Below are 120,656 nucleotides of genomic sequence, written 5' to 3'. Positions count from 1 at the left end.
CTCCAAGACTTGGGCTCTGACAGTGGCAGGCTAGTATGCAAATGTAGTGCAAGGCAGAATGCGGCCTGTATTAGATTTATGCCTAGGCACAGAGTTCTGACTTGGCGGAATGGTTTCCCAGAGAAGAAATCACCGTCTGGGGGGCGCCTGGGTGCCTTAGTCGGTTGAGCCTCCGACAGATCTTCCGGTTTGAGTTCACGCCCAGTGTTGGGCTCCATGCTGACAGCTCAGAGCCTGGAGCCTGCTTCGGATTCTGTGTGTGTCTCTCTCTGCCTCTGTCCCTCCCCCACTCATACTCTGTCTCTCTCTCCTTGAAAAATAAATAAACATTAAAAAAAAAAAAATCACCGTCTGGATTCCTGGGAAACCAGGGCTCTGCACTTTGCCCTTGTGAATGTAGTATGAAAGATTTTTAAGCTAACAAAACAAAAACCTGGTAATCAGAGAGACCCTGGGCATCATGTAATGCTAGCCTCTCATCTCAGAGTTGGGGGAAAACTTTAGCCCCGATTACAAGTGCACTTGCCTTCTATTCTCACAAGGGCAAGTTAGGCGCACAACAGTTTTAGGATTCCCAAAGCACGTGATTGATGGTCATTAACGCTCACTAGCAAAACCTTCCTACTTCCCCTCCCTGCACCTGCTCCCTTAGTCTAAGGCAACCATGAAACACCTGATCTTATCCTGTCCCAGGGTTTCGACCCTCGCAACAGGTTTGTCCTGGTCACTGGGACCCGACCCGGCCTACCGAGCGGAGCCCATCAAGATACGAGTCGGAACCCACCCCACGCCCGGCCACCCGGAAGTGACGTCAGGGAAGCGGAAGAGCTGGCCTGGTGGCCGACTTCCTGTTGTTAGAGGCGGGGGGGTGGGGGGCTGGCTACTAGGTGTGTGATTGTGTGGGGCGGCCTGGGGCGGCCCCGGAGCGGCTGACCCTCTGCCTGCGGGGACGGGAGTCGCCAGGCGGCCGCCATGGCGGTGTCAGAGAGCCAGCTCAAAAAAATGGTGTCCAAGGTGAGTCCTCGGCGCGCCGGCCACCCGGCGCGCGCCCACCACTCCCCTCGGCGCCCGGCGGGGCCTGGCCGGACTCAGCCCAGAGTGCTTCCCCGGCCGGAGGCCCAGTGCCGTCCTCTGTCGCCTTTGCGGCCCCAAGATGCCTGTCGCCTTGTGCCGGAATCCCCGATACGTGGCCAGGGGAGGTTGGGGGGCGGCGACGGTCAACAAAGGCGCGGAACCGAGGCCGCCTGCCACCTGCCGCCCGCCCTCCTCTCTGCGGGTAGAGTTTGGAACAGTCTGTGGGGCAGTATAGTTTTCTTCCTAGTTTTTATAAACACAGAGAGGGGGTTGGACTTAATTCTCGGTCTGAGGCACTCCACTTCTGTCCCGGTGTAGGGATCCGTCAGTCTTCGCCCTTACGTCCCGGCCCCCAGAGATTGTGTCCTTTTCAGTTTTGTCTTTTTCACACAGCTCAGCACCCGACCCGCGGAGGTCAGGAACTGTTGATTGAATCGGTTCAATTATAAGTAAAAACGTCCAGAGAAGCCTAAATACCAGTACCTCACTACCTCGATGGAATAAATAGAATTCCATGACCGCCTCAGAGACTTTGATTTGCTGAGAATAACCGCCTTTAATGAATTGTAGGCTTCTTACAACGCGAACTTCTTTGCTTTGAACTTAATTTCTAATCTTCACAGTTCAAGACCGGTGTATTTTTTTTTTAATTCTTAAAAAGTAGATAGACATTTTGTATTTTAAAGCCATGAATTATTTTGATAATTACTTTAAGTGTGGCCCCTGATAACAGTGAACTGACTTCAGGTGGGGGTTTTTCTTTCAGTTTACTAATTAGGAATAAGGTGTGTGTGAGGGGGTTGAGAGTTGGCTCTTCTCCAGTTCAACGGGTTAGCTTTGGAGACTTTTGTCAAAGCAAGAATGGTAGGAATCGAAATAGTTTAAGCAGTTTTCATTATTAACAAAACTCACTATTATGTATAAATTTATTTCTTTGAAAAATGTACTATTCCTCCCCAGTAAAACAGCCCCCATAGCCATTGATTGAAGAGCAAATAACCTGTAAAGAGAAAGTTTTGGTTTTCAAAATAAAATTTCTCTTGGTTGTCTAATATCTTCTAGGCTTCTTGATTTTCTTTTGATAGTTCTCCTTAATTGCAGAGGACATTTGGGGGAACCCTAGTAGATTATGGCCCAGGTCTATGTTGAAAACATTTATACATCACTTTAAAAGACAATACATTGTTTTACATACGATGTAACTGACAAGTATTCGTTCCGTGTCATTTTTGATGTTTAAATTGCTAGCATAGTCATTAAAGTCACTTATATTCCTTAGCCTGTATCTAGAAATATATAAGGACAAGAATGTTCAAATAATGGTTTTGGATTTTAAAAACCATGATGAATCAGGTTTCCTAAACTTCCTGCAGAGGGACCTGCCTTCAAAGACAGAGGCAGAACATCTTTAGAAGATATTTTGTATCTCCACCTGCCTCCCCCTCCGTCCTCCTCCTTTTTTCCCTAAGAACAAAAAAAGGACATAGAGAAGAGGTGGGAGAGGACATTCTACCTAACTTCTGGTTCTTGGCCTAATATCTGAAAAACTGAGTCTCCTACAAGTGGTAATGTCAGTTCTGAGTATCAACTTCTTTTCTATCCAGCCTATGCATAGAGAAGTAGGAATAGTGAGTAGGATAATAAAAGTAGGGGCACCTGAGTAGCTCAGTCAGTTATGCCTCTGACTTCAGCTCAGGTCATGATCTCATGGTTTGTGAGTTTGGGGCCACATCAGGCCCGGAGCTCACAGGGGAGCCTGCTTCGGATCCTCTGTCTCCCTCTCTCTGCCATTCCTCTGCTTGCTCTCTCTCTCTCTCTCTCAAAAATAAATAAACATTACAAGCTAATCATAAATGACCACATATTATATGATTCCATTTACATGAAACGTCCAGAATAGGCAAATTGATAGAAACAAAATAGCAGTTGTCTAAGGTGAATTGAGGGGGAGGGGGTAGTTATGAGGGAATGATTGCTAAAGGTACAAAAATGTTTTTTTTTTTTCAACGTTTATTTATTTTTGGGACACAGAGAGACAGAGCATGAACAGGGGAGGGTCAGAGAGAGAGGGAGACAAAGAATCAGAAACAGGCTCCAGGCTCTGAGCCATCAGCCCAGAGCCTGATGCGGGGCTCGAACTCAGGGACCGCGAGATCGTGACCTGGCTGAAGTCGGACGCTTAACCGACTGCGCCACCCAGGCGCCCCCAAAAATGTTTTTTAATGTTTATTTTTGAGAGTGAGCGCAAGTGGGGGAGGGGCAGAGAGAGAGGGAGACAGGATTCCGAAGTGGCGCCAACAGCAGAGACCCGGATGCAGGGCTGAACTCACAAACCCTGAGACCATGGCCTGAGCTGAAATCAGGAGTTGGACGCTTACCCAGCTGAGCCACCCACACTCCCCAGGGTACAAATTTCTTTTGGGGGTGATGAAAATATTCTAAAATTGTGGTTGCACAGCCCAGTACTGAAAACCATTGAACTTTGTATAATTCACGTTAAATGTGTGAATTATAGGGTATGTGAATTACTGATTATCTCAGTAAAGCTATTATCAACAAAAGGATGGGAGAGGGAATCTATAGATTAAAAGACACCTAAAAGACATCTAAACAAAATAGCAATGTATGGACTTTACCTGGATCTCTATTCAAACAAATATGACCGCGTCTTTGATAATATTAAGGAAACGGATTATTTTACTATAATAAGAGTATTGTGGGTTTTTTAAAGTTTGTTTAAAGGTATACACAACTCTTTATGGGTGACAGGATATGATGTTACAGTTTGCTGCAGAATGATAAAGGAGGAGGAAAAGGTGAATGAGGTGATAGGTTAAGATTGGTTGTGAGTTGATTGTCATTGAAGCTGGGTGTACGAGATAGGGCGCTCATTGTACTATTCTGCCTACGTTTGGATATGTTTGAAATGTTCCATCATAAAAAAGTTCTAAAAAGAGAGAATAGGAAAAGAGCAACCACAGACAGCAAATTGAGGGAGCTCTTCGCAAGAGTTGCTATACAGGGGAACGGTGAGAAGTGTGGTTGTAGCTGCTGAGGAAGGGGGCTGGTCAGGAGCGTGTTTGTGCAAATAAGATGGTAGAAATGAGAACAGGTTTGTGTGCTAATAGGATTGATCCCATAGCATGGAACAAGTGGTACTTCAGGACGAAAGAAGGCAAGAAACGCTGAAGGGTTTCCTTTCAGTAGACCTTCTGGATTGATTCCCTAATTTTTCTTGTGTTTTCTCCCTTATTGTCTGGCTACACTAGGTCTTTTTGCACTAATCTCTGAGATTTCTTTGACCATATATTCTAATCCTCCTACTGCTTTCTTTCCCAACTGTCACATTTTTTGTGTCCAAGAGTCCTTTCTTCCCTGAGTGTTCTTATTTCATGAATGAAGGTATTAAAGCTAAGTCTTTTTGAAGTTTTCTTCTGCTCCTTGCATTTTTTTCTGTTACTTCTTAATTCCTTCTTTTCTGTTTGTTTTGGTCTCTGACCTGTTTCTTGGAGTCTTTCTTTTTGGAGTAACTGATTGCATGCATGCATTTATTTATTTACTTACTTTCTAACGTGTATTTATTATTGAGAGACAGCATGAGCATGGGAGGGACAGAGAGAGGGGGAGACACAGAATCTGAAGCATGCTCCAGGCTCAGCTGGCAGCACAGAGCCCGACACGGGGCTCGAACTCACAAACCAAGAGCTCGTGATCTGAACAGAAGTCAGACGCTTAACCGACTGAGCCGTGTAGGTTCCCACTGATTGCTTCTTTTTAAGCGAGAAGTACTAAAAGCTGATTGAAAGCTTTGTGTGCAAGGATGGAGCTTGTTAGTTGGTGAGATTCGATAATTGTAAGAAGATGGAGGTCGCCATCTCCTGTTCTCCTAATCCGTCAAGAAGGTGTAAACCAGGTTCTTGTTTTCCTGGAGTGGAGTAGTACAAGGTGGGGGTATGAAAATACAGTACAATAAATGAAAACTTTTCAAAATAATTGGTATTGACAATAAATGATGGAGTTTGGAGGAAAGGGAGAGATCATTATGGGCTAAAAGGACCCTGGGGAAAGGATTCATTAAGAAGGGGGAGAGAGGTGAAAGCTAGGTTTGAAAAAGGTTAAGAGGGGCGCCTGGGTGGCGCAGTCGGTTAAGCGTCCGACTTCAGCCAGGTCACGATCTCGCGGTCCGTGAGTTCGAGCCCCGCATCGGGCTCTGGGCTGATGGCTCAGAGCCTGGAGCCTGTTTCCGATTCTGTGATTCCCTCTCTCTGCCCCTCCCCCGTTCATGCTCTGTCTCTCTCTGTCCCAAAAATAAATAAACGTTGAAAAAGGTTAAGATTTGATTTGGTGGAGGGTATTTCCAGTTGGAAAGAAGAGCTAAAATGGAGGTGAGTAAAGGGTTTGAATAGGTTGCTGGAGAGAAAGCTATCAGGGTTCTTTCAGGCTTTAATTAATGTTAATGATTAGTGAGAACCATTATACTTTTAAGAAGAGTGCTATTAAGAAAATAGAATTTTGAAAATTAGGCAGTAAAATAATGTGCCCTGGTTTTAAACTAAATTCCTGTGTGATTTTGCTTTTCAGTACAAATACAGAGACCTAACTGTACGCGAAACTGTCAATGTTATTACTTTATACAAAGATCTCAAACCTGTGTTGGATTCATATGGTGAGTTTATATAATAAAAATATCAATTGCTGTCCTTTGAGTTTACTCTTTTCTTTAATAATTGTAGGTTTCCCATTTTCCTCTAAGTTTGTTGGTGTTTCCTTTGTAGGACTGAACCTCCACCTAAACAAGTGTTGGACAAGAAATGACACGATCTAGTAATAACTTATTTGTTTAGCTATTTTAAGTTTTAAAAAAATACTCTAACAGAACTATGCACATTTAGACCTAGAGGAGATCTTAAAAATAGTTTAGTTTATCATCTACCCAAATTTTATCCACAGTTATGAAGACTGTTTCTTGTGGGGATGGGAGGGATCAGTTTGAGCAATCATAAACGAAACAAAATTAAATGGGTTTCTTTGCAGCAAGATTTCTGAGAGCCTATACTCACCAACAGAGAAGAGAAGAGAGTCAACTATACCGTATACCCTAAAGCTGATTAGCTATGGACCTTTTTTTTTCCCTCCCCAGAGCATCTGTTTATATTCCTAGGAACACATTTGGTAAAACAATATTCTGGAATACCTCTTTCATTTTATAGATGAGGAAAACAGTTTTTTAAATATGGTCCTTAATTCTATAGAGTAGATAGGTGACAACGTGTGTCCACTTTCTACTGAGATGAAATAAAATTGCAAGTTAAGTAAGAAATGACAATACCTAGAGTTGTTCTTTTTTTTTTTTTTTTCTTAAAAGGCCTTTTTTTCTTCACCAATCTTAATGTCATCTCTCCAACTCTGTGTCCTTATAAACCCCAAAAATGCCAGGGCCAAGGGAATACCCATGCTGCCTCCTGTCCATCATGAGGCTCTTGGCACCGAGGGCTCAGAGCTGAATTTTGTAGGTGAAACTGTCATTCTAAACTCCACTCACTCCAAGGGCTTTGAAAACATTAGGAGCCTGGTGACAAGAGGTGAGGGTTAACAGAGAGGCAGTCAGTCCTTAATTTTCCGAATAGCAAAGACATGAGCAGGAATTCCTCTCCCAAACCGAGGGCATGATTCTCCTTCCTGTCCACATACTGTACTGTTGTACTTAGATCTGGGAAAAGCCTCATATTACCAAAATTAGAGTTAATTTAAAAATGGCTTCCATAAGGGAAAAAAGTGACTGTGGCCAGAACTTTAAGTGTTTGGTTTTTACCGGATGCTGAAGAGTAAATATGCTTACCTAAACTGACAGAGACCCCAACATCACTCAGTAAATTTTATATAAGTTTGTATGGCTGGACCAAGTCTAAACCATTATTATCACCATGCTTTTAAAGTAGTTAAAGCCCTAAATTTAAATAAGGTGGTTTTTAGAAACGTACAAAATCAGGATAAATTATAGCACAGATTGTAATTGTCAATAGTAAGTAAAAGAACTGAGGTCAGCCTTGCAGTTCTGTGTCTTTGTACTGCACATTACAGCTTTTCCCCTGTGTGATACGGTGTTAATTCCAAATCCTTATGACAAATAATAGCAGTCCATGTAATATAAATTACGTGCCTTAATTATAATCAATTACAGAAAGAAAAACTTGCATGATAGGAGAAATGTTTGTATCAAAAGATGACTATATTTGAGAACTTTTTTTAATACTGTGTTTTGATACTACATTCAGATTGGGAATGACATTGAGTAGGGATAAACATCTGAGCAATCTAAAACTGAGTGATATTAGATTAACATTTAGTATGGTGTCAGTTGATAGTGTTTTTTAAGTAACTTCATAATCATATTAGTTGGGGACCCAGAGCTTATGTTGACCAGGACTGTAGCACTCACATTCATTTTTCCAAGTAATTCAAAGGATCTTTTCTTTACTCATTTAAAAACTGATCCCATTGAGTGAATCAACAAGGGATATTTTGTTGTTGGACAAAATGGATGATTAATGGACATTAACAAGTTCGCTCCTTTCAAGGGTAATCATGAATTTTAACCAGTGTTTCTGAAAGAATAACGTATATGGGAGTGTCTGTGAAGATGCTCATGATTGAATCATTATTCTTTTCCTTTCAGTTTTTAATGATGGCAGTTCCAGGGAACTAATGAACCTCACTGGAACAATTCCTGTGCCTTATAAAGGTAAGCATCTTAAGTAATTTATGTTTCCAGTATAGATGCATTGCGATTCACCTAGTAGGTTGCCAAAGAATTACAAGTAAATTAAACCTACTTTCTATGACTCTCATGATGATACAGATTTTTTTTTAGTTTTTTTAACGTTTATTTATTGAGAGACAGAGACAGAGCATGATCAGGGGAGAGGCAGAGAGAGGGGGAGACACAGAATCTGAAGCAGGCTCCAGGCTCTGAGCAGTCAGCACAGAGCCTGACACGGGGCTCGAACTCACGAACCGTGAGATCATGACCTGAACCACCCAGGTGCCCTGAGGGTAGAGATATTTTTAACTTTTTTTCTAATTGAACTTCATTTGGCAGCAGCACCTAATACTTTCACCTTTTCCCTCCGACTTCTTTATAAAGATATGTCAAGAAATAAATGCCTTGGTGCACTGGAAGATTTTGATGTTTCGTTGAATCAGAGAATCTTATAACTAGGAAGGATTTCTTTAAACAAAGATTTTATTCTTAAGTAACCTCTACGCCCAATGTAGGGGCTTGAATTCACAACCCCTGAGATGAAGAATCACGTGCTTTACCAACCAAGCCAGCCAGGTGCCCCTAGAAAGGGATTTTAGATGCTTTGTAGTTCAGCCTGCCATCCCATCCAGGCTTTTCCAACAGTGGGAAGCTGTATAGTATAGTGGTTAAGGTAGAGGCTTTAAAGTCAGGTCAGAGTGAGGTTTCACTTCTGTCTCTGTAATCCTGTCAGTTTTGTGATGTGTCAATGGACATCGTAACAATTGGATAATAGAACTAACTCAAAAAAACGAATTCATTGTGATAATGTGAAGGACTTAGCACAGAGCCTGGTATGTAATAAACCGATATCAAAAGTAGCTATTATTTATGGCTATAATGTTGGTGATAATGCTGATGATGGATAATTAAGTCTCTCTTAGCCAGTCTCTGCTGGAATACTTACAGTGATAAGGGAGCATTCAGTTTCATAAACGATTGTTCTGTTTTTGGACAGTTCTGTCCTTAATTATTCCTCGTGACTACCTAAGACCTGTGTCTCTGTAATATATCCATTGATTTTATATAGTACCTGTTGTGCATGAGGCATAGGGGATGGGGCTGTGGATACAAAGGTGAATAAAGGATGTGTCTTCTCGGGAAGAACTTACACAAGTAGGAGAAACAGAGGGAATAGTTATTTACAGTGTCCTGTAACTGCTGTATAATGATAAAATGTAAAGGTGCAATGAGATTACAGAGGAGAATAAGACCATGTGGGAGGATCATGGAGGAAATAAAATTTGAATTTGGTATAAAAGGATGAGTCAACCATTTATATCAGAATGGATGTTCCAGACAGAGAGAAAAAACACTTGAGCATTGGCATTGAATAAAGCAGCTATGATGAATTTAGGAAGGACTGAGTAAAATTCAAAATTATTGACTTTGCCCTCAGGAAGTAAACTTGGGTGGGAGAAATAGTCGTATGGTGGGGAGAGGGAGGCAGGAAACTATGGCATAATTAAAGATTATATGTATATATTTCATGTATATATGAATACATATTATATGAATATGAATGTATAATATATAAATATATATTAGAACATGTATGAAAAATATATAATCTAAACTACCTTTTCTCTTCCCTTACTGTCGTTCATATGGCATAGTTCCTAAGCCTAAGTAATTCTGTAGAATTCTTTATTGTCACAAAGCAGAGAATTCTGGGTAACTGAAATAAACTTATGTTTTATGTTAGGATATATTCTATTGGAGTTTTTTTTTTTTTTCCATTGTAGATGTAGTTTTGAGTAAAAAATAAATCCAAAGTCCCACAGCTGTCTGATTTAAGTGCAATTTATATGTATATATTCATGTGAAGTGAAACTGCTTCCAGAGGGGAAAAATGCATCTGAATTATGTTAGGTGATTCAAATGATTATTTGGGACATTGGGCTTTGAGCTTAGTAAGAAAAGGAGATGGCTTATGCTCAGTATGTTAACTGTTGTTCCTTTGAAACACTGTTCAGTTTGACTACACTGAGTCTAAGTCCTGAACTGAGAGAGATTCTGTTACCTAAAGCAAGAAACAGGGATGACATTGATTCTGAGTAACTGTCGCTGAAGATACCATAGGGACCGGTCAAGCTGTGGCCACCGATCAACATCTGTTTGGCAGTTTGTTTGGGTCTTATAGTCTGGCTTTTGGCAAGGGAGTTTCAAGTGTAGCTTCTTATGTCACTTTCTGATAGGACACCATAATCCGTAGTCTTCCTTTTATATCCCTTCCCAGTGAACCTTATGAACTGAAATGACAAGACTAAAGTTGCAAGGTTATCCATAAGATAACTTGCAAAGAATGTTTTTATAGCAGCAAGCAGACAGTGGCAGAGTAGTGATCAGTTAGCTCCTTAATCCTGCTGATGTATTTTACAAACTGAAAATTTGAGAAACACCTTAAACAGAACTTTGAAACATAAAATATTTGTTGTGATTTTCCTTCTAAGTGTTGCTTAGTCGTAGCTCTCTCTTGCTTACCTACTAAGCCATTATTAAAAAATAATAGAGTAATTGAAGTTTCTCTCTCTCTCTCAGGTAATATATATAATATTCCAATATGCCTGTGGCTGCTGGACACATACCCATATAATCCCCCTATCTGTTTTGTTAAACCTACTAGTTCAATGACTATTAAAACAGGAAAGCATGTTGATGCAAACGGGAAGATATATCTTCCTTATCTACATGAATGGAAACACGTAAGTATTAACAGTCTTCTGTGAATTTATTGCATTTTATCTATTTTGCTCCCTAGAATCTACTTTCTGTTAACACTCAAAGAGGATTCCCAAGAGGAGAGAGAAGTTCACATGAGATACCAATCACTGAGCTGGATGATTGGAAAAGGTTCTCCAAAAGCAATATATTTGTGTAGAGCTTGGTACTTTACAGAATATACATAGTCACTATTTTATTTGCTTGAGCTGAACCTTTAAGAATAGATGGGATTCACATAATGGGAAATGCATTTTAACAAGTAGTGTAGGTGGCATATATTTGTGAAACTGTTCAAATCTCATTACTCAGAGCATTCCTATCAAGTAGGAATAGTAGTACGAAACTTCTGTTTCTGTCTCTGCTGGTATAGCTCTGGCAGACCAATGTTACCATCAAAGACAACTAGAAAAGTCAGAGTACAGACATCTGTGGAAGGCTTTGGAGAACTGTTGTGGCAATCAGGATTTGAGGGGCCAAGATCCTATAGAGAAGGGAACTGCAAAGAGATGAACCAACCTTCTGCCAACTTACCCTTCGGGTGTTTACTGATTCTTGATAGAGGGTGAGAGACTAAGAATCTGGGTTGGGGGCGCTTAGCTCAGAGGGAAAGAAGCCTACAGAGTTTCTAGCAGTTTCACAGGGTTCAAAAGACGACAGTCTGCTAACATAGCTAGTACTTTAGGAGCCAAGATAATAGGAGAAGAGGAAGCTACAAAGAAGCAAACCAGATAATCTGAGTTGCCCCCTCAAGCGATAAGCTGAATTCCAAGCTTCAAAGGCAGGTTAAAAAGCTAAGCAGAAGCCTCTGAAAAACCTAGCCAAGTTTTCTGCAGTCCCAGGTTGAAGAGACACTAGGAGTTTGGAACCTTATCAAGGAGGAGGGGGGCACCTGGGTGGCTCAGTCACTTAAGCGTCCTACCCTTGGTATCGGTTCAGGTCATGATCTCACGGTTCCTAAGATCGAGCCCTGTGTTGGGCTCTGCACTGACAGCGTGGAGCCTGCTTGGGATTCTGTCTCTGTCCCTCTCTGCCCCTCCCCTGCTTGTGCACGCATGCTCTCGCTCTCTCTCTCTCAAAATAAATAAAAACTTTTTTTAAAAAGGAGGAGGGGTGTTGGGGCGCCTGGGTGGCGCAGTCGGTTAAGCGTCCGACTTCAGCCAGGTCACGATCTCGCGGTCCGTGAGTTCGAGCCCCGCGTCAGGCTCTGGGCTGATGGCTCGGAGCCTGGAGCCTGTTTCCGATTCTGTGTCTCCCTCTCTCTCTCTGCCCCTCCCCCGTTCATGCTCTGTCTCTCTCTGTCCCAAAAATAAATAAAAAACGTTGAAAAAAAAATTTTTTTTAAAAAAAGGAGGAGGGGTGTAAGTAAACATCCTAGGCTCTTAGATGATGTCACTGGAGGAACACACTCCAAGAGCCTTGAATCAGCTCAGTCTTGATTATATTAAGGTGATTCTCATAGTATCTGCCTGCCATAAGGTAAACCCTTCCTAGAGAAAGATAGTGTATAGAGCCTCTGTAATTTTTCAGTGTCCAGCATACAATTTAAAATTATCAAGCACGTCAAGAAAGAGGACAAAGAGGGGGAAAGAGACAAAGAGACAGTAGAAACTGGACACCACAACCCCCAGGAATTCCAGTTACCAGACACAGACTCGAAAATGATTGTGATTAATATGTTCAAGGTGGAGAATTATGTTAAAAAGGAACCAAGTGGAAATCTTAGACGTGGAAAAGAGAATAATACAAATTAAGAACTCAACACACAGATTTAGTAGCAGATTGGATTCAGCAGAATAGAGAAGTAATGAACTGATAAATGAATACTTTATATTTTTTAATGCTAATGACTTATGAATAAACCTTACAAAAGATTTACAAGTCCATTATGGAAAAAAATTTTAATTTTATTGAAAGACCTTAAAGAAAGAAGACTTAAAGGAGAGAGAACCTTATTCATGGTTCTTTACACTTTGGTCTTTGTCCTAATAGTTTTTGTTTCTTTGTATATTCGTTTGTTACTTTTGTAAACTTGATAAGCTGAATCTAAAATTTATATTGAGATGCAAAAGATTGAGCATAGCTAAGGCACTCTCCAAGAAGAATAAGGTAGAAGGGACTTGCCTTCCAGATGTCACAATGTATTATAAAACTAGTAATTAAGACAGGAGGTAAGACAAACTTTTCAGTAATGGAGCTGGGGCAGTTGGATTCCTATTCATAGAATACACAAAAATTTTAGGTAGATTGTGAAAAGCAAAAGGAAAAAAAACAGTATAGAAGATTACCTTCATGATCTTGCAGTAAGTTTTTTTTTTTTTTCCCTAAGTTTACTTTATTTATTTTGAGAGAGAGAGAGGGAGGAAGAGAATCCATGCTCAGCGTTGGAGCCTGACGCAGGGCTTCATCCCACAACCATGAGATCATGACCTGAGCCAAAATCAAGAGTCAGTTGCTTAAGCGACTGAGACACGCAGATACCCCTGTTTTTGTTTTTGTTTTTGTTTATAACAAGACGCAAAGCATTTACTAATGCTTTGGAAAGGAAAGAATAATAAGTTTTACCTTAAACTTATACAAATTGAGAACTTCTATTAAAGACACATTGAAAAGTATGAAAAAACTAACCACAAACTGGAAGAATATATCTGTAATACTTAATACCCTCAAAATAATGTAGAATAATACCATCCAGAATGTAAAAATAACTTGGGAATCATAAAAGAAAGAACCCAGTAGAAAAATAGGTAAAACTCTTTTTTTTTTTTAAAGACTTAATATTTTTTTAAGTTTATTTTGAGAGAGAGAGAGAGAGAGAGTGGGCGAGAGGGAGAGAGAATCCTAAGCAGGCTCGGAGCTGTCAGCTCAGAGCCAGATGTTGGGCTCAATCTCACGAACTGTGAGACCATGACCTGAGCCAAAATCTAGAGTCGGAAGTTTAACCAACCGAGCCACCCAGGGACCCTTAAATAAAACTGTTGAACAAGTACTTCACAAAAGAGAAATCCTCATTTCCAGTAAACATGGAAAGATGTTTAACCCTGCTAGTAGTGAGGGAAATATGTAAATTAAAATCACAATGAGATAACACTACATATCCATCAAATTTGTACTACCAATTGACAGTGCTAAAAGGGTATGGAGAAAGAGAATACCTCAGTGCCACCAGTGGGAGGTAAAACCAGTTTGGCATTACCTAGTAAAGTTGTGGCCACACACCCTATGACCTAGCAGTTCCACACGTAGGTATATGCCTCAGCACTTTGACATCATAGGTTGGTTAATTCTTTATTGTGGAAGGGCTATCCTGTCCGTTGTAAAATGCAGGATCTCTGGCCTTTACCCACGAGATGCCGATAGCATAATGCCCAGTCATGACGACCAAAATGTCTCTTGGCATTTCTGAAGATCCCCCAGGAGGCAAATCTATCACCCCCAGTTGAGAACCGCTGCACAAGAGTAACCCTGTACATACGTACTAAGAAATACAGCAAGAATCGCTATAGCCTACATTCCCGAAGATTGGATGCAACTTTGCTGACCATTAAGAATAGGAAAAGGAATAAGGAAGTTGTATTTTTACTACTGTATACACCAATGAAAACGAGTTAAATATAGCTATACTCTTTAAGAGGAATGTATCTTACAAACATTAAACAAAAGCAACAAATCTCAATAGATACACAGCTTTTGGTTAAATTTGTATGAAGTTCAAAAACAGGCCAGTTTAAACTTTAGGAAATCATTCATAAGGTAGTACATTTAAAGTAAAACAAAAGGAATGATTATCCACTAAATCAGAGAAGTGGTTTACCTCTTGAGTAGATAGAGGGGATGCAGACTGGAGCTCCTAAATTACTGTCAGTCTTCTATTTCTTAACATGGATAATGGCTCCCAGGCATTTTCTTTATTATTACTCTTTAAAGTTACACATGTCATACATTCTGTATGTATGACAGATTTCACAAATCTCACAGAAAAGGCACAACGATGGCTAACTTTATGGTATTCGGGGCTATACCATGAAGTATCCTGATTGTTAGCTAAGGACTTTGTCCTTCAGTAGACAGTTGGGAGTCATTTTTTAGACTTGAACAAGAGTAGTGTATTAGAAGCAATGAATATTAGGTATAATGTCTGATGAAGTGTACCAGATGAATACATTGATTTGCTCTCTAATAGTCACTAACTGCTTTAAAATGTAAATCCCAAACTGCTAAGAGGCTTAATACTGTAGAAGTTTCTTGCCCACGGTATAGTCCACTGAGAGTGTTCCTCATGGCAAGCAGCTTTCCTCTACTTGGTGCCAGGGACAGAGGCTCTTCCCAGTTTGTGGTACCACCATCTTCCAGGATGTAGGAGTCCCCTGCGTTAAGGAAGACAAGCATTGAGAGAGTGGTAAAGGAACAACTCCCTTCTTATCCACCTTGGCTTAGAAGTTGTCACTTCTGCTTATGGTCCATTGATAAAACCCACTTGCAAGAAGGGCTGGAGTATATGGTCCCTGCCCAAACAGTTGATTCTCAGCAACAGCTCTCTATTATGGAAGAAGGAGCTTGAACTTTCATAGAAAATTCCCAGTGCTAAGTAAGTAAAACTGGAGGCCGCTTGGGAGGCTGCTGCAATAATCTAGCATGACAGAACATAAAGTGGGGCTGCTGTCATTCAGCTTGGTCTTCCTATTGAAATTGCTTATTGATCCTAATCCTGAATATGTATCCTGTACTACTTAGAATGTAAAATCTGACCTTTTTATTGCTTGCTGGAAAAACAAGTAAAAGGGGGTTTCAAGAAGAGAGGCATTTTACATGCAGGAGTTTCAGTGGGAAAGCAATTTTTTAAAGGTGTGGTCTATTTCAGTTGGTCCTTAGGCTGCAGTATTCCTACTTTTTTCATATCCTGTATCATTCTGAATTAGTCATTCTGAAATAGTTTGAATTCATGACCTCTTGCTTTGCATTATGCCAGGAAGCTGATATTAAAGATTAATTTTTCTTCCTTCAAAGAATTTTGTGTGAGATTAATGGTATGATAAAGAATTAAAATAAAACTAGGTCTGGCAAAACTGGTCATGAAAATACATGAACAAAGTACTGATTCATACTACAAGTGGATGAACTTTGAAAATCTTACACTAAGCGAAAGATGTCAGATATAAACGGTCACATACTGTGTGATTGCATTTATATGAAATGTGCGGAATAGGCAAATCCATTGACAGAAAATAGATTAATGGTTGCCAAGGGCTGTGGGTGGGGGTTTGGGGGGGATGGGAAGTGACTACTAATGGGTACGGGTTTCTTTGGGGGTGATGAAAATCTTCTGGAATTAGTGATAATGGAAAAAAACACTGAACTATGTGTACTTTAGAAGGTAAATTTTATGGTATGCAAATTATATCTCAATTTTTAAAACGTATGAAGTTATGATTTAGGCTGGGAGTTTTGTTGAACCAAATAATTAACAGGAGAAAAAAAGTGTCCTCTGTAGCCACGCTGCCTCAGCCAGGTACGATCCTAGCCCATGCCCCTCCGTGCTACACATACTGCACATGCTTACCCCCAGTCTCAGCTTTTACATTTACAGACAAAAGGTATGGGAATAGTGGGAGTTGGCAAGTTTTCACAAGAAGCTTTCCGTAGTGTTATTGTCATTGTCTGTAAGTTAGGGGAAAATCAAACGCAAGAGATGAGTTTGGTGCTTTGGAAAGTTAAAAATTGTTAGTGAACACTTCTATTAGGAGAAGAGAAGGTGTGAAGATGACGATTAGCTGATCGAGACGATTAAGTAATCCTTCCGAACCTGATGAACTAGTGAATGAAGTATATGAGATGAGATGTATGCAAAATATAACAAGGGGTGAAAATGGAACCATCAAATAAGCTGCCCTGAACAACTTTGCCTAGCCTAGTTTATCTTCTAATAGTGGTCGATAGATACTTGAGAGAAAAATTTAGCAACCTTTTGGAAAAACAAGCATTTTTGGAAGGAAAGATTCTGTAACAATTTGTATCTTTTGTACAGTGATCTAGTGATTTTAAGGCAGAGCATACCTATAATTTTAGAGTTCATAATACTGTCTAATGAAAATTAGTCTCGGAACATGTTTCCAAGGTAGCATTGTTATCTTTTAAAGGCCTTAAATATTATTTGTGACTAGCGTTTACATTCATCCTGAATTGGTACCAGAAAACTTAATTTGTCCATAGGAAATATAATAAGTTTTAGTTAGCTGTACAGAGTCAAATGAACACTACTGTCTGAATTTTGCATTATACTGCTTTGGCTAGTGTCATTTTTATATACATGAAGGAACAGCTTTGCTACACATAAGTGATAAGTGAAAATCACCTAGCTTTATTAAGTTAATTCAGTAGAATTTTCATGTTTGGGGTCCTACAAAAAAAGTTACCAAGCTCAGTTGAAAACAAGTAAGAAATGGCCATTCTTCTCCTTTTTGCCAAAAAGTAAGTCTGTAGCTGACTTAAATTTGTTTTCTGTTTTTAGCCACAGTCAGACTTGTTGGGGCTTATTCAGGTCATGATTGTGGTGTTTGGAGATGAACCTCCAGTCTTCTCTCGTCCTACTATTTCGGCATCTTATCCATCATACCAGGCAACAGGGCCACCAAATAGTAAGTAGAATTAAGATTTGATTTTTAAATTTGTAAAAACAAAACAGAAAACTTTGTAAAAAAAAATTTTTTTAATGACTTCACTTTTTAGCTTACCCATTTAGTGGATTTTTTGGAGGTATTCTGAGGCCGCACATCTGCATGTACAGATTGCCACCAAAGACTGGCATTTGGGCTTTCGTTTGTGGGTAGAAATCTAACTATGGGTGTGCTGGATTCCAGAATGGAGGAGAAAGAATGCTGGAATAGAGCTAGAATTGTTAATTATGCATGCCATGGAATAGCCTTATAGGATCGGTTTGGAAACAGATACAAGTTCCAAGGGAGTCTGACCTTTCCTCTGCGACTGTAGAATCAGTGTTGTAGATAAGAATCAATTACAGAATTAACTAAATGATCCACATTCTGCTATTCTGGCTATTACACAACTGGACAGCTAGCTCTCAGCCTTCTTCTCTTTAGTACAGCCAATTCTTGATTTTACCTGGTGTGGAGAAAGTGGGAGCATGAGATTAGTACTCTCCCCTAATTAGTGGACTATATCTCTATTATATCTTTTTTTTAAGTAATTCTTATTAATACTTTCAAATCACCCTAGAATAATTGAGAGTTGGTTGTACTTATTTGTTTTGACTTTTAGTATTGATTTCATTGTGTTTTGAGCTGTGATTTTTTTTTTTTTAACAAATTTTAAGGTTATAATTAAGCAAACTTAAGTTAGATTGTGTGAACTTTCATTCTTCTCATACTGGGAATTATCCTCTTTTTAGTCCATTCTGTCTTGAGGACCATCTTAATGCACTAGCCTAATGGGATTCTAACAGAAAGAATTTCTGAACCCATTTTCTTTTCCTTCCCTGCCTTTGCAGATTAAGTTCGGTTTTAGATATTAGTAGTTCTTTTACTGAAAGTTGTAGTGTGATTCTTTTGTGCCAGAAATTTGTTTTCATCTTAATAAATTCAGTTGACTCTAGTACCTGAGATTAGACACTCTTGCTCATTTAAGTTTCAAATAGCAAATACTTCCTAGTTTGTCATTCATGTATATTTGCTCAAATAACATAGCTAGTGACCACTTAAGATAACCTTTTCAGAAGTTTAGGTAGTGTTCTAATTTCCTAAGTTTCTTCCAGTTTTATTTATATTGACATTGGAAATGCAGCATTCCAGAAAGAGACCACACTAAAGAGATTATTATTGCAGTTCAGTTTTGCACTCACTGTATCACATTAAAAATCTAGAGCTGATGTAAATAAATTACTAGAAGAGACCAATTTATTGTCCATTGATTCCAGTTTTAATACTTTGTTTACATTTAAACAATATCAATTATTAGCTATGACTGTAAAGAGATGAAGGTCTAAATTCACCCACACACACCAAAGAATAACCCAGAAATTTGGATATATACTTAAATATTATCTTCTAGTTCAGAAATTGTATACTTCTGTTATTATTACTGAGAACATTTTTGATCTCCTGTTTTAGGATGACTTTGAGCTAGGTATGAGTCACATTAAAACATGTTATGGCCAAAACTCGTTTTTTGGACAACTAACAGTGATAGTCAACATTTACAGAGTTGTTAACTATAACTGTATACTCTTAACTGTACAGCTAAGCACTTTGTATTCATTCTTCTTTAATCCCTCTAATAACTCCGTACATTATGTGTATTTGTATTCCATTTTATTCTGGCTGCGAATTTACTTTACCTCATTATCTTCTTCCATGACACTCTTGGATTCAAATAACATTTGTTGTTTCTAAGAATCAAAATTTGAAGGAATTAGTAAGCTTTTCAGAACTTAGAAAAGGAAAATTGCTTATGATTATGCGGAATTGCTTTTAACCATGAGGTGATGGTTTATGTGTACAAGAGAAACTAGCATGGGGGTCAGTAATTGACTATGTGTGTTGCTGACACTTAATAAAAGCCTCATGTTTTCATGTTCTTAAAGATCAGCTGTGCTCAGGGTGCCTGGGTGGCTGAATCAGTTAAGTGTCTGACTCTTGATTTTGGCTCAGGTCACGGTCTCACAGTTCGTGAGTTTGAACCCCACATCAGGCTCTGTGCTGACAGTTCAGAGCCTGCTTGGGATCTCTCTCTCCTCTTTCCTTTCTCCCTCCCCGACTCTCATGTGTATGCATGCACACGTGCTCTCTCTTTCTCTCTTTCTCAAAATAAGTAAATAAACTTAAAAAAACAAAACAAGGGCGCCTGGGTGGCTCAGTCGGTTAAGCGGCCGACTTCGGCTCAGGTCCTTGATCTTGCGGTCCGTGAGTTCGAGCCCCGCGTCGGGCTCTGTGCTGACAGCTCAGAGCCTGGAGCCTGTTTCAGATTCTGTGTCTCCCTCTCTCTGACCCTCCCCCGTTCATGCTCTGTCTCTCTCTGTCTCAAAAATAAATAAACGTTAAAAACAAAATTTAAAACAAAACAAAACAAAACTGTGTTTTGCCCAGGAAGAAAAAATGTCTTATGGAATCCAGCAACTGAGACATTTTGCGAGGTACATTTCCCTTTCTGAAATAGCATTGAACATCACCATCCTAGCTTCATTATACTTAAGAAGAAATTTACCTGTGATATCTATAGTTCATTCTAACAGGAAGACTATGAACACTGATACTTGTAGGTATATACTCAGCAACTCTGGTAAAGATTTCTAAGGCCCTTGGTCAGAGTCCAGCATACTTCTCCCAGCCACTTAACATTCTGTGCTTAAAAAGTTCATTTCTTGTGGCACCTGGGTGGTTCAGTTGGACACACACACATACACATATATGGCGCGCTGTACTTCTCCTGTCATAGTACTTATCACTCTATTATTCTTGCTTTTCTCTCCCACTAGACCATAAGCAACTTGAAGCCAGGAATTCTTTGTTTTTCATCAAATTCCTGGTGCCGGTCACATAGAGGGCACTAGAATATTTATGATTGGATTAAGAGCTAATTCACCATTGTATTCAGTGTGAAAAATTTCACTGAGGATAAATTGATTCTCAGACAAGTCATTTCCAATTAAGGCCGAAACTAATTTTTTCTTCATCTATGTTGATTAGTCTCCTGGCACCACTAACTAGTTCTAGGTCTTTAGTGTTGTCTTTAAAAAACATGTAAATCAGGGGCTCCTGGGTGGCTCAGTTGGTTGAGCATCCAGCTTCGGCTCAGGTCATGATCTCACAGTTCGTGAGTTCAAGCCCTGCGTTGGGCTCTGTGCCGACAGTTCAGAGCCTGGAGCCTGCTTCCAATTCTGTTGTCTCCCTCTCTCTCTGCCCCTTCCCCACTCGCGCTCTGTATCTCTCTGTGTCTCAAAAATAAATTAAAAAAAAAAAACATTAAAAAATATATAAATCAGGGCACCTGGGTGGCTCAGTCAGTTGAGCATCCAACTCTTGGTTTTGGCTCAGGTCATGATCTCACAGTTCCTGGTTGAGCTCCAAGTCTGGCTTTGCACTGACAGCACAGAGCTTGGGATTCTTTCTCTCCCTCTCTCTCTCTCTCTCTCTCTGCCCTTCCCCTGCTCGTGTGCTCGCTCTCGTTCATGCTCTCTGTCAAAAATGAATAAGTAAACTTTATATATATACACCATTCCTTAAACTTGCTAGATTTGAACTTTCCCCTGGTATTTCCAAGCTTTTGTTTTGTTTTTAACCAGTCTAGCTGAATATAAGTTTTTAAGTTTCATAAAGGACTTCTTGTAGTTAATTTGAACTGTTTGAGAGTTCTCAGTCAAACCAACAAAACCAGCTGTGCAAATTGGTCAACATAGTCTTAACAAGAAATATGAAAATATTTCTTAGATATAATAAAAAGGTCACTTTATAAGAAGCTGACCTTGGACCAGATGAGGGCAGAAATACCTTCCTCTAAATTCCAGTTGAACAAGCTACTGTCTCAGGAGAGTGTCGAGAGCTGAGCAGGTTGACCTGTTTGTCAGTTATTCCTTGTTGGGATTGTCATGTGTAAGGTCATAACTCATATTTAATGCTTTGAGAATTATGTGGTTTGAAGATACTTACTGCTTGCAGTAAGGAACTAATATGGATGGAGTGTTTGTTTTGTTTTGGTGCTGAGATTTGGATTCTTTACCTGTGTGAAATTTTGCAGTGGTTTGACAGTGATGTATGTCTTATTTGATAGCCTATGTATCCAGGACTATGCAAATTATTTTAAAATGTCAAAAATTATTTTTAGCTTCCTATATACCAGGCATGCCAAGTGGAATCTCTGCATATCCATCTGGATATCCTCCCAACCCCAGGTAATGAAAAATTAATCTTTTGAATAATTATATTAGAAATTCTGTTAGTTCTAGAATCAAAATAATGGGTGCTAGCATAGGGCACCAAAGTAGACTTAGTTTCAGTTTAATGGAAGGTAAAATGGTTTATTGATGAAATGTTATCGTATGTATATAGGTCAGGATTTTTTTCAATTCTAGATAAGTGCAGCTCCAATCTGTTTACATAGAAGGAAGGCGTGGGATAATGATAATGATTTTGATTGGCTTTGGACCTTGAAATCCTTGCTTGCTACTTCCCTTTTAAGAACTTTATATATTTAGTGTAGATAGCTGAAAGGTTAATGGAATACTAATTCTAATGAATTCAACTAAGGAGAAAAATACTTTAATACCCTATTAAAAAAAAAAAAACACCTTCCCTTTTTTGTAAATTACAGGGAATGAATTAATGGTTTACATGATAGGGTCAGTCTTGTCCCCAGGCATTTATTTATTTAATTCATAGACTACATGTACTACCAACCTTTATTTTCCATTTGATGATAACCTAACTCAGGTAAGTTAAATTAATACATCAGTCTTATGAGTAAGACACACTAGAAAATCAATGAGAAATAATTATTAACCCATGGTTCACATGTGTACTTGTTTCAGTGGTAATCTAGGAATACATTCCAAAGGTGGTCTTTGGGCTGACTTAAAATGCAAGACTGGCATATACTGGTGCCCAGATGAGATTTCTAGCCACTTTATTAACAAGAAATTTTTAACCCTGCTTAACGCTTTAGCTTCATATAACCCTCACAGATAAATGTAGCGAGCTTTCCTGGCTACCTATATATGATATAGGTACATATAAAATATACAGGATTTTATAAGTGAAATTTGGCAGTCTCATTTATTTCTGGGTCTTTCTTAATTTCAGAGACTTGCTTTATAAGATAGTAAGCATTCTGTTACATTAGAGATGTAAACAGAGACTAGATGAACATCTGTCAGGGGCAATAACGATTCCTATGATTGTAATATATAAACAGGCTATAAGTTTTAGATTTCTTGAGGCCTTTAATTTTCCGATTTACTTCTAGAAATTGGATCTTCTTGTCTGAAGCCTTGAAATTACAAGGCTTTACAATTAATAGTTGCTAATAAGAAAGAACTTTGGACCTGAGGAAATGGTTGTTGGAAGTACAGTAAGAAAGTGGGCTTCTGAACAATAAAGCCATTTCAAAGAAACTCATAGATAAAAATGAAGGTGGAAAATATTACAAAACTGTAAATCTTACTCAGGTAACTATAAAAGTGTCTTTTGTGAGGTTATTTGTAAGAAGTCCTTTTTTAAGTTGTTGTTTTTTGTTTTTTGTTTTTAAATGTTTGTTTATTTTTGAGAGAGGAAGAGAGAATCTCAAGCAGGCTCTGTGCTGCCCCAGCACAGAGCCCAATGCAGGGCTCTAGGTCAGCAACTGTGAGATCATGACCTGAGCTGAAATCAAAAGCTGAATCTTAACCAACTGTGCCACCCAGACACCCAAGAAGTTCCTTTTTGAGACAGCTATTTTTCAGAAATTTGATGGGTCTTTTCCTTTGAAATGTAACTTTTAATCTCAAATTATAAATAATATGCTAATGAGTCATTAAGGGTAACTATATTCAAATTGCCATCTGTTTCTTTCTGTATATAAAAGGTTTCGGCCGAAGAACTTCAGAACCTCTTTCTCTTCTCCCTTTGTCCTAAAGGAGAATTAATAAATCAGTGACTCAAGAAGAATCTTTATCTAAAAACAGTGAATATGAGTCTTTATTCTTGCTATAGAAAGTTGGACTAGATGATCTCTAAGTTCTCTTCCAAATCTTAAGATCCTTTGAAAGTTTAATTTAGCACCTGCAGCATGTATACAAGGCATAAAAGGTATGTCAAGAATAGTTGTTCCAGTTTGGGTATGTGTACTAGCAAGCATGTAATAAGATATTAGGAACCAGTTCCTGGTATCAGAAAAGACAGAAAATGGTAAGTGCTGCGATAAATAGAACTTCACATCTGCTTCAGAAGTGGGAGGTCAGCAATAGCTTCATAAATGAGAGAACTGATTCATGAGGAGGACCTTACAGAAGGAGATTCAGGGGCGCCTGGGTGGCTCAGTTGGTTACATATCCAACTCTTGTTTTCATCTCAGGTCACGATCTCATAGTTCATGAGATCAAGCCACACGTCAGGCTTTGCACAGACAGCACAGAGCCTGCTTGGGATTCTCTTTCTCTGCCCTCCACCTGCTCTCAAAATAAATAAACATTAAAAAAAAAAAAAAAAAGGAAATTTGGTATTTCCGAATACCAAAGCAAAGAGCAGCAAAAAGTTACAACATTTTACAACTTAGGGGATACTTACCAATTCTTAAGTCCAACCCACTCATTTTATGTAAGCAAAAGTGTGATAGCTCCCCCAGATCCCAGGAAAGAATAGGGAAACACTGTATGTAGTGTGGCTGGAGAATATAGGGTTATGAGTAAAGGAATTAAAGAGAATAAAGGTACAACCTTCATAGATGTTACAGATCTCCCGAAACCTTCCCTGATCTCTGATAGTGATTTTCCATTCTACATCTCTTGAATTTTTACTTAGCATTTGTTGTTTCCTTGATCCAATCAGGACTGAGGAAGAAATGGATTCATATCTTAGCACCTACACAAGCACTTAGAAACAGTGCCTTAAGTATAATAAAAAGTAAAATTTGAAGGAGTATGTCAAGAGAAAGCAACATTAGATGTTGGAAAATTCTTTTTAAATACTTAGTTTAAAAAAGGCTCTTTAAAGGTTTGGAAAAGATTTGCTGCCTAAAGCAACTAGTTTAATAATGCACAAAGATAGAAAATAGTACTATTCAACTAATTCTTTACTCAAGAAAAATTATTAACCCTGAACATAGAGAATAACCATGAAGAAAAAAAATGGAACAAACTAAGGGACAAGGGAATTCTTGGAAGCTAATACCTGTAGACCTAGAAAAGTTTTATACCAAGTTACTGAAAAATTCAGCAGTAATCACAGATTGTCTTTAAAAAGGTGCAAAATGGGAGTAAGCGCAGAAGAAAACATATTTATCCCAGTTTTTTTTTTAATGTTTATTCATTTATTTATTTTAAGAAAGAGACAGCACCCATACATGTGAGCAGGGAGGTGGGGAGGAGAGAGAGAGAGAAAGAGAAAGAGAAAGAGAAAGAGAAAGAGAAAGAAAGAATGAATCCCAAGCAGGCTCCATACTGTCAGCACAGAGCCCGATGCCAGGCTCCACCTCACAAACGATGAGATCACGACCCGAGCTGAAACCTAAGAGTCACTTAACTGACTGAGCCACCCACCCAGGCACTGCTATCCCAGTTTTCAAAACTGTAGATTAAGAAATGTAAGATTGGCACCATTTCCTTGCACCATGGTAGCAGGGCTACTAAAGACTAGAAATAAAAGTACCATTCACTAGCCTTTGGCATGTATCTGCTAAGAACATAAATGCTTCATTTTTTTCTTCTTTGATTTTGGTTTTTATACTGATAGATAGTATTGTGATTACACTGAATCTTGAACACACTGTACAAAATGTTTTTCTTGGGGACAAGTTACAAAGTGTGAGCTGGTAGAATCTTTGAGCCACTACATTAAAAGGGGATTACTGACTCCAAACTCAGAGCTCTTGCTCCTGAACTGGCTGTTTTTAATCAGTAATTTTAATGGACTTGTAAAAGGCATATTGATCAGAATTGCAAATGTCATAGATCTGGTGACTAATCACAATTCGTTATCAAACTAACAGGTAGCTAGTAGTCATCTTGTTTTACTTTTCTTCTCCATCGTAAGTGAAACACTAGCAAACTAGTGAACATTCAGAGGAGAGTGATTAGACCTAAAAATCGTGTCCTGTGAAGAATGGTTGAAGGAATTTAAAAGATCACCCAAAGAAGAGAAGACAAGACAGAGGGGGAAATGTTGGAAGTCTCCTGCTATTCAAGTGGTTTTCCAGAATGCAAATTTAGGACCATTAGTTGGAAGTGACATCAAAATGGTATTTAGTGTTGAGTAGAAAAGTATGACCATTTGTCAGATGATCGTTTGTTAATGATATTTATAAAACAGTGTTGGATAAAAGATTGGAGGAGAATACTTCTAAGGAAAGTTCCTTCTCTGATACAAATACATGAGTGACACAAACTATCCATAGAGTGAGAAGAAAATTTTTAAAATTTTAAAGAGAATTTTCAGATCAGATATTCACAAAGCTTATCAATGAACCACAGGCAAATATATATATATATATATATATATATATATATATATTTGTTGCTTCCAGTTCTGATACCATTGAACTGCCCTTAGAAATACTCTAGTTGCTTTCTGCTCCTGTGAAGATGACCCTCAAATAACCAGGGCCAAGCAAGAGTATTTTAACCATTTACTTAGGAGTAAATCCAGTGTCATTAATGGAATTTCTATACCACTTTGCTTGAGAAGACACTCGTAACTCTAAAAGTCATTAACTGATAAAACATGTCAAACTTAACTTCCTGAATGGGATTCTTAAAGATACTCTAGTATCTTTGTCATATTAACGTTTAATGTTTTTTGCTCTCTTTTTAGTGGCTACCCAGGCTGTCCTTACCCACCTGGTGGTCCGTATCCTGCCACAGCGAGTTCTCAGTATCCTTCCCAGCCTCCAGTGGCCACTGTTGGTAAGTACTCTTCAAAACTGTATTTCTCCCATAAGGAAAGTCAGAGTCTCCTGTTGTGAAAAGTGTGTTTCACTTTTCCATGTGAAATATTAGAATACTCTTTCTTGTTGCAGGAAAAACTCTTAATGGTCAATGTCCTATAATCCAGAACTTGAAGTAGGTGGTTGATCTATCGTTATATAAATGAGCCTTCTATCCAGGCATAAAAATAAATCTGATTGACTCTTTTCACTCTTTGCTGTGGGTCACATATTTTCTTTCATGAACTTTGCGTGTGTTGAACTATTAACAGATACGGTACTTAGATTTCCCTAGCCTGGATATATGTGAAAACAGATGAGCATCTTTTGGAGAAGAAAGTCAGTGGACTAATTGGCTCCTTTATGAAGTTTATCAGAGCATGTACTATCGGCCATACTTGCTTTGTGCCAGGGTCTCTAGGTTTACCTCATATCAATGATGTCCTTTTATCAGAGAGTGGTTACAGTTGTCTCAACTCTGATTTACCTAAGTGTTTTGAAACTTTGAGGAGAGAAAATAACAAAATGAGGTGCTTCTGGCCTAGGACTTGACCCTGAATAGAATCTGTTCTTTGGACACTTTGGATCTGTTGTTAAGATTCTCATCCTTGAAAGTAATCATGTAATAATTCACACCTTGAGAAAGAGTTCTTTGAATCCATCTATGAAGGGGTAGATGTGCCTTTAGGATGTATGTCGTTAACCTTTCCTGTATTCAAATGGAAATCCATGTCCACTTTCCAAATGGAAAGTTTTGCGTTATGTATATGACGTAATGTCTCTATTTTAAAAGATGCCGACAAAAAGAACAAGCCTCATATGTACAACTCCTTTTGGTATTTCCAACACAAAGAACTACATAAATCTTAAGTATTAGGAACTTTTTTCCCTTGACACACATGATGTATACTTTGTTTTCCATGGTTTCTTTTTGAGACTGGACAAGTTTATCTTGTCATTTGTCCTATATCCCACTTGGATACCTTTACTCCTATTCCTAACAGAACATTAAGCTACTTTGCAAGGGCTCGTTTCAGAATGTTTTGGTAGAGTTGTTAACTGATTGTAATAATGGCCAATATAAGCTTTGGCCATCCTAGTGCTGGAGAGTCAGTTATGTGTGATTTCTGACCAGCCCGGTTAGCTTCAGTGTCCCCCTCCCCTGTGATATGATTGCATGTGTTAGATCTCACAGCCATGTTTCAAATACCCCAGCAGGCTAGCTTAGAGTTTTTCTCCTTTAAAATCTTATCAGTTAGTAGCATAAAGCCATTGGGTATATCCTAACTTACTGGTCGCACTTCGCAGCATTTCCTTTACATTGTTACATTGCCATAGGACTTCAGTTTCTACTTCACAGAGGGGTATGTTAGGGCCCAAATCAGATTTAACTTTGGACTATTTTTAAAGCAGAACATGCAAATACTGTTATTAGTTTTAGCCGTAGCTATTCAGTGTCTGCTAACCAAACTTTATTTTTATAATGGATTTTACATTTACAAAACAAAAAGAATTTCCACAAAACCTCAAAGCCATAGTTCCCGAGGACTCTTTCCATTGTCTAGACTCTGTTGAAAAGTTACTTAACGTCACACTGAATTTGTTACATACTTTGGTAGTCAGTGGGTAATGAAGGAAGAAACCTGTTTACATAGCAAAAAAGAAAAAGAAAAAAAAATCTAAGCGGTAATACGTATTGATACTTAGCACAAAGATTTTATTTTTATTTATTACTGGCAGAGTTAAGATTGGACTCTGTCCATGATACTGATACATGATATAAGATACATGTGTATAAGATAGATATTATACAAGATCCTGTATATAGGACATATCCAAGTGGGATATAGGACAAATGACCCATACAAGATCCCTAAAAAATGATGGGTAGGAGCACTAGGTGAGGCATTAGGTGGTGTCTTCCCCCCTACCCCACGCCAGCCCCCCCCCCCCCCCACCAGCCACTCTGTCCCTGTCCAATGCACGGAGGCTTAAAAGTTTGGCACTCCCTCAATCCTAGTCTCAGCAGTGTGAAAGTTCTCTTTGGAGTTTGTTTCAGGAGGCTATGTAGATGATTATAGTTGATTTACAATTTTGAATACTAGACTTTAGACCCTTTAACATACATATAGTATCATTTTTAGTTTATTATAGTTTAATAATAGCAACATTGGAGAATGAGTGCTTATCTCCACCGTTATTTTTTGTTTCTTGTCAGTCATCTTTTGGGAAAATGATAGCTGGAGCTGTTATTAAACAAGATGCTTAGGAAAATATGTTAAGTATTCAATTGATGATACTCATCACATTCACCCTGATGCCTTTAATATATGAATACCCTTATATGTGAAATAATTTTGGACAAACTATTATACGTTTGCAAGGTCCAAAGTAGCACACCTACGCAGTCTTATGTAATTCATGTAATTTTGTCTAAAATAACTAAAAGTATGTCCTTAATTATTGGGTTATCATATGCTATGTGTGACACAACAGGAGGCAATCTGGCCTCCATTCTTTACTAGAAAATTATGAATGGTACCCCTAAAGTTAAAGCCAATACCTACTCTAGAATTTCTTTTGGAAATCTTCCTTAATGCTGTATTATCTCAGCATCAGAATTTAGTCATATCCTTTTAAGATTTTGTTCCTAAACTCAATCATAAACAAGGATCAGAAACATTTAGTTTGGTAGGGTACTGTTAAAAGACATTTCAGAAGCTGGTTTTGTGTTTGTTAAGTCTTGTTTTAAAATGTTAGGAGCAGAGGGGCACCTGGGTGGTTCAGTCAGTTAAGCGCCCTACTCTTGGTTTCGCTCAGGTCATTATCTCATGGTTGGTGAATTCGAGCCCCACATCAGGCTTTGTGCTGACAGCACGAAGCCTGCTTGGGATTCTCTTGCTCCCTCTCTCTGCCCCTCCCCTGCTCATTCATTCATTCATTCTCTCTCTCTCTCTCTCTCTCAAAATAAACATTAAGACTATATATATTTTTTAATGTTAGCAGAAAATCGTGTAAATGCTGCAGCAGAATTATTTCTACATTTTTCCATTTGTTGTTGGTCCGTATTTAATAAAGAGAAACAAAAACTTGAAGGAAAACAAGCTTCCTATTGAGTAACATTCCTTTGAGGATTGAGACTAGTAAACATGACAAGGTTTTCTTGACTGTCTTGTCTAATACTGGTCTTCCCTCTCTCGTCATCCTGGATTCATGAGTTCAGCATACAAAAATTGACCTTCCTGAATATGGCACCCGCTCAATGTGGGCATACTGGTTCACGCTTGTGTGTGGCTTTGGGCACCTCTCCTCCACAGTCTTTCAAGACTGCCTTTGGGAAGACCTGCCTTGTCTTCAGGGTAAAGTAGCATTTTCTTCCCTTGTGGGCAGTCAGTGAGGGCTTGCCAAGGGGCTTGCTGTGCTAAATGTTTAAAATCTTTTCTGCTGCAGAAATCCAAAATAATAATAAATTGTGAAAGCTTTAAAAAAAAGGCCTTTATCTAAATTGATACTGGATTTTAACTTTTTTTTTTTTTTTTTTTGGTATATGAAGGGTATGAGTAGCCGATTCGTTTGGCTTCCTGGGGTTATTTCCATAGGATACTTCTAACATTGTAGGTTTTTAAATTGTTCTCTTTCACAAAATAATCTGAAGGAATGACTTTGATTCTGACCCATCTTTTTTAAGGATGGAATTTTACCGTCCTTCAAATTAACTGGCCTTTGTGCTCACGCCTGCTAGTAACGCCTCTCGGTTTTTATGATCATCGAATGATTGGGTAGCACCGTGTCTTTTTGTAGTAGCTGCTGCTTTGGCGTCCTACTTTAATGAGGCTCATACCTACTCACCTCTATTTTTGAAAACTTGAATTTTTATGTAAACTAACGTAAACTTTTCTTTGCGGTGTGTTTTTTCAAGAAGTGTAAACGGATGGTTTTCCTTAAGTACACTTTTTTCTTACTGTGGTTACAGAGACTTTCTAGAGCTTAAATAAAGAGTAATGATCTGACGGTGTTTAAAAGATAAATTGAGGTGCACCAGAGTGGCTCAGTCGGTTAAGCGTCCGACTCTGATTTCGGCTCAGGTCATGATCTCACGGTTCGTGAGATGGCTTCTCGTGTCAGACTGTGTGCTAACATCATGGAGCCTGCTTGGGATTCTCATTCTCTCTCTCCCTCTCTCCCTCCCTCTCTCTCCCTCCCTCCCTCCCTCTCTCTCTCTCTCTCTCTCTCCCCCTCCCCTGCTTGCTCACACTCTTTCTCTCCCAAAATAAATATTTTTTAAAAAAAGATAAATTGAGGTTCCCTGATTTCTTTGGAAGAAAAGTTCCATAACCCACACAGAGGCTGGCAGTAGTATTAGAAGCTTACATATTCAAAGACTATAAATAAAAGCCTTTGTAAGCAGCTTAATGAATTTGCCAGGTGTGCACTTACTAGCATGAATCAGAATGCCTTTATCCATATAGTTATTTGAATGTTCTTCCTATGTCAGAGATTGACCTATTTTTGTGTGTTTTTATTATAAAAGGAAATAATGGGACTTGATCGAGTGATCCAAATGGGCTTGATCCGGTTTCTGAGCAGATAGTAAAGTACCGTTCGGGATTGCTTAGGCTCCATAGTTTGATCTGTAGCACAGATGCCAAACCAAAGACCATTGTGTGGACTGAGTAACATCCTGAAGTAAAAATGCTGTGCAGGTGATTCACTTTTGCTGGTTAGAGTTCAGAAAAGTTTACTGTGTTTAGTTATAAATAAGTCAGAGAAGGACAAATACCATATGATGTTGCTTACAATGCTTTTTACTTATTTTTGAGAGAGAGAGAGTGAGTGGCAGAGGGGCAGACAGAGAGAGGGAGACACAGAATCTGAAGCAGGTTCCAGGCTCTGAGCTGTCAGCACAGAGCCCGATGCAGGCCTGGAACTCCCGAGCCGTGAGATCATGACCTGAGCCGAAGTCGGATGTTCAACCGACTGAGCCACCCAGGCACCCCTATGTGATGTTGCTTATTTGTGAAATCTTAAAAATAAATAAGCCAAGCAATAGATAAGCCAGCCAGGCTCACAGATCTAGGGAACAGGAGAGGGGTGGTTGCCAGAGGGCAGCAGTTGGAGAAAGAGAGAAGGGGATGTACTGTTTTTGTTTTTAAATAAATTGAATGTGTTTAAAGTTTACTGTTCAGTTATCTTGTACTTTACTTTGGGATTGCCCTGGATTCTCTAATATAAATGATCTTTTTGAGTTACAGGAAACAGTGATCATTTAGTAAGTACTGTTAGGAGGTAAATAAAACTGATTAAGTGTTTAAAGATAGTTTTAAATCAAGTAGTCTGTACTAGTGCACTTTGAAGATACTAGCCTAAATTATTTGTTGAATTATCAGATCTATCGAGTAGCATATTGGTTTCCTAATAGTAGAAAAAAAAATTTTTTTTAATTATGTTGTAATTCCTAAGGATTAGGTTCAATAATTGAATCCTACCTGACATTTAAATGAAGTTTTACTTACAGCTGTTTCCCAAAATCGTTGTTACCTTTTCAATTGCTGCTAATCTGGAATTGTAGAAGGGCACTTCTGAAACCTGACTCTGCATGGGTAAAGGTCACTGCGTGGGGACTTGATGCATGGCGTTTGCCACAATCTCTGTTTAACCCAAGGCTTATTAGAGCAGGTACAAAGAAAATTAAAATTTCTCTTAAGACATTTGAGGAAAAAAATTTTGGTTTGAAAAGTGGTCAAGCAGAAGAGAATCTGTCATCAAGTCTCTTTTCTTATTTGTTTAAACAATCCCTTAAAGTGTCAAGGTGCATCGAATTTTGAACTTTAATAGATTTTCTTCTTTGGCATTCATATTTCAGATCTTAATTACAGTTCTCTTCTTTTTAGGAAGTAGGTGGATTTAAATGTTTAAATATACTGTATGTAAGGTCTGTGTGTGGTAGAGGAAAGGAGGAGGTCTAATCTTGGCATTTCCACCCGCCTCGGGTGAACTGTGACCTTTATTGAAAGCAGGCACCTGCTGCCTCAGCTTGGCTGCCATTTTGAGTGCTCGTGGCTTCAGCTAGAGACTTACTTGGGTGGCCTTATTTGGTGCTGTATGGTAACATTTGTTCTCGTGTATTTATAAGAGAAACAACATAAATTCCAGAATTTAAATGTGTATTTTTAAAAAGAAATTTTAAAACTTCACATCAGTGTAAGTCGGTCCATTTTAGTGTAATTTAACAAAATTTGATGTGTTTGTGTGTGAAAAACCCTGGCTAGTTACAAAATAAGACCCTTAATCCTTTATTACTTCAGATAACTTCTACATAGATGAATGGAACACTAAGTGCTACATATGATTGGCCACATCGCTCTACCGCCTTGAAGGGACATGTGTTGGAAGGGGTGTTGAAAAGCAAACAATAGAGTAAAATATTTCACACTGCACATTTTAACACTCACTGCTTCCATTCACTCAAATAATTTTGGCTGAGCAGCTACCACAATTCAATGCTGAGCCTGTCAGAAGTCAAATTCTTTCAAGATACTGTTCCTCTCCCCAGTGGGGCAGCCAAATTTTTACCAGGAAATACTGCCAGAATTCAATCTCTCTGACTTGCTTTGATCTGCCATTTTTGCCAGGGTGGTGAAAACCAATTTATGGTTTTGGTTTCTCACAACAAATTGAAAAGGTTAGAAAAAATGCTAATTGCAGTTAAATCTGAAAAATAAGTTATTGAAACAACTTCATACAGGGTGGAATAAACATGTTTCTGTAACAACCTACCTCTGAGTTTCTGACCTAGTCTCTATTGCAACAAAAACAGAAACTCCAGAGTATAGGAATCCCCAATTCCTGGTTTGTAACAGGTGGTGGCCCAGCCCAGATTTAGGTTAGCACGTGCCTCCTTTTCCAGAGATCTACACTGCCCTTCCCATCTTGAAATTCCAGTTTCAGGAAGTTTTTAAAATATACCTTTCTCTTTTTTGTACTCTGGGGTATTTTTAAAGTGCATAGTATGTTCTTAAACTGATAGAGTAAGAAGTATTGGGAATTAATTATGGCAAATAGGGGGAAGATCATGAGTGGAGGTTAGTCTTTTTTTCTTTTTAATCTTTATTTTTGAGAGCGAGGGAGACAGAGTGCAAGTAGGGGACGAACAGAGAGAGAGGGAGACACAGAATCCGAAGCAGGCTCCATCCAGTCTCTGAGCTGTCAGCACAGAGCCCGACACGGGGCTCGAACCCACGAGCCACAAGTTCATGACCTGAGCTGAAGTTGGATGCTTAACCGACTGAGCCACCCAGGTGCACCTAGGGGGGGTTAGTCTTAACCATATTTAACGGTAGAAGGTGGGATCTGATATTTAAGAACATTAAACTGTTTTTGTTAGTTAGAATGACTTGAGAGTTTGTTAATGAAAGAGGTAGGGCTGGCTATGGAAAAAAGCAGAATCATCCAGCAGGGAAGTAAGGAGAGCACGTGCAAGGCCTTCAGGAAGTTTGCCTTTCATAGGTTGTGATCAGTATAATTTAAGTGTTGTAACAAATGTAGACCATAATTTGGGGGATGAGGTTGGGACATGGTGACAAGGCCGGAAAAATATCTGGTAGAAAAGCAAGAATCACACAGATGGATGACAGCAGTGTTAACCTTTCTTTCTTCATTATCCTCCTCAGGAGCCTTTTTAGACATTTTTTCCCTTAATCATCCCTCCTGTGAACTGTTAATACTGTATATTATACTATATATCTGTTTATATACTGTATGTATATCTCCACTCTATACATAAAAAGAACAAGAGGTTTTCACTTTCTAAAAACCAGCTTTCATCTTCTTAGAGGAGTAATATCACCTCCCCTTGAGTATGTGTATGGGTTAGAGTGATGCTGGATAAGACTGGCCTTGAACTCAGAGGAAAGAACTAGAGAGAATAGCATTGCAAAGATTGTCCACGGCTCTGGGCTAGGAAGAGAGGTGAATAAACAGACCTTTCCTTGGCCAAGAGCAGAGTGGGAAAAAAAGTCACTGTGCTTAGACTAATCAGATTAGGAGGAAGAACAGATGAAAGCATAAAAGCATGTGGTCTTTTGGAAAGATCTAGAGGAACACAAGTTGTCTTCCTGTAAAAGGGAAGGTAGTGCTTCTGAACAGTGAGGAGTCAAACCATAGTTCCATAGTTAAAGGGGTGAGGATTCTTGTTTCAAAGGAGAGTGGGAGAAGAGTGGAGAACTCCCATCTGATGGTTTCAGTCCTTTGAAGATGTCCTGAGGATTTTTTGCCGTTGTGGCAAGATGATAAAAGGCAGCTAGAGCTTTAAGAGTCAGAAGGATTGAGGATTTGGATCAGGTTGTGTTTGGCAGGTGAGGCCTTTGGAGTTAGGAGGCCTGGTGGTCTGACAGAATGTGAGAGAGGCCGCCTCAGCAGAGAGCCTGCCCATGAGACTGAGAGATGGGCAAGAAGTCAGGGCTGAGGGGAACTGCTCACAGGAAGCAGGAGTGGTAGAAAGAGAGGTCAAAGGTGCAAGAAGGAATGGATGGAGACATGAATTAGTGAATGGGAGAAAGTTGCTCAAGTCATCCTGGTCTCTGTAGGGGAACATGTGAATACAGAGGCGGTCAGACTGGAAAACGGCAAGAAAAAATTAGGGGAATGAGCCCAGAGGTGGTGCAGTAGTTGGTAAATCGATGAGAATCTTTGGAAAAGTTAGGTATTCAGAGGCCAGGGATGTGGAAAACAAGAGCTCAGTCTTCATAGGGGAAATGTGGTTGCCCTCTTGTTTTGCCATTCTGAATTCCAAAGCACAAGTTACCCGAGTTAACACTTTTGCTTTTCAGAAATACAAAATAAGCTGAAATACTCTTGTAAAATGAGAAATGAATTCTGGAAAGTACATACCTTATGGATTGGTATGTTAATAATCAGCCAGAAAGTATTAACTGCCTCTTGCCTCTCTGTGAACCCTGTAAGATGGATACCGTCTGGGCTGTCCTCAGCAAGAGGTTTCTAGCAGGGAAGAGGGGAGGTCCTTGGAACCAGAAGGAGTGCACACTGCGGGGCTGATCCTGGGCTCTCCCTCTCACTGTGTGCAAGCTGCGTCCTCAGACAAGTGGATGAAGGACACTCCTAGGAAAACCTGGCCATGGAGACACTGTCTATACTCATTTTCCCTCACAAGAAGAAGAAAACCCAAGTCAGGAAAAAACAGTTCTTCTGTGGTGGAAATAAAAAAAGAAAGAAAAGCAGAACTTAGACTTTTAGACTTAGACTTTAGACTTAGACTCTTCCTTTCAAAACCTATGAAACCAGAGAATGTCCCAATGTTACTTGCAAAAAGCCGGAAAAACATTCAGGGTAACCTGGTATGAACCACCTTCTGTAGGAAGACAGCTTTACTAATTAAAAAGTAGGGTGACCGACCAGCTTATGGAACATCAACAACTGTGGACAGACAGGACACTGAAGAGCCCATGTGGAGCTGGCTGCCTATTATTTGGAAAGCTCAATTTCATTTTAGAAACAGTGCACCTTTTTGGTACTAGGAACAGGCCTATGATGTGGGAACATGAATGGTAAGAGTTTGGATACATTTTGCAAACGGATTAAAGGGGTTGGGTCATTCCCCGCCCCCATGGGTGTAACTAATTGTCTCCAAAAATTTTCAGCTCAAAGTAGAAGTGATACTTTGTAAATTAGTCTGTAATCTCAGTTTTTATTCACTACAGGCAGTGACAGATAAATGTAATTATTTACACATTTGCTGAATCAGGACCCCAATTGAAGGACACTGGTAGTCATGAAGAAAATACATACTTCTGTTATCGGGAGAACCTTTTGAAGCAAGTATCAGAGGGATAAGTTTATTTGATATGAAATATGCAAGGAAATTATAGAAGACACATTATATAGGAAGGGACATTTATCAGCTGTTGGATTTTCTGTACATCACTCTCTTGCTCATTTGTTCTTTCCTATTCTTTCGGTAAAGAGTAAAGGAGTAAAAGTCTTGAAGGGAAGCCTTATTACCCTTACATCAAGGAAACTGCCTGTTCTCGGTCTTCTTCTTGGCCTCTATGGTGGGTTCCTCTCTACTTCAGCTTAGCAGCGAAACCTGAGAATGCCCTTGACCTGAATCGAGTGTTTTTCTTTGCCATAAATTTATCCCATTTGTCCTTTCTCCCACTTTGAAAGTGTCGACTCATTTTGTCCCACAAAAGGAGTAGAAAGTGCCTGGGAAATAAGCAAGTGGTTTCTGCCTTTTTCCTGTGCAGGTCCCAGTAGGGATGGCACCATCAGTGAGGACACCATCCGAGCCTCTCTCATCTCAGCAGTCAGTGACAAGCTGAGATGGCGAATGAAGGAGGAAATGGATCGCGCCCAGGCCGAGCTCAATGCCTTGAAACGAACAGAGGAAGACCTGAAAAAAGGTCACCAGAAACTGGAAGAGATGGTCACCCGTTTAGATCAAGAAGTAGTAAGTAACTCACTGAATACTTGTGATTTTGGGGCATGTACACCTTGGTTACCCTGGACTATGGGTCTAGTAAGAGTTGAGAAAATTAACACGAATTTTCTGGTCGTTAAGAATTTGAATATAGCTTCTGGATAGCTTGTTAGAAATGGAGCCTGTGTTTGCAGTGGGGAGGTAGATGGTATTTAGAGCATTTTTACTTGTACCTTCACCCTGAGAGATGAGCTTCCGACTCAGTGGAGGATTGTTTCAGTGCTTGATGATGCCTGACAGTTAACCGGGAAATAAGAATTTGAGAGAGTTCTAAGGCACGAAGGAGATCTGCAGACTGTGGGTAGAGACTGGTCGAGTTCGGAGCCCACAGCCACCAGCAGTATCTTGTAACTAAAGTTCAAGTGTGTGGGGTTCTTTGGGTTCATTCTCCGTGTAGACTGAGGCAAGTTATTCCTCCATAGCAGCTGCCCACTTATTTGGAAGAAAGACGTCCTTTATTTTCATGGAGGGAACCTGCTGCTGGAAAATACATTGTGTGATGGCTTAATTTGCAACATCATCTGTCACTGATAAGTGACAAGCTTATCACTGCCACTGGATGTGCTCAGTGTAGTGTTTTCAACATTATTCCGTCTTCACTCGGCATATTACATCACACCTTTTCCTCTACCGGTGGCCAATATGTTATCTGAAACATTAAAATCGACCATGTGTTGTTTAAGTATTGCTTTTTTTATTTCGCAAGGCCGTTTCTGTAGAGTTGAGTTGTAGATGCTTGACTGGTAGATGCTTATGTACAATTCGTATGAAGTCCTCATACTTGGACTGTTTTGTTTTCAGGCTGAGGTTGATAAAAACATAGAACTTTTGAGAAAGAAGGATGAAGAACTCAGTTCTGCTCTGGAGAAAATGGAAAATCAGTCTGAAAACAATGATATTGATGAGGTTATCATTCCCACAGCCCCACTATACAAACAAATCCTAAATCTGTATGCAGAAGAAAATGCTATTGAAGACACTATCTTTTACCTGGGAGAAGCCTTGAGACGGGGAGTAATAGATCTGGATGTCTTCCTGAAGGTATGTCTTCCTCACTCTGCTTTCCAGGATCTCAGAACTCATGCTTTAGAGACACTGACCTTGAAAACCACAAACCAGGAGGGTTTCTCCGTAGGGGAAGTTAAAATCCCTTGTGTTCCCAAAGAGAGCAAGTGAGATCTGTGGCTGTGAGCAGTGTGATGTCACCTACACAGGGCTGAGGATCCCCCTGGGAGGGGAAGAAAGGTGGACTAGTGGCTGTACTTCCCATCCCCCAAGGCAGCACCAAGCTGAATGTAGTCATTCCTGCCTGTGTCTTTCCACTGTGCTGCGTGGGTCAGATACAATCAGATTTCCGTTGGTTCTTTCAAGTCATACACCATCTAAAGTAAGATCACTGACAACCCCACCCGTTTTGGGTTCTATTTTCATATTTCCCTGTTAATTTTCTTAGAGTTGCCTAATTTTAGAGCTGTTTTCCCAGATCGAACAGCCCTGCAAAGTATTGGGCTGCCCTGCTCGTACTAGAGCCCTTCTGAATGAAGGTTGTTTTAGGCTTAATGCTAACGTACAGACGTGAAGATCCAGTGAGTTAGCTTGGCTACTGCTCTCTGTTGGATCGGGGAGTGTGGTTTTAGGAGAATAGCAGCCCTCTTTTAGGGTATTTGATTCAGCTGCTTCAGTGCACACGCGGGGCCGGCTGGCTGCTTGGGTCGCTTGCTGATCTTGCCTCTCTCGCTGTGATTAAGTGGCCAAACCGGTCTTGGATCTGGTGCAAGCACATGAATATCCGGCTAGGAATCAGAGACCCAAGATGAGTCCCCTCTCCCTTCATATGCTGTTCCTGCTTGGGCGGCCTAGCTTAGGGAAAGGTGCACGCAGAGAGGCCGAGAGGTATGCTGTTGCTAGGCATTGGACAAAAGCTGGTTTATGCTGCTCATTCCCCTGCTTTTTGCCAAGTGCAGGCGGTCGTAACATTTTTAGTAACTTTTGTTAGGATTGCAGTTCTAGTTTCCCTGGTATCTTGGTTAATCTCAAGATGTAGTTCAAACTCCTGAGCCAGATCCTGTAATGTCATGCTTCCTGTGAAGTAATCCTTTACAGGATCTCATAGCACAACCTGCCAGCATCAATCTAGTTTAAAAACGAGTTTAAAAAAGCTACATGTAATGAAATATTGGTTCCAAAGGACGGTTGATACAAGTTTAGGGTTCTTAGATCGCATCTAAGTTACAAACTGTCTGATACTTCCTGCCTTGGTCAAATCCGTTCTAAACTGTTGAAACTTTTTCCCCTTCCCAGCATGTACGTCTTCTGTCCCGTAAACAGTTCCAGCTGAGGGCACTAATGCAAAAAGCAAGAAAGACTGCCGGTCTCAGTGACCTCTACTGACTTCTCTGATATCAGCTGGAGATTGAGCTCTTCTTAAAGCGTTCTTTTCTTCTCTTTCTTTCTCTTATCAGTAGGTGCCCAGAATAAGTTATTGCGGTTTATCATTCAAGTGTAAAATATTTTGAATCAATAATATATTTTCTGTTTTCTTTTGGTAAAGACTGGCTTTTATTAATGCACTTTCTATCCTCTGTAAACTTTTTGTGCTGAATGTTGGGACTGACTATGCTAAATAAAATTTGTTGCATAATTTTTCTCTTTATTCAACATTTTTAGGAAAAATCAGTGAAATCCTAACAAAGCATAATATCCATCAAGTTAAAATTTAGCATTATTTATTCTGTAATCTACAAAGTGAATTGTATTTAATATGGAATATACCATATGGAAATCTAACTTTTGAAATATTTGAAACTGAGGGATGTAAGGGGCTTTTTCTGTTAAAGGTCCTATGTGGTACCCTCCTACCAGTCCTTGCCTAGATCTGTTTCCTTTCTAGGCCAAACCAAACCATAACCGGTCTCACCAAGAAGAAAGGAACAGAGTGGCAAGTGCAGGCTACACACCTGAGAGTTACGTTAACTGGGCAAGACGGTCTGGCCACAGTTTAGGAAGGTAGAGTGCCTCCTTGCTTTTATTGTCACATGAAGTCAGTCTTCCTGGTGTGTGATTCTACAGCCACGTTGTGACCACCCAGTGGGCTGTTTCCTGCAGAAACAGGAATTTAAATAGAACAGAATTTCTAAGTAGAATTTTCTCTATCAAAATGAGGTAGAAAATTCACAAGATTACAAAAAAAGGAACATTCTAATTTCAAGTGTTTTAAAATGTGTAGGAAGCTAGGCATCCTACCCTATATTTCTCCCAAGAGAAGAATGCCCACCTTGGTCTCAGTCATCCCTCAAGGGTTTATACAGTTCAGATCTTTTGTAAAAATTACCAGAATAAAAGCGAGCAAGGTCAAATCAAGGTTTGATTTAATATTAGTTTTGGAACTACCATTTTTGTGTGTATGTTCATTTTTATATTGTAGAGGAACTTGTAGCTTTTTTATAGGGTATAAATGAACATAGGTATCAGCCAGCCAGGACAAAAGAATCAGAACCTCTGTAAACACACATCATTCATTCATTTTGGACCAAATGGCAAACACACGCTTGCGTGTGCCAGAACTGCAGTCGTGTAGCAATTGCATAAACTATCCTCCAACCCCCAGCTGCTAAACAGAGAAGTCACTGTTTTCCCTTTTTCCACTTTTAGGAATTCAGGTTTATTCGAAAGTTTGATACATATCCTGTAACCACTGTCTCTTCTTCCATAACTTCAGAATGGCAGCCTTAAGTAACGTGAAAGCTCGAGCTCCTTCTGAATTTCCCAAAGAGTGTCTGCACTCTTTTTCAAACGAGACTCCTCTTCAGGGGTCACCTTTACCTTCATGAGATCTGTAATACCATTCTCTCCCAGGATACAAGGAACAAGGAATACTTCTTCTTTTATTCCATAGAGGCTCTGAAAGTAAAGGCTTGAAAATTATTCCTTTCTTTCTTCTAATAAAGGTCTGCAGTATGAGAAACAGCAGAGAAACGGCCGGGTGAATGAGAATTTAACAGCTTTGTAGTATGAACTGTGGCAGAAAAATAGACCAGTTGGGGCAGAGAACAATCTAAAACGCGGTTAGACATATTTACTGTTCAGATCCACCAGCCATCTTTCTACACAGGCCCCAGCCTCTTGCCATGTTTGCTGGGAATCACTCTCCTCTTCCTATCTCCATACCATTCAGGGAATCACTTCAAAGTTCCTATCACGTTATTCTCAGTGATGTAATTCCATTTTGCTTTAGCCTGTCACATTCAGACTAGCAAAGGAGTCTTACCCAGGCCTCAACTTCCCCTTCCCCAGGAGACTAACTGCTAATACTTTTGTGACTAGTGCTTCCTTCTTACGTCTCTTCATTGGACGTAATTGGAACTCTAGAGAGCAGTTCAAAATGGAGCAAGACCTACCCACAGTGTTTCCCAGTGTTACCAGTATAAACATACAAAAAAACACTTTTATGTACTTGAATCTAATAAATACTAGGACAGAAGTCTACAAAGATAAGTTCCTGTACCACCACCATCCCCCTTTCTCTGCCTCTTCAGCAGCAACAAAGAATAGACTTTAATTGTCCCTTGGGGCACCTGGGTGGCTCAGTCGGTTAAGTGTCCGACTTTGGCTCGGATCACGTTATCATGGTTTGTGAGTTTGAGCCTCGCATAGGGCTCTGTGCTGACAGCCCAGAGCCTGCTTTGGATTCTGTCTCCATCTGTCTCTGCCCCGTGCATGCACGCGCGCGCTCTCTCTCTCTCTCTCTCAAAAATATTTTTAAAAAAGTGTCTCTCATCAATGTTTTTATTCCTATTTTATGTTAACGTTAAATAATTTTTCAAGCATGCACATCCCTACCTTACTTATGGTGGAAACTGGATGCACTCTCCTAAGATTCTTCAAAATACTTTGTTAAATCAGCTACAGATAGGGCAACACTCCCAAGAAGTAACTACTGTGGAGAAATAATTGTCATTTGAACATCCATTGTATGGCAGCTGGTATGACAATGCCACAAAACTGAAATATTCCCTTCAATAATTTCCCCTAGAAATATCTTACAGCAGTTGGTTAAGATAAACAGTCATGAGGGTAAGTATACAGATACAATAATTAATATGAAATCAATTTTGCCACTAACAGTGAAGACTATATAACAATTTAAAAGAATATATTGTCATTCAACAAGTCATTGCCTACTGTGTTCAGGGTTAGGCTCAGCAATGAGTAAGACAGACTCAGTCCTGGACTACTTAAGAATTATAAAAATATATATATAAAAAAAAAAAAAGAATTTATAATCTGGTGGGGCACCTGGGTGGGTGGCTCAGTCAGTTAAGTGTCCAACTTCAGCTCAGGTCATGATCTCACGGCTTGTGGGTTCGAGCCCCACATCAGGCTCTTGCCGACTGCACAGAGTCTGGGATTCTCATATTTTCTCTCTCTCTCTCTCTCTCTCTCTCCCCCCCCTCCCCCCCCTGCTCACACTTTCTCAAAAATGAGTAAAAATTTAAAAAAATGTTTTTAATCTGGTGAATATGATCACACAAAAATGAAAGAAGTGCTAATGAAAAAAAAGTATGGGAAATGTAACAATGTATACTTAAGCTAATCTCATCCCCCTGGCAGAATTTAGGCTCACATCTAGCTTCCAAAATACTGAAAATGCAAAACTAACGTCTTACCTGGCAACTACTACTTTCTGGACATTTTCCCACTGCTCAGGATCTTTATCAGTTCCTATATCTGAGTTCAGATCCTTCAGAAGGATCCCACTCCACTCCATACAGGAACTAAGAAAAAGACATCAAAAGTCCTTTTATTACATGGTATTATATAAACCTTAGCAAAACTGTTACAACTGCCGAGTGTTTTTGTTTTTAATGTTTATTTTAGAGACAGAGACAGAGTACAACTGGGGAGGAGCAGAGAGAGAGGGAGACAGAATCTGAAGCAAGCTCCAAGCTCTGAGCTGTCAGCACAAAGCCCAACACGGGGCTTGAACCCACGAACTGTGAGATCATGACTTGAGCTGAAGTTGGACACTTAACCAACTGAGCCACCCAGGCGCCCTCCAAGTGGTTTTCAAATAGCAATGTTCGACAGAACTGTCAAAAATTCAGAGTCTAAGTCCTGCCCCAAATCTACTAAACTAAAATCTCCAGGGATAGAGCCCGTAATTGTATCATCTCAGTGAAGATTCTCCAAACAAGAAAGTGACAATTTTAAACTTTCAACTAGAGATAAGCTTTAACTTTTATCACTTCATGTCTTCCATAACCAAGTTTTATATTAATGGATTTCAAGGGTTCTTAGAAAAAACTAAACACTATCATCACAGCACCTCTCCTCTGTAATTTTCTCTGTTAATATTAAGAATTCGTGTTACTCGGATTACAGTACTGACCTTTCTAGAGTGTTCCAAGTTAAATATAAACTATATCATATTAGTGCTGTATTAAGAAAGTCTTATAATCTTGGGGTGCCTTGGTGGCTCAGTTAAGCATCTGACTCAATTCCAGCTCGGGTCATGGTCTCACTGTTCAGGAGATCGAGCCCCATGTCAGGCTCTGTATGGAGAGCTCAGAGCCTGCTTGGGATTCTCTCCCCTCTCTTTGCCCCTCACCCACTCTCTCACGGGTGTGTGCTTTCTCTCAAAATAAATAAACTTAAAAAAAGTCTTTTAATCTTCCATACATAGGATTGTAATAATGTTCTGTTTTCAAATTTGTTTTTCTGGTAGATTATTATAAAAATGTGCTTAAATACACTACTAAAAGGGTCTAGAGTGGAATAAAAGTGCTTTTTCCCCCACTCAGGAGCTATTTTACTTTATGATGAACTATCTCTATGATCAACATAGTCTAAATATCTTTCAGAGAATGCACAGCTCAGTGGTGCTTTTAGGCTTACCACTCAAGTCTCCATGCTCTCCAAAGACCAACCCACGACAGCTTTCAGAATGGATGCCAAGCCTCTGCCCAATCAAGATACAGAAATGGGCAGTGTCCAGATTACAGTCATTCCCAATAACACGGTTTTGGGGAAATGCACTCAACTTCCAAGCTACCTAAGTTAAGATACCCACTGAGAAGAAAAAGTCAATGTCAGAAAAGTTCTTATCTAAAATTATACATTTTTTAGATTTATCTAAATCTGATGTTTTTATCGGAGGGAAAAAACCATGGTTCTTTATTCCAACTCCCAACTGTATCACAATTCCAACAGTAGCTACCCAATAGAAATATATTATGAAAAAGTATTTTGTTGCTACTTTGCATAGTCCTTGTGCAGAAACATAGTAGGTTCACTCCATAAAAAATTTTGAGAAACATGAGTAAGTGAACACTCTGATCAAATCTCTTACCAGTTTGATGCATACAAAGAGTCTTATTTGGGAGCATGTGCAAGTGAGCAAGGGGCAGAGGAAGAGTTGATCATTATTTTTAAAAAACTAGAAATAAAAAGCTTAATATAAAAACTACAGATGTATAGTTTTCTCTTAGTTTCTACAAAAGACATAAGGTTATATATATATAAGAATAATTATATTGCTGTCTTGTCGATTTGTAATATATAGACACAAAATAGCACAAAAGTCAGTGAGGGATTGATGCTATAATGGAGGAGAGTTTCTGTATTTTGTTGGAATTAAATGTGCAAAAATGTGAGGTAGATCATGGTATATTAAACTATTTGTAACTCCAAAAGCAACCACTAAAAAAAAAAAAAAAAATCAAAAACCATAGTTCAAAATGAATAAAGGATGGGGCGCCTGGGTGCTCAGTCAGTTACAACTCTTGATTTCAGCTCAGGTCATGATCTCATGGTGATGAGATCAAGCCCCACATTGAACTGCACACTGGGTGTGAAGTCTGCTTAAGATTCTCTGCCCCTCCCCTGCACACTCTCACACACTCTCTCTCTCAAAAAATAAAAAAATAAAAAAGGAATTAAAATGGTACTTTAGAAAATACCACCTTCATGCAAAAAAGTCAGTAAAGGAGGAACTAAGGAAGAAAATAAAATATAAGACATAAAGCAAATAGAAAAATGGCCAAAATAAATCCAAAACATCAATAAAATATTCAATGTGAATAAACTAAATCTATTCAAATGCAGAGTTTTTCAAACTGGGTAAAACAAGATCTAATTATATTGCTCCGTAGAAGAAACACACTGTAGATTTAAAGAGATAAATAGCACCTGAAACAAATATCACATTATTAACAAATTAAAAAATAAAACATAGGGGCGCCTGGGTGGCGCAGTCGGTTAAGCATCCGACTTCAGCCAGGTCACGATCTCGCGGTCCATGGGTTCGAGCCCCGCGTCAGGCTCTGGGCTGATGGCTCAGAGCCTGGAGCCTGTTTCCGATTCTGTGTCTCCCTCTCTCTCTGCCCCTCCCCCGTTCATGCTCTGTCTCTCTCTGTCCCAAAAATAAATAAACGTTGAAAAACAAAATTAAAAAAAAAAAATAAAACATATATAAACAAGTTGAAAGTAAAAGGATGGAAAATTACACACCATACCAATGGGAACCTAAGTAGTTCTATTTATACCGATTTTTTTAAGTTACTAGAAACAGATATTTTATAATAATAAAAAGATAAGTTCATCAGTAAGTTATAACAGTTATAAGCACAGGCACCTAAAATACATGAAGCAAAATTGGCAAAACTGAAGGGAAAAGTAAAAAATTCAGTAATACAATTGAAAACTTCAACACCCCACTCTTGATTCTGGATACAGCTATTCAGGTAATCAGCAAGGATACAGAAGACCTGAACAACCAAATACTATCAACCAATTAGAACTAAGTGATGCAATATACATGCAGAATATACATTCTCAAGTGAACATGGAATCTTTTTCATGACAGACCATATGCTAGGCCACAAAATAAATCCCAACAAATTTAAGAGAGTTGAAATACAAAGTATATTCTCATGCCAGCACAGAAATTAGAAGTAAACAACATATAAGGAAATCTGAAAAATTCACGAATATTTCAAAATTAAACACCACATGCCCCTAAGTAATGAGTGGTTCAAAACAAAACCTTAAAAAGGCTGTTCCCCCCACTGCCGAGTCGTACAGAGGCGGAGGCTCGGGTGTGCTTAAGGCTTGCCTCCACCTATGACCCATGGCCATGGCCCGGGAAGGCTCTGCTGCAGGAGGCATAGCAGGCACTGATTCTGAGGACCGCCCTCATCTACAATGGCCTAGCATGTGGAATTAATAATAAAGATGCTGAAGCCTTAGAGAAGCACTAAGCCCATCTCTGTGTGTTTCTCCAATGTGACGAGCCTATGTATGTCAAGTTGGTGGAGCGCCTTTGTGCTGAACACCAGATTAACCTAATTAAGGTTGACAACGATGCGAAACTAGGGTAATGAGTAGGCCTCTGTAAAACTGACAGTGGGAAAGCCTTGTAAAGAGACTGGTTGCTATTGTGTGGTAGTTAAGGACTATGGCACAGAATCTCAGGCCAAAGGTGTCATCAAGGAATACTTCAAATGCAAGAAAAGAAATAAAAAATTTAGCTCTTGCTCCTCAGAAAAGAAAAAAAAAATCTTAAGTTTAAAAGTACTTGAGACAAATGAAACAAAAAATATACCAAAATTTATGGGATGCAGTTTTTCATAGCTTAAAGGGACATCAATACCCATTAATCCACACTACAAAACAAAAAAGATTTCAAAACATTAACCTAACCTATCTTAAAAACCAAAAAGAAGAGCACGCTAAACCCAAAGGAGAGAGAAGAAAAAAAATAATTAAGATTAGGATGGAAATAAAAATGAAACAAAATAGAAAGGCAATAGAGAAAATTAATGACATCAAAAATGGGTTCTTTGAAAAGATCAACAAAATTGAAAAACCTAGGCTAGCCAAGCTAGATTGACCAAGAACAAAAAAAAGAAGGAATCAAATTACTAAAATCAGGAATTAAAGAGGGAGCCATCGCTATTGACCTTAGAGAAATAAGACTGTTTGGAAGTACTATGAACAACTATAAGCCAACAAATTAGATAATTTACATAAATAGGTAAGTTCCTACAAAGGCAAAAACTACTGAAACCTACTCAGATAGAAAATGTGAGATTAAATCAAATCAGTAATCTTCCCAAAAGCAAAGCCTCAGCCCAAGTGCCTTCACTAGGGAATTCTACTAAACATTCAAACAATACCAGTCCTTCACAAACTTCCAGAAAATGGAGGAAGGAACACTTCACTACTTATTCTATGAGGACACTATTACCCAAAGTTAGACGAAGACTCCTCTGGAAAAACATTTTCCCTCAAGAATATAAATGTGAACATCCTTAACAAAATATTACCAAACCAAATCCATCAGCAATAAAATGGATTATACATAATGACTAAGGGAGATTTATCCCAGAATTTGTTTAACATCCAAAACCCAACTGGTACAATACATTAATAGAATAAAGTAAAACCCCCCAAAAAAGGTGGTCTCAAGAGACACAAAAAAAGCATTTGCTAAAACCCAACACCCATTCGTGGTAAAAATCCTCAACAAACTAAGAACAGAAGGGGACATCTCTAATACAACAAAGAGGATCTATGAAAAACATACAACTAACGTTACACTTAAATTGGGAAATAAGATAAGGATGCCCACTCTCACCACTTACACAATACTGTATTGGAGGTCCTAGCCAAGGCAATTATGAAAGAAAGAGGGAAAGAAAGAAAAAAAGAAAGAAAGAAAGAAAAAGAAAAATAGAAACGCCATTCTGATTACAAAGAGAAAACTATATTCACAGACAATACGGTCTTGTATATAGAAGATCTGAATCTAAGATCTAATAACCTAATCTAAAATCTAAAAAAGTAGAAGATTTGTACACCAAAAACTAGAAAACATTGCTGAAAGTAAAGAAAAGGTTTAAATAAATAAATGGGAAGGAAGACATCCTATGGACATCAACCAGACTTATTATTGTCATGATGGAAATGTTACCAAAATTAGTCTACAGATTCAACATACTCATTATTGAAATCTCTACAGAGTTTTTTTGCAGAAATTGACAAGCTGGTTCTAAAATGTATGTGTAACAGATACCACCTCACACCAGAGTGGCTAAAATGAACAACTCAGGAAACTACAGATACTGGTAAGGGTGTGGAGAAACGGGAACCCTCTTGCACTGTTGGTGGGAATGCAAACTGGTGCAGCCGCTCTGGAAAACAGTGTGGAAGTTCCTCAAAGAACTAAAAATAGATCTACCCTATGACCCAGCAATAGCACTGCTAGGAATTTACCAAAGGGATACAGGAGTGCTGATGCATAGGGGCACTTGTACCCCAACGTTTATAGCAGCACTTTCAACAACAGCCAAATTATGGAAAGAGCCTAAATGTCCATCAACTGACGAACGGATAAAGAAATTGTGGTTTATATATACAATGGAATACTACTTGGCAATGAGAAAGAATGAAATCCTGCCATTTACAGCAATGTGGATGGTTCTGGAGGGTATTATACTGAGTGAAATAAGTCAGTCAGAGAAGGACAGGTAATATGTTTTCACTCATATGGGATTTTGAGAAACTTAACAGAAGACCATGGTGGAAGGCAAAGAGAAAAAAAAAATAGTTACAGAGAGGGAGGGAGGCAAACCATAAGAGACTCTTAAATACAGAGAACAAACTAAGGGCTGATGGGGGTTGGGGAAGAGGGGAAAGTGGGTGGGTGATGGGCATTGAGGAGGGCACTTGCTGGGATGAGCACTGGGTGTTGTATGTAAGCAATGAACCACGAGAATCTACCCCCCAAACCAAGAGCACACTTCACACACTGTATGTTAGCTGATTTGACAATAAATTATATTAAATAAATAAATAAATAAATAAATAAATAAATAAATAAAATGTATGTGGAAATGCAAAGGACTCCAGAGCCAAAACGATCTTGAAAATAACAAAGTTGGAGGAGTTAATACCTCCTTGATTTTAAAACTTATCACAAAGCTATAGTAACTGACACGTCTAAATACTAACATGGAGTGATCTTCATGATGTATTAAACTTAAAGAAGAGGATGGAGAAAAGCGTACAAAGAAACACACAACTATAAACTAAACAATTTTTAATGGCCACTAATTTTAAAGTGGAGACTAAAGGGAAAAGGGGACAGAGATAGAAGCTAGACTTCCTGTAGCCATGTAAATATTTTATAAAATTATAAAACAAAATTTTAAAAGCATTTCCTCAGTATCAAAATTAAATGAATAAACTTAGGTACTCAGTTTTGGCCTACCCACAGACAAAAACTATTCCAAATGACTACTCCAAATGACAGTAATTTTCCTAAATATCTCAGCCTAGATTTCTGAGCTCCAGATTCAGTTAGCTACCTATTTGATATTTCTTCTTGAATGTCTTTAGATATCTTAAATTTAACATGTCCCAATTGGAAGTCTTGATTTTTCTCCCCTAAACCCCACACCCTCTCCTACTTCCCTCATTGACTCCCACCCCCTTGAAAGCATCCCAACCCAGGTAAATGGAGCCACCATCCAATCAGTTGCTTGAGGAAATAATCTAGAAGTCAGTCTTTATCCCTCCCTGTCCCTCACTACACACAATCCTGCACATTTTATCTCCAAAATATATCTTGAATTTGTCCACTTTATTCATGCACCAGTGAGGAGTTGTGCAATTTTGGAAAGTCAGGCAGTAAACTATAGTGTTACTTTCACTTCTGCACCCTCGATAATCTGGAAACAACTCAGATATGAAAGCCTTTAGAATGTAAACTTTAGAAGTCATTATGATTAAGCAAATTATATAATCATACATCCTAGTGTTTAAGGAAATCTTCATTATAGTACATATACATTGATTACAACTGTGCAAAATACATGTTACATTAGCAAAACCAGAACAGACTCTGGTTATATCACTAGTTTCCAACTTAAATATATTTTTCTACCAAGTTACCAAGCCTAACCCCACCCCACCCCCCAAACACACACACACGAATTCTTCACTGAACATTCAGTCAAAACAAAACTGACCTGGACTGGAAACAATAATCAGTTTGCAGTGGTGACTATATTGGATAATACTGGGAATCATTCATTTAAACATGGACACATTTCGCTAGACTAAATCAAGGTGTGTTTCTCCTCCTTTTATCTGGCGTGCACCTGCTGTGATAATCACTACGTTGGAGTTTACAGTGACAAGGTAATCTGGGGAAAGATTTGAATAGAAAATACATTATGGAAGAAAACATCTGACATTTAGGTACACATTTCCTGTTAGGGCTCAATCACCACACTGTGTTTACTGAAGACTGGGCTCCCTCGGATCTATAATGCCCACAACACTCTTGTAGTTTAGAGAAATGTCACTAAGTTTTACTAAACTTCAATGTTTCTTGCACATTTTTTAAAAACCTAACATACCTCTTGTACTTCATAGAATAAGAGATAAAAATGTGTATGAGTCTGGTAAATGAGAATATTTACTTAGAGAAGTGGTGTGAAAAGGCCAGGGAGATCTTGGTTCATGTATTTTTTCAAATGATTATCTCATGGGTGCCAAGTAAATAAAATACAGTAGTCAAGAACTTAGGTTTTTGAGTCAAACAGAACTGGGTTCAAATCCTTACTCCATTTTATTTAACTTCAGTTCACAGGTGCATCATCTGTAAAACCTCACAGAGCTGTCCTAGGTATTAAATAATATGCATAAAGCGCTTAGCTCTGGCACAAAATAGACAATCAGTTCATGACAACTATCATGATAACCACTGTTACTGCTGCTCAGAGGGACTCAGAGGCTGTAGGAAACCTTGAAACTAAATGAAGTAAAACCTAATGAAATCTGAACAAGAGGCTATGAGTGTACAGAGTAGGGAGCAATCACCTTTAGAAGAACTGAGGAAGTCTTCATAAAGGGAAATAAAGATCCAATTTTCATATATATTCATGTAGTATTCAAATATTTATAGTATTTAACTATGATATTAACCTTTGCCAGAAACACTGTTTGGCATTTTCATGAAAGGGCTACCATGTTGAAGATCCACTGTCCCACCCATCAGTTTGCCTTCACCAACATCCACAAAGGCAAGCTCATCACTCAAGCCCTAAAAGAAATCAGTCAAAAGCAGGGAGGGAGTAAACTTTCTGATTAAGTGGAGAGTGAAAGAAAACTGTTATACTGGCCATCTGTGTATCTTATATTAGGCTCAAAGAAGACGCAGTATGTTCAACATCTCAGGATACAAAAGCCCCAACTAGAGGAGATACACGTTACAAAGAAGAACGTTTCAGTTCACAATTAGGAAAAAACAGAAACCGTTTAATAAATAGAACAGTCTCTGAAGGTAGTGAACACCTCTTTAACTTAAGCTGAGGCTGTACAGTGATAAAGCAGTGATTCTGTAGAAGGAATTTCTCATCAAACTAGGAGCTCCTTGGGGTGCCTGGGTGGCTCAGTTGGTTAAGCGTCTGACTCTTGGTTTTGGCTCAGGTCATGACTTCATGGTTTTGTGGGTTCAAGCCCTGCATCGGGCATTGATGGTGTGGAGCCTGCTTGGGATTCATTCATTCATTCTCTCTCTCTCTCTCTCTCTCTCTCTCTCTCTCTCTCTGCCCCTCCCCTGCTCATGCTGTTTCTGTCTCCCTCAAAATAAATAAATAAACATTAAAAAAAAATTTTTTTTAATTAGGAGCTCCTTGAGAATAGGAAGTGTTTATTCATCTGCACTCTGGTGCTTAACCTACCTAGCACATAAGAGCTCAGTAATAGTTTTTAAAATAAATGGATAAAAATATAAGGCCCTTTCCAACTCTACAAGTTTATAGTTCTATAATCAGATAATATTACCTGCAAAAACCAATCAGTACTATATATTTCTAGCATGCTACTTTATATGTCAGAAAGAAGGGAATATAACATATTTGTATTTGCAAAAGAAACACTTGAAGATACACAAGAAACTAATTTAAATGGATGCCTGTAACAGACATAGAGGGAGAGGGTTAATGAAAACATGCTTCTCCATGAGTATCTGTTTATATTAACTTTATTTTTTAACCTTGTGAGTGTGTTACCTCTTGAAAAATGTTTTAAATAACATTTAAACTGCCCAACTTCGGCTTAGGTCATGATCTTACAGTTTGTGAGTTCAAGCCCCGTGTTGGGCTCTGTGCTGACAGCTCTCTCTCTCTCTCTCTCTCAAAAATAAATAAAAATTAAAAAAAGAATTTTTAAATGACTGTGCTAGTACTGAGAAGTAAATGATCAAACATCTACAACTTATTGTTGGATATTTTACTTTATTCTAAATAATGGAAATCCAAAGCCAAGCACTTTAAATTTTAAACATCATAAGTGATTAGCCTAGAAGTCTAAACTCTATCACAAGGAAAATATTGTTGCTTAATTAGATGCCAATGCTTTCTGGATACTTTGAACTATTCAAAGTGATTGGAATTGTATGTAGCAGAATTATACAGTATTGATAAAATTATCTTTGAAAAGCTAGCTTCTAAAATGTACTATACGTCCAGTACCAAAGAACATGCCCAGCATCTTGATTTACATAATCCCATCTCCAATAACAGGAACCAGAGATCCTTAGAAAAAAGGCTGCTTTGGGCCTGGAGCAGAAGATATACAAGATGAAGAAAGTGCCAGAAAGTAAGGAAGTACTTAAAACAAAACAATGAGATATGTCAAAGGAGCACAGTAGCTAACTGAACGAGCTTCCAGTGGCCAAAGCTGAACAATTTGAGAAACAACATCCATGAAGACATATTGGATTATAACCCAAAACATAAAATAAAATCCAGGAATCCATACTAATCTCTACAAATGAATTAATAGAGTGGAAGAAACAAATCTCCCATGTGAAATTCCAAATAATTTATAGAGATACTCCACCCTCAGAGGGAGCATAACTCCCACTCTTTAAGTGTGGGCTGAATACAGAGACTTCCTTCCAAAGAGCATAGTGTGGAAAGGGGGAAAAGAGAGTCACTAACACTACCTCAGCTAGGTGACTGAGGTCAACATCAACCACGATAAATCACATTGACAGTATGTACCCTGGATATGACACAATGAAAATCGCACTTGGCCTCTGTGTTTTCCCCTCTAAAATCCATAACCCCAGTCTAACCATGAAAAAAAAAAAAAAAAAAAACAAGACAAATTTCAACAGAGGGTCATTCTACAAAATACATGACCGGTAATCCTTAAAACTGCCAGCCATCAAAAACAAAGTCTAAGAAACTGTCATAGTCGAAGGGAGCCTAAGGAGACATGATGACTAAATGTAATGTATCCTGGATGGGATCCTAGAACAGAAGATAGGACAGTAGATATAAACTAAGGAAATCTGGGTTATGTATGGCCTTCAGTTAACGACAATGATTATACATTTACAAAAGCATTTATACATTTGTAACATACTAAAGTATGATGTTAATAACTGGATGTGAGATAAAGATAGAACTCTGTACTATCTTTTCAACCTTTCTGTAACTCGAAAACTATTCTTTAAAAAATAAAGTCTAAAAACAAAGTCTATTAAAAAATATTTTAACTCAGTCTCTCTGGACCTTTTCCATATTTATAAAAATGAAAGTGGGTAAAATATCCACTCTCTGCACTCGTTATCCGGTGCTTTCTCCCTTTTAACATGCAATTGACTTCTATTCTTTCATTCAACTACTAAGTGTCTATTACACTAGACGTTGTTCTAGCTAGACTTGGGATACAAGAATAAAAGAAATAAAGATGCCTGCCCTTGTGAATATCACATTATAGTAGTGAAAGCTTATGTATTATGGTATAATTCAGTGATTTTCAAAAACATTGCTGTTTCCCTACTAGGTTTATACAATAAATTTCTGCCAATAGAGTACTAAACAATTCCTACTGAGAACTCCTTCCTTATAAGCAAGAAGCTTTTAAGATATCACCACCTCCTTGGATGGAAGAAGTTGCAGAATCTAGGGCCAAAAGAGGGACAGATGAACGGGGGCCTTAACCTGGGACGACTTTGTAGGGGACTGTGCACTACACTCTCTCAGATCTACAAATGCTGTAATTGTCACACCACACAATTCAAGCTCTGAGAGCTCGTGCCTATCATCTTGGTTTTTTTAGGGCTAGAGCCCAAATCCTCTCAGAAAGGCCCTTCAAAGTAGAGGTAATAAATAAATCTTTCACTTCAAGGTTTTCTGTACACTTATGATCTGTATACTTATCTATTCATGCAACTTGAGATAGTCTGTGCTCTTTTTTTCTCCTTTACAAAATAGATCTAATAATTACTTTCAGGGTTTTATTAGACAACATATATAAAGCACTTTTTCATTATTATTGACATTGACAACAAATGTATTGGCTTTCACGTATGCACACTCTTCATTAGCAACGGTGCACCGCTGACAAAGGCATTATAGTTGACAGACAAAATGAACCATTGGGAATTCATATGATTGCTAGCAGCAGTAGTTAACAGCAGCTGATGTTCTTAGTGCCTTACAGATACTTCTGTCATCTAGCTCAAACCCAGGGCCAGGACTAAAGGCTATAGAAAGGTAGCTTAGGAAATTTTACAGATATCCCACTAATAAAAGCAAAGCATAGCTCCAAGAGTTTATTATGACTTACTAAGACATTATGGGTTCAGATCAGGGTAATATTCTTAGGAGTCAGAATCTTTCTAGTCCTGTGTCTAGCCATTTAACTGGAAGCTAAGTTTATCTGCTACATCAATGCTAAGAACTAAACACTAAAACTAACCTAACATGGATAAGGTAGAAGGGAAATAAAGACAGAGACGAGGAAACCAGAGAGAGATTTTTAAAGGAAAAAGACTATTATATTTTGTGGTAGTAGGACACCTACCACAACTGACAGGTTGTGCACTTTTTTCTGCCACCTATTTCTTCGTTGCACGTGTATGAGCTGTTTCCTACAAAGTACCCCAAGCAAAGGGGTACTTCATACTGTCATCACATGGGGGAAAGAGCAATATCAACATTCTAACACATATGATACCATCATAAATACTAGAAAAACCAGGGGCGCCTGGGTGGCTCAGCTGGTTAAGCATGGGACCCTTGATTTCCACTCAGGTCATAATCTCACAGTGGTGAGCTTGAGCCCCACGTCACCGGGCTTCCTTCATGCTGAGCATGGAGCCTGCTTTAGATTCTCTCTCTCCCTCTCCCTCTGCTTCTCCCCTGCTTGCACTCTCTCTCAAAAAACAAAACAAAAACAAGCAAACAAAAACCCAAACCTAGAGAAAGCAGCCCCCTCTGGGTAGAACAATTAGAAAAGCCCACCTGTGCCTCTGGGCTAAGCCTGCAGGGACTGAATAAGGCCTCTATTCACCCCATTTTTAACTGAACACAACCTGCCTAACCATATGCAGTAGCCTTACATCCAAAGAAGGGAAACTTGGTTAACCCTATGGCACAGAACAGAGAACTTACTTTTAGTAAGATGCTGATTATACAGGCTGTTCCAAGCGATCCAGTTCCTATAATGGAGATCTTATTGTGATGAATGGCCTCCTCTGAAGTGAAATTCTTAAGAAGTTCACCTTGATAGTCGCCATCTTGGAAACCTAACAGAGTGAGGAAAAACTGCAAAGCCACTTCCAAATTTGGTCTGCAGTGAGAGTGGGCATATAGAAAACTCCCGGGTCCCCTGGGGGAAGGAGGTGCTGCAGACCCAACAGGGAATGACAAAACTGACTGGCAAAGAAGCTGGGTAGTTTCTAGCCAGCTGCCCAGCATCCAGAGGTAAACCAAGGGAAGGAAGAGGAGGGTGGAACAGTTAAGAGGGATTAAGAACTAGTGAAGGCAAAGGGGCGGCTTCACCAAAAGGGACACGACAGTCAGGACAGCTCTTCCTCCCCTCACCACCCCAGTTTTCCCCCTCACCCAGCTCTTGGCTCCAGAACCCAGCCCAGACTCCATCAGTCCAGGGCCAAGGACTGCCAAGCACGCAGTACTTCCGGCCACATTCACACGGGTGAGAGGGCCAGCCACCTCTGACAGGGATGTGTGCAGGCTGCAAGGGACACAGAGCCATCCTCAGGCAAAAGAAATTCACTCCCGCGGCGACCACGCTGCAGCTCATCTACAGAACTCCCACAGCCCAGCTCATGGCCGCCCCCTCAAGAGGCAGCTGAAGAGAATGGAGGAAAACCGCAGAAAAGCTGGTTGAGGCCTCAAGAAGGAAAACCATTGGCTAGTGAGGCTGCACAACGCCGTGGGCCTCGTTTTGGTCGTAGCACACCTGGCGCAGAAGCGAGGCCAGAATGAGGGTTCTGGTGCATTATGCCTGGCCTGTGCCCGGCCTGCGCCTGCAGCTTGTCACCTGCACCAGCGGAGGGCTGCCATTTTTGTAGTTGGCGGGTTTCAGGGAGGCTCCTTGGGCTCCTGGGCTCAAAGAGCACGAGGTGCAAAAGATAACAATGAATTAGAGAGCCTCCAGCTATCAAATGGGGTACCACTTGCCCAAAACCCATCCACTGGAAAGCCCAAGTAAATGTATTTCTAACCAAACCTTGTCTGGATGTATCCAATAGGACTTTTTGACTCTCCGTTGCTAACTTTTTCCCAGAGCTGCAGGAGAAAGGGACCTCAGTGCTACTTTTAACCACCCACAAAGCGAATAAGTGAAAATTTAAAAACCTGCTATCCAAAGGGGCTTTTTAAATAAAATATGAAACCCTAAGAACTTGATCAGTGCAGGGCTAATTGATAACAATTTTCACAGGTGTATGGGAAAGCTCAACTCATTTATGTGGTAGTTAAATGCAGAACCCAAAATTCCCCTCTCATCCTTTAGTCTGGGATACACCAAGGCTTCTGTTCTCTTGTCCCACCACGTTCTACCTCATTAAGTGTTTCCTAACTCATTTGTGAATCGTAATACATAATACACATCTGACAAATTCTTTTCTAAGAAGTAGAGCAGCTGTTTCTCAAACTTTTTTTCATTCTCTCTCCCTCAAGGGCTTTTTTAGACATTTTCCCCCAATCGTTCAGCTCCACTCACCCCACCATGAAATTAAATATTAAAGAATAAGAGGTGCCTGGGTGGCTCAGTCGGTTAAGGCTCCCACTTCGGCTCAGGCCATGATCTCGGAGTTCTTGAGTTAGAGCCCCCGTGTCAAGCTCTGCGCTGACAGCTCAGAGCCTGGAGCCTGCTTTGGATTCTGTGTCTCCTTCTCTCTCTGCCTCGACCCCCTAGCCCCACCTCCCCCCACCCGCTTGCGCTCGCGCTCTCTCTCAAAAATAAACTTAAAACTTTTTTTTTAATAAATAAATATTAAAGGGGCGGCCTGGGTGGCTCAGTCGGTTGAGCGTCCGACTTCGGCTCAGGTCACGATCTCACGGTTTGTGAGTTCGAGCCCCACGTCAGGCTCTGGGCTGATGGCTCAGAGCCTGGAGCCTGTTTCTGATTCTGTGTCTCCCTCTCTCTCTGCCCCTCCCCCATTCATGCTCTGTCTCTCTCTGTCTCAAGGATAAATAAAGATTAAAAAAAATTTTTTTTTTAAAAATAAATATTAAAGAATAAGAGGGGCACCTGGCAGGCTCAGTCAGTCGGTGGAGACTGCAACTCTTGATCTTGGGATTGTGAGTTTGAGCCCCAGGTTGGGTGTAGAGATTACTTAAAAATAAAATCTAAAAGTAATACTAATAAGATGTTGTCTGCTAGCGTTGAACTTTAGGGTTTAGAAACCCTTGTAATATCTGTTTTTTCCACCAACCCCATAACCAATTTATCCCTCTTGGGGTGATATTGCCCCCTGTTGAGAATACACGATGTAGAGCAGTTTTACTTTCTACAGTATTCCCACTGAAACTATATTTTGCAGGCTTTGAATACCTGCAAGCATTTACTAAAATGAAGTTTTAATTTGGTGTACAAAGAACAGCTTTAAAAAAAAAACGCAAAATCCACAGAAGACCCCTCTGAAGACCCCTCTGCTATCCTAACTAAACTCTCTGATGATCCTGTTTGTGCATTCAAGGGAAGAATTGAAAACAAGGAAAAAGAACAAAATATTGGGAAACTAATCATGTTCAGCAGTAGAGGACCGGAATGAAAACTATTCAAACAGCAAGAATAAGAGTATGAACTGTGACTCTCTGTCCAGTGTGAGCACCTCCACGACAGCACACGCTGTAAGTCCTTAGGGCCTGCATATGTCTTCTCATTTTTTGCCCTGGTCCCATCCTAGTCTATAAATTACTTTGGTCCTGATTTCTTTGTTTTTGTTCAGTTGTGTATTTCTTATAGCTACCTTAAATTGTGAAATCAAGGAAATATTTCATGTATGTGTGTGTGGCATATGCATATATAAATTAGAAATACATGCACTCATATACATATACATCAATAATCAATTAGTTGAGGTGCCCTAAATACTGTGAGATACTTGAGGGCATAAATCATGTCACATTGACCTCATGACCGTAACACAAACAAGCGTACCAGAAGTTTGTTCCACAAATGACTTAGAGAATGGTCTAAGCTCCCTGTGTGGTATTTCAACAGAGACACCAAATCAGCTATTTGAGTTTATATGAATTGGAATAATACTTACAGGTTTCAAAACATTTAATTTTGATTATGCCACTGAAGTTTTATTTCTGTTTCTTTCTGTTATACATGGACTTAACGTACCCGGTGCAGATCACACATAGACACATAAAGTTAATGAAGCAATATAAACTGAATATGCCTGTGCCCTAATGGAAGAATGAAATTTCAATGCTAGAAAAAGTGCTGGTTGTTTTATGGGAAGAATCATAAGTTTTATATTATAAAGGATTATTATATATACTCTACCAAACTTGAAGTCAACTCATATATTACATACTTCAGAAGTATTACTTGCATATGTATAGGTTATCATTAGAACAGAGTTGTAAGAGATTCATAAAGAGGGGAAATATTTTTACCATTTCCTTTTTCTAGCCTTGAGGGACTGAAGTTATGTCATGGGTTTCCAATGTTTTTTTTTTAAGTTTTTTACAAATCAAATGACAATACTTTCAAAATAGAAAATATACAGTCTGATATCTTCTTCTATAAAACAGTGGAACATTAAGAGGCTTTAAAATACCAGCTCTTTTTGGATATTCCAAAGTATGTCTGCACTCTTCTTAAAAAGGGCCTCCTCCTCAGAATTCAAGTTAACTTTCACAATATCTGAGACACCATTTTGTCCCAAGACACAAGGGATACTGAGAAAGATTTCTTCTTTTAATCCATATAAGCCCTAAAAGGCAAAATTAGATTATTGTTCAGTACCTGATATGGAAAAACAGCTAATGCAAAAGCGCTTCAGAATAAGAGGATACCAGAGAGACCATGGAGCTCAACTAGAATCAGGGGGTGGTAGAGTAATTATCAACAATACAAATCCTAGGGGGGTCTGGGTGGCTCAGTCCGTAAAATGTCTGACTTTGGCTCAGGTCATGATCTCGTGGTTTATGAGTTCAAGTCCCGCATCGGGCTCTGTGCTGACAGCTCAGAGCCTGGAGCCTGCTTTGGATTCTGCATCACCCTCTCTCTCTCTGCCCCTCCCTTGCTCATGCTCCATCTCTGTCTCTCTCTCTGTCTCAAAAATAAATAAACGTTAAAAAAAAAACTTAAAAAAAAAAAACAATACCAATCTTAACGTCCTATGACTCTGTGGAGTTTGTGTTCAATGAAATAAAGAACCTACCAGAGGCCTTCAAAGGGACCAAGAAAGGCAACATCTACTTCACCCCTTACCAGGTCCATCTTTCTGTCCAAAGGACAGATACCATCTGGTCCTTCATGATGCCATTTTATCTAATAAGGACTGCAAAATCAAGCAGCCTGTGTTTGGTATAAACTACATCAAGAGAACAGTGAAGGTTGAAGGAGGAAGTGGCTGGGAAGACCGCTTTGTATAAGCTGACCTTTAAACCAACAGGCACCATTGAGTTGGACAATAGATGTTACAAGTGACATCTCAATCTTCTAAAGGTGAAGCCTCCAATGGAGCCTACAGATACTCTCATATGCCCAGCAGGGCCTTTGTCTTTCCCCTGCCAATTACAAACAGAATATGCCCTTACCCTCCTGGCTACTTCTATCCATCACCCCCATCTGACTTCTATCCAGAACTTCCCATGATGAACATGGAATAGTTGCAACCATGGCGACCACCCTATTCTGTGCTTATGGAACCTCCAGCCAGCAGCCCTGATGTTCCCTCTACTCCTGTAGCTGAAGCCAAGGCCACAGAAGCAGCTGCTGGAGCCAGTTACAACCGGGACAACAAACACAATGCCTACATGCCCAGAAACCAGTTTCTGCCACCTTCCTACTACCCCATGGAAGATAAGACCCAGTAGACACCTCACACCTCCCTGCCTTCCATCCCTCCTTGCTCTTTCCCATCTATCCCTTGGGGTTGACTTTAGGGTTGGAAGAGGCAATGGGAAGGTCTTTTTCTTCCTCCTTCCTTCCTTATAATTAAACATTACCAGGAACTAGCATGGAGGGAAGGAAGAGGCCCCTTGACTATGGAGTGGTGTTTCCCAGCTTCCCACAACAGCTCAGAGTCCACAGGTGCTACTTAGCCAAGCTTCCCTCTCCCCATCTTTGGGGACTTCCTCAGGATCTCAGGGTGTGCCCCTTGCTCCTATCTCATTCTAGTCTCCCACAGAGGGCCTCTGGTCACCTCCTCCACCACAGTCCAGCTCCCTCATTTGGGTAGGCATTTTATATTCAACCTCACAAGCTCCATCACATCAGCCACATGTCTTCTTCTGGGGGCCCCAGCCAGGCTATACTCACATTCCCTCCACTCTGGTCTGTCCCTATCCATGGAAGGCCACAGTCCCACCAGACTGTCAGCCCACATTCCATTCCCAGCCAGGGGTCAGCTTCAGTTACATTCACCTTCCCTTCCTTTTCCTGTCCTTTGTCATTCTGTTGCCACCTCTGTGTAGCAGAGCTTTAACATGAGTTGCTAGGGATTGGGTGGAATCAGAAACGAGGCCACTGTAGGTGAGGAAGAAGCCCCTCTGTTCCCTATTCATGTTTTGGGAATTTGTTTCCCTCTACTTTCTCTGTTTCTCTTTCGTCTAGAAGGGGCTTCTAGGACTAAAACTGAAGAATGTATGTGCATCCCATCATGACACTTGGGGCTGTTGAGTGGGCTGGAAATAAGGCACCTGGCCCCTGGGGCCTGGCCTTGTCTGGTCCTGTGTGATGACCATGACCTGCTACCCAGGCCCCTCTTCTCTTTAAGCTTCATGCCTGGTTGACACTATGACCCTTGAATACACTAAAATTGGCTCTCATTTGCTCCTGGATTGGCCATGAAATGAGGAAATGGCTACTTAAGAAAATTCCCTGTTTATTTGGAAAAAAAAAAAAACAGTCAACATATTAATATGAAATAAACTGTACCCTTATTTGTTGAAAATGTGGAGGAATAAAACTGAATTAGCTGGGGTAAAAAAAAAATAAGAGTATATGAATGATTATGCTCTTAATGTCAAATGTTTATTTTCCTATAAAATATAACTTATCCATTGATTTGTTCAGTAAAAATTATGAAATTTCCATATTACTCAATCTCACTCTCTTCTCAGAGCATCTGACACCTCCTTGACTCTTCCTCAGGAGCAACCTCAGGGTAATTAATTGCTTATTCTCCCGCAGCCCCTGTGTATCCTCAAAAGAGGAGGGGTGTGTATCCATTGTGTACTCATTGTCTCTTTCAAAACAGTAATCCCCTACTCTCTTAACATTTCCCCTATTTTTTCGAGGCTCATCTTATTCAACTCTTCTTCCTTAATGATCACCTTCTAACCTCTTGGCTACTCTGTCTCATTCACAAAAGACTGACACCTGGCTCACAATCTTCTCTGTCCCAGTTTCTGTGATTACTCTTGGTGACTTCATTGTTCATGTGGGTAAACTAACCATAACCAATTCCCTTTCTTTCCAGTTTCTTGACTTCTTTATCTCACAGAACCTTCTCTTCTCACCCCAAGTATCCTACTGTGGACATTGTTACGGGTTCCTCCATATCCACCTTAGATCCCATGATTCATTCTGTCACCCTTTCACCATATACTAAGGCCCTCTGCTTATTTTAATTTTTATTTTATAAATAGTTCTTAAATTCCTTATTATTCATTTTCTTTTTATAATGTATTCATTTGTATGTAGATCATATTTGAGGACAAAGGTCTTGAATTTGTCTGTGATGCTTTAGCAGAAAGTCAAACCTATTTTTAACATGTATATAAACCAAAAGCTACACCTCCACCCTTCCCTTCCTCTTTCTCTCCTCACCCCCTCTTTCACACTCCACAAGTAAAACCCACACCCACATGAATTCAGCTATGCTCTCTCTCCATTCCTGTGCTCAGATCCCTGGAGAAAACTACACAAGAAAGTTGGTCTTTAACTCACATTACAAATTAATGCACACCAACCTCAAATAAGCATCCACCTAACAGTAATTCTGCTTTTTCTATCTACAAAGACGACTTCAAATCTTCTCAAACATCTGACTTTTCTACACATCCCCTGATTCTCAGCAGCAGATGATTTTGTCTCCTTTCACTAAAAAGACAGAAGTCATCAGATGCATCCAATGCCAAACTTAAAAATCTACATGATTCACTGCCTATCCTCTCTTTATTATCTCCTGTTACAATAGCTGTCTCTCCTCCCATCTAGGACTAATACCTTCATCTATGGTCTGGATCCCACTGCCTCTGCTTATTACTTCTATCTTCAATATCTTCTTTACTATCAGAATTTTATCTTTGAAAAAAGAAAAGAAAAAAAGGCAGGCGCCTGAGTGGCTCAGTTGGTTGAGTGTCTGACTCCTGATTTCAGCTCAGGTCATGGTCCCAGGGTTGTGGGATTGAGCCCCTCATTGGGCTCCACACTGAGTGTGGAGGCTGCTTAAGATTCTCTCTCTCTCCCCCTCTGACCCTCTCCCCCACTCACATGCTCTCTCTCTCACTCTGTCTCTCTAAAGTAAAAAAAAAAATTTTTTTTAAACAAAAAACGCAAACTTGCCTGGCCTTGATTTTCCTCTCCAATTATTACCCTCTTTCCTTACCTTCACAGCCAAATACCTCAAAAAAGCTGTTTATACTTGTCTTAGTTTCCTCAGAGGTTCTCAAGGGACCCTTCCAAGGGACATTTGGCACTATATGGAGACATTTTTGATTGTCAAAAATGGGGAAAGAGGGTATGCTACTGGCATCTAATAAGTATAGGCTGGAATGCTGCTAACATCCCACAATGCACAGGACAGCCCTCCAACAATGAAGAACTATCCAGCCCAAAGTCTATAGTGCCGAGGCTAAGAAAACCCTAGTGTGCTCCAATCAGACTTTCATTCCTATTACTTCATTAAACAGTTCCTGCTAAGGTTATCCATGACCTCTGTCACTTTATCCCCCTGTCATTTTTTTTAAGTTTATTTATTTATTTTGAGAGAGAGAGAGAGACAGTATGAGTGGGAGAAGGGCAAAGAGAGAGGGAGGGAGGGAGAGAGAGAGAGAGAGAGAGAGAGAGAGAGAGAGAGAGATTCCCAAGCAGGCTTTGTGCTGCCAGCACAGAGCCCGGTGTGAGGCTCGAACCCATGAAGCTACAAGATCATGACCTAAGCTGAAACCAAGAGTTGGACACTTAACCAACTAAGCCACCCTATCCTCCTGGCATTTTTTTTTTTTTTAAATTTTTTTTTTTCAACGTTTATTTATTTTTGGGACAGAGAGAGACAGAGTATGAACGGGGGAGGGGCAGAGAGAGAAGAGACACAGAATCGGAAACAGGCTCCAGGCTCCGAGCCATCAGCCCAGAGCCCGACGCGGGGCTCGAACTCACGGACCGCAAGATCGTGACCTGGCTGAAGTCGGACGCTTAACCGACTGCGCCACCCAGGCGCCCCCCTCCTGGCATTTTTAATCCTCATTTATATGACTTCACAACATCAATCAACAATAGAAAACCAATTCTTTCATCTTTAAAACATCCTCCTCTCTCTTGGTTACCATGATTCCATGTTCTTTTGGTTTTTCTTTTAATTCTCTGGTCACCACTTCTTTTTGACTTTGTGGGCTCACACTATATAAACTCAACTTTTTAAAAATATTTATTTATTTTTGAGAGACAGAGAGAGACAGAGCATGAGCAGGGGAGGAACAGAGAGAGGGAGACACAGAATCTGAAGTAGGCTCCAGGCTCTGAGCTGTCAGCACAGAGCCCAACGCGAGGCTTGAACCCACGAACTGTGAGATCGTGACCTGTGCTGAAGTCTAATGCCTAACTGACTGAGCCACCGAGGTGCCCCTAAACTCAAATTTTAACACTGGAATTCCTCAAGACTCAATCTCAATCTGTCTTCTCACTTTATTACGCTCTCCTTAGGCAAGTTCATTAACATTCCTGGCTTCAGTTACTATGTGTAAGGCATATCTGTTGTCTGTACCTGTCCAGCTTCTCTTCCTTTGTTGTTGTTGTTGTTGTTGTTGTTGTTGTTGACAGAACCTCTCTTTCCCCTTCAGGAACTGTCTCTCTCCAAACTGACTCACATTTAGAACTCCAACCCAAAACTCTTCTACAAGTTCCAGAAGCTTGTACCCAACTGCCTATTTCCTCTTGGATATTGCAAAACACCTGAAAATGAACTTGTCCATAACTGCAAACATGATCTTTAAACGTGGCTCTCCTTGAGTATTCCCTTCCTTAGTGGCTACCACTATCTATATATAAAGGTGGAAAACAGAAACCCACAAATGGCCTTTCTTTTCCTTATTTCTCACTTCATTCCACTACCAAGTCCTATGAATGTTACCTCCTAAATACAGTATCTACAAATTTATCCCCTTCTCTTCGCCTCGACTACTATCATTTCTATTCTGAGCTACCACACATCCTCTTGACAAGTTTGCCCATGTTTACTCTTGTCCTTTTCAAATCTGTTCCCTCCACCACAGCCATAGAAATCTTTTTAACATGAAAACTTGAAAAGAAATAAATTCTTTTAGTGGTTTTCCATAGCTCTACGGTAAGGACTCAAATCCTTTTACAAGGCTTTCAGTGGACTAACCCTGCTTACTTCTCCAGCCTAACCATGCACTTCCCTTTGCTGTCTGCATTTCAACAACTGACCTTTTTTTCAGAACTTCAAGTACCCTCTACTTACATCTACCTCAGTTCCTCTGTACATGTATTGCCTCTGTTTAGACTACTAGTTCAGCCTTCCAAATTAACTCCTACTCATTCAGAATAGGTCACATTGACTTCCTTAGGAAGGCTTCCCTTAACATCACCCATGCCACCACCCAGGGTAGCTAAATTCTCTTCTTGTACACTCTTAAGTACTTGGTAATTTTTCATCATAGAATTTATATGTTAACATATATTTCCTTTTATAATTGTTTTATTAAGTCCATTTCTTTCATTAAACTCTAGGAGATTAGGGCTTCTCTTTTGTTTGTTCACTATATCCTCAACATCTTGCGCAATGCCTGGCACATAGTAGGTACTCAAAAATGTTAAAGAAAAGATGATAAATGAAGATTCGACTTAAGCCTACCTTAACCATTGTAGAAACTGGATGCACTCTCCTCAGATTTTTCAAAATTGATCCAACCAGATCTGTCACAGATAGTCCAATAGCCCAAGAGGTATACCCTTTCAGCTTGATAATCTGATAGCCACTACAGTTGTAGAAAGTAAAAAAAAATCAAATTTATGGGATGTCAACTTAGAGAACACATATTATTTTTCAGGCATCCATTTTGAAGCGACCTACATGTCAATGCCACTCTCAGAGATTTCTTCCAAAATTACTTACCAATAGCCAATAGAAATTTCTATACTAGTCTCATAAACATTATTTGCTTTAAATACTAATTAATACACCCTTCTCTTATCATAAAGGCAGAATACTAGGACATATGTGCGACTAAAGATAAAACTATTTTTATATTTTTTTATTGTTGTTTAAGTCCAAACACAGAATCTGATCATCTTGAAAGTTAACATATACATCTTGCTGACCACTTAAAATTATTACTAGGGTGCCAATGTAACTTTATATAATTTTAAGCCAGGTGTACATATTTTTCATAAGAATACATCATTAAATCAACAATATATGGAAATATGGGGAAATGTTCATGACACATTTTCAAAGGAAAATAGCAAAGTCCTAAACATTATGCAATTTCTTATCTCAGTCTTGTTAAAAACATAACACGGTTTATAAGAACTTTAGAACTGCATCAGTCCACAAAGTTATTAACAGTGATTATTTTTAAGTGGTATTACAGGTGATATCATCTTCTCTACACTTCTCTGAATTTTCTTATTTTCTACAATGAATATGTATCATATTCTTGCACTGCCACCAACAGATTTGGATTGACAGTCAAAGTCAAAGAACAAAGAGGTTTTAACTTAGCACTGAGTTTATTTAGTTCTCAGAAAAGGATCCAGGACAGGAAACAGAATGTTCAACATCATTATGCATATCAGGGGGTCTTACATCCATGGAAGCACTGTTGCAAGGCCCCAGGACTGCACACAATACACTTGGTAGCAAAAGATAAGACTGATCCCCTCAACACAGAAAAGCTGGGACTAGACTGGACTTACTGTGGTATTGTAATTTGACTATCAATCCAAAACCAGGGCACAATTAGGGGGCATGAGGATTGCTGTGAAATTTAGGATTAACTTCCAGACTCTCAATTCAATATGACCAAGACTCTGTGGGGTAAGTAAAAAGGAAGGGAGGGAGGCTCTGCCTAGTGATTGATTGATTGATTGATTGATGAAATATGAGTTGAAGAAAGCTCTGCAGTAAATAAATGGGGAAAGATCTTACCAGTGGAATCTGGATGACAGATTTATTTTTTCAAGAATCAACAAAATGGATTGACAAAGAGAAAGGGTTGAAAATAGAATAGTTAAATATATAATCCTTTAGTTGTTACTAACCATCCTAATGAAAATAAAACTGCTGGCATAAAAAGAAGTAGGCAAAGTGAGCATATAGAACAAGCAGTTTTAAGGCTACTATATTAAGACAAAAACTAATTGCTCTATTGGAAACCTGGAAGGACATCCTATTAAATCATGATGTCATTACCCTACAATCGGTTAGGCACTAGAAAATCAGAGGCTATGACATAAAAGTGGTGAGTTGTTTTTAGATAAATACTAGCAGTATCTCAGGATTCTTTATAATTATAGATCCTTTGCTAAATGACCAAGGGGCAAATAATTTAATTTGGACACTGCATTATTGAGAGGACTAACTGGAATAAGTACTGATCGGTAATATGTTGCAGCATTTGGTTTTTAAATCACACAGGACTTCAGTGGAAAAGGTGGTCTTAATCATTATTCCCTTATAGCAACAGTGTTTCAAATTGAACATTCCCTGGGGTATGATGATTAGGAATTTGGTAGACAAAGACTAACACTGTAACATCCCTGTAAGAAGTAGATGGGCTGCTCCATGACACTTGGAAACCAGTATTGGCTAAAACATATTCCTTAGGGCATGGGTTGTGGTTCTGTCTCTGTATCAGATTGGTTCCTGAACTTGCTGGGAATTGGCCCTTACTGGCCCCTATATCTAGAAATACATGGCATATGGGTAAGGACACTTGTGTTGAAAAGGGTAGGAAATGATACTGTAGTATTAACATAATTATATGCTAGACATTAACTTAAAAGTGATTTCTAAGCTCTAGAAGTTCTACTAACATGTAACTTGGCGAAAGCATGAGGAAGAATCATGTATGCTATTAAAGCTGATGTATATAGAGTCAGACACTTCACTTACAAGTAAAATTAGCTAACTTCTGATCATCTGATCAGTTTCATGTTTTTTTCACCAAATCATCTGATAAACACTTAATTTCTAAGTACTGTTCTAACCATTTTACTCTACTAACTCTTCATAATAATTTTCTAAGGTAGGTTCTCCTATTATCCCCATTTTAAATATGAAGAAAATGATGTGCAACATTATTTACAATAGCCAAAATATGGAAGCCACCCAAATGCCCATTGATAGATAAACGGATAAAGATGTGGTGAAATATTACACCACAGTGGAATATTACTTAGCCATAAAAAGAATGAAATCGTACCATTTGCAATAACATTGATAAACTTAAAGGGCACTGCTAAGTGAAATAAGACAGAGAAATAGTGATACCATACAATTTCACTTATATGTGGAATATAAATAACAAAACATACAAACAAACAAAAAACAGACTCTTAAGTACAGAGAACAAACTGGTAGTTGCCAGCGAAGAGGTGGGTAGAGGGATGGGTGAAATAAATAAAAGTTATTAATAGATATAAACTCCCAGTTATAAAATAAATAAGTGATGAAGATGAAAAATACAGCATAGAGAATATAGCCAATAATATTATAATAATGTATGATGACAGATGGTGACTATATCTACTGTGGGAGCACTAAGTAATACATAGAAATGTCAGTCAAGGGGCACCTGGGTGGCTCAGTCAGTTAAGCAGCCGACTTTGGCTCAGGTCACGATCTCCTGGTCTGTGAGTTCGAGCCCCGCGTCAGGCTCTGTGCTGACAGCTCAGAGCCTGGAGCCTGTTTCAGATTCTGTGTCTCCCTCTTGCTGACCCTCCCCTGTTCATGCTGTCTCTCTCTGTCTCAAAAATAAAATAAAAACATTAAAAAAAAAATGTCAGTCAATATCAGCATGTTGTATACCTGAAACTAGTATAACATTGTATGCTAATGAAACTTCAATAGAAAAAAAAAAGATGAGGGAACTGAGCTTTTAATATTTTAAATATGTTCTCAATATCACACCACTAATAAATGATGAAGCCAGGTTTCAAGCCTGAGCACCTTGGTTCAAAGTCCATGATCAAAATTACTGTGATATATTACCCTCAAACACAAATGAGTTCTTATAAAATGATAAACAGATTTTCCTTTTGAAAAATAATCCCCAAAGAAAGCTATGCAGAATATAAGTCTAAATTTGGGAATTTCCAAAAAGTTAGAATTCTTTATCTCACAAAAAGCAAAGATCAACCATAGACTTTTTGCGTGTGAATCTTACTCTTAAAACTGATTATTAAGGCACTGAGACACTGAATGAGTACCGTTACCTTTCAATAACTTGTTTATGGATATTTTTCCATTGGTCCTTGTCTGAATCAGTTCCTAATTTAGGGTCTAGAGTCTTCAAGGCAACACCAGCAACATTCACCCCACTCCATAAAGGCACTAAAAGAAACAGATCTCAGAATAAATTCTTCTTCCTCATACTGTATCAGTTGAGTTCAATGGGTTTACATTTTAAAGTTAGGTAACTACCTTACATATAATATAAAAATAAGTTTAAATGGACAAAATAAAGAAATATAACAAACAAAATTATAAAAATATATTTTTAATTTTAAAAAATTTATATTTTTATATTTAAAAAATTTATATTTGTTAAAGTGTTAGAAAGATATGTAGTAGAATTATTTTATATTTGTGTGGTATAGAAGGTATTTTAAAGCAAGATGCAAATACAGAATCCACAAAGAAAAGGATTGATAAGGAAATATAAAATATCATAAGCAACTAGAGAGAAAAGAGCAACAAATTAATACTACTCAATAGTAACAAAGAGCTGACAGGGAATAACCGTCAACCTAGAATCTCGTATCAGTTAAACTGTCATTCAAGAATGGGGTGAAACTAAAACACTTCTGCATAAACAAAACTGACAGGATATACTTCAAGAAAAAAAAAAAAAAGATCTCCAGAGAAGAGAAACACTCATAGACTTTTAAAACAGCTATATGTTACATGCATTGTTTTATGAGAGGTAGCTAAATCCATGAACAGAAGACAAAGTAGAGGCATAGAAAAATACACCAGGGAAATACCAAGCAACTGAAAGTTGTGTAGCTAGATTAATATCAGAAAAAAAAATAGACTTTAAAGAAAATACGTATTATTGTAGATAAGAAGTGTAATTACATAATGGTAATAGGTTTATACTTACCACTAGAATCACCATGTTCTCCAATAATCCAACCATGGCAGCTTGTGGGATGAACACCCAACTTCTCCCCAATTAGGTAACGGAAACGGGCAGAGTCTAGATTACAACCACTTCCAATTACACGAGTTGCAGGTAAGCCACTTAGCTTCCAGACCACATATGTCAAAATATCCACTAGAAGGAACAATTTGTTAGAAAAAAAATAATAGTAACTTCGTTCTACAATTTGCTTTTTTGAATAAGTAAATGGTCATAAAATCAAATACAGATTCATTACAGAGTTCAAAGTAAAGCAAGTCAACAAAGAAATTAGGAAGGATTATCTCCCATACAGGTTTTTAAAAGGCTAAATTACTCACAATCATAATTAAAAAAAAAAAATCTCTCTTTTGAGATAAAGCATGTACCTGTCTGTTTAATAATCAGTCAATTAATTTTACCTCCTTAACTACACTTAAATTTCTCCTTTCCTTCACCAGCCTCATCTAATCTATCAGCATCTCCTACCCAGAATAAGGCCACATGCATGACCAGGGTCATATGCAGATGTGAACATACTCAGAAAAAATGTGAGAAGATCCTAAGCTTTAGCCCCATCTGTCTTTGAGGCTTTGTGCAAACAGGAAGTGAAGGTTAAGCCACAGTTGTAAACTGCCAGGCTTAGTGTTGAGGGCATGCCCTGGCATGCACACAGAGCCCTCCAGCAAGGACTGGCAGATATTTTTTGGTTTTAAAACTGCAGAGAGCAAGATAGAATCACTCATGTCAAGCAGTGATGGGCAGTGCAGCTAAGACCAGATATCACAGAGACCAGCACCAGCTGATGACGCACTCAGAACTGATAACCAGCAGAAACAGGAGATATGCAAAGGCCCAAGAGTGATTAAATCATTTTAAAAGGTGAGGATTTTTGCAGCAAACTGTCAGACTCCTTAGACACTGACCCCTCTATGTCTGATCACTTCAAAAAGGGTGCTGCCATGGGGCGCCTGGGTGGCTCAGTCGGTTGAGCGTCGGACTTCAGCTCAGGTCACGATCTCGCAGTCCGTGAGTTCAAGCCCCGCATCGGGCTCTGGGCTGATGGCTCGGAGCCTGGAGCCTGCTTGCGATTCTGTGTCTCCCTCTCTCTCTGTCCCTCCCCCGTTCATGCTCTGTCTCTCTCTGTCTCAAAAATAAATAAACGTTAAAAAAAAAAAATTAAAAAAAAACAAACAAAAAAACAAAAAGGGTGCTGCCACCAAAGGTTGTGCCTGATTGATCTTTGAACAGAACAGACGTCCTTTGCTGCTTGAACATAATAAACATTAAACTCCAACAGCTGACCTGGACTGGACCAAGGCCTTATCTCAACTGTGCACCCACAGACTGACTTCCCATTTGGTTTGTTAGCCTCCTACCCCTATTCTATCTTGTCTGTTGTGTGACTTGTGCTTTGCTTTGTGTGACATACAAGAAGCCAAGTTAAACATGTGAATGTCATCAAGTCTGGAATCCTGAACCTGCTTTATAATTACATTAACCCTGCTTTATGACTGAATAAAGCTGACATTGTGGAAAGACACAACCCATGTGTGCCTTCATAGCATGTTCACGACAAGAACTTTAAGGAAAGTTCTGCTCGAACATCAGCTGACCACCAAACGAATGTATGTGGCCTACGACTACTGTGGCCATGTACAACAAGGAATATAGACCTTACAAAATTAATTCATAAAAGTCATGAAACAAACTACTACAACAAGCATCAACAAAAACAAACTCTGCAAGGGGAGAATTTGATTTGCAGTTTATATAATTATTATATTATAATATATAATATATATTATTATATATTATGAGATTATTATATATATAATATATTATATTATATTATTATAATTTTTTTGGCTTTTGGATTGGGGCACCTGGGCGGCTCAGTCGGTTAAGCATCCAACTTTGGCTCAGGTCATGATCTCGTGGCCCATGAGTTCAAACCCCATGTCGGGCTCTGTGCTGACAGCTCAGAGCTTGGAGCCTGCTTCAGATTCTGTGTCCCCCTCTTTCTCTGCCCCTCCCCCACTCACACTCTATCTTGCTCTCTCAAAAATAAATAAATGTTAAAAAAAATAATTTTTTGCCTTTTTAAGTTTTTATTTTAATTCCAGTTAGCATACAGTGTTATATTAGTTTCAGATGTACAATATAAAGATTCAATAACTGCCTACATCACCTGGTGCTCATCACAAGTGCCCTCCTTAATCCCCATCACATATTTAACTGATTCCCCCAACCCGCCTCCTGTCTGGTAGCCATCAGTTTGTTTTCAATTGATGGTTTCAACTAAACCAATGTCTAGTTTTCAACAAAAATTATGAGGCATCAAATGAAACAAATAAGTATAGACAATACAAAGGAAAAGAAGCAATCAACAGAAACTGTTCCTAAAGTACCCCAGACTTTAAACAACTAACCTATCTTCAAGCCCACTTGTTCTTTCTTCTGCCTTCTCCATCTATTGTTGGGCCATCTAGTGAATTTACATTCAGTTAACTTTTCAACTTCAGAATTTCTATTTTATTTCCTTTTTATAATTTCTATTTATTAATATTTCTTATTTGGTAAGACTTCAGCCTCATATGTCCTTTAGTTCTTTAGACATGGCTTGCTTTAGCTGTAAATGTATTTAAAATGGTTGGTTTAAAGTATTTGTCCACTGGGATGCCTGGATGGCTCAGTCAGTTATGTGTCCAACTCTTGGTTTCGGCTCAGGTCATGATCTCATGGTTTGTTGGATGGAGCCCCGCATTGGGCTCTGTGCTAACAGTGCAGAGCCTGCTTGGGATTCTCTCTCTCCCTTTCTCTCTCTGCCCCTCCCCTGCTCGCTCTCTCTCTCTCTCTCCCTCTCTCTCTCTCAGAATAAATAAACTTAAACAAAAATGAAGTATTTGTCTGGTAAATCTTCGTTAATTATTATGGCTAGAACTTCCAGCACAATGTTGAATACAAGTAGTGAAACCAGGCATCTTGTCTTGTTCTTAATCTTAGAAATATTTCACTCTTTCACTATTGAGTATGATGCTAGCTGTGGGTTTTTCAAGTTGAAGAAATTTCCTCCTACTCATACTTTACTGATTCTTTTTTTAAATCATGATTGGGTGTTGAATTTTGTGATATATTTTTCTGCATTTATTACCGCTCTAATCATTATATAATATCCTTCTTTGTCTCTAGTAACAATTTTTGTGTGAAAGTCTAATTTCTCTGGTATCAGTATAGCCACTCCAGCTCTCTTTTGGTTCCTGTGTATATGAAATATTTTTTCCATCCTTTTACTTTCAACTTACTGTGTCATTAAATCTAAAGTGAACCACTTGCAATTAGGCAAGAAAAAGAAATAAAAACCAAATTGGAAAGGAAGAAGTAAAACTATTTCTATTTGCAGATGACATGATCTTATATATAGAAAATCCTAAAGAATCCACAGACACACACACTCACAAACTATTACAGCTGATAAATGAATTCAATAAAGTTGCAGGATACAAGACAACACTCAAAAATCACTTGTATTTCTAGGGGTACCTGGTTGGCTCAGTTGGTGAAGCATCTGACTTCGGCTCAGGTCATGATCTCACAGCTCATGAATTCAAGCCCCGCATTGGGCTCTACACTGACAGCTCAGCCCTATCAAAATTCCAATGACCTTTTTTGTGGAAATGAAAACAAAAATCCTAAAATGCATACAAAATTACATAGGGCCCCAAATAGTGAAAACAATTATGAAAAAGAATAACACAGCTGAGGAACTCACATTCTGACTTCAAAACTTAACTACAGAGCTACAGTAATCAAAACACTATGATATTGGCATAAGAAGAGACATATCAATCAATGGAACACAAGTGACAGTCCAGAAAACCCACTCATATATGGTCAATGAGTTTTAGACAAAGGTGCTAAAACCATTCAATGGGGAAAGAAGAATATTTTTAAAAAATGCAGTTGAGACAAGAGGATATCCACATGCAAAAGAATGAAATTTGACTCTTACCTCACATCATGTACAAAGTTAGTTCCAGAGGGCTCAAAGATCTAAATATAAGAGCTAGAAATATAGGGGTAAATCTTCATGACCTTGAATTTGGCAATGATTTCTTACGTATGACACCAAAAGCATAAGTAACAAAAAGAGAAAAAGATAGATTGGCCTTCACCAAAATTAAATATTTTTATGTACAAAGTACACTATCAAGAAAGCAAAAAGACAATCCATGGAATGGAAGAATACATTTAAATCACAGATCTGATAAGAGTCCTATAGCCAGATATATAAAGAACTTGTATTACTCCTCAACCAAAAGGCAAACAACCCAATTTAAAAATGAGGAAAGAACCTGAATAGATGTTTCTCCAAGAAAATATACAAATGGCCAACAAGCATTGAAAAGATGCTCAAGGGGCACCTGGATGGCTCAGTCAGTTGAGCGTCCAACTTCAGCTCAGGTCATGATCTTGTGGTTCATGGGTTTGAGCCCTGCATTGGGCTCACTGCTGTCAGCCTGTCAGCACAGACCCTGCTGCAGATCCTCTGTCCCCTTCTCTCTACCCCTCCCCCTGCTGTGATCTCTCAAAAATAAATAAATACAAAAAAAAAAAAAAAAAAAAAGGAAAGATGCTCAACATCATTAGGCACTAGGGAAATGCAAATCAAAACCACAATGAGATACCACTTCACATCCACTCAAATAGCTAAAATAAAAAATGTAGAAAATAACAAGTACTGGGGTGCCTGGGTAGCTCAGTTGATTGAGCGTCCAACTTCAGCTCAGGTCATGATCTCATGGTTTATGAGATCCAGCTCACTGCCGTCAGCACAGAGCCAGCTTCAGATCCTCTGTCCCCCTCTTTCTCTGCCTCTCCCCTGCTCATGCTCTCTCTCTCAAAAATAAATAAGCAGTAAAAAAAGAAAATAACAAGTGCTGGTGGGGATATGGACAATGGGAACATTTACACGCTGCTGATGGGAATGTAAAATAGTACAGCTACCAAGAAAAAAGCTTGGCAGTTACTAATTAATCATAGAATTATCATAAGACCCAGGATTGATTGATTGATTTCTTTCTTTCTTTCTGTCTTCTTTTCAGAGAGAGAGAGAGAGAGAGAGAGAGAGAGAGAGAGAGAGAGAGAGCACATGTACGCAAGAGGGAGAAGGAGACAGAAAATCTTAAGCAGGCTCCATGACCAGCACGGGAGCCAATGGGGGGCTCAGTCCCACAACTGTGAGATCATGACCCCAGCCAAAATCAAGGGGCAGAAGCTCAACCAACTAAGCTACCCAGGCACCCCCATATGACCCAGTGTTTCTACTCCTAGAGATATATGCAGGTGTTCAAACAAAAATTGTACATGAATATTCCTAACATCACTATTCACAATAGCCAAAAGGTAAAAACAATTCAAATGTCCATCAGCTGATAAATGGATAAATGGAATGTGATATATTACACAGTGGAATATTTTCAGTCATAAAAAGTATTGATGCATACCACAATATGGATGAACCTTGAAAACATTATTAAATTAAAGAAGCAATACTTTTACAAAAGGACACACTGGATGATCCCATTTATATTAAATATCCAAAAGAGGCAAAACTATAGATACAGAAAGCAAATTAGTGGTTGCCAGGAATGGAGAGAGGAAGGAATGAGAAGTGACTATTTAAGGGCACAAAGTTTCCATTTAGGGTGGTAAAGAAGCTTGAGCATTAGACAGTGGTAGTGGTTGCACAAAATAAAATTTACTTAACGCCACTGAATTACACACTTTAAAATGGTTAAAATGGTAACATTTATGTTATATGTATTTTGCCATGATAAAAAATACTTTACCTCAAAAATTATTACTAGAGACAAAGAAAGACATTACACAGTGATAAAAGGGTCAACTGATGCAGAAAAAAAGCATTTGACAAAATTCAACACCCATTCACGATTAAAAAAAAAAACTCTCTGGAGTGCCTGGGTGGCTCAGTCAGTTAAGCCCCACTCTTGATTGTGGCTCAGGTCATGATCTCACGGTTCATGAGATTCAGCCCTGTGTCGGGCTCTGTGCTGACAGCACAGAACTTGCTTGGAATTCTCTCTCCCCCTCTCTCTTTGCCCCTTCCCCATTTGTGCAAGCGCTCTCTCTCTCTCTCTCTCTCAGAAATAAGTAAATAAACTTACAAAAACCATAATGCTATTGGAATGACTATAATTGAGGAGACTGACAATACAAAATGTCAGCAAGGATGTGGAGCACGTAGAACACTCTTAGAGTGCTTACGGGAATGTAAACTGGGATAACCACTTTGGAAAACCGTTTGGCAGCTTCAACAGAGTTAAGCATATACCTACCATATAAACCATTTATTTTACTCCCATGTATTTACCCAGAGAAATGATGATATATACCCATGAAAATTCTTGTTTACAAGTGTTTCCAGCAGCTTTATTCATAATACCTAAAAACTGGAAATAACCTAAATATCTACCAATGGATAAATGGATAGGAATGGATAAACAAAAAAGGATTTAAAATTATTTAAAAAAAAAATAACCACTTTCCAGCAGTAAAAAAAAGAGAGAAAAAAAAAAAGAACAGAACACCAATACCAAGCTACATGGATGAATCCCAAAATAATCATGCTGGGTGAGAGAAAACAGACCCAAAAAAGGCTACATTTGGTATGATTCCATTATATGAGATTCCAGAAAACGGGGCCAGAGGTGGAATAAAGGATGGACTGCAAAGGGGCACGAGAAAAGCTTTGGAGGTAATGGAAATGTACTTACCTTGATTATGGTGGTGGTTTCATGAGTGATTACATCTATCAATATTCACTGTGGAATGATGTCAGCAATACAGCCAAATAAGACATACCTCACTCACCACCCAACCCTCAAAATGACAATCTGGCATCCACGTATGGACAAAATGCCTTTGTTGGAGCTGTGTGATCCAGCATCATGCACCAAAGAACCCAGAAGGAGACGTGCCTGTCAGGCATGTAATAGGCAAAGGGGCCTCAGTCCCAGCTGTGGACCCTGCAATGGCCCATGAGCCAGCTCTAGCCCCACTCTGCTCAAGTTCAGGAGCTCCTGGAAAACAATGTCTTAGACAATCCACCCACCTACAGGAGAGCCTTTGTGGAAGTTCAGGGTTCTAGCTGAGAAGTCCCGGCACACCACTGGGGCAAAATAACATGAGTTTGGATGTATTGGAGAGGGTAAGAGAAACAGTTTGACTTTACTTGCCTCACTCCTCCCCTGAGGTAGAAGAGCTCACTGCTAAAAGAGATCTTAGTCCATGATTTCTCCCACAGATGAAAGTCAGAGTGTGTGAGTAAGCATCTACCTTCACTAGCTAGGCAGATTGCTGCCAAAGAAGCCCATCTCTCTCCCACCCCATCCAGAGTATTGAGTCATGAGCTGTACGACTGAGGAATGAGAAAAAGCTAAAAGTGGCAGACAGGACTCTCATAGGGGCATTATAGGACGTAGATCCCACTAAATGTGTTGTAGACTCTATCAGGAAGACTGCCCCCGGGCCACTTGGGGATGCCTTGCTAGTGGACTCCCCTATTTAACCCACAGGCAACCCTAGCATTCCACACACTCACCCCACAGGCCCCCACACTGTGGCTGGCTCCCTGTATGCACTCTCACTGACAAGAGTGAGCATTGTCAAACAGCTAGTGAGCACAGGCAGAAAGCTGGTCTGGATCTGTGGGTCAGAAAGAGACTGCAAACTTCAGCTTAAGCTACAAAACCCCCCCAACAAACAAAAGTCCGTGACCAGATGGCTTCACAGGCAAATTCTACCAACATTTAGAGAAAAGTTAATATCCATTCTTCTCAAACTATTCCAAAAAATAGAAAAGGAAGGAAAACATCCAAATTCATCCTGTGAGGCCAGTATTACCCTAATACCAAAACCAGATAAAAACATCACTTAAAAAGAGAGCTATAGGCCAATATCCCTGATGAACATAGATGCAAAAGTTCTCAATAAAATACTAGCAAACCGAATCCAACAATACATTAAAAACATAATTCACCACGATCAAGTGAGATTTATTCCTGGGTTGCAAGGGTGGTTCAATATTTGCAAATTAATCAAAATGATACATCACATTAATAAAAGAAAGGATAAGAACCATATGATCACTTCAACAGATTCAGAAAAAGCATTTGACAAAGTACAACACCCATTCATGATAAAACCCCTCAACCAAGTAGGCTTAGAGGGAACATATCTCAACATAATAAAGGCCATATAAGAAAAACACACAGCTAATATAATCCTTAAAGGGGAAAAACTGGGAGCTTTTCCTCTATGGTCAGGAACAAGACAAGGATGTCCACTCACCACTTTTATTCAACATGGTACTGCAAGTCCTAGCCACAGTAATGAGACAACAAAAGGAAATAAAAGGCATCCAAATCAGCAAGGAAAAAGAGAAACTTTCACTATTTGCACATAACATGATACTATACATGGAAAACCCCAAAGAACACACACACACACACACACATACACCACCACCACCACCACCAACAACAACAACAACAACAAAACAAAAAACTGCTAGAACAGATAAATGAATTCAGTAAAGTTACAAGATACAAAATCAACATACAGAAATCTGCTACATTTCTATATACCAATAATGAAGCAGCAGAAAGATAAACTAAGGAATCAGTCCTTGCACTTTACACTTGCACCAAAAACAATAAGATACCTAGGAATAGACCTAACCAAAGAGATGAAAGGCCTCTACTCAAAACACTGATGGAAGAAACTGAATATGATACAAAGAAGTGGAAAGATATTCATTGCTCATAGATTGGAAGAAAAAATATTGTTAAAATGTCTATACTCCCCAAAGCAATCTACACATTTAATGCAATCCCTATCAAAATACCAAGATCATTTTTCACAGAGTTAGAACAAACAATAGTAAAATTTGTATGGAACCACAAAAGATCCTGAATAGCCAAAGCAACCCTGAAAAGGAAAAGCAAAGCTGGAGACATCATAATTCTGGACTTCAAGTTATATTACAAAGCTGTAGTAATCAAAATGGTATGGTACTGGCACAAAAATAGATACATAGATCAATGGAACAGAATAGAAAACCCAGAAATATACCCAAAACTATACAGTCAATTCATCTTTGACAAAGCTAGAAAGAATATCCAATGGGAAAAAGACTGTCTCTTCAACAAATGGTGCTGGGAAAACTAGACAGCTACATGCAAAAGAATGATACTGGACCACTTTCTTACACCATACACATAAATAAACTCAAAATGGATTTAAGTCCTAAATATGAGGCTGGAAACCATTAAAATTCAAGAAGAGAGCACAGGCAGTGACCTCTTTGACATCAGCTATAGCAACTTCTTTCTAGATATGTCTCCTAAGGTAAGGGAAACCAAATAAAAAATAAACTATTGAGACTACATCAAAATACAAAGCTTCCGCATAGTGAAGAAAACAATCAACAAAACTAAAAGGCAGCCTCTGAATGGGTGGAGATATTTGCAAATGATGTATCTGATAAAGGGTTTGTATCCAAAATATATAAAACTCAACACCCAAAAAATGAATTATCCAATTAGAAAATGGGCAGAAGACATGAGCAGATATTTTTCCAAAGAAGATATTCAGATGGCTAACAGATACATGAAAAGATGCTCATCATCACTTATCACCAGGGAAATGCAAATCAAAAGCACAATGAAATATCATATCACACCTGTTAGAATGGCTAAACTCAAAAACACAAGAACAACAAGTGTTGGCAAGAATGTGGAGAGAGAAGAGCCCCATGTGCTGTTGGTGGGAATATAAGTTGGTATGACCAATTTCTTCAAAAATTTAAAGACAGAAACACCATATGGCCCAATAGTTCTGCTATTGGGTATTTATCCAAAGAAAGTGAAAACACTTATTTGAAAAGAAACGCACCCCTATGTTATTGCAGCAATAGCCAAGATATGGAAGCCAGGTAAATGTCCACCAATAGGCAAATGGATAAGGAAAAGACAGCATATAATGGAATATTATACAGCTATAAAGAATGAGATTGTGCTATTTGAGAAAACATGGATGGACCTAGAAGGTATTATGTTAAGTGAAATAAATCAGACTGAAAGACAAATACCATATGATTCCACTCATAAGTGGAATCCAAAAAAAAAAAAAAGAATAAACAAACAAAAAGCAGAATCAGACCTATAAATACACAGAATAAACTGATGTTTGCAAAAGGGGAGTGATATGGGGGATTGGGCAAAATGGGTGAAGAGGAGAAAGAGATACAGTCTTCCAGTTATGAAATGAATAAGTCATGGGATTAAAAGACACAGCACCAGGGAAAAAAAAGATGTGAGATACACACACACACACAATTTATATATACAATTTATATAAAATATATATACACAATTTAATATTCAGCTACAAGAAAGAAGGAAATCCTGCCATTTGTGATAGCATGGATGGATCTTAAGGGCATTATACTAAGTGAAATAAGTCTGACAGAGAAAGACAAATACTGTATGATGTCACACGTGGAATTAAAAAAGCCAAACTCAAAAACAAAGAGGTGGTTGCCAGGGACTGGGGGAGGGAGAGAAATGGAGAAATGTCAGTCAAAGGATACAAACTTTCAGTTATTAAATGAATAAATTCTGAGGATCTACTATATAGCGTGGTGACTATAGTTAACGATATGGTATTATATACTTAAAAATTGCTAAGACAGTAGGGGTGTCTGGGTGGCTCAGTCAGTTAAGCATCTGACTCTTGGTTTCAGCTCAGATCATGATCTCACAGTTCATGAGTTCGAGCCCTGCATCCGGCTCTGCACTCACAGCGTGGAGCCTGCTTAGGATTCTCTCTCCTTCTACCTGCCCCTACCCCGCTATCACTGTCTCTGTCTCTCTCTCTCAAAAACAAAAAAACAAAAAAACAAAAAAACAAAAACATTAAGACAGCAGATCTTAAATGTTTTCCCCATAAAAAGGAAATGCTAATTATGTGAGGTAATGGAAGTATTAACTAACACTACTGTGGCAGTCATTTTGCAATATACAAGTATATCAAATCATCATAGTATATATACCTTAAACTTACACATTATAGGTCAATTGTATCTTTTTTTCAGTAGCTTTATTTTTTTATTTTTTTTGAAATTTATTGTCAAATTGGTTTCCATACAACACCCAGTGCTCATCCCAACAAGTGCCCTCCTCAATACCCATCACCCACCCTCCCCTCCCTCCCACCCCCCATCAACCCTCAGTTTGTTCTCAGTTTTTTAACAGTCTCTTATGTTTTGGCTCTCTCCCACTCTAACCTCTTTTTTTTTTTTTTCCTTCCCCCATGGGTTTCTGTTAAGTTTCTTAGGATCCACATAAGAGTGAAACCATATGGTATCTGACTTTCTCTGTATGGCTTATTTCACTCAGCATCACACTCTCCAGTTCCATCCACGTTGCTACAAAAGGCCATATTTCATTCTTTCTCATTGCCACGTAGTATTCCATTGTGTATATAAACCACAATTTCTTTATCCATTCATCAGTTGATGGACATTTAGGCTCTTTCCATCATTTGGCTATTGTTGAGAGTGCTGCTATAAACATTGGGGTACAAGTGGCCCTATGCATCAGTACTCCTGTATCCCTTGGATAAATTCCTAGCAGTGCTATTGCTGGGTCATAGGGTAGGTCTATTTTTAATTTTCTGAGGAACCTCCACACTGCTTTCCAGAGCGGCTGCACCAATTTGCATTCCCACCAACAGTGCAAGAGGGTTCCCGTTTCTCCACATCCTCTCCAGCATCTATAGTCTCCTGATTTGTTCATTTTGGCCACTCTGACTGGCGTGAGGTGACATCTGAGTGCGGTTTTGATTTGTATTTCCCTGATGAGGAGCGACGTTGAGCATCTTTTCATGTGCCTGTTGGCCACCTGGATGTCTTCTTTAGAGAAGGGTCTGTTCATGTTTTCTGCCCATTTCTTCACTGGATTATTTGTTTTTTAGGTGTGGAGTTTGGTGAGCTCTTTATAGATTTTGGATACTAGCCCTTTGTCTGATATGTCATTTACAAATACCTTTTCCCATTCCATTGGTTGCCTTTTAGTTTTGTTGGTTGTTTCCTTTGCTGTGCAGAAGCTTTTTATCTTCATGAGAGGTCAATTGTATCTCAATAAAGCTAGAAAAAAACTTATTGTATTATATACTTTGAATGGGTGCAGCTTATGGTATATAAATGTTACATCAATTAAGTTGCTTTTTAAAAATGCTATGGAAAGATCATCTTGATTCAGTTAAAGGGAGGATAAAAGACTTACCTGGATTTGAAACAATAAGCATCTTACAGTCAGGACTATGATGGACTATGGTAGGAATGATCGATTTCATAATGTTCACATTACGTTGGACCAGGGCAAGGCGACTTTCTCCCTCCTGCTGCCGCGCACCTGCTGTGACAATAACTAATTTGGAGTTTGCAGATACACTGTAATCTAAAAAGGAAACAAAAGGCAATACTTGGATCAAGAATGCCATAATTACTGTGCCTTACTTCTTTAAACGTGTTTGCAGATGAACAGACTTTCCAGACTTTCCAAGGCCAAGGAGGCCTTGTCACTATGACTTACCAGTTTTCACATTTAAAAAAATAATAACAAATCCTACCAACCCATTTAGCCCACATTCTCATTTCTTATTAAGACCTGAGTCAATGCAAGTCAGCTCCCTCTGGTTTCTTAGAAATACCTTATGAAGCTTAGAACTCTGAGAATTTATGTATCTGTTTCAGGATTCTAAGGATAAGCATGTATTTACTTCTAATTATTATAAAGGATGAGATTTGAGATCACAGAGAAGTTCTTGATCCACACAAGAAAGTAAATTACTTTATAAGTCTGATGACCAGTCATAAAATTGTTTCACCTATTAAATCCAATGATAATATAATATGATGCTCATTATCCCATACTGGACTTTTAAAAAGTTATTATATACCTGGAAGTTATTTTCCATATGGATATAAAACATTAAATTAAATAAAACCTGTATATCCCATCTCTATTTAAAAAAAAAACTTTAAAAAACTTGTATGCTTTTTTTATTTGTTTGTTGTTTTTTTTTTTTTTAACTAATCTCTACATCCAACTTGGGGCTTGAACTCATGGCCTCAAGATTAAGAGTCACATGCTCTTCTGACTGAGTCTGCAAGGCAATCCTATACTCTTTTAAAAAAGGAAATCTGCTGGGGCGCCTGGGTGGCTCAGTTGGTTGAGTGTCCAACTTCAGTTCAGGTCATGATCTCTCAGTTTATGGGTTTGAGCCCAGCGTTGGGCTCTGTGCTGACCGCTCAGAGCCTGGAGCCTGCTTCGGATTCTGTGTCTCCCTCTCTCTCTGACCCTCCCCCGTTCATGCTCTGTCTCTCTCTCTCAAAAATAAATAAACATTAAAAAAAAAAAGTCCTCTTCACGCTGCCCTGTTTGATTTTTTTTTTTTAAGTCTATTCTTGGACCTTTGAATTTCTAAGTGAATCTTAGAACAAATTTAGTATCTACAACAACAACTGATTTTTTTAGGGTTTTGACTATAGTTACATATGATCATAATCAATATGAAAAGAATGAACGCCTTACAATACTGAGACTTTTTTGTACAAGGCCTATCTAGTTAGGTATTTAATATTATCCAATAAGGCTGTATTCTTTCCTGTATAAAAGCTCTTCAAGATATTTTGTTAGATATATTCACGTGCACTTCCTGTTTTTGAGGAAAACATAAATAATAGCTTTAAATTCTTTTGCTTGTTTTTGACATACATAAGCACAATGGATTCTTTATTAATAGCTTCATGTCCAGCACCCTCACTAAACACTTAGTTCTATATGTTGTCCCTGTTATGTTTTTTTTTTTTTCCATTACCTTCTTTTTTATTCACCCGGTATGTTTTTGTAATTTTACTTCTTCCCCTTTACTAACTTAGAAGTTACACCATTTCTATTCTTTTAAAGGTTGTCACAGGGGCGCCTGGGTGGCGCAGTCGGTTAAGCGTCCGACTTCAGCCAGGTCACGATCTCGCGGTCCGTGAGCTCGAGCCCCGCGTCAGGCTCTGGGCTGATGGCTCAGAGCCTGGAGCCTGTTTCCGATTCTGTGTCTCCCTCTCTCTCTGCCCCTCCCCCGTTCATGCTCTGTCTCTCTCTGTCCCAAAAATAAATAAACGTTAAAAAAAAAAGGTTGTCACATAAGTTACAATATGTGGGGCACCTGGGTGGCTCAGTTGGTTGAGCGTCTGACTTCGGCTCAGGTCATGATCTCACTGTGAGTTCGAGCCCTGCATCGGGCTCTGCGCTGACAGCTCAGAGCCTGGAACCTGGTTCAGATTCTGTGTCTCCCTCTCTCTCTGCCCCTCCCCCACTCACATTCTGTCTCTCCCTCCTTCAAAAACAAGTACACATTAAAAAAAATTTTTTAAAGAAATAAATGTAAAAAAATAAAAATTTAAATTAAAAAAATTAAATAAATAAAAGGTTACAATACGCATACTTAACTTATCCAACTCCAAATATAATCATCACCTTTCCACCTTCCCTAATGACTGAGGAACTTAGAACACTACTTTATTCACCACTACTACCTTTCGTTCCCAGATTTATATGCTATATGTAAAATTTTTTAATCCCATAAGACATTATAGTCTTATGCAATTTACATTTATTTAGATTTGTCCTCATTTTTACCATTTTCTGTGCTCTTCATATTTTGCATCTCAGACCTGAGATCATTTTTATTTTGTCTTAAGTATGTATTTTTGTGTTTTTATTAGCAAGGTTCTGACGGCAACTATCTCAGTCTTTGTCTGAAAACGTCTTTATTTTAACCTTATTCTTGAAAGATATTTGTGCTATGTAGGGATTCTGGATTGACATTTACTCTCTCTCAGCACATTAAAGATACCATTTCATGGGTGCTGGATGGCTCAGCTGGTTAAGCGTCTGACTTCAGCTCAGGTCTTGATCTCACAGTTGTGAGTTTGAGCCCCACATCTGGCTCTCTGCTATCAGCATGGAGCCTGCCTTGGATCTTCTGTCCCCTTTCTCTCTGCCCATCCCCTCCGCCATCTCATTCTCTCTCTCTCAAAAATAAATAAACGTAAAAAAATAAAGATAACATTTCACTGTATTCTGGTTTCACTGTGCTATTGATGTATCAATTACTCTCTCCCTTTTCTGTAGGTAATTTGTCTAGTGACAATTTTTTCTTTTCTTTGCCTTTAGTGTTCTCTAATTTCACAAGAAATGTGTCTAGGTAGGATTTTATATTTATCCTTCTTGAGAGTATTTGGCTTGAATGTATGGGTTGTTTTTCATTAGTTCTCAAAAATCAGGGGTGCCTTAGTGGCTCAGTAGGTTAAGCATCCAACTCTTGATTCCAGCTCAGGTCATGATCTCACAGTTTGTGAGTTTGAGCCCCGCATTGGACTCCACACTGACAGCATGAAGACCGTTTGGGATTCTCTCTCTCCCTCTCTCTCTGCCCCTCCCCCACTCACATTCTCTCTAAAAAAATTGTACAATCATACTCTCTTCAAATATTTCCTCTGCCCCACTTTTCCAATTAAATGCACATGACACTTTATCCCTCTATCCTGTATGATTCTTAACCTGTCATATTTTCTGCTTCTTGCTGTTGTCTGTGTAATTGCCTTAGACTTATCATTTCTCTCTTCAAATGTATCTGCTCTATTATTAAACCCACTAATTGAGTTTTTTATTTCACTCTATTTAATATTTAGAAGTTGTATTTGGCTATTTTAAAATCTGGTGTTTTTTAATAGTTTCCTGTCTTATACTGGTATTTTCAAGCTTGTCCTTTATTTCTTTAAATGGAATAATCATAGTTAATTTATAATTTGTGCTTCATAATTTCAGTATCTGAAATCTATGATGGCCTTTTCTGTTATCTCTGCTGGTTCTTGCTCATGTATTTTCTTTGTAGATTTAATTATTCCTACTGTAAGATGTTCAGTGGGGGGGGGGGGGGGCGGATTTTACTTGTGGAGGTTCTTTGAGGCCTGAAATAAAGTGGATTTCTTCCAGAGACTATCTTAAGTCCTAAGACTGCTTGAGGTTTTTTTGGAATTCAGATAAGGGCCAGCTGGTGGCTACAAGTTCTTAGCCACTATTTCCCTCCTTTACTAAAGCAACTGACACACTTGATTTTACGGTCAGTCCCCAGAGGTAGGGAGAAAGGAATTATTTCTAGGTCATCCTTATATTAAGGATTGGCAAATGAGGGCCAGCAAGCCAAATCTGGCAGACCACCTGTTTTAGTAAAAAAAAATCTCATTGGAACATAGCCACACCTACTCACACATTGTTGATGGCTGCCTTAGAATTACAATAGCAGAGTTGAGTAAGTTTTCACAGAGACTGGATAGCCCACAAAGCCTAAAATATTTACTATCTGATCCTTCACAAAAAAGTTTACTAGCGGTGCCGGGGTGGCTCAGTTGGTTGAGCCTCTGACTCTTGATTTTGGCTCAGGTCGTGATCTCACAATTAATGAGTTTGATTCCCACATCAGGCTCTGTGCTGACAGCTTGGGATTCTCTTTCTCTTCCCCTCTCCCTGCCCCTTCCCTGCTTTCTCCCTCTCTCTCTCTCTCTCTCTCAAAATAAATAAATAATTTTTTCAAAAGTTGACTAACTCCTGGTATCCATTGGGGTCCCAGCTTTATGGGGTTACCTCCTATGCAACTCCCCAAATTAAGCTCTGTCTCCAGTCTCCTAAATCCTATGAGACAGTGGAAGCCAAAATTAAAGTTCAGAGTTTGGCTAATGCTAGCTAGTGAAAACTAGCTACAATGCTTGGCCTAACTCTCTAGTTTCCTGACTTCACTCAGTGCCTATCAATTCTTGAAATATTGAAAGGAGTGCTCGCTTCGGCAGCACATATACTAAAATTGAAATATTGAAAGGATTGATAATTTATTTCTTTCATACTTTATGCAGGAATTTTATTATTTATAGCAAAAATATTGACCCAGGTATTTATCTTGCCACATTAGTAGAAAGTAAAGACTGAATGATTTTTTTTTAAGTATTTTAATACAGCAGGATCTCTTTTAACCTGACTCCACTGAACTGATTCAGTAGATTTACTGATGTAAAACATATGGACACCCAGGGCACACTGAATACTCTGAACCAGTACATCTCCATGGGGGAGGTCTGTGTACTTCTGTTCATTAGTTGTTACATATCAAGAATTAGTCATGTTTATATCCAAATGTATTTATGCCAATTATATCTTCTAATTACATAATACAATGTACATCACCAAAATACAAGTGTGAATGAAATGCATGGTAAAGGTAACCACTATACTCAGGTTTGAGACATGAACAGATGTAACACAGAACATATCAACTGAATTGGTAATGTTTTATTATTTCTTGCTAGCTGTTGGATACGCTGATGTTTGTTATACTTAAACTCTTTTTATATGTCAAGTACCATAATTAATTTTTTAAAATAATTGTTTCCTTTTTAAAGTTTATTCATTTATTTTGAGAGAGAAAGAGAGTGTGCAAGCAGGAGAGGGGCAGAGGGAGACAGAGAGAGAATCCAAAGCAGGCACCACACTATCAGTGTGGAGCCAACACAGGACTCAATCTTATAAACCCTGAGATCATGACCTAAGCTGTGCAGACAACTCAGAGCCTGGAGACGACTTTGGATTCTGTGTCTCCCTCTCTCTCTCTGCCACCCCCCCCCCCATGCTCTGTCTTTCTCTCTCTCAAAAATAAATATTTAAAAACTTGTAAAAAAAAAAGGGGGGGGGGACACCTGGGTAGCTCAGTTGGTTAAGTCTCCAACTTCAGCTCTGACTCACAGTTTATGAGTTCAACCCCATGTCAGGTTCTGTGCTGACAGCTCAGAGCCTGGAGCCTGCTTCAGATTCTGTGTCTCCCTCTCTCTGCCCCACCCCCACTCATTGTCTGTCTCTCTCTGTGTGTCTCTGTCTCAAAAAATAAACATTAAAAAAATTAAAAAACTGTAAAAAAGAAAAAAGAAAATTAAGTTGAATGCCTTGGAAAGACATATTAAAATCAAGTTGTTTAAAAATTGTCCTTTTAGGTGAGAGAAATAAAAATGAAGGAAAACAATAAAAATTTAGTAGAGTTTTGTGACTGTTTAATAAATGTCTTCAAGTTAATTGTAGTACTTTAATGAAATTGAAATGATCACTATTGGTGTGCTTTTAAAAAGATACTGCAAAATTCAATTAGCTGAATTATACTCAAATCAGAAAACTAACAAATGAACTTCTAAGTACATTTCCATGTTTTAGGTCAACATAAAATGTCTATGATGTTTGTCTTTTTCTGACTGACTTACTTTGCTTAGTATAATACTCTCTAGCTCCATCCGTATCATTGCAAATGGCAAGATTGCATATTTTTTTATGGGTGAGTAATATTACCTTGTATATATATACTATATCTTCTTTATCCATTCATCAGTTGATGGATATTTGGGTTCCTTCCATAATTTGGTTATTGTTGATAATTCTGCTATAAACATCAGGGTGCATGTATCCCTTTGAATTAATATTTTTGTATCCTCTGGGTAAATACCCAGTAGTGCAATTGCTGGAAAGTAGGGTAGTCCTATTTTTAACTTTTTGAAGAAACTCCCTACTTTTTTCTAGAGTGGCTGCACCAGTTTGCCTTCCCAGCAACAGTGTAAGAGGGTTGTCCTTACTCCACATCCTCGCCAACACCCATTATTTCTTGTGTTGTTGATTTTAGCCACTCTGACAGGTATAAGCTGATATCTCATTTCAATTCGAATTTCTCTAATGATCAGTGATGTTGAGCATATTTTCATGGGTCTGTTGGCCATCTGTATGCTTTCTTCAGAAAAATGTTAATTCATGTCTTCTGACTGTTTTTGGATTATTTGTTTTTTCAGTGTTGAGTTGTATAAGTTCTTTATATATTTTGGATACTAACCCTTTATCAAATATGTCATTTGCAAATATCTTCTCCCATTCTGTAGGTTGTCTTTTAGTTTTGTCGATTGTTTCCTTTGCTGTGCAGAAGCTTGTTTTATTTATTTATTTGTTCAGATTTTGAAGTCATCTCCACACCCAGCATGGGCCTCAAACTCACAATCCTGAGACCAAGAGTCGCATGCTCTACCAACTGAGCCAGCCAGTGCTCCTGGAAGCTTTTTATGTTGATAAAGTCCCAACAGCTTATTTTTGTTCCCCTGTCTCAGAAGATATAGCTAGTAAGAAGTTGCTGCAACTGCTGTTACTGCCTGTGTTCTCCTCTAGGATTTTAATGGCTTCCTGTTTCACATTTAGGTCTTTAATCCATTTTGAGTTTATTTTTGTGTATGGTGTTAGAAAGTGGTCCAGTTTCATTCTTTTGCATGTTGCTATCCACTTTTCCCAACACCATTTGTTGAAGAGACGGTCTTTTTTCCATTGGATATTCATTCTTCCTTTGTTAAAGGTTATTTGGCCGTATAATTGTGGGGTTACTTCTGGGTTTTCTGTCTACTCCATTGATCTGTGTACCTATTTTTATGCCGGTACCACACTGTTTTAATTACTACCACTTTGTAATATAATTTGAAACCTGGAACTGTGATACCTCCAGTGATGGCTCCTAACACACATTTTTAAATTAAGTAACCACCCTCAGTTCCAATCATGTTAGGTAAGAGGGCTTTAGTAGAAAGTATATCTATTGAATCAGATCACCGAAGAGTGCATTATGCACTTTAGTGTATGATAATTATTTTTCCTAATTCTCTAAGGCTTCTTATTTGGTCAACAGATGATGCTAATGCTAATGGGGCCAAGCTCCCCATTTCCTGTAGTATGGCCTCACACTATGCCTTGAAAACTGTTCCTCTATAAACACAAAAAGGAAACCAGGTTAAAGAGTATAGATACGTATATCAACAATATTACAAAAAGTATCCAAGACATAACCTTGGGAAAATGTATAAGATGGAATGACAAGTTTAAAAAGCATTTATCCAGGGGCACCTGGGTGGCTCAGTTCGTTGGGCATCCAACTTTGGCTCAGGTCATGATCTCATGGTTCATGAATTCAAGCCCCACATTGGGCTCCCTGCTCTCAATGCAGAGCCTACTTCAGATCCTCTCTCCCCCTCTCTCTGCTCCTCCCAAACTGGTACTCTCTCAAAAGTAAATAAACATTTTTTAAAAATAAAAAATAAAAAGCATTTACCTAATATGACACATAAAAACAAATGAATAGGAAAAAGAAACAAACAAAACCATTAACAGGAGAGATTTTGATTTTTTTTTACATTTAAAAACTTTTTCTTATGCATTATAAATACTTTATATTTTCCAAGTTTCCTCAAATTTGAATGGAATGTTCCTTTTTTTAATTAACCCTTTAAGCAAAAATTAACCTAAATTTTAAACTGTATGTCCTAATGAGAGTGGTGCTACTTTTAACTTTATATTTATGAATATCAATATGGTAAAATTCATTACTCTTTTTTAAAGCTCTGCAAAGAACGCTATAAAATTAAAACTAACTGGGGCACCTGGGTGGCTCAGTCGGTTAAGCGTCCGATGTTGGCTCAGGTCATGATCTCACTGCTGGTGGGTTCAAGCCCCGCATCAGGCTCTGTGCTGACAGCTCAGAGCCTAGAGCCTGCTTTGGATTCTGTATCTGCCTCCCTCTCTCTGCCCCTTCCCCACTCACACTCTCTCTGTCTCTTAAAAAATAAACATTAAAAAAATTTTTTTTCATTAAAACTAACCTTTTCCAGAGGTAATCTTTGAAGTATTAAAGAAAAGACTGCCATGCTGAAGATCCATTGTTTCTCCCTTCAATTTGTCCACTGCAACATCAACAAGGGCAAGTTCATCGGCCAAATCCTAAAATACATCAAAGTTTTGAATAACGTGATCGGAAGAATGTTCCTATTTCAGTTTTAGAAATTTGAGGAAAATTTCTGTGTGGTTACTTCATAATCAAAATAGTTATATTTTAGTATAAAGATGATATAAAAATGATAGTTTGTGGATGTGCGTAGAGTGACCAGAAGTCAAAGTAAGTGATAGAACGTAGCAAAAATTACTAATTGCTTTGCCTTCATATAATTGTTAAGTTTTTTAGAAGTGGGTTTTTTCTACTTCAGATAATAGTTTTAAAACAATGAAAAGTTATTAAATTTTTTCAAAGGACTTTATTATATTTAACCCTTATGCCCAATTTTTAAATTGGCTGAAGTTGTTTTTTTTTTTTTTTTTTTAATTTTTTTTTTCAACGTTTATTTATTTTTGGGACAGAGAGAGACAGAGCATGAACGGGGGAGGGGCAGAGAGAGAGGGAGACACAGAATCGGAAACAGGCTCCAGGCTCTGAGCCATCAGCCCAGAGCCTGACGCGGGGCTCGAACTCACGGACTGCAAGATCGTGACCTGGCTGAAGTCGGACACTTAACCGACTGCGCCACCCAGGCGCCCCTGAAGTTGTTTTTAGTATGCATCCTTATGGCCAAAATAGAAAGGTGCTCCCCTGTGGGAACCCACATTTTTATGTGGTTCAGAACAGCACATTTAATGTCAGACCTCCAACCTAGGGGTAGACAGGAATATAACCAGACCATAGCTCCCAGTCAGCCATGCAATCACAGAGGTAAACAATGAATACGCTTACAGCATTCTGTTTTTTGCTTTCAGTACCATATTCAATAAATTTTGTGAGATATTCAACACTTTAGTACGAAATAGTCTTTGTGTTTCATGGTTTTACCCAACTGTAAGCTAATATAATTGTTCTGAGCATGTTTAAAAGGTAGGCTAGGCTAAGCTATGATAGGTGGAATAGGTATATTAAATACATTTTCAACTTAGGATGTTTTCAACTTATGATGAGTCTATTGGAATGTAACCTCATCATAAATCCAGGAAGATCTGTACAGTCTCCCTTTTGCTTACTCTAATTTGAATTCAGTTTTACCAAGTGAAACAGAATATGGAACTATATAGAAGGAAAATTTCCCCCCTCAGATTCCAGTGGCTAGATTCCAAAGATGAGCAGTAAGGGAAAGGGATCAAAGTCCCTATTTACTACTGTCCATCTGACCTTTCTGGAAAACTGTAGATTCTAAAACATACTAAATTATGTGATACACACACACACACACACACACACACACACACACACATATATATATATATATATATATATATATATATATATATAGACTATGAGGAGGATAAGGAGTTTCACCCAGAAGGATCAAATATCACTTCTAAGCTAACTGATAAGAAAATGAGTTCATGTTCATGGATCCAGTTTTTACATTAGTCCATGTATATGTTTGGGTCTGAACAGGAAAACAGAACCCACTCCAAGCATTTCAACAGAAAGTATTTAATACAGGGAATTGGTTAGACAGCTGCTGGAGGGCTGAAAAGACAAAAAGGGAACATCTGAGGTAACCCAGAGCTAGCACTCACAGTTTGAAGCTACTAGCCCTAAGACTGAGGGAAAAAAGAGAGAGACTAAAGGAGGCACTTCATGGATCCAGGCTCCGACCTCTGGAAGAGGCAAAACCTGGCTGCTATTGATACCACTGAAAGAGCAAAATGAGGCTGGGCAGTCCAAAAGAAACTAGAATCTAGAACCAACTGCTACCACTGAGGCAAAGGGGACTACTGTGACCAACACAACAAGCAAACAGGAAGAAGGTGGTCATGTCTCCACTCCTACCTTCCAACTTCTCTCTAGTGCCCCCTATTGGCAGAACCTAACAAGATGCTGACTGGTAAAGGAGAAAAAGATTACACAGAGATCCAGCACCAGCAACACAGAGTAAAGAAAGTTGGATTTGGAGCTGAGTGACAATAATTTAATAACCAACACAGTCTGCTTTTAAATTATATTTCCAACTTGAATTATTTCTTTTCTTAACAAGTTACCAGACAATTCTCTTTTCCTTTTTTTTAAAGAGAAAAAAACTGTATTGCAATATAAAATGCACTTATAAAATGTCCATAGAAGGCATGTATTTCTTTACTGCTATATAAATTTACTGGGAATATCTTATTCACCTTTGGTTGTTATGATGTCACCTAAAACATACTGTAAACACTGAGTTATACTCTATAACAAATGTATCACTGGTTTCCAGCAATCTTGGTTTAATAATAAAGACTATATAATCACATCTATATTCTGAAATGTCCATTTACTTTCATGTAGTGTAAAATTTAGACTATAATTGCACATGAATGGTACAAAAAGACATTCACTACCAAATTATTTTATACCTTCATGACAGGTTTAACATTCTTTCTGATTGAAAATACAGCTTCAGCTATGTTCTGAAACACAGCTCTAGGATTCTCAATGCAGTAATTTGTGTCTGTATGTGTCTATGTGGGCACCCATGAAACAAGTTAAAGTTTATCTTTAGAAAACAAGTGCAACATTACTGCCAGTTATTTTGCATGTTTAAATATTACAATCTGATTATCTGTTTAAATTTTTTTTTTCAACGTTTATTTATTTTGGGGACAGAGAGAGCCAGAGCATGAACGGGGGAGGGGTAGAGAGAGAGGGAGACACAGAATTGGAAACAGGCTCCAGGCTCTGAGCCATCAGCCCAGAGCCCGACGCGGGGCTCGAACTCACGGACCGCGAGATCGTGACCTGGCTGAAGTCGGACGCTTAACCGACTGCGCCACCCAGGCGCCCCATACAATCTGATTATCTGTAAACAAACAAAACCCCACACAAATACTCTTAACTCTAGAAAAAAATCCTGTCAACCTATAATTATTCTAATATGCTTTACTTGAACACACATGGAATTTTTGAAAGGTGCATATAGTACCTTAGATAATAAGGCATAAAAAGGTGTTTCATATTTATATTATGAAATGTCCATTTCTAATATGTTTTATGCAGCATAAAGTTTAGATGAAGAAATTCTAAATCCTGGATCCCCATAGTTTATTTTTATTTTTATTTTTTTTTTAACGTTTATTTATTTTTGAGACAGAGAGAAACAGAGCATGAACGGGGGAGGGTCAGAGAGAGGGAGACACAGAATCTGCAACAGGCTCCAGGCTCTGAGCCGTCAGCCCAGAGCCCGACGCGGGGCTCGAACTCACGGACCGCGAGATCGTGACCTGAGCTGAAGTCGGACGCTCAACCGACTGAGCCACCCAGGCGCCCCCCCCCCCATAGTTCATTTTTAAAAACTCCTCTAAATTACGGCTCTTGCAGCAGGTTATCAGATTTAACATGGCGTAGTATTCTAACTCCTTCTGTTTCAAGTATCAAAAAAAAAAAAAAAAGAGGCTCAAAATTTCTAAATTTCTGTAGGTTGTAGCTGAAATGCAAAGCTTTAAAAACAGTTAAATGTGTTTTGAAGTAAGATATAAATTGAAATAAGATTCTTAAGTGTTTAATTTGTGTTAGGCTGTTAAGTACTAAGACTTTCCAACAATTTTATTAAATCTGAGTATGCTTAAAAGTAATAAAGAACACAATTTGCCTATAAATATGTGGTTCTGGAGAAAAATCAATCTTGATGTTTAAAACTCTTTCAACATTGTTGACTTTAGTTTTGTTTAAGGATATTAATTAAATATTCAATCTGAACATAAATATTTGGCCTCACACTACTTATAAGGAAATGACTTACTTTTGAAAAGGAAATTTTGCAAAGCATTAGAGAGAGAATTTATTAAAGCTGTTCAAATATGTCTTTCAACGTCATCAGAAATCCTGCAGTATAGAAAATATCTGGTACCTTTAAGGTTTCAGAAATTAAAATTTCTTCTGAAATTTTAAAAACCAAAAAAGTCAAATGGAAAAGACTGCTGCCATGAAACACTGTTTCTACAAGTTGCAGACATGACCCCACAGGCTGAGTTAAGCATTGCTTCTCAGAGTCAGCAACTTTCCACCTTTACCCAGGCACACTAAATTCTCAGTTTAGAAAATAATCTAACGTGGTCCTTAACATATTCATAAGTAGTATGAATATTTTAAGGTCTTTCTTCCTTAAAGAAAAAATTTGATGTCTCACTACAGAGCAGTAAGGAGGGTATCTTACTTTGAGACATTAGACTTTCTGGACTTGGCCCAAGTGTATAAAATTTTAAGAATTATGTGAAAGTATGGAATCATTATTAATCTGTGAAAACAGTGTGACAAAAGTAAACATCACTATGTCGAACCCTCTTCTACCTTTAACTCAAAAATAGAAATCATGAGTCTTCTATAGCCCTAATTTTAAAAACACACAGAAGTGAAAAGCGTTATTTTTCAAAAAGTACATTTTTTCCCTACTATGTGTCAACATGCAGTGATTTCAGTTCTCCTGCACTAAAAACTGGACTTAAAGAAAAACTAGTACTGCAATGTTTAAAATAATGATTTTAATCAGCAGTGGCTTCACTTTCAGCTGGCCCCCTAATATGTCTTCGAATTCCTTTTTCCTGCAGGACCTTTGGGTTTTGCAAAACTTTGCTTATGTGCGTGCTACTTTGGGTGTACTTCTTCATAAAGGAAGTCTGCTGTCAACTCATCCCCATCGTCTATCTCGATCTTTTTTTTTTTTTTAACATTTATTTATTTTTGAGACAGAGAGAGACAGAGCATGAACGGGGGAGGGTCAGAGAGAGAGGGAGACACAGAATCTGAAACAGGCTCCAGGCTCTGAGCAGTCAGCACAGAGCCCGACGCGGGGCTCGAACTCACATACCGCGAGATCGTGACCTGAGCCAAAGTCGGACGCTCAACTGACTGAGCCACCCAGGCGCCCCTCTCGCTCTTTCTAATGACATCCATTTGTAATTGTCTTTATACAATTTCTAGCAGAGGGCTCTTGCGGTTAGAATGCAGCATCCATTCTCTTATACTGCATGTGTATTCAGGCATTGGGTAAATAAAAACTAGGGACTCCAAACAGTCTCCTTCATGGGAATGTTTATACAGAAAGAAATGGTAACATGCTGAATCCTTGGGAAACCTCTCTGGCAAATCTTTTAGTTGTGTATTTGTTGTACTGGCCAAAATTATAATTTTATTTTTTATATCTATTTCTAATTGCACATAGTTGAGCTGTTACTTAATTTTTCCAAAGCCTGGAAAGCTTGAGAAATACGAAATGCTACTCCTTGTAGTGTTTGATGCTTGTGTCCACACCCACGTCCGTTTGTACCTCATTCATTTTAATTTGTCATAATTCTTTCTCAGCTGCAGTCGATGGGGCAGGAGATGATTGTGAGAGCAAGTACTTTTTATATCCATGTAATGATACATCTTCCTTTACTGTTCCAAATACTTGATCTTTAATGTAGCCATCTCCAGACTCCTTTTTCAGAGTTGCTGTTGTTGCTGCATACAGCATTTTTTGACAAACATGAGAATGATCTGGAGATCAAGGAATGAATATCCATAATTCTGAGAATCCAGCCTGAATAATATATAGCACGGTTGTTTGTCCGCCAAAGGGGTAAAACAAAGGTTATCATAATCCTTATCCCAGGAATCTGAAGGCTGACTATATGAGCCAATCACAAGTTTCTCATTTTCAACAGATATTTTTAGAAGTCTGTATTTTCCATTTCTTGCTCTTGCAAAGATATCTTTAACATCTTCACTTGCTTGGGTGCCGGTCTGATGGGACATGGCCGGGCCGTGGGCTCCCGGCTCCGGATCTAGTGCAGACAGCCAAGACAATACTCTTTTCAAGGAAATCTTCCCAGCTCCATTTGTCTGGACTGTCAAAGGCAGAACTCAAATAATTGCAAAAGTGTTGTTTTTTAAGAATTAACTATGAGTCATTTCTTAAACAGAATTCGAAACAGAGAGTCTGGGTTTGTTTAGCCTGTTACAACCTTTTAAGAATAGTTATTTGGAGGCGCCTGGGTGGCTCAGTCGGTAAAGCATCCGGTTTCAGCTCAGTTTATGATCTCTCAGTCCATGGGTTCAGGGGCCCTGTAAGGGCTCTGTGCGGACAGCTCAGACAGGGCCTGGAGCCTGCTTTGGATTCTGTCTCCCTCTCTCTGCCCCTCCCCCATTCTTACTCTGTCTCTCTCAAAAATAAACATTAAAAAAAAAACAAAAAACAAGAATAGTTATAAGCATCCCAGGATCTTTTCTCCAGGGAGTTCTAGAATAACTATAGTAAGGTAAGAGAATGGTACGGTAAAAGTAAGAGAATAAAAAATATATATGTATCAATCTAAGGAAAACTGCTTCGGCCACTTAATTCTGTATAGGACAAGGAAGTAGGCTGTACTGCTATGCTTTAAAGTCCACCTTTCAATAGGGGTGCCTGGGTGGCTCAGTCGGTTAAGCATCCAACTTCACCTTAGGTCATGATCTTGAGGTTCCTGGGTTCGAGCCCCACATCGAGCTCTGTGCTGACAGCTCAGAGCCTAGAGCCTGCTTCGGATTCTGTGTCTCCCTCTCTCTCTGCCCCTCCGCCACTCATGCTCTGTCTCTCAAAAATAAATATTGAAAAAAAAAATTTTTTTTAATTAAAAATAAATAAATAAATAAGGTTCACATTTCAATGATATATGCAGGTGTCATGGTACTCATTACAGCCCATATGTCCCTTGAAGTCAATAAACTATGTAAATATATATTTTTTAATATCCTTCATCACTTTCCATTTATCCCACAATGTGCATCAATGTGACCTGGGTATTTCCAGTGTACTGTGGATTCTAGTAGGAAATAAATGGGCTCCGACAACTGACCTTCTCTCACAATTGGAGTTCTGAAATTCCATGATGCCTTGGAGGAGGCTTTATATGATTCATTGTACTAAGCACTTAATAAATTCTTTTTTTTTTTTTTTAAGATTCTATTTTTAAATAATCTCCACACCCAACATGGGGCTCTAACTTACAACTCCAAGATAAGGAGTTGCGTGCTCCACTGACTGAACCAGCCAGGCACCCCATTCAATAAATTCTTTATATCTGCAAACTCACACCCTTCAGTTTTATAAATTTATCTCTTGAATAATTTTCTTCCCTCTCTTTCTTTTCGCTTCCTAGAAACGTCCATGAGTGACTGGACTTCCTGATTGGTCCTCTAATTTCATCTCTTTTGTGTATTCCATTGTTGACCTTCTTCTTTCCAGCAGCCCAGTAGAAGTAAGGGGGATTCTTGCCTCACTGTCCAATATACAGATTTTTACCTGATCCTACTGCTTTGTATAAGATGCCTGTCTTTACTGTCCTTGATGTCTTAAGTGTAGAACATGCCTGATTCAATTACTCCAAAGAATGTACTCCTCCCCCTTGCCTGCTGGGATGTGAGAGGCAGTTACTTGGTTGATAAAGGTGCAGAAGAGAATCTGGTGGTTTTCCTTCTCATCATATAAACTTTTAACCAATTCTCCCATGTTTTTCCCATCCCTCACCTCCACCTTGTGAGACAACTGGTACTTCCGATTCCTAAGCCTTTCTTGGGGTTCTGGAATTTAACTGGCTTGGCTTTTTGTCATCTCGCTCTGCCGGTTTAAAAAAAAAGTCTATATAATATCATAAAGCTTTTAAGAACACAGGATCTGTGTCCAGACTGCCAAGGTTTGAATTCTAACTCCTTCACCTACTAGCCACTTGGCCATGGGCAAGTTACTTAATATCTATATTTCAGTATTTTTGTTTATAAATGGAGATAACAGTACATACCTCCCAAGGTTGTTATAAAGATGAAATAATATCTTTAAAACATTTAGAGAAACAAAAGACTTGTACACTGAAAACTACAAAACGTTGCTGAAACAAATTAAAGAAGACACAAATAAATGGAAAGACATCGCATGATCACAGGTTGGAAGACCTAATATTGTTAAGATGTCAACATACCCAAAGTAATCTACAGATTTAGTGCAAACCCCTATGAAATCCCAATGGCATTTTTAAAAGAAATAGAAAAAACTCCATGCTAAAATTAATATAAAATCTTAAAGGGCTCTAAATGACTAAAACAATCTTGAAAAAGAATAAATCTGGAGGTCTCATGCTTCAAAACCTATTGCAAAGCTATAGTCATCAAAATAGTGTGGCATTGGCATAAAGAAATATAGACCAATGGAATAGAGAACCCAGAAATAAACTCTCACAGGGGTGCTTGGGTGGCTCAGTTGGTTAAATGCCCAACTCTTGATCTTGCTCAGGTCATAATCTCATGTTTTTTGAGATCACGCCCCACTTTGGGATCTGCACTGACAGCACAGAGCCTGCGTGGGATTCTCTCTTTCTCTGCCTCTCCCCTGCTGGCATGCATGCTCTCTCTCTCTCTCTCTCTCTCAAAATAAATAAACTTTAAAAAATAGAAATAAACTCTCATATATATGGTCAAATGATTTTTGACAGGAATGTCAAAAACCATTCAATGTGAGAAAGGAGAGTCTTTTCAATAAATCATACTGGAATAATTGGATATTTACATGCAAAAGTATGAAGTTGGACCTATGCCTTACACCATATACATAATTAAAATGGATCAAAGATATAAATGTAAGACCTAAAACTGTAAAACTCTGAGAAGAAAACAAAAGTGAAAAGATTCATGACATTGGATTTGGCAATGATTTTTGGATATGACACCAAGAGCTCCTGCAACAAAAGTAAAAATAGATAAATTGAACCACATTAAAATTTTAAAATGTGCATCAAAGAACACTATTAACAGAGTGAAAAAACCATGGAATGGAAAAAAACACTGGAAAATAATATAATTGATAAGAGATTAATACCTAGAATAGAAAAAGAACTCCTACAAGTCAACAACAAATACCCTGATTTAAAATGGGCAAAGAATTTGAATAAATACTTCTCCAAAGAAGATATACAAATTGCCAACAGCCACATGAAAAGATGCTGTGTAAACAGAAAGGAAAATTAAAGGAATTCCATTGTTATTTTATCAAATTGGAACTTGGATAATGAGCATGTAATACTTACAATTTTAAAAAACTTTTTTAAATATAAGCTTCTGGGAAATACGATTTTCACCCATTACTCTTCCAGGAAGGCAAGGTATGGAATCATTTAAACAGAATATTAACGAAATAACGCAATCAATGTGTCTCCTATGAATAAATTTAAGTGGTCTAGCAATGCCTGCCTAGACCATGTACTTTATCACATGGTAAACACCAGGTAAATGTTTCTTAAATTATGTCAAAATCAGATAAGTGAATATATATTTGCTATCAAAAGATTAGCCCTACAACCCTGAACTCATCAACACCTACAAGACTTCTTACTTACCTTCAATAAGATACAAATAGCACAGGCCATGCCTACAGCACCAGTTCCGACAATGGTGATCTTACTCTGGGAGATTTTCTCTTCCCCAATTAGATTCTCAATAAGCTTCTCCTTGACAGTTGACATGTTGAGAACCTGATAGGGATAATGAAATTTCAGTGGAATCAAACTCCCTAAATTGATCACTGTCATAACTACACTGAAGACCTAAGGACCTACCTTTTGGGTTTGCAGAAAGTTGGAACCAAGGGTGGGGGGTCAAGGGGTGTGGAGAGGTAAAGCCAGGACCAGTCTACCTATCAGTAGTAGGGGTTGGGGAACCAATAAGCTTTTATTTCTCCTTGCCCTCGAGCCACCATTTTCACCCCAGTACTAGACACTTACAAATGCTTTGCCTGGCACAACTTAGCCACAAAGCACAACACACCGCCTTTAAGGAAGATTTAAAAAAACAAAAAAAAAAGTAACATCAGAAGAAAAGCATCAAGGACAGCTGAAGTGCGGAGCCCTGTAACGGCTACTCTCTGGACGGCCAACGCACGCACGAACGTCCCCACGCACGATTCCTTTTCGTCAGCACGCAAGCTCCGCCCCCCGCAGGCCCAGGGCAGGAACCCAGGCAGGCTGTTAACTATCCTCCCCGCCTGTGGGGAGAGGGAGGGGGACTTTTCCAGGTGGCTGGGGTTGAGCCCTCTTCCCTGTGAAGAATTCTAGGCGTTCTTTAAGAGTGTGAAAGAGAGGGATATTGGGGTATCGTTTCATTTCCCTCAGCCAGCCTAGGCCTGGGAGTGAGTTTAGCGTCGAGTTTTGGAGACTTCAGGCCCCACTGGCAAAAAGCCCTCTTGGGAGCACCTCATTTTCTTACGTTGGTGCCATCTTAAGACCGTGTCCTGATGACATAGCTTCCAAACTGCTTCCAGATAACTTGCCTCTTTCTGAGAGGGCATGCTGAAAGGACCTGAGCCCCCAAAGACTAAGAATTTAAGGCTGGGCTTGGGAATGACCAACCTGAATTTGACGAGTATTTTTTGATGTGCTTTCTCACGCCCTTGTGCATACATTTATTTGCAGGAATTCAAAACATTATTATTGAGCTCCGAAACTTCAGGACAGAGGGCTGAAATAAAGTTTGAATTAAAGTAATAATGAGGGGCACCTGGGTGGTTAAATCGGAGCATCTGACTCTTGATTTCAGCTCAGGTCATGATCTCACTGTTGGTGGGTTTGAGCCACAAGTCAGGCTCCACGAGCCTGCTTGGATTCTCTAATTCTCTCTCTCTCTCTCTCTCTCTCTCTCTCTCTCTCTCTCTCTCTCAGAATAAGTAATACATGTATACATACATACATAAAGTAGTAATGGAAAGGAAAAGCCATGTGTAATTTTCTAAGGGTGTTCTTAATTTATACCATGAATTTATAACTCACAGAAGGGGAACCAACCTCCTTGGTCATCTTCTGTTGAGTATTTGCATTTGAAATCCTTTTCCATTTTCTGTTTCAAAGCCTATGGTTTGTTTTTAATGTACTTCAGACCATGCAATCAATCGCCCTGCTTAAAACTCTTCCATGGCTTTCCATTACATTTAAAATAACCAATTTTTACCATAACCTAAAAGACATTCAAGATTTGCCTCCTAAAAAAAAAAAAAAAAAAAAAAAAAAGATTTGGCCTCCTAGCTCTCCAACTTCATCTCAAGACATTCTCTCCTCACTCCCCACCAGCTTTTGGACTGCTTTTTCTTGGCTCAGGACTTTTTGCTGTTCCCTATATTTAGAAAATTGTTGGGGCGCCTGGGTGGCCCCGTTGGTTAAGTGTCCGACTTCAGCTCAGGTCAGGATCTCACGGTTCGTGAGTTCGAGCCCCAAATTGGGCTGTGTGCTGACAGCTCAGAGCCTGGAGCCTGCTTCAGATTCTGTGTCCCTCTCTCTCTCTCTCTGCCCCTCCCCTGCTTGCATGCTTTCTCTCTCTCTCTCAAAAATAAACATTAAGAAAAAGTTAAAAAAAAAAAAAAAAGAAAAAAGTGCTTCCCTAGCCCTTCTCAAAGTTGATTTCTCGTTTTCGGTTTGGAACATAAATGGCACTTCCTCTAGCTTTCCTTGACCAATGTATGACCAAGGACCACCTCCTCACATCTCTCCTGTTTCTCTCATGGCACTTTTCACAAACTACCAGCTCCAAGAAACAGGTTCCCTGTAGTAGACAGGAACAGTAGCCACTGTTGGTCCTGTCCTACCACTTGCTTGTATGCTTCCTTGCACAGCAACTCCCCACGCTTGCACCTCATTCACCAGGAGGTTAAGAGGGAGACACTGCTGGCGTGGATGATCATCTGGTGGCAGAAGGAGGTAGTGACCAAACTCCTGATCTGGATGAAGAAAAAGGCTCTTCATTCATACCTACCCAAAGTGCAGGGCTGGCCCTTGAGGTCCCCTGCCTGAGTGGGCTCTCTGGGTGGCTACAGTCCAAACTAACTTAGCCATTTTGCTTGATTGTACAGCTTGATTGTGCGGCAATGAAAATACAGGAGGGGCAAGATCTGTACATTCCAACATCTGCCCTAGTATAAATGCGGTAAAGAATTCTGAAAGAGCATGGCTTTGAAGTCCTGATACTTTGGCAACATGGGCTTCAGTGAAAAACATATGTGCATTTTTCTGTCTATATACATATATATGAACGTTATTTATGTATACATAATATACATTATTATATATGTATAATAAGGAAGGAAGGAAGGAAGACTATGTTCTGAACATCCCATTTGCTTCCCCACTAACTGGTATCTTCTGTAAAATGGAACTAAGGCATATTTAATCCACTTCCCCAAGGTTATTAAGACTAAAATGAGATATTACATTTAAATTTTAAGTCTATTTATTTTTGAGAGAGAGAGAGAGAATGAGCTGGGGAGGGGCAGAGATGAGGGAGACAGAGAATCTGAAGCAGGCTCCAGGCTCTGAGCTATCAGCACAGAGCCCAACGCGGGGCTTGAACCCACAAACTGTGAGATCATGACGGAGTCCTAGTTGGGTTCTCAACCGAGTCACCCAGGCACCCTGAGATCATATTACATTTAAAAGAATCAAGACTTTGCAGAATTGGCCCATTCCTTGCCTGGAACAGGAAGATACAAGGTAATCCTGAAACACTTTTTGTGCCACAAAGGGAGGAAGCTTTAGAAGATTAAATCTAAAAATTCATGGAAGATTAGGTTAATATATCTTTAAGCATGACTTTTCAGCCATGTTGGCATTGACTAATCTAGTCTATCAGATATGAAATGAATAAATGTAAATAAATTTTTTTAGACTAAAGTTGCCCCAAAGTTTACAAGAGGCTATAGGCATAAGTACAGGTTTGTTTTTGTAGTAATTAAAAAGTTCTAAGATTAGGTAGTGGTGGAGGTTGTACAACTATGTGAATTCACAGAATTATACGCTCTTTAAAAAAAAATTTTTTTTATAATGTTTATTTACTTTTGAAAGAGAGAGAGAGAGACAGAGCACAAGCGGGGGAGGAGCACAGAGAGAGGGAGACACAGAATCCGAAGCAGGCTCCAGGCTGTCAGCATAGAGCCCGATGTAGGGCTCTTGAGATCATAACCTGAACCAAAGTCGGACACTTAACGGACTGAACCACCCAGGCACCCCTGCACCCTTTCAAAAGGTGAATTTTAGGGGCGCCTGGGTGCCTCAGTCAATTGTGTGTCCGACTTTGGCTCAGGTCACAATCTCATAGTTCATGAGTTAGAGCCCCGCGTCAGGCTCTGTGCTGACAGCTCAGACCCTGGAGCCTGCTTCGGATTCTGCGTCTCCCGCTCTCTCTGTCCCTCCCCCACTCGTGCTCTGGCTCTCAGAAATAAACATTTAAAAAAAATTTTTTTAATGTAAATTTTATGATGTGTAAATTGTAGCTTGTCTATTTTTTTTAAAGCCTGTGTAAAAAGCAAATCATATTATAGTACTTGTTAAGACTACATAGTTCATTCTTTTCCTTTTACATTTGACACACTGAAAAAAAAAGCATAATTCTTTCTCTTCACTAGCTTTCAGGAAGGAAACTTTAGTGAAAGATCCTGGAGAAGTGATGACAATAAAGTTGTTCTAGTTAACCTCTGGAAGTATTCGGGCCTGAATAAGGATCATAGTTGTAGATCTATTTTGAGGAAAATCTGAAAGTTTTTGAGTGGACAAACCACCAAGACTATTTGGTTTAAAACTGTTAAGTACCATCAAGTTACCGGCCTCCAGAGAGCAAAAGTTCTTAAAAATCTGTGTCTCCCTAGAGTGACAAAGTACCACTGCCTATGTTGTTGGTAAGTGCTATTTTTACATTCAGGTGTAGAATGCCATCTACATGACTTGTAGGGTACCAGTTATGATTAGCCCTATTATCAAGTTATCTCTTAATATCCTGTGGCTTAGCATAGTAAAAGGATTGAATATAATGGAAATGGTACCAAAACAACCTACTCAATCTAGTCATCTATTAATTATATTAAATCATGTTAAACTAAAGTCTGATCATTAGTAAACAACACACCTTAAAAATACCACTGTAGTGTTGCCCATGAATACCCTAATGGGTCCCAATAATGTAATGAGTAAGTCGCAGCTTTATTTATCTTAATATAGTAAGAGAGAAGTCACTGTTCAAAGTTTATTTGATATTTTAGTTGGTTGGTATGACACTTAGATAGTTGGTTGCGTTGTTTATACGTAGATCTTTCTTTTTACATTATATGGCAATGTACACTATATTCTGACTTATATAGGACACAAAATAAGATCCTTTAGAACAGTTATGCACAATACATGCAATACTGAATTTATACATTAGATCCCAGGAGGTGATTGGCTAGAGAAAAAAAAAAAAAGTTGGTCTAGGCATGTTGGGTGAAGGAACCAGAAGTAATACAACACGCAGTAAATACACGTCTGGTTTGAATAGCAACTGCAGCATATGCCACATTGGCAGTGGTGTCTCTGAGGTGGTGGAACTATTTTAACCAACTTAGGACGAGGCAAGATGGGTACCGTCCAGCATCAGGATGTAGCCGCAAGGTTTTGTGAACCATTCCTATTTGTAACTTAGGAAACTGATGTTTTTCCTAGGCCATTTTTAACATTATTACTTGAATAAGAGATCAGATAATAAGGACAATATACACAACCGCCAACTAAAAATCCTGTTGTAGTCTAGACAGTGAAGTGGTACAACATTAGAAAACGTTAAAACTGCAGCTCTTTTTGGATCCCCCAGAGTGTATCTGCACTCTTCTTCAAACGGGCCTCTTCCTCAGGAGTCAGGGTCACCTTCACAACGTCTGAGATTCCATTCTGTCCCAAGATGCAAGGAACACTAAGGAAGACATCATCTTTTATTCCATAGAGACCCTGAAGACAAAATGAAAGATATTTTATGTTTTGTCTATGCATTTTGGGGTCTCCCAAGACTTCCATGCTCTACAAATATGTATGCTTATTTAATACAACTTGGTAAGTAGAAATTTCTTTCCACATTTTCAGTTAGGATGTGATGAACAGTGCAAATCATCAAAATACTGGCAAGATTCCTGTTGTAAAAGAAAATCTAAACTATTGCTGTTATCCATAGTACTGTCACATTTTTATGGATAACATCTTGGTAACTCTAACTTGAGTATGACTTCTTTTTTTCTTCAAAGAAAAAATTTTTCGTTCATGGTCGTGCACCTACCCCAATTTTTTATTAGTCAGTTACCAAGTATCGATGTGGTGAACATAGTACTAGTAGACATTATTCCTAAAGTGCAACCATGTCTCTCCAAAAAAGGAAAGGTGTTAGTGCATTAATTTATTTCACTTAAATCAAGGACTGATGACTAATCTGCTTTCATAGAAGACTCTTTTTTAAAAACCAGAAAATAATGGCATTTAAATACAATGTATCACTACACAGACCTACCTTAATCATGGTGGAAATTGGATGCACCCGCCTAAGATTCTTCATTATGCTTTCTGCCAAATCTGCCACAGACAGTCCAATGGCCCAGGAAGTGTAGCCTTTCAGTTTGATCACCTCATAGGCACTGTAGGGTACAGAAGGTCAGGGAAGGTAGGAAAAAGTAGGGTAAGAGAAACAAAGAACAACAACGCTTTCACTGAACACAGGCTTTACAGCAAACAATGGCACAAAGTTGCATTATATACCTGAGTAATGATTGCCATGTATACCAGGATATTATGAACAGGGATGTTCACAACAGTATTGTTAGTAATAGCAAAAGCCTGGCAACAAGCCCAGTATTCTCCAACAGGGGAATGGATAAACTGTGGTACATACAGTGAAATATTCAACCCAGTGGAATGTTACATAATGGTCAAAAATAACTGTATCTACATGCAACAAAATAAATGATTCTTACAATGTAATACTGAATTTTGGAATATAAATCCAAGATTATGTATGGTATGCTTGACTCAAGATTATGTCAAGTAAGGGATGGGTGGAAGGGTGAGTGGGAGAAGGAGCTCAGAACTCACTCATTTCCAAGTACCAACATACTAATAATTCTAATTCCAACAAACACTACACTTAGTGGACAGCTACTGTCAACGTTTCTTAGGTTTTATTTAATTAAGCGAATACAAAGAGGCCCCTGCCTAAACCAATCATGATTCATTATTCAATTCCATATACCTGAGATCCACACATGACCACATGGTTTATAATAAGTAAATAATGCCACCAAGCATGAAAGCTTCCTTGTTTCAACAATTTCTAAGAGTTAATATTTACATTTTAGTACCATTACAAATCTAGACGTTCCTGGAAACTTTATAATCATTTGGATAAACAAATGTCTCTATTCATAAAGCCCATAACAGGAAATTGGATTTAAAAGTTCTTATTCCTGGGGTGGGGTGCCTGGGTGTCTCAGTCAGTTAAGTGGCTGACTCTTAATTTCGGCTCAGGCCTTAATCTCATGGTTTGTGGGTTTGAGTCCCGCATCGAGCTCTGTGCTCACCGTGCTGAGCCTGCTTTGGATCTCTGTCTCCCTCTCTCTGCCCGTCCCCCACTTGTGCTTGCTCACTCTCTCTCAAAAATAAATAAATGTTAAAAAAAAATTCTTATTCCTGGGGCACCTGGCTGGCTCAGTCAGTGGAGCGTGTGACTCTAGATTTTGGGGTCGTGAGTTCAAGCCCCACATGGGGTGTAAAGACTACTTCACTAAAACTTTTAAAATAATAAAAACTTCTTGGGGCGCCTGAGTGGCTCAGTTGGTTAAACATCCAACTTCGGCTCAGGTCATGATCTCACGGTTTCTGGGTTTGAGCCCCATGTCAGGTTCTATGCTGACAGCTCAGAGCCTGGAGCCTGCTTCAGATTCTGTATCTCCCTCTCTCGCTGCCCCTCCCCCCCACTCACACTCAGTTTCTCTCTCTCAAAAATAAACATTAAAAAAAAAAAAAAGTCACATGCTCTACCCGACTAAACCAGTCAGACATCCCTAGAAAAAAGTTTTCTAACAAGAAGTACTCAAATGCTATTAAACTTCCAACTTTAAAATAAAAATAATAAATTGTAATCTTCTACATTGCCAAACTATGGAATCTATTACCTGTCAACCACCTGTTTGTGAACCTCTTTCCACTTTTCCTTATCTGCATCAGTGCCTAAGTCAGGGTGCAGATTCTTCAGGGAGACACCAGCAACATTTACTCCACTCCATACAGGCACTACAAGAAATAGCATAGAATATATTTATTTCCATACATCATCCAGCAGACTATAATAGCACTCCAGCCAGCCTTGCTTCAAGTTAACTCACTCCTTGTTTGCTGACTTAAGACCCTTGATCTTTAACAGAACTAATTTACTTTCTTTAAGATTTGCAGACCACTGGCCTTAGAGAATAAAAGACCAGAACTTTCCCAGGCCACAGAGGCCAGCAAGTCTGTTTGAGGTCACCTCACCTTTCTGATTAGCCCAGCAATCTTTCAACAAAATGTTTTTCTTTTTTAAGGTCACACAAATGACTTTACTGACCTCCTTTTGTACATCTGTAGACCTTGCCCTCCTTTGTAGAAAGAACAGAATACTCTTGCACAACCCCTGGGTACCAAGGAACCAGACCTTCTTGCACAACCCCCCACCCCCAGCCCCAGGCACCAAGGAACTAAGACCTTGCACAAACTCCAAGCACTGAGGTAACTCTGTAACTGGCATCATCAAATCTGCATGTAATCAAGAAATGTCACAGACCACTGCATTCCCTTAACCGATTAGACACCTTCAAAAATCTCTGGGCCTGGCAGAAACTTTGGAGTTGACTTTTGGACAAGAGTCTGCCTTCTCCCCACATGGCCCGCCTCCTGAATAAAGCTCATATTCTTTTTCCAGTCAAAACTCTGCTCTTGAGTGCTGGCCTTTTGAGCAACAGGCTGCCAAACTTGGGTTTCGGTAACAAGACTAGTTATTTTGACCCATTTTTCTAATCCTCATTTCTTATCTGAGGAGGATTATCTGCTTTTGGTAGATGGTAAAGACTACCAATGCCCTTACTCTTAGATTTTCATTGATTATATTATGTGAAACTAAGAATTTTCACCATATTCTGACCTGTTTTCCTAACCTATTGGGATGTTTAATCCTATTTGAAATATAAAGATAGTATGAGATCGTAAGGGGAATTTTCTTGGTATAAGTAACTGAATTCAACTGTGATAGAATTTTTCCATGCACTCCATTTGGATTGGTTAACCTTTTCACAGCCTCACAGTTCAAGTCTCATATAGACAGTTGTGATAGTAAATGACTGAGATCATCCTAAGAATTATCATCTTAAGTAAAAGAAATTTCATTCCCCATCCCCCATGCCATAAGAGGTCACATAAAATAGCTAAAATCTGAATAGACAGATTTTTAGAAATCATTCTACTCTAATGAATGGATATCTAATTTCAGCTCTGATTTAATAATAAAACTTCTATCAATATCTTACACAATCTTTTTAAAAACAAAAATAGAAAATAAGTTATGCTTACCACTAGAGTCTCCATGCTCTCCAAGGACCCACCCATGACAGCTTAATGCGTGAACTCCCAGCCTTTCCCCCATTAGGTAACGGAACCGGGCTGAATCCAGATTGCAACCACTTCCAATAACACGGTTTTTGGGAAAGCCACTAATCTTCCAAGCCACATAGGTCAAGATATCCACTATGAAGAAAACATTTAGGCAAAAATATTAGGTAAATCATTAGATGATGTTTGGCTACTCAAGATACATGGCTCTGTAGGAATCTCGATATTGATCATAACCAATCAGTATTTTTGTCAATATTTTTAAACCTGTATGTATAATATAGCAAATTCATTAAGTATTCAAGAAGTGTAGTATAATGAAAATAAATTGTGCATCAAGAACACTTTATTCATACCCTTTTCCCTTATCGAAGATCTTCTCGGGAAAATAATTTTTAAGTTCTAACTACATTGAGGGGCACTGTACCCCTTTACTATGTTAAATTTAACTATTTTACCAAATCCATTCACAAGAGGAAAATGAAAAATACGAGAAATAAATATGTATATACAGAATATGACATATGCCATCAGTGTTACTCAAGCTCATCTATTTGTGCAATTAAAGGTCTCACCTGGATTGGAAACAACAAGCAACTTGCAGTTTGGGCTGTATTTTACAACATTAGGAATGATGAACTTAAAGATGTTCACATTACGCTGGACCAAATTAAGACGGCTCTCTCCCTCTTGCTGACGTGCCCCAGCTGTGATAATAACCAGCTTGGAGTTTGCAGTCACATTATAGTCTAGACAAAGGGGAAACAAAAACCAGATTAAGGCCTTAATCTCTTCCATACATTTTTTTTTTTTATGGGCAATTTTATTAGTGTTTTGTTACCTCCCTTACTTCCTTTCACGCATAGGTAAATACAGATAAATGACACTAATGCCACCCCTCCCCCCAACCCATGACTCCTTTAACTTTTGGTTTTTTCACTGTGGCCACCTAACATGGAGGAAGAGTACATCAACGCCTTCCTTGTATTCTGGTTTAGACTGTGACTTTATATAACCACAGTTGGGAGGAGCTGGAAAGAACCAAGTGAGACATTATCCCCCAATTTTTTGCCACCTGAGCTCAATGCTCAGACTCTTCCATACCCCTATTTCTACTTAATTACTTTACTGTGATCATATCAGCACAGAGATAGGCGCCTTTTTTTTTTTTTTTTAAGCAAAGGCAACTTTACACTTATCAAGATCTTGCTTCTAGATACCCTATGGCACAGGATGGTTAACCCAGCCCATAGATAAGTGGTCAGTGATTTTCAGGTGTCAAAAGAAACACTATTTGTACACATGCCAGGTTTCCTGACTAGGGCTCGTAAGTGTGAAAAGTCTGAACCGGCTCATTTACCTTATTCTCAACCTTGTCTTAGGGTCTGAAAGGACGTAGGGGAAGTTTAAATTTATATTTATATTAAATTTAAATATTTGAAGCAATGTGGTTAAATATGGACCCGAGAAGCATTACTAATTACATTCTAATTCAGATGCTTTCCACATTATAGACTATTGGGTTTCCATTACGAGAAATTGAAACTTTGGTATAAACAGGTTGCCAATGCAAAATGGCTCAAAGACTCTTTGCTCCTATACGAAAAATAAATCTTTGAAAAAGGATTTCAAGCCTGATAAAAAAATCAAATCTAGCATAGATCACAATATAAACTTGTTGAAATCAACCTTTGCCAGAGACAATTTTTGGTGTTCTAAGGAATAGGCTGCCATGCTGGAGATCCATCATCTCTCCCTTCAATTTGTCTTCCATGACATCAACAAGAGCAAGTTCATCTGCCAAGTCCTAAAAGATACAAAATTTTTAGTCAAATAGAAAAGAGCTGCTTCCAAATTTTAGAAAGGGATGCAAAATTTCTATGTTTCTAGCATAGGAGAGCTCTGCCACTTTATTAGTATCAGGACATACCTCAAAGTAGAGGCAGGCCCCCATTTAAAAACGGACTCACGGGGGTGACTGGGTGGCTCAGTCAGTCCAGCATCCAACTCTTGATTGTGGCTCAGGTCACGATCTCACAGTTCCTGAGATTCTCTCTGCTCCCCCCACCCCCTCCACTAGCATGTGTGTATGCTCTCTTTCTCTCTCAAGATAAATAAACTTTAAAAAGTGACTCACAGATGACCCATGCATAGGAAAAAGTACCGATCCTCTCTCTTCACCAGAGCAACATTTTTTAAAAATTTATTTTCTTTACATTTATTTATTTTTTGAGAGACGGAGCACAAGTTGGGAAGGGGCAGAGAGAGAAGGAAACACAGAATCCAAAGCAGGCTCCAGGCTCTGAGCTGTCAGCACAGAGCCTGACACGGGGCTCGAACTCACAAACCGTGAGATGACCTGAGCTGAAGTTGGATGCTTAACTGACTGAGCCACCCAGGCGCCCCTTCACTAGAGCAACTCCTGCAAGCACTCCACCATTCAACTGTGTGGTAGCAGAACACTAGATGGCAATGGTTGGAATAACATCCAATTACATAAGACTGCTCTGTTTGGTCTCTCAATTTTACACATTAATTTTAGGCCATTAATCATTACATAAGTGATGTTGACCAGTATTAAGACTTGGAAATTAAAAAGTGATATTCTGGATCATTCCTTTATATGTTTTCCATATATTAACCAACATTAACAGTGTTCCATGAAGACAGATTTGTCCACTTGCAAAATAATATTGGTGAAAAATATCCTTTCAGTTGAATCTGTAAATGTTTATAGGTGCATCTCAGATCAGGAGCACCAGCAACAGATTTAATACACATGGGGTGTGAACTGTTATAACCAAGTAAGTTATACTAGCTGAGCAACAGATCTACCCCCCCAAGTCATCTGTAATATAATAACCTTATACACACCTGAGTTAGAGGGCATAGGTGTGGAAAAAACAAATGGCATCAATTCCTGATCCAGTGGAAAGCCGTAAAAATTGGTGCAGGTATCCCCTGATTGTCAGAAGTTTGCCTTATGCCACTTCCCTTTTATTTTTTTATTTTTTTTAATTTTTTTTTTTCAACATTTATTTATTTTTGGGACAGAGACAGAGCATGAACGGGGGAGGGGCAGAGAGAGGGAGACACAGAATCGGAAACAGGCTTCAGGCTCTGAGCCATCAGCCCAGAGCCCGACGCGGGGCTCGAACTCACGGGCCGCGAGATCGTGACCTGGCTGAAGTCGGACGCTTAACCGACTGCACCACCCAGGCGCCCCGCCACTTCCCTTTTATAAAAGACCTACCATTAGTACCTGTTTTCCCTAACTGAAATAAATCCAAAGAGGATTTCTGCCTTTAGGAGATAAGGCAAAAAAAACACAAAAAACAAAAAACAGCATTCAGTGTTTGTTTTGCAGTGAGCCCTTACAGAGGCAGCACATATCCTAGTTACCACCTTGGTTCCTTCCACCTGATGAACCAAGTTCCTCAGGAACTTTACTCAGCATCTCAGCATCAAGCTGCCATAGCTTTGAACTTTGTGAGCATCTGTACCTTATCTCTATTTTGTGCATGCATTAGCAAGATGTGTCCTAAGGTATCAGAAAATCCTAAGGTTATTGTTTGGGTCTGGGAATGTTCAAAACTTGTCCACATTAATTAATGGTAATTGCTTCTTTGCTTTACACCAGGCTTCCGAAAGGTTTCATAGGAATGCTCTCCTTTCAGATAGCGGGGGAAACCTTTATACTATGTGGCCCCTCCTAAGAACACATAAAAAACAGCCTATGTTGTTACACAACCTCTGCATAGCTCATTTCTGCCTTCGGTTCCTTATTTCAATCCTTTCCTGTTCAAAACCCAGAATTCATCATTACACTCCCTTATTAGTAACTCCAAATCTAAACTTAAAATATTTTAATATTGTAAGCTGCCTCAATTTCTTTTTTTATATAAACCAGGCTCAACTACTATAAAACATATTCTTTATTCATTCTCAAATTATCTTTTGCTATCTAAATTTTAACTCCATAACCAAAATTATTATTCAAGGTGAGGGGCACTGGGGATTTTTGTGGGAGAAAGACTTAAGATTCCCCACATTGTGTAATTAAAAAAATTTTTTTTATTTTGAGAGAGACAGAGTGAGCGCAAAAGCAGGTGAGGGGCAGAGAGAAAGAGAAACAGAATCCCAAGCAGGCTCCATGCCATCAATGCAGAGCCTGCCTGACGTGGGGCTCGAACTCACCAACCACATGATCATAACCTGAGCAGAGATCAAGAGTGGAACTCCCAACCAACTGGGCCACCCAGGCACTCTCATGTGATTTTAATTTTACCAAATGTATGTATCATTTTCAATTCAAAAATTACTTTAAAATAAAGGCATGTTTAACTTAAAGATATAGACTATGTTTTCATTTGTAGGCAATTCATGCATGTTAATACAGCACAGTGAATTTAAGGATCTGTGTCACCAGCCTTATAACTTTTAATGTTTTTAGTACAGATACCCTTTCGGTATAGCATCACATTACTAAAGTTTGTTCCATATAAAGTTCTTCAAATGAATGCATGAACCTAAGTATTTGTATATACAATGTAATAATGCGATTCTTGGAGGTGTGGGGAGATCGTTGGGGTCAAGGTATCCTTGGCTTTCAGAGTGATGGGCTTTCACTTACCTTCATTAAGATACTGATGGCACAAGCCATGCCAACAGCACCAACCCCAACAACTGTAATCTTATTCTGGGGGGTATGGTCTTCCTTAAGAAGATTCTGAATCAGTTGATCCTTGAGAGTTGCCATATTGGACTTAGAAGCAAAAGGAATCTATAGGGGGGAAACACACACACTGTCACTGCATCCTCTTTAAATTAACGCTCATTAACCAAAAGCTGTTCTAAAAGAGGGAAGGAACAAACCTAAAGATGGCCAAAGGGATACTGAAAGGCCTAAAGCCAGGGTCTGGTCTGGCTAGGATCTTGGTGTAAAGGATCTCACCTTGGCGTGGAAAAATAATATTGACGTTTGGGTGTAAGTATAACTTCCTGAGGACTCACTCATCTTGATTTATTAACCCCAAGCGGGGCTGCCTTTCCTCACACAAAATCGCTGTGACTGCCTGCCCAAATGTACTCCAATCACCAGTCCTGCAAACCCTCAAAAACAGTAGAGAGAAATGTGCGGAAGGTTCCCATAAATGCCTCTTGGAACCACCGCGACGCCGTAGGATGTTAAAAACAACAACAACAACAACAAAAAAAAACCTCTGCTCATGCGCACTCACTCCTTCCTCCAGCCCCAGAAGATGGGGCGGAGATCAGACCAACAGCTCTGTTGGCAGGGAACCCTCGGGTTTTCCGCCCCTCCCCCACCCAGCCCGGCGCGACACTTGAGCGCATGCTCATTTCGAGCGCTGGGCGGGGACAAGGGTAGAGCCTACAGACCGCGGCTTTCGAGAGCTGGGTGCTGGCGCAGAGGCGCCAGTCTGGAAAGCCCCGCCCAAGAGCGGAAATAATTGGGAACTGTCCTGCTCTTAGGGTACAAGGGAGAGAGCCACGAGGCAGAGAGCCCCGGGGTGGACTTTAGACTTAACTAGTGCCCCAGCTGGCAGCCTCCCTGGCCGCGGGCAGAGCCAGACTTTAAATCGGAATACTAGACCCAAGGAGCTGTTAACCAACCGGGAGGGAGGCGCCTCGTGTGGTTTCTGCCGTGATCCATGTTGCAAAGGCGTGAGGCCCGATATGAGGAAATTTTGTCAGTACAGGAAGTGCAAAAATAGCTGCAGAGGCCTGGAGCCCTAAAGTTAATAGATACTTGGTGGAATCCTCCATTCCCAGTGTCGGGGAGGGGGCCTTCGCCCTGCTAATCCAACCCTGCACTGCATTCACTGGAAAGATTATCACAGGTTGCATCCTGAAGCACCACGTCTGGTCTTGACACCACCCCAAAGGGCAAAAATATCCGAGAGGACTTCCAGGCAGGCAGCCCAGAGTCACTAAGGTGGAATCAGATCTCTCCGTGTAAATCACTGCTATTTCTAGACCTGGCCTCACCAGAACCTAAACCTTGGGATCCAGCGCTCCCTTCAACGTGGGGGCACGAGTGAGGGACGAGCACTGCAGAAAGTGGGTCTACTCCCCCAACTCTGCCACCCACTCTGTGACCTCAGAGATGCCCTAACCCTCTCCCAGCTTTAGGTTCCCCCATTTCTCAAGACGAGGGGACGGTACCAGATAGCCTGCTCTCAAAAGACCATCGGCAGGAGGGCTGAGACTCTTCCTGCTTCATCTTTGCATGCACCGTGCCTTGCGTAGCACCCGATACATCAGCATCTGCTTAATAAGTGTAATTTGCGCAAAGAGCGCCCTATAATCCGCAGGCAGTAGCCGCCCCATGGAGTCCACCTCTTGAAGAGTCCCAGGGTTAAAAAGCGACCCAAGCAGCGCTCCGCGGTTTTCGACCCCCTCCCTCTATCCCTCACCCGCGACTGCTGAGGGTTTTTAGGCTGGGTGGGCTCTGGAAATCCGACCTCCAGTTCTGCGTTGTTTGCCTATTTTAAGCCCGGAGGTATGCCCCACCCTTTAGATCTGTCATTTCCTTGTCCTTCTGCATCCACCTGGGCTTTCAGCCACAGGATAGCTGCGGCCACCTCGGTTCCCCAGCCGGACCAGAGGCCATGGTGCCCACTTAGAGCAAAAGCAGAGTGCGGTGACCTCCGAGTCCACGTGCGGATCCTGCCTCCCCCCGACTCCCCGGGAGCAGAGATCCCTTCGCGGACAGCGCCGAGCTAGCGAGCCGGAGGCAGCTCGCTCTCCTGACCCTCCCGCGCAGTGCGCTCGGGGCCCGACCGTACCGGGAGTGCACGTCGAGCAGGCGGGCGTCGGCGGCGCGCGGTGTCGGGTCCGGACTTGGCGGCAGTGGCTCCCGTACTCGGAGCTGGGCGCGGGAGGGGCCTTAAATGGAACCGGGAGGCTGACGTCAGGGGGGTAGCCGGGCGGACGTGCGGGAACCCACGTGTGGGTCGGGCTAGGGGCGGGCTCGAAGCCAGGCGGGGCTGTGGGGAGGCTCAGGCGGCGCGCGCAGCGGGACCGAAGATCTGGGGACAGACCCACGTGTGCCTGGGGACCTAAGGGGCTGCCGGAACCGCGCAGCCTCCGGCCACAAAAGCCCCGGCCCTCTAGAGCCACCAGCCAGTCAAGTCTACCCTCCGGAAAGGCTTAATCTGAATCTTCACCGTTGTTTCCCAGTTGACCGGAAAGAACAGCTTCTGGCCCGTTAGGCACTCAACAATTTGTTGGAAGGGGGGGAATGCCTAGCACGGCATCAGTCTCTTTACCTAGGTCGAGTGGTTCCCAAAACTTGACGCTGCTTCCCCACCCCCCACCCCCCTTTGCTCAGCCTGCCTTCCTCCTCCCTATCTTCTTTAAATCTCACCCATCATCTGGTTTCTCTCTGTCTCTCTCTGTCTCTGTCTCTCTCTGTCTCTCTCTCTCTCTCACACACACACACACGCACACACACACACACACACACACACACACACAGAGTTAGTATCCGCCTTGTCTCTGCATCCGCTGAGCTGTGACTCCTTCAAACTGGCTTGCATTAGACACGTGTGTCACTTTGCTCTTCTACCTGACAGCGATTCTTTCAAGGGCATGGATCAGTCTACTTCCTCCTTTGAACCTGGTACCAACTTGGAGTCCAGTTCTGAGAAAGATCCATACTTATGGGTCTCTTGGTTTTGAAGGGAACAAGCTAACCTCAGCTCCAGAAAAGCAGGGTATCTGTCTAGCATGTTGTAATAGTTTTCCTATTGCTCTAGGAATCCCAGAAACCTAGGCTCTCACCTCAAACACACAGCTGGACAGGCTGAAGGCCAATCACAAATTCTCCGTTGTTTCTCAGGGCAGGGCTGACTTCTCGAGGTTCCCCAGTCTTTGCAACAATATCCTCATTCAGTCAGGGTTGGGCCCCTGCCTGCTTATCAGATGTGACTACAGCTGCTGGCAAGAGGGCAGAGTTCAGAGAATGGAAGGTAGGCTGGGGAGACAGGTAAGAACTCAGGAGGAGGACCTTGGGATGACCTCTAAAAATAATCTGGGTGGAAAGTTTACAGCTCCCTAAATTAAGGCACATAACAGCTCACTCCAAACACAGCTTCCTTCTTCTTATGCAGAACAATATCCTCTACTTAACCCTACAAATGTGAATAAAACAAGTACTATTTACTGAGCACCCCCTATGTGTCAGGCAGCAAGCCAGGTAATGCCTTCACTCTAATTATTTGGAGTAGGCATAATTATCCCCATTTTGCAGTTAAGAAGCCAAGGCTCAGAAAAATTAGTTATTTTGCCAAGGTCAGACAACTAATAAGTGATTTCAGCTGGTTCTTTAGGACCAACTGACTCCAACCTCTTATTTTTCCTGTTGTCCCTTCTCCACCCCTCACCGCTGACTCCACAAAAGTCAAGAAATTGTGGTGCGGGGTCGGGTGGGGGGGCGCCCAGGTGGCTCAGTTGGTTAAGCATCCGACTTCAGCTCAGGTCATGATCTTACGGCTAGTGAGTTTGAACCCCGCCTCAGGCTCTGTGCCGACAGCTCGGAACTTGGAGCCTGCTTCAGATCCTGTGTCTCCCCGCCCACCCTCTTTCTCTCTCTGCCCCTCCCCACTCACACTCTGCCTCTCTCAAAAATGAATACATGCTTTAAAAAAATTTTTTTAAGAAATCATGGTGGGGGCCCAAGCTAGTCCCAGGCTCAGTAAATTTCATTTTCTGTGAGAGCTAGTAGATGTTACTGGGTGTCTCTGCCCATCCGTTGAGCTGAGACATCAGTCTTCTCTGCCCTCAGACTGGTACTTTTACTATCCATACTCCTGCTTTCCAGGCCTTTAAACTTGGACCGGAATTTACACCACCTGCTGTCATGGGTCTCCAGCTTACAGATGGAAGATCTTGGGATTTCTCAGCTTCCATAATTGCCTGAGCCAATTCCTTGTAATAAATTTTGTTATACCTCCTATTGGTTCTGTTTCTCTAGAGAACCCTGACTAATACAGCCCAAAGAGAAGAATTTCTGTACTAAAGCCCAAGCCGAATGTGGGATCCATGGGATGGATCAGAAAGCACTATTTCAGAGGGCAGAACAGACTTCTCCAAACTAACCAAGTGTTCTTCAAGGATGGCCCCTTTGAAAGGGAACATCTCACAAAAGAGGTGGCTTGACCAGGGGATAGTCTGACCTCAGAGAATGGGTGGTGCTCAGCAACCAATATAAGATTTTCCTAAAACGGACCTGGCCAACGAATGATGTCCACCCAAAATACAGTGCTGAGTCATTCCTTCATTTAGTATTTGTTACAGTCATCCTCAAAAAAGTTCAATAGTTCCTCATTCAACAGCATCAAGAATAAAATCCGAATTCCTTGGAAGGCACACCAGATGTTCTACAATACAGTGTCCACATCCCCTCTCTGGTCTTATCTTCTATTTTCCTTCATGCTTCCCATATGCCGGTCTCAAGGCTCTTACACTACATTCCCCCGACATGCCATGTATTCCGCCTAGGCGAATTCTTCAACCTGAATGTTCTTTACCTTGCCACCATCCCTGTCCTCCCCAAACCCACACATTCATAGGTCAAATGCTGTTGCTTGAACTTTATTTTAAACTAATTCTTATTGCTGTCCTCTTTTTCTCACTAGACTGTGAGCTCCACATGGACAGAAACTTTCTGCATATTCTCAGCACATATATTTATTTGTTTTTATAAATGTATTTTGAATTACATGCCTGCTATGCTAAATGCATGAGGGCACTATGCTAAATGCTGGGGATATAAAAATGAATAAGACATATTTATAAGCCTTCAAAGACTTTACCATTTAATGGGGAAGGCCAATGGCATTCCCCTCTTTGGTTAAAATGCAAGACAGAATATAACACTACCTCAAAAGAGGCAGAAATAAATTACCCTAACAATCATAAGAGAGAAGGGTCCTTTGGCCAGGACTATCAGAGGAGGCTTCCCAGGGGAGGTAGCATCTGAGCTTAGCCTAGAAAAAGACTTCAATTGCTGAAGATCAGGTGTTGAGAAGGCAGAGAATGAGTATGAGCAAATGCGTCGAGGCAGGAAATTCAAAGTGTATCTGGTGAATCTTTGGCTTTAAATGCCAAGCTATGAAATTTGGGTGTTTTTGCTGTTGGTTTTTTATTTTTTTTTGGTGGGCAGTGGAAGTCAGATGCTTTTGGAGAAGGGGAGAGAGAGAGAGAGTGAAAGCAAGGTAGTTGAGAAGTCTGGAAAGCACAGCGGGGTGGCAAGGAACACACCTTGTTTTGTAATAACACAACAAGAAGCTCGGAACATACGCAGCTCCAACCACAACGGCACAGAACATATACTTCTCTGATATACCCTACACGGCCCTGCAGCCCCCCCCCCCTTTTTTTTTTTTTTTACCTTTTCCATGTTTGCAAAGCTGATGGCTTTTCTGAGTTTCAGGGCCCAAGATGCAGATGGCCTCATCGGTCTCTGTCCCCAACAGGCCAGGCTCTGTTGTGTACGTGCCAAAGCAAAGGCTCCTCTCTCTGGCAAGAGATCAGGTGCCTGTCCCTGGGACTGCTTCATATCATCCCCCTAACCCCCTCCATCTCTCACATGATGGGAATGGAAGCCACAGACTCCACCCTGACTCCTCAAGTCCTCCTGGGTGCCACATCTCCTGGTACGCCAGTGCCCACCCTCCCCCACCTCTCTCTCCTCCCCTCTTCCTCCCCTATCTGCCCTCCTATCAGGTACTAGAAGCTGCCTCTGTGTCTCTTTTCAGCTTAGATTGTTATTCCCTCCAGAGTTCATTCCTCCCGTGAGCACCTAACAGAATCCACCTCAGAAACTCTGGATTCCTTTTTCTGTAGACTGAATGTTTGCGCCCTTTCTCCCAACTCATGCTGAAACCTAATCCGTAATGTGATAGTATTAGATAGTATTAGATAGTATTAGATAGTATTTCCCCATTAGAGATGGGGGAGCACTTAGGAGATGATTAGATCATCAGGGTGGAGCCTTCATGAACAGGATTAGTGCCCTTAAAAAAAAGAGGAGCTCCCTTGTCCCTTCTATCATGTGAAGACATGGCAAAAAGTCTATGAACTTGGAAGGCTCTCACCAGACATCTGCTGGAGACTTGGTCTTGAACTTCCCAAACTCCAGAACCATAAGAAATAAGTTTCCATTGTTTATAAGCCACCCAGTCTGTAGTATTTTGTGACAGCAGCATGAATGGACTAAAGTACCTTCTTTTCCAAGGAAAAGAAATGAGACCTATGCCCTTTTCTCTCCGTCCAACCCTGTCACAGAGTGAGGCCTCAAGCTTTCCATCACACTGACAGGTTCCAAGGCAAAAACTGTTGCCAAAATATAAGTGGTTTCCAAATTGAGG

General features: G+C 39.5%; 3 protein-coding genes and 2 pseudogenes across 9 annotated transcripts; 2 read left to right on the top strand and 3 right to left on the bottom strand.

Moving 5' to 3' along the window:
* Positions 1 to 804: 804 nt before the first annotated feature.
* TSG101 (tumor susceptibility 101) lies at positions 805 to 57,977 on the top strand. Of its 5 annotated transcripts, none has more exons than XM_043582380.1 (11): positions 844 to 1,014; positions 5,656 to 5,740; positions 7,751 to 7,816; positions 10,415 to 10,578; positions 17,103 to 17,229; positions 17,321 to 17,347; positions 21,428 to 21,494; positions 26,104 to 26,195; positions 36,478 to 36,680; positions 37,512 to 37,751; positions 57,745 to 57,977. In XM_043582380.1, the coding sequence occupies exons 1-11, from the start codon at positions 973 to 975 to the stop codon at positions 57,817 to 57,819; spliced, it is 1,188 nt and encodes a 395-aa protein (XP_043438315.1). In that variant the 5' UTR covers positions 844 to 972; the 3' UTR covers positions 57,820 to 57,977. The 5 variants fall into 5 exon arrangements, with proteins under 5 accessions (XP_043438316.1, XP_043438317.1, XP_043438315.1 ...); XM_043582379.1 differs by lacking the exon at positions 57,745 to 57,977 and adding an exon at positions 39,012 to 39,351; XM_043582383.1 differs by lacking the exons at positions 844 to 1,014; positions 57,745 to 57,977 and adding exons at positions 3,277 to 5,188; positions 39,012 to 39,351 and having other exon boundaries at positions 5,403 to 5,740.
* A 356-nt stretch (positions 57,978 to 58,333) lies between these two features.
* Positions 58,334 to 100,735, bottom strand: LOC122484422 (L-lactate dehydrogenase C chain). Of its 2 annotated transcripts, none has more exons than XM_043582387.1 (8): positions 100,576 to 100,735; positions 100,192 to 100,326; positions 90,687 to 90,804; positions 82,195 to 82,368; positions 69,806 to 69,979; positions 68,916 to 69,033; positions 65,332 to 65,455; positions 58,334 to 58,998 (listed from the first exon to the last, which is right to left on the bottom strand). In XM_043582387.1, the coding sequence occupies exons 2-8, from the start codon at positions 100,315 to 100,317 to the stop codon at positions 58,834 to 58,836; spliced, it is 999 nt and encodes a 332-aa protein (XP_043438322.1). In that variant the 5' UTR covers positions 100,318 to 100,326; positions 100,576 to 100,735; the 3' UTR covers positions 58,334 to 58,833. The 2 variants fall into 2 exon arrangements, with proteins under 2 accessions (XP_043438322.1, XP_043438323.1); XM_043582388.1 differs by lacking the exon at positions 100,576 to 100,735 and adding an exon at positions 100,411 to 100,557.
* On the top strand, positions 59,382 to 61,835 carry LOC122482872 (annotated as a pseudogene).
* LOC122484423 lies at positions 94,204 to 96,807 on the bottom strand (annotated as a pseudogene).
* Positions 100,736 to 104,837: 4,102 nt separating the features above from the next.
* On the bottom strand, positions 104,838 to 117,161 carry LDHA (lactate dehydrogenase A). 2 transcript variants are annotated; one of them, XM_043582386.1, is made up of 9 exons: positions 117,067 to 117,161; positions 116,070 to 116,169; positions 113,894 to 114,043; positions 110,950 to 111,067; positions 109,836 to 110,009; positions 109,222 to 109,395; positions 107,796 to 107,913; positions 106,139 to 106,262; positions 104,838 to 105,588 (listed from the first exon to the last, which is right to left on the bottom strand). In XM_043582386.1, exons 3-9 carry the CDS (start codon positions 114,017 to 114,019, stop codon positions 105,424 to 105,426), a joined length of 999 nt encoding a protein of 332 aa, XP_043438321.1. In that variant the 5' UTR covers positions 114,020 to 114,043; positions 116,070 to 116,169; positions 117,067 to 117,161; the 3' UTR covers positions 104,838 to 105,423. The 2 variants fall into 2 exon arrangements, with proteins under 2 accessions (XP_043438321.1, XP_043438319.1); XM_043582384.1 differs by lacking the exon at positions 117,067 to 117,161 and having other exon boundaries at positions 114,215 to 116,143.
* Positions 117,162 to 120,656: the final 3,495 nt, after the last annotated feature.

This window comes from Prionailurus bengalensis, chromosome D1 (assembly GCF_016509475.1).
Source record: "Prionailurus bengalensis isolate Pbe53 chromosome D1, Fcat_Pben_1.1_paternal_pri, whole genome shotgun sequence".
NCBI classification, from domain to species: Eukaryota; Metazoa; Chordata; class Mammalia; order Carnivora; family Felidae; genus Prionailurus; species Prionailurus bengalensis.
The sequence above is the reverse complement of the archived record's forward strand: the minus strand, read 5'-3'. Positions and strand labels throughout refer to the sequence as shown.

What these genes read in the sequence shown, in the direction of transcription:
- LOC122484422 (XM_043582387.1), bottom strand. Translation starts at nt 100,317, where the DNA reads ATGTCAACTGTCAAGGAGAAGCTTATTGAGAATCTAATTGGGGAAGAG. An exon ending in CTATTTGTATCTTATTGAAG is followed by an intron (nt 90,805 to 100,191) that starts GTAAGTAAGAAG and finishes GATGTATTTTAG; the next exon opens with GATTTGGCCGATGAACTTGC. An exon ending in CATAAACAAGTTATTGAAAG is followed by an intron (nt 65,456 to 68,915) that starts GTAACGGTACTC and finishes CTACAACTGTAG; the next exon opens with TGGCTATCAGATTATCAAGC.
- LDHA (XM_043582384.1), bottom strand. Translation starts at nt 114,277, where the DNA reads ATGAGTGAGTCCTCAGGAAGTTATACTTACACCCAAACGTCAATATTA. An exon ending in CCATCAGTATCTTAATGAAG is followed by an intron (nt 111,068 to 113,893) that starts GTAAGTGAAAGC and finishes TGTATCTTTTAG; the next exon opens with GACTTGGCAGATGAACTTGC. An exon ending in AAAAATTGTCTCTGGCAAAG is followed by an intron (nt 110,010 to 110,949) that starts GTTGATTTCAAC and finishes CCCTTTGTCTAG; the next exon opens with ACTATAATGTGACTGCAAAC.
- TSG101 (XM_043582379.1), top strand. Translation starts at nt 973, where the DNA reads ATGGCGGTGTCAGAGAGCCAGCTCAAAAAAATGGTGTCCAAG. An exon ending in ACCTGTGTTGGATTCATATG is followed by an intron (nt 5,741 to 7,750) that starts GTGAGTTTATAT and finishes TTTTCCTTTCAG; the next exon opens with TTTTTAATGATGGCAGTTCC. An exon ending in ATCTGGATGTCTTCCTGAAG is followed by an intron (nt 37,752 to 39,011) that starts GTATGTCTTCCT and finishes TCCCCTTCCCAG; the next exon opens with CATGTACGTCTTCTGTCCCG.